The sequence below is a fragment of the Streptopelia decaocto genome (assembly GCF_964273445.1).
Source record: "Streptopelia decaocto genome assembly, chromosome: 2".
NCBI lineage: Eukaryota > Metazoa > Chordata > Aves > Columbiformes > Columbidae > Streptopelia > Streptopelia decaocto.
The window spans coordinates 40,774,561-40,896,513 of NC_138655.1; the positions used below are offsets into that span (position 1 = coordinate 40,774,561).

General features: G+C 40.2%; 3 protein-coding genes and 1 long non-coding RNA gene across 13 annotated transcripts; 3 read left to right on the plus strand and 1 right to left on the minus strand.

Annotated features, from left to right (window-relative positions):
- Positions 1 to 12,040: 12,040 nt before the first annotated feature.
- RPS20 (ribosomal protein S20) lies at positions 12,041 to 14,816 on the plus strand. The gene is made up of 4 exons (XM_082044488.1): positions 12,041 to 12,200; positions 13,229 to 13,328; positions 14,075 to 14,148; positions 14,592 to 14,816. The coding sequence occupies exons 1-4, from the start codon at positions 12,198 to 12,200 to the stop codon at positions 14,772 to 14,774; spliced, it is 360 nt and encodes a 119-aa protein (XP_081900614.1). The 5' UTR covers positions 12,041 to 12,197; the 3' UTR covers positions 14,775 to 14,816.
- Positions 14,817 to 17,186: 2,370 nt separating this feature from the next.
- LOC309435504 (kinesin-like protein KIF20A) lies at positions 17,187 to 42,649 on the plus strand. Its single transcript, XM_082043779.1, has 19 exons — positions 17,187 to 17,219; positions 17,758 to 17,906; positions 19,011 to 19,085; positions 21,840 to 21,959; positions 22,866 to 23,004; positions 23,101 to 23,285; positions 26,648 to 26,744; positions 27,218 to 27,415; positions 27,497 to 27,608; positions 29,298 to 29,369; positions 31,392 to 31,538; positions 32,136 to 32,301; positions 33,576 to 33,746; positions 34,377 to 34,516; positions 35,769 to 35,934; positions 37,548 to 37,665; positions 37,746 to 37,813; positions 39,454 to 39,573; positions 41,757 to 42,649. Exons 2-19 carry the CDS (start codon positions 17,775 to 17,777, stop codon positions 42,030 to 42,032), a joined length of 2,502 nt encoding a protein of 833 aa, XP_081899905.1. The 5' UTR covers positions 17,187 to 17,219; positions 17,758 to 17,774; the 3' UTR covers positions 42,033 to 42,649.
- Positions 42,650 to 44,108: 1,459 nt separating this feature from the next.
- Positions 44,109 to 98,962, minus strand: LYN (LYN proto-oncogene, Src family tyrosine kinase). Of its 10 annotated transcripts, none has more exons than XM_082044043.1 (13): positions 98,773 to 98,962; positions 76,166 to 76,302; positions 75,140 to 75,188; positions 74,940 to 75,045; positions 74,503 to 74,601; positions 74,290 to 74,393; positions 72,653 to 72,802; positions 71,216 to 71,368; positions 64,704 to 64,886; positions 63,696 to 63,772; positions 53,548 to 53,701; positions 51,586 to 51,717; positions 44,109 to 45,746 (listed from the first exon to the last, which is right to left on the minus strand). In XM_082044043.1, the coding sequence occupies exons 2-13, from the start codon at positions 76,295 to 76,297 to the stop codon at positions 45,544 to 45,546; spliced, it is 1,542 nt and encodes a 513-aa protein (XP_081900169.1). In that variant the 5' UTR covers positions 76,298 to 76,302; positions 98,773 to 98,962; the 3' UTR covers positions 44,109 to 45,543. The 10 variants fall into 10 exon arrangements, with proteins under 10 accessions (XP_081900169.1, XP_081900174.1, XP_081900178.1 ...); XM_082044048.1 differs by having other exon boundaries at positions 76,229 to 76,302; positions 98,773 to 98,958; XM_082044052.1 differs by lacking the exon at positions 98,773 to 98,962 and adding an exon at positions 97,580 to 97,820.
- LOC309435603 lies at positions 51,751 to 62,569 on the plus strand. Its single transcript, XR_014183193.1, has 4 exons — positions 51,751 to 52,383; positions 52,436 to 53,105; positions 60,939 to 61,103; positions 62,064 to 62,569. It is a non-coding gene; the product is annotated as an uncharacterized lncRNA (long non-coding RNA).
- Positions 98,963 to 121,953: the final 22,991 nt, after the last annotated feature.

Here is a 121,953-nt window from a genome sequence, read left to right on the forward strand (position 1 = left end):
CAGGCTGGACCTCCTCAGATAAGAGTGACCCTGCATCTCAACTGCGCTCTTAGGAAGGAACAAAGCCTCGTTTGTGCCAAATGGTAAATGTCAGATCTCTCATGTCTTAACATCAACCAAGTTCCACAGCTTGAGATAATTATTTTCCTTGGAAATGAAATTGTTCTTGTATTCAGGTTTGGGTTGGGATTTTTTGGTTTGTTGTTCTTCGGTGGGTTTTTGGGAGGTGTTGGTTGTTGTTGGTTTTGTTTGTTTTTGTTTTTAGTAGCAGCAACTTAAGTGCCATTTCTGGGATCCTGGGACGCCATGTCACAGTGGCCATTTTCTCAAGGTGAGCTGGTTTTCTTGGGTATATTTTATGTTCTCTGTTCAGAAGTAGCACAAGCTGCCTTTCTAATCTCCAGCCCTGCAGCACTAACTATTCAAAACCAGGTGGGTTATCTCCTGCCTCACAGCAGTCTGGGGTAACCACAGCCTGCATGGAAACTTGAGCTAGTTCTCCTCAATCTCCCAGTGCCTAACTACCAAATCTGGCTGCATTCACTGGTTTCAGAAAGTATGTATAAAAAAGCTACTGTAAAGTGCTTGCATTCTCATGTCTAGTCATCAGCAGCAGTAGCTGTGGACATATTAACCACATTAGAGTGTTATATTTTGTGCTTCCTTACTCATATAGATACCGTTATCTACTAAGGGAAAGTATGAATTAAAAGTTCTAATGCTGGTCGTTTTTTGGGTTTTTTTTACAACTAATGGCATCCACCACCCCCAACCTCCCCCACATCTCCTCTTTTACCTCAAATGGGCACATGTGCAAAACTTGACAGGATGCAGTTAAAAAAGAGATTTCACGTAATTTTACCTAATTCAGACTGAGTGCCCAAATAAGAGACAATACTAGTTAGTGCTGAAATGGCTTTAGGTCAAAATTAAATATTTTCATGCTTTTCTTCACAATGAAAACCAACTTCCACATGCTTTCTTGAGGTCTGTGAAGTGCAATAATTACTTTAGCAGTCAAGTGATTATAAGACAGACAAGAAGAGATGGCTAGAAGCATGGGCAGTGTGCAATTGTAATAAACAGTTTCCAGAAAGAATTAGAAAGAAGGAAAAGAAAAATCATGGAAGCATGATTTTATCAGCCTGTATTACACTTGCTATAGCTTTTACTGAAGGTTTAGTGTCTTTGGTTCTCAAATAGAAATATCAACAGATATTTCATAATCAGTTTTTTTAAAAGTAAGCATAAGCTACAATTCTGATGCTCCTCTCTTTGGGTGTGAGAGGTGTGGGAGTATTACAGTATAAACATATTTGATAATTAATCAGGGAACGTTTATCTGTTTCTCTTTGACAGTCTCTGGCTTCCCATCAACAAGGAACTCTGCTCGTGGCTTATTCTATTGTTTGCTTCTCTTGCCTTGGAGGCTTCTTCTGTGCTTACATTTCTTTTTTCCCTCCAGTGTCATGCTTTATCTCAACCCAGAAAGAAAGAGGTAACACCACTATCTTCAAATGATAAAAATACCATATAACTTGGAGCTGGGCACATCCGTTATATAGAAGGCAGGATGGGAAGCATGAAGACAGAAGTGTGAAGATGCGTGGGGTTGCTGCTGTGTTGTGTGGTTACATATATCTGCAGCAAAGAAAACAAAACAAAAAAATGTTTTACTGAATATACCACAAATATTTCTAAATTCAATGGGACTTAAGTGGATGCTTAGTATTTGACTTATATATGATCTTTTGCAGCATTAGCATCTATGTTTATAAATTCATCCACTAAACCAGAGATGAGAATAGGGGTAAAAAATGAATGGTTATTTTAAAAATTAACTATACTTTGAGCACTGTACTTATACTTTATTTTAGCCATTTATCTGCTACAAATACCTTAATGGAGTGCTCAAAGAGCCTCTTTCTATGCTTCAGTTAACCCAGCTGCTAAATATTTCTCTGCCTGTCAAATGGAAAGCCTTAAAACCAGTTAAAGAAGGCAAATGGAACAAAATTGGTCTACTGGCGTCTCTCCCAGTCTGCCATCAGCAAAGGATGCCACAGGACAATTCGATAGCAGGGGCACCATCCACCGCTGGACTTGGAGCACAAGGTTCAGTCTTGCTCTGTGCCCAGCCTGGAATGCAACAGCTGGAGTGCTCAGCAGAGCTGGGAGGTGATTGCATTCGCCTTTGCAGGGCACCTGGGATAACAGGGAAAATAATAACTTAATAAATATTCTACTGCACATGTGCCGGGCTACAAAGGGCAAAGTAGGCTACAAACTGGAAACGTAAATGTTCAGCTCTTTTTAAGTTGCTCCCCCCAAAAGGGCGGAAGGAAAACCAGTTTTATTTTCAAGCCATTTATTTTTCTCAACCACTTACTCCAAGAACAGAGAAAGAGTTTTGATTCAGATATGGCACATGTGAAACTGGTCCCAGAGACAAGTGTGGCAAGTTACACCTGAACAGAGATACTAAAAAAAATGAATGCAAATGTGAGAAATGATACACCGGGGAGGCTGGATTTCTTTAAATAGTAGTTAATAGTGTATACTATGTAATTCAGTAAGTTTAGAAAGACATCATATACTTTGGCCGCATCCTTTTTTCTCTCTTGTCTAACAGTTCCATTAAAATGGCTTGCAGGTAACATAAAAGCCACACACAAAGCTTTTGAAGGATCATATCATTGCATTGACATGCCAGTAGATGAATGTCATCCAACTTTTTCTTTGTATATAAAGGGACAGAACTTCTCCAGACCTCACTTAAAGTTGTCAATCCTTGTATAGCTTTTGGGAATGAAATGATTACTGTTAGGTGTTTTCTAATTTAAAGGAAAGAAAAAGGATGTTCTTAAAATCAAATTAATAATTCCTGTCAATGTCTGACTTTCAGAGGAAATAAATTTATTTAATTTTTGAAAATTATTTTTCTGCTTTGAGTATTATAATGCTTGCATAGTTCATTTTAAAAGTTGTGTATTGAATCACAAACAGCATTTGAAATAGTGTCCTAACCATAAAAATTAGCCCTACCTGACAAAATCTTAGCAAGGGTGGTAGGAAAGAGCCATTTTCACAGAGAGACAAGGGAGGTGGCTGGAGGAGGCAATGAGACAAGCCAGAAACAGGGAGAGGGGAGACACCCCCAAAATCAAAGCTATTCAGTCAGTGAAGGTATCATTGAAAAATCAGTTTATGCTGGCACATGAGTTTCTGTCTTGCGTGCTAGAGCAACCTGCCTGCTGGTCTGTCAGGACTCCTTACAACTTAAACTAAAGGTCTTGAACTAGTGCCTGAAATTGGATGAGGCCATCGATTCCCTTCAAGGTGCTTCCCCATCACCACCAGGTTGTATTAGTCTCTGGTTTACTTCAAAGAGGTGTCAACTTCACCTCCCACCTGCCCCCAGCCTCCCAAAAATCCAGCTGACCTGGCTGGTTCATTTAAAATGCTCTTTGAACCATTACCAACCCCCAAAGTGTCTGTGGGGACTTTTCTTTCTTTTATTGATGATTGTGCTATGTGCTAATTATGATTAGTTAGTGCTATACTTTAATAACACAAATTATTTAGCAATGAATACTAGTACACAAGTAATGGAGGATTCTTCATTGAAAAAAAAAACAAACCATGTTCTTTTATATAGAGATTTGAATAAAAAGCTTGGTTTTCTGAGTCAAAGGTTGTTTGTTTGTTTGTGGGTTATTTTTGTGTAGGGGTTTGTTTTGTTTTTGTTTTCAGGAAAGTGGAGAATCGATCTCCAGGTATTAGCATAAGGATTTGCAGCTGCCAGAACAAAGAGATTGGCTCTACCTCACACCAAGAACATTTCACCAGAGTGTATGAGCAGCAGTTCTTCCTCTGAACATGTCAGGGACTCTCAAAAAGGAAATGTTAATACACCCCCTGCAAGGGAGGGGGAAGGAACCCATTGACAGAACAAAGTACCTGCCGGGTGCTCTCAGAAACGTTTTCCAACCATCATAATTATTGCAAGATTATTTTGTACTTAAAAGCATGAATGATAGTGCTGAAAAATTACAAGTGTTGATATTTCTTGAAATGTTTTCAGGTCACATGGCTACCCTACTCAAAACCACCTTCTATGTATACCACAATAATTAATTTTATTTGCATAAAAATGGAGTGCTTGACCACAACCCTCTTAAGCACTAATTCTATATTTTCCTTAGTTTTAAACCAGTAGACAATACTGCTCCTCTTGGTCTGTGTCTGGAAAACCTGTTGTTAAGAGTTTTCACTGTGCACAGAGGTAGGAATGTTGGAGGCGCGATCGTATGCATCTACATAGAGTCGCTCTTACATTTAAGTGATCGTTGCAGGGGAAAAAGAAAGACTTTTCTATTTTATATTTTCTGCGTGACTACATAGAAATAGAAATATTACATATTTCTAACAATGATGTTTTTATACACTGGTGTGAAAGGACATATACAAGCCCTGTTTTCATTACAAGAGAAGCAGGAACTTTTGCCATTTGTTTAGGTGAAAGACAAAATTAACAGACTTGCTTTCCTCTCCTGTAAGTTGTTCTCTTAAACAGAACTGCTGGGTCTCTTATGAAATGACATTACAGACTCTGCGGTTGTTGTTCCTGACCCCCTACTGCAACCGCATAATTTCTATGTAGTAGGCTGCAGCTGCTGCTTTGCCACATGAGCTTTATAGAGAAGTCAGCAAGCCCTTTGAAACCAAAACTTCTTAATATTTGATGCCTCTTGGATCACTTTCATTTTACGTTGTGGATATGACCAGCTGTGCTGAACAATCACAGTGTGACGATTTCCTCAGTGGCTAATAATTCCTGTTTCTAAAGCACATCTTTAACATTACAGTATCTCCTTTAGTTCCAAGTCCTACGTTTTATGCTGTTATTCCTGTTCCTGTCAGGTTTTGAGTAATTTAACTTGGCTAGTTCACACAGGGTCAGGTCACAACAGGAGAAGCATTACTGAATTGGCTGTAGTCTTCCTGCACAGACTCCAGGGTTGGGAAGGGCATCTCTTTGCAAGTAAAATTGTGAGATGCAACTAATATCCTGCTGTAGTAGTCCTATACCATCAAGATGCTGATTCTCCCCTGCTTTAAATCTCATCATCATCTATGGCAAACATTTGCTGGATTTTCTGCTTGCAAATGTTCATCATCTGAAAACCATTTGGATCAAGAATATAGCAAGGAGGAAACTAATCTTAAAGGGACAAGAAAAACCTCAGGAAAAAAAATGCGTAATGCAGTGATGCGTTCTATATCAAGAGAAGTTTTTCCTCTAGTTGTAAGGCAGTGTGAGGTCAGGATCATTCCTTAAATTATCCTTGCTCCATGATAGAGGGGCAGCACAAGCACCGTGAAACAACTCCCTCCTACTCTGTCTCGCCAAAGAATTAGATTAGATTAAACTTTTTTGGAAGAAAAAAATGTGATCAGTGACTTCATAAACTGGGCTCTACAACAGTAGATAGAGGGTCATGGGCAAAAATACATGTGGACTACATGTACTAGTAAACATAACTGCTGTAAAATGAATCAACATTTTCTTCCTCAAGGACAGACATTGGAGCATGAAAACACTCTGCTGCTGGTCACTTCCCACAAAGTCTGTGCAGGAGGCGGACAAAAGGAGGACAGACGGCACCAAAGTCTTCATTAGCACAGTATTGCCAGACTTCATACACACCAGCATATCCCACTACTTCCTAAATACTCCCAGTACAAAGTGTCCATAGAGAAGCCAGTGAGCTAAGTGTAGCAAACCAACCCATATGCTGGAAGCCATTTCCAACTTGGTAAAACAGCTTGCTATGTTCAAAAAGTCACGTGGATATTATGTGAGTAGATGCATCTTTTCAACATATGTGAAAACCATCGTACTCTTCTTGAACTATTTCTTCAAAGTACAACAGATCATGACAAACCGTGCCAAACGGTGCTGCCTCAAGTGGCTAAATCTGGATCACAGAGATTTTTGTAGTTTGCAATATATTTTTATACTTGATTAACCTTTCCCCACACCGTCTTCCAAAGTGAAGATTTCATTTGCAAAATGAAAACTGGATGCAAAAACACCAGTGTTGTTTGTGCATCCACTAGTTTTGCTTTTGCTGGACTGACACTGGGGATTTTTTGTACAGGAATTGCATGTCCCCCTCTTGATAATGTGGCCTGGATAACAACAGATGATACCGTAGGAATGTGAGTGCAAATAGTAAGTGTGAACAGAATACCCAGATCGGCCTGTTCTGAGGGGATGTTTGCCCAAAACCTGATAACGCTAAGAGGACACTAACAATAACAAAGCTTGTTTAAGACAATGATCACCCAGATTAAACAGTAACCAGGGGATTAGATTACTGAGAGAGTTTCGAGAAAAGAAGTTAGCTTGAAAAGCAGCATAAGAATTCGTGGTTGTTAGAAGAAACCTCCGGCTGGGAAAGCAGGACCAGAGCAGCAGGCGATACAACTTCTAAGGCCCGACAGCTTCCTCCCCACTGGACACAGCCAGTGGCAGCCACCCTGTTCCCAGTGCAGACCAGGGGGAGGACCAACAGGATGAGGCGCATCAGGAGGGACGCACCTCTCAGGATTGTGTGTGGGAAACAGCGGGGAACGTTGTCACCAGCATGTGGATTAGCTGCACAGACACCAGTGCTCACGTTGCCAGCGAGGATTTAGAAATAGGGGAGTATGCACTCGCTAAAAGTGTGATTGTGCGTTTCTCACCCATGCTTCCTGCAAGAGAGGGGATGTGTGTGTGCAGCTGTGTGAATAGGTAAGTGGAAGTAGAATTCGGGGGATTAGTTGTAGAAGGGTATGTAAGAAATTTGTAGGTGCTTATTAACACTTTGTAAGCATCTAGTATTGTGATTTCTGTTGTATTGCTGATACTGACCCATACTGCATATTTCACTGATTACTGGTAAATTACATGTATTATCAATAACCCGCCTTGGTGCTGTCAAGACTACGTAGTTACACAATTATTCTTTGCAAAAAGTTGTTGTTTCATTATTACACATTTGGCAGAAGCATCACACCTGCAAAGCAGAGAGTGGAGAGGCAACATTGTTCCAGGATAGAGAGAAGACATAATTAATCAATTAAAAACAAACAAAAAACCCAAACAAACAAAAAAACCCCCACACAACAAAACAAAAAAACACTTAAGACTGAATTAGGGCAGGACAAATACAAAAAATATCCTCCCCAAAGTAGCCCAGATGTACAATCCTGCCTCAATCCTGAGCATTCAAAGCTACATAGCAGTGATGTGCTACAGATTCAGCGTCACTAGAAATGCTGTAACATATTAGCAGTTAAGTATTTTTTTGTCACTGTGATTTGTGTCAGAAGAACAAAGCAACAAAGACAGACAAAGGGGAATTTTTTGGGAAATCATGCTCTAACCAGGTCAGTATTAGAAGGCAAATGTATTTATCTGTCAGGCATGAAGTACACATTTATAAGGAAAGAGCTTGCAATAATAATTATGAAGCTCATGTTGCCCACTTGGAAAAGTATCTTGATCAGAATTTGTGGCAACATTTGTCAACAGTAAAGGAGTCCATCAAAGCACAACTGCTCCTTTTCTGAGTCAGATCTAGTTCACATTTTCCTTCACAATTTAAAAAAAAAAAAAAGGTAAAGAGGACCTAGTATTTTGAGGGTGTCTGCATTTTTAAGTGATCTTTATGCCAGAAGTGGGATGAAAATTTAGAAAATTTAAAACGAACACACTAGGTGCAATGAGAACTCTATCTGCAAACTGGTGCTCATGCACTGTGTGCTCTGCCTGCTGCTTGCAGAGAACATCAGTTGCCAGTTAGCAACTACCCAACTATACAAATTTGTCTTTAAAAAAGGGATATATTCAGTTCCAGTGGGTTTTCTGGAAGTTTCAATAGCTGAGGCAGCTGTAGACACAGTAAATGCCGATGTCCAAAATCTAGAGAGGACAGAGATATTAACAGGTACTACCTAACTGCTGAGCAAAGAACTTGACAGTTCTGAGACATGACACAACTGAATAACTTCAAGTTAGCACAAGGGGATCGGCTGATACCTACAATTAAGACCAAGCAGATGCTGAGGCCTTTCTTAAAACGCTTGTAAATAGTTTTCACTGCATTGCTGCTGACTGGTTTAGAGACTCCACCACCTACTGACGGTTTCCCGAGAAGCCTCAAGTACGATCCTGCCTCACAGGTGTTTTACGATCAGAAGTTCAAACAAAATCTTTAAAAATGTGTTCAGATTTCAAAGACCTTGGACAAGGAAGCAATTTTCAAAGTAAATAGGAAGATATTTTGGCAATATGTTAGTCACCACTGAAAGCAAAGACTGCAGGCATCAGGCTGGCAGAACCCAGGGAGCTGCCCACATCAAAAAAATCATTATGAAAAATGACAAAGCAGATTTGAGGAAGCTAATGTGAGCCCTGCCAAAACCATTCACAGGCCACTTGTGTGAAATAAGTAGAATAAATCTACCCAAAAGAATAAATGGTGTTCACAAGCCAGTGGAATATGTCTATCCTTTGAACCACCCAAAGGTGGTTAAGAGCTCAGCATTCACCAGAAGACAGCACAAGCCTTCGCTTTGAGAAATCACTACAGTGCTTTAGGAGATGCTGAGTGACAGTTCAGACTCCTACCAGGATCTACTTTTGAATTAAAACCACTCTAGTGCTACAAGAACATCCAGGAGATCTCCTCAAAGGTCCTTTTTGTCACATGAACAAAGGAAGATGGAAGGTTGATCGACCCCTAGGCTAAACAGATCTGTAGAATATTGGGACATCTTTTCTGGATAAAAGACTGTATAATTTAGCCTGTCACAGAGGAAAAAAAAAAAAAAATGCAGGCAAAACTTAGCAAGATTAAACACAATGGCATTAAGGAGCTACAGAATCAGGTGACCATTCATTTAGCACAAGCACATGACCAAAAACCTGACAAGAACCTAACTCCCTGCACATACATATTTAATTAACAGGAGCAGAATTACTAATTTGGAAGCATAAATTTAATCTAATTTCCACTATAAGCTAATGGAAAATATACGGGTAACAAAATACTCAGTTCATTACTCAGGAATGTTTCGGAAGAACAAACTGGTCAAAGGAAGGTAAAAAAAAAAAAAACCTCAGTAATCTATAAGAAATTAAATAAAGTCAGAAGTGTCACAAATGCATGTGGAACAATATTCTGCACAATAAATCACAAAATTAGGTATTAAATTGTTTCTGCTACAGACTACTAGGTCATGTTAAAAGCATATCTTGCTTTTTAATAATTTATCTTCTTAATTATGTGACGAGGAAAATGCTCCTGGAATCTTCATCTAAAAAGCATATGTCCGCAGTGTATTATAAATCTAAACTCACAATCTCATCACTAAAGTTAGCATTAGCTGGGGAGAAAAGCCTACATTAAAATTAATACGTAACAAAAAGAAAAATGGGCATAACCCAAAATATGAATTAGAAGCTAGGAATGAAAAAAATATTCAGAAGGTAAGGAAAAAGTTGTATTTACAATGGGTATTCACTCATGTGAATAGCATGAAGGTATATTTTTATTTACAGTGTATGAAAAAGACATCATGAAGTACAGATAGATTTTTGTTCAACATTTTTAAATGAAAAACAACATATTTATATTAGAAAATGCTAAGGATAGCTGAGGAAAGCCTTAAACACAGGAACAGAAGGAAGGCGGTTTTTAAATAAGCAGCTCCAGATCGCTTGCATCCAAGAATTTTAAGAGCTGGCAAAGGAGACTTGTGTGCTGTTAATGTGGATTTTCCATAAGCTTTGAGAAATCTGTGGAAGCTCAGAAAAAACCCAAACCTGCCTCAAAGAAAGCTGAGGGGGTGCCAATACTACAAAAAAAAAAAACAGTAAGAAAGGAACAAATTCAGGAACTTTATGTCAACCTTGCATTAATCCCAGGGGGAAAAAAATGACCACTTGATATAGGAGTAAGAAATAAATGAGGAAATTCTACTTACACTACATAGCTTAAACGTATGGAAAATGTGTCTTCTCAGATTGACTTTTTCCTCATGCAGTTACAGCATCCATTTGTTAAACAATAGGAAAAGTGTTGATATAACACATTTGTACATTGATCTGTTCAGTAGGACACAAACAAACTGGCAATAGCTGTGCACATACAGTTCATAGTAAGTAAATCAAAACTAAGGTTACGGGTCTGTGCCATCCATGAGGAATCGGTCAGACATGTTTCTAATTGAATCCCACTGGAATTAGTTCTCAGTAGCCAACTATTCAGTATTTTTTCTGGAAGTAAAGTTTAGTAAGAACATTCATAAAAGCTCTAAGTAAATAACATAGGAGGATTGCTGATTGAGAACCATCTGGATTACTGGAGAATCAAGTATTTCAGCATGATCAGTGTGAGGTCATGCATGTAAGAGTGATGAATATAAAACACTTATAGATGGAAAACTTCCTCAGGAAGTAGTTGGAATAGCTGATAACAGAGTGAACGTGGGTTCCTTATGCATAAGTGAGCTCAAAATTTTTAAGATAATTATTAAAAGGCTCAGAAAACAAACCGCTAGAACCAAATGCTGCTTTTATTGCAAGGAGGAAGAGACCAGAGAAACAGGACTATCATCAAAACAGATTTTTGAAGTACCAGTCTCCACTGGCAAAAGACATTGCTGCATTTCATGAAGCAGCAACAGGGTAACAACTTTGGTATCCATGTTTCTTCCAGAATATAGCACCTCGACCAACGAAGTTACTAGTAAACCAGAGATTTCAAAGAGCAAGTACAAATGATCTATGTCAAATCTAAAATCGAGCATCACAATGGAGTAACTGGCATACAAAAGTTAACTCAGTTACATGAGATATAAGGACCACATGAAGACCTAAAAAATATTTGGTAGAGGAAAAAAAAATATGTATATATTTAGTGCAGTGTGACAGCTGAAAGCAAGTTCATATTAAAACACCAAGCAACCTTTTTGTGAACAACTGTAGCAATTACTAAGCTTCCAAAGGTGGTAGCAGTTTTGCTAATATCTATGCTTACTGGACAAAACCCCAAACCAAAATAGATAAATCATAGTGACCCTACTATAGACCATAATTTCATAACACATAACATCTGTTTCTCCAGTTCAACAGATCTGTCAAGTAGTGATGTAACTAGAAACGGGCACACTCTCGGCAAAACACTTGATTTGGCATTGACAGTTATCAGTATATCAGTGTCCAAGGGCAAATTGATGAGTGTTCTCATTAAAAAAAAAAAAAAACAAAGAGCTAACAAACCAAACAAACCCCACAAAAACCAAACAAAACCCAACAACAACAAACAAACAAAAAACCCCCAAAACAACAAACCAAAACCCACACAAACAAAACAAACAAACCCACAAAAGCGAACAAACAACCCCCTGCCCCCCAACAATCCAATGCTCAATCTGAGTAAATAGACTTCAATTTAAACAATGAAGTTCGCGTATTCAAGAACGAATGCATCCAGCATTTGTACTGAAAGCTTTTATTCTTGCACCTCCCCACTCAGTAGTGACTGAAGAGGAAAGAAAGGCTCAGACGGGCAGGGCTCGCTGCCTCTGGACGCGATAAAGCCCGGCTTGTGCGTCAAACCCGCTGCCTCCCGCAGCACAAACCCGGAATCTACCGGGGAAGACGAACCGGAGCGCACAGCGTCCGCAGGGCCCGCGGGAACCGGCGCTGAGCCCGCAGGAACCGCGGGACCTGGCCCGCTCGGCGCGGCCCGGAGCTCAGTCCCGCCGGGTGCGCGGCGGCGGCCGCCCCTGCCCTTCACGGCCGAGCCCACCATCCCCCCGGCTCCCTCTCTCCTGGTTACTCGCTGTCAGCGGCACAACCAGCGCCTACAGGGCCAGTACGGCTCAGCGTCCCCCGCGCAGGAGACGAAACCACCCCGGCTTCCCCTCCCCAGCGCTTCCGGGCCCCGGCCCGGCGGGTGAAAGGTCCCGCAGCGCCCGGATGGAGGCGGCGCCGCTCGCTATATAAGCGCCACGCCGCCACCGCGCCCTCCTCTCCTAGCGCCGCTCGCAGCCGCTTCCTGGCTCACCGCTGTTCGCTGGGCCCCGCGCCGCCCCTCGCCCGGGAATAAGTCGGTCAGGAAGGCCCCGCCGCGGCCATGGTGAGTGAGGGGTTGGAGCGCGGCCGGTGGCGCCGCGTGGCCGCCTAGCCCGCGTGAGCCCCGGCGGTGCGGCCGCCGCCTGGGCCTCGGACCGAGGCAGGGCCGCGTGTGGGGGGTGCCGGTGCGGGATGGATCCGCTGCTGCTGGAGCGGCGTCCCTGAGCCCCATTCCTCAGTGACTAGCACTGAGAGAGGCCCCTTAGGCCGGGGCTTTTCGCCGGCTGCCCCTGGAGCCGGCGCGCAGGAGGGCGGTGCGTGAGCCCGGCGTGGAGCAGGCCCCGGCGGCCGTAGCGCTTCCTGCTCGCCGAGCTCCCCGTCGGGAGCGGCTCCTGTGGCGGCGCGGGCGGAGACGAGACGGGCTCGGCCTCGTGCGGTTGCCCTTAAGATCCCTTTTTATTGGAGGAATGTGCCTCAGTTAATGCAGCAGGTAGTATCAGTGCGAGAAACGCCATATTTTATGCACGATTTTTAAAGACCATTCTTCCTCCGTATTTTCTTCTTTTTTTTTTTTCTTTTCGTAATTTATCACATTCACGCCTCCTGATTTGCAAGCGTCTAATTGTGGAAACTGCTGAAATTGGTCTCCTGGGTGGCTAAATCAGCCTTTTGGCCAGATGCCCCTTTTTGTTCTCACCATTTAAGTTGTTGCTGTTTCGTCGATATCTTTGTTACTTAATGCGTGGCGAGGTTAAGTTGTAAGATACATGAACTCTGAAATGTGTTTATTTTTGAGGACCAGGAGCATTTGTGACTGAACAGGCTGCTGTGTATAGGCAAACCAGAGAGGGATGTTCTTGCAGTTACCTGCTGTGAGGTGCAGTTAGACACAAAACAATTGCTTTTCCTCAGAGCAGTTAGGACTTTACTCTTCCCTTCTCTTCCCACTATTTCTTACATGTCACCATATCCTTTGGTATATCATCTAGTCAAAAGAATAGAATAGTCCCATAGCTAAATTGTTTTTTACACTCTAGGAGTCTGAAATTGGTGTTGACTGTAGTGTCTGTTATTTTTAACTTATACATTTAGGCGTTTAAAGATACTGGCAAAGCACCTGTGGAACAAGAGGTAGCAATTCATCGCATTAGAATTACTTTGACAAGTCGCAATGTCAAATCACTTGAGAAGGGTGAGTGATAATTCTATTTTTTTTAAAATGGGGGTAGTTTGTTCAGTAATGAATGATGTATATGGTATAATGTATTGCAAAACACAATATGTTGAAAGATGTTAGCATTTGCCTGTTTGTGACTTGGTTAACAAAATCAACCTGACGTGCTTCATATGCTGACAGGTAGATAGTAATTTAATTTTTAATGGAAGCTAGTGCTTGGAGTTTTTAATCGTGCTGAAAACTTCATGTCATAATGACTCATGTAAGAGTGCAGTTTCCTCCCATTAGTTCTTGTGGGGGGGGTTTCAATGTCACTATTTGAATATATAAGAATGCAAAGGCACCAATTTCTTGGCTGATATTTTGTCACTCTTGTTATGAAGAGTTTAGTTTAGATGTTTAACAATATTTAGGAAATTATATAATATTGTTAAGGACTTGGCTTTGCTAATGTTTTAATCACGTAATGTTCTAGTGTTGTAGAATCACTGTTTGATGCGGGATCTCCAGGCTGATAACAACTTAAATACAGCTTAAACTTGTAGTAATGGCTATTGCCTATTATTGTAACATGATTTTGCTAACCATGGTGTAACGCTTCCACTTGCATGTGGTTGGCTGTGAGGATAACCCTTAAAGTGAATGGCAGTGATCATTTCATACGCTATTCTGAGCCAACATCTTGTTTGAAACCTTCACTTAGGAAAACAAGCAAAACAGATACTCACAAACCTGAGTTGTTTTGTACTTTTTTTCTTCAGTCTGTGCTGACTTGATCAGAGGTGCTAAGGAAAAAAACCTAAAGGTGAAAGGACCTGTTCGCATGCCCACCAAGGTACTTAACACTGTTTACTTAACACTGTTTTCCTGTGTTAAAAGTTTGTCTGTTTTCCTGCAAATGTGCACTTAAAGCATAGTTTAAAAAAAAAAAAAAAAAAAAAAGAGAGAGGAAAAGAAGAGCAGTACCACTAAATTAAAGGTGACACAGTCTGAACAGATAATGACTTGGCAAGTTGCTTTGACCCTTGGGGCAACTGTTTAGTGCAAAACATGTTGAATATGGAAGGGGCTGTTTTGTCCTTCAATTTATTTTAATTGTATTTTTTTTTAATTAAATTGAATATATGGAAGGAGTGGTAACATCTGTAGAATATAACTTAAGAAATAACTTTCCAATGACATAGATACCATATAGTATTTTTAGGTGGATTGATTTGATTGTAGATTATTCTTCTGTATGTATCAACTAAATATTCAGTGTTTATGATTTTGCTTCAGACTCTGCGAATCACTACCAGGAAGACACCTTGTGGTGAAGGTTCCAAGACCTGGGATCGTTTCCAAATGCGTATCCATAAGCGGCTCATTGACTTACACAGCCCTTCTGAGATCGTGAAGCAGATCACCTCCATCAGCATTGAACCAGGTGTAGAAGTTGAAGTTACTATTGCCGACGCCTAAAAAGATAGTCAACATTGAATAAAGTTGATTTACAAATTTTCATCATCGTTTGTTTTTTATATGCATACCAAGCATCTTGAGGAGCCCTATGATGACTTTCATGATGAAACATAACAGAAATCATAATCAAAATGCTGTGTGGGAGGATTGTGTGGTGCTGATATTTAAGGAAGAACATGCCAGTTGCAAACATATGGAAAATGAAACTTGGGCATCATAGTGTCGTTGGAGGTTGGTGACTGTATGGACATACAGCACTTAAATCCTTTATGGAAAATATATTTTGTAATAATTAAACTTTGATTGAAATCTTAGCCTATACCAAGACAAGCAGTAGCCTTAAAAATGGTTTTACCAAGTTTTGAATTCTTACTTTTTGCTATGCAAGGCTGAGCTAACACCTTACTTGGCTTTTTTTTTTTTTTCCTCATGCTTTTCAGAGCAAATGGATCCTGATAATGTTGGTTATAAAACTTCATAGTTTGTGGTGAACATGTTGAATTTAGCAAGTTCCTTAGACTTGCAGGTAGAGTCAAAAAACTAAGCTGTGAAACTTTCTAGTTGTCTTTCTAGGTTTAGATTTCCGTAGATTTGCATATTAAAGGTAATACTAAAGGTAAGCTTTATATGTAAAGCAATAAAGCAGCCATTTTTGTTGCTGCTACTTAGGCCTCAAGTTTGGTGGTGGATTTTCTCCTGCAAACTAATCCTCAAAGGAACAAAGATTAATTCTTAAACCTACAAGACATAAAGGTCTGAGTTAAAGGAGAGAACAGTTTCATCCATTTAAGACAGGTTTGCCACTTCCACTTCAAGCATAGGAGAAAACTTGAATTCTAATTAAACAAGCAGAAGTGAGCTCAAGGTCCCATTTGTATTTGCTAAGACCTAAAACAGTGGCCAAAACTTGAGGTTTTCATACTCAGGGGATTCAAAGGGTCTTTCATCTGCCCACTTGTCTTAATTTCATTAAAGGTAATGCCTTAGAAGGATTCCGTCCCTCTAGCAAGCTCAAGAGCTTTGCTAGAAGGGAGAGGTGAGAAACTAGTTTATTTACATGCACAGATTGTAACAAGCTTGCTTCCGTGGGAAACATCTCAAAACTGTGAGCTGAGAAAAAAAAACAAAACACCAACCTGTATCTTGCTAAAGGTCAGTTTCTAGTAATATGCTATAAATATGAGCTGCCTGACAAATGCTTCTAGCCTTAGTTCTAAATTTGTTTATATTTTATGGGCTGCTTTGAAAAGTATAGTAAGAACTTGACTTTGTGACACCAGTCAGATTAAAAGGGGATAAACTGGGGCAGAGCAGTAACAGACTAGAAGTGTTGCTAGCTGAGGCTGACTGACCTTTGTCTGACCTTTGTGTATGATAGCTATTAACTTTCACCCATGTAGTTTTCCTTTTGCTTGGTCCAACAGCCTTCTGATTGAAAGCACGTGGAGTGATCTAGGGAGGGCTGTGTAGCTGTGATGTCATTTCTGTCTTTGGCCTTTAATGTTAGCCAAAACATAACAGCTTTTATTGGCTTACGGCTGGCTGTACCCCTGACTTACACAGTGCCCCTTAAACATGTGTAAATGACCTAAAGTCCCACCTATGTTCTTTAAGCAGCTGTGTCTCTTTTATAAACAAGTTTTCTGTGGTCTTCCAAGTGTGTTTCTCTTCTTACCTGCCTCTAACTTAAAAACAAGGACCAAATACAACTTCGCATCTGGGTCTTGTACTTCACAGAAATAAAACTCAACCTCCTCACCCTCAGAACAGACAGGTTCATGCCTGAAGGTTCCCCACTCTTTACCGGACAAGCGGATGATGAGCTTGTTGAAGGTGATGAAGGAGTTTCTCTCAGCAGGGTTCGCCCCTCTTACCATTGTACGCAGTTCGCTGGACCTGTCCCAGTTCTGTATTTGTGTAACCTCAACGCTTCGTGATCTATTTGTTTTCTGCTTAGTTTACGACAACACTGCGTAGCGTCGAAGCGGTTGCATAACACCCGTAATAACTTTATGTAACCGTTTTGATGGAAGTGTTTAGGTACCTGCGTCCCCCCTCCTCGCGTGCTCTCAGTCAAGCGAGACACCCCTCTCCCGGCTCCTAGGCTGCCGCGGCCGGTGTCCCCTCAGCCGCCCACACCTCACCTTTCCCCCGCCTGCTTATTAAAAAGCGATAAATAAATCCTGCGTCACGATCACACGCTGCGAACGCCCCCCCCGTCCCGTCCCGTACTCCCCCCCCCCGCCGGCGGCTCGGGGCTGGCGGCGCGCGCCTGCCTTCTGCTGTGCGGCGGCGCCCCCTGCCGGCGGCGCCCATACCCGCAACAGGCCTGTCCGTCTCCACCCACTCCCTCCCGTTCGGCCAATCAGCGTCCGCCGTCCCCTGCCCAAATCTTCTCTCCGGCGCCCGCGAGGGACTGTTTGGCGGGTTCCCGCGCGCGGCGAGGTAGCGGCAGTTGGTGCCCGGCGGGGGGCGGTTCGGAGCCTCGCAGCCGGTCCCCCGGGCCGGTGGGCGGCCGCCCTTGCGCTGAGGAGGGTCCTGGCGGTGGCTGCCCCGTCCCCCGAGGCCGTCTCTTTCCTCTGTGAACGGGGCCTTGTCTGAGCCGAGGGTTCGCTGAGGCGGGGCACTGTGGCCTCGGGGCTGAGCCCGGGCAGCGGGGGCGCGGAGGCCGAGTCCCTGGCGGCTGCGGAGTGTGGAGCGTTTCAGGGTGGGGGTCGCAGGCCGTGGTCCAGCACGCAGGTGGATGGGAGTAGTGCCCCACCGAGGCCGTCAGTCTGCTTTCACTTCTGTGTTTCTTAGTATAACCCAACTGTCAGTTCCTTCATACTCCCTTATTGCTTTAGAGGACCATACTTTTTTTTTTTTTTTTTTTTTTCTTTCAGAAATGCTTGTTTATATACAAGCTACCCTGATTTCTATTATGCTCTCTGTGTATTTTTGCCTGTTCCATAAGAAAATGATTTTTTTTTTTTTTCCTTATGAGTTCCTTTGTGCAGAACAATGGATGATGAGGGAAAAAGCTATGTTTCTGCAGAAGTATCTGATATGCTGGAATCAGTTTCTTTTCTGAACATAGAGGGTAAACCCTCACCTATGGAGTCGACAGTACTGCCTGATACAGAAGAACAGGAGGTGTGGATGGTTTTGTAATATGTCTTCGGATTATGCGCTTTTTTTCTTTTTTTTTTTAAGCTTTGGCAAAGTTCAGTAAGAACTGCTGTATTCCCCTGCCCCCAAGATGGATTTGATTTTTCTGCTTGCCTCTCATTGCTTACAAACAGATTATAGCCACTAGCAAATGCAGATGGTCAGTGCTACATATTGACAAGAAAGTAAAGGACTTCAGTAATTGCACTTTGAATGTAGTGTGACTGTACTGCTCTTTTTAGTAAGCCAAAAAAGGAAATAGATCCTTGTTGAAAACTTATTAGGAGCTTGGAAATAAAATTCTATAATGCTGTGCTGCACTACACTTTTGAAGATAGTATAGCTTTCTCTGCTTTTTCAGAATGATAGGTTTCTCTCAGATGACTTAATTTTGCATGATTAGTGGAGCGTTGGTCATGAGAGGGCTGTGGAGAGCTCTGCTAAATCCATCTGCTGAATGAACAAGTTGCCGAAGTGGGAACTTCAAAGCTCTGTGCAAAAGGAAGGAATGCTCGGATCCCTCTAAAAATCTCACTGCTGTTATTGCTTCACCTGTATGGGGAGGTCTTCGTATAATGGTATGGGGTGGAAGAGACCGCTTTAGTGACTGAGAACTGTTTCATGGTTGTTACTGTGAGAAAGATGAGGAGCTAGTGCCTGGATGGTGGTAATGATGCAGTCTTTTGAGGCTAAGAATGTGTCAATATGTTAACTGAACATGTCCCGTACAAAATGGAAGTGCAGTACTGCACAGCAGCTGTTAAAAAATACAGCTTGAGTTCAGTACAGAGGGAGACCAGAAGGTGGAAGCAGTGCAGTTTATGCTTCTGATACTGTGCTCTTTTTAATTTAAAACCTTGACTTTGTCATAAAAGAACATCAGGAGTGGGGACAGACACATAAAAGGGGTTACTTGAGGACATTAGGAGGTGAAGAAGCAAATGAAAGCTTAGAATTTGAACTTCACAAGGAAGGAGAAAGGCAGTAGGATAAAATAGCTAGTACTGCATCAGAGATGTATGCTGATACGATTTGAGCATGTTCTATTTTAAAAGTGGCCATTATAACTTTTTTTTTTTAAATAAATAGGCATATCAGCCTTTGAAAGTCTTCTTGCGAGTGAGACCCTTTTCTGTAGCAGAGCTTGAAAATCATGAATCACAGGTTAGTTGTAGAATTGTTTTTCTTCTCCCAGAAAGAATGCCTAGTATTGTAAGCCAGGAGTTTGTTTTTGTAAAAACTGTGTACTGCTTTCAAATAGAATTAATGGGCACCTGGATAAATGTAATTTTAATGTAATTTTAATTTATTTTTTTAATCACAACCTTTACTGATTTGATTTGCCTGGGAGAGAGGTGCACACCTGTAGCTCTGCAGAAGTCAGCCAGCTATGTTATTTAAAAGGTCATGTCATTCTTGACTCTACAGCGCTCAAGAAACAAAGGAGTTTCATGCAAGAAATTGTGCATTTCTAGGAGTAATTCAGGGATCCAACAACTGCATTTCTGTGGAATGCCTGAATGGTCTACTGCCTGGTCCTGGTGATTTGCTGCTCTTCATGTCAAAATTTTCTACAATCTTTACAGCTTATGCTGTCAGATTCAAATGCTTCAGTGTTTTACACACACAGAATGCTCTTCCTTTCCTATTCCCCCTTGTGAATGCTGATACAATGAATTCATTCAGCTGTCCTTGGAGACCAAGGTCTCTGCAGTTTATCTCCGAGCCCTCATATTTGCAGTCTCACAGGCTCTCTGATAGACCTCTTGTTCCTGACCCATTCAGAGGAGGATTTAATATTAGTTATGATTTGCTTTTTGCAATTTGCTTTTTTTTAAAAAAAGTATTCTTGCATTTAATCTGCCAGGGTTGGAACCTTTGCAATTTTTTTCACTTGGATTATTATTTTTTTTTCCCTTAAATTCCATTCGCATTTTCTTAGGCAGTTCTAGTTGGGTAGTATGCACTGACACAGCGCTTCATATTAGGTATTATTCAGCAGTCTGAGTAGGCTGTAATGGTAAATTGATTTACAAAATCAAAATGTTTTATGAGTCGTTCATGTCTTATTCCTATTTGGAGTGGAAAGTTTCTGACTACATGACGACTAGTGAGAATATCTGTTTTTAAAAGCAGGGTGGGAGGAAAAAATTTGAAGCTTGTACTAAATTTTTTTAAAGGCTCTTTTCTTCATGTAGGTCATGATAAAACAGTTGATCTTCCAACATGTTAGCTGTAGAACCTATTTTGCATGGTATGAAGATTTTTTCCTCAGCCTTAGAAAACTAGGAATGCTTGAAAGATCTTCAACATCTTCAATATTTTCTACTACTGATATTCTTAACTGTCACCTGAATCTATGAGGAAGATACTTTGTAACAAATTAAAAAAACCCAAACCAAAACAAAAAACAACCAAACAAAAACCCCTTTCTATTTCTATAATCAATGAGAAGTTAACTTCATTTTTAGGTCCTTTTTTTCCTGCCTACTGTGCATCAGTTTCAGGAAAGCATCTTTGTTCAAAATATGCAACAAGAAAATAAGAACTAGAACTCAAGCCCTATTTTTTATAGCTGATGTTATAAACAGAGACAGCCAACAGGTTAACTGATCTGTCGTTGCTTATAGAGATAATGATGTATGCAAGCAAAGCTTAAGAGCTCTGGATAAAAATCTGTACTCTTGATACAACTGCCAGTGATTCTCTTGGAGTCACCTGCTGGAGAGCAGGAAGTTGTCTTCTTTGGATTTAAATGATGTGTACAGTGCCAGAAATGGTCAAACTTCCCCCACCTTACCTGTGCGTTTAGCTGGGGGAGACAATGAGAGTGACACGTTACCAGCGGCATTCCAGCTCTGCAGATCTGACTCCTTCAAGGCCTCTCACAAGCTACTGTGAGGTCAGTGGCAGATGATGGCACATGCTGCAGATGCTGGATTCTTCTGAAGCTCTCTAGGATTCAGTGCATCTGACCAGAGTTCTTGTTCCTGGTGATGTGGGAGGAATGTTAAAGAGTATATGGGTTTAGAGCCTGGCACAGTGAGCAAGTGATTGGTCTACATTCAGTACCCAGCTTCTTAGAGCTTCTATACCAGTTGATAAAACGTATTTGTGAACTGAGACTCCTAGGAAGAGCAGTACTTCCTATGTATATGCTACACATGGATTATTAGTCTTACCAGCTCTGTCCAGCCTCTGAACATAAATGTCAGATTAAGTTACAGTCAATCCTTGTGACTGATGCTTCAAGACACTGTTAAGCTATACTGGTAATTCAGTTTGGTTGTTTTGGTAGCCTGTCTGGTGTAAAATGAATTTTTCTGTGATGCTGCATTCTGCATTTATCTAGGTAGTAAGTGCTAAGTAACTGTATCTCACCTTTACTTAATTGAGAAATAGCAATTGAATTACTTGAAACTAGTTCAGTTTCCTTCATTACTGATAACAGCATCTATCAATCAAAGCATAATGCTTCAAACTTATTTTACTTTATTTATGCTGGTCATAGCTTGTTTCACACTGAAAATGATTGAAGTATAGAAAGCCATTGGATTTCTATATAGCTTTGTTTTCAAGGCTAGGATTGTGTGGGCCACAATCACAAAATAACAGAGTTTAGAAAGCATTTAAAAAAATTACTGGAACAAATCCTAGAGAAGTTGTAAACCTCTTAGAAAACACTCTGGTTTTCATGTGAAATAGCTATATCTGTAGTTGTTACACTCCTTGAGAGATTATCTGTAAATTTTGCAACTCTTTGTAACGAAGGCAAATAGAAGAAAACACTAGGGTATGGGTTTTGGTGTGTGTTCCATTGGTTGTGGCGTGTTGTGTGTTTGTTTGTTTTCTCCAGATAGCTTTCTTCCTAAATAATTTTATGTGGTGTTTTCATTTACCTTGTCTTGTTTTTTTGAGGGTTGTATAACTATTGAAGATTGCCAGACAGTAATCCTTAGTGCACCCAAAGAGTCCTCTGCAGTGAAAAACAGTGAAAGAGGAATTGGTCATTCTGTGCACAGGTTCACCTTTTCTCAGGTAGGCATTTTTTTCTAATTTTTAGTTATATATGTATTTTTTCCTCCAGTGTAATGACAAAAATAGATTTTTCTGCTATGTCATGCAATGTGATTTTTTTTCTTCTTTGAATTACATGTGGTGGTATGTGCCTTAAACCCAGGCTGCTTATTTACTGTTAAGCTGTCAAGAAAGCTGTGTTACAGTGGAGGTGCCTATTAGATAAGACAAGGAAGCTTCTTTGGCAGTTCTGTTGTTTTCTTCAATGAGATGCCACAGAAGCTTCTTGTAGGCACAGACTTACAGGGGTTCTGCTGTTCTTCAGATGCCTTCATCTGGGAAGTGCTACAGGAAATCATCTGTTAAAAAGGACTTATGTAAGCCTGTGTCTATTTGAAGGAATAGCAGCCTAACTGCTTAAACTTTCTATACTGGAAGTACATTTCTTGCCTCTGTTACCTACTGCAAGAACTTCTGTTCTTACAATGTGACATGATAAACAGCTCCAGGCATCGAGTCATTTAGACCATTGCAATGTTGATCTTTTCATCAATTGTGGGTGACTGGTATTGAGTGAGAAGGGAGTTGTGTGTTACTAGCAGAGCTCTTGAAAGTCTACACTAAAAGGTATGTGCTCAGTAACATTCTGACCAATTTATTTTAGGAGCAGAAAAGTATTCAGAAATAAGTACAAGCCTAATTGCCTCAGAATTAGGCTGGCATCCTTTGAGAACCCAACAGAAAATGTTGAATTAAAAGTGATTCAGGCAAGACAGAAAACTAAGCTGGTATCTCCTATGAAAAACAAGTCACTATTAATCAATGCTTAATATTTTGATACATTAAACTTCTTTGTGCCATTTATCTAATTTTTTCTTTCTCTCTCTCTTTTTTTTTTTTTTTTCTTTAATTCCTCCCTTCTGCAAGGTCTTTGGACCAGAAACTACTCAGAGTGAATTTTTTGAAGGCTCAATGAAAGAGATAGTAAGAGCATATGTTAACGGAGTGAATGGACTTGTGTTTACTTATGGGGTTACAAATGCAGGCAAGACATTCACTATCCAAGGTATAAAATGCTTGCCAAAAAGTGTATATAACAACCAAGTCAAAATCCAATGAGAAGTTTATATGAATGTCTAAATTTTGTTTTCTTATTTTTAAGGGACTTCAAAAGATTTTGGTATTTTACCTCGTTCAGTTGATGTGATTTTTAACCATATAAAGGGAAGGCAGTACCTGAAGATGAACTTCAAGCCATATTTGAGCAATGCTGTTAAGAAACTAGAAGAAGCACAAGTTAAGCAAGAAGAAGCCATAAAAAGTGCTGTTCTTGCATCACTGAAAGAGGTCAGCGACCAAATACTTCCTTGTTACTGAATGAAGCTGCTTAAAAACTGCGTAACAGACTCTCTTTAATAAAATATGTTTTACTATCACTTCTTCAGATTTATTTAAATCTACAGTATGGATACTAGGTAAACCTTGCAATAATAAGGCAACTGGCTGGTTTTGGAGCTCAGCGTAAACTGTAAGAATGTTCTGCAGCAGGCAGCACACAGGTCAAACCAAAAAACATTGCAAAGTCAAAGCCTGGATTTCCATAGAGGAGCAGTTCTGTCATTGTGTCCATGCTAGCCCTTGAAAAGTCTCTGAGCTGACCTATCTGAGACTTGCTTCTCTTTGTTAAGTTAATCTTCTTTTGGGTCAGGTTCCTGGGCTGGATCACTGGGCAGTTGTTCAAATTTGAGGACTAGCTCAAAGAGATGATGGCAATGTTTTAGCAGGGGCAGGGAAGAAAGCAACAGTTTGTAAACCTGTGATTTATGTAACATCATAAAGAAACTTTTCTGATACAGCAAGTGGAGTGAAATGACACAAAATGAATTTCCTAAAAGGATTACAGTCTGCTTTAGAGGATAGGATGTATCTTTAACTCTGATTATCTGAAGAACTGTAGGTAGAATAGAGAAGTCTTTACTGTAGCAGCTTCCTGTTCTCATTGTCTAGTCATTTCTATTTCCAGTGTACAAAACGGATCTCACTGGAAAATGGGCACCCTTGTGTGTGACTGTTCTATACTTCTAAGCCCAGCTGCAAATTGTCACAAGATGTCTGGCCTTTTTTCCATACATTCAGAACATTTTCCACCTGAACTGTGAGCCTACTGCATTTTGGGATTATCATTCAAAGCAACTGTGAATTCTGGGAAGTATAGAAGTAGTGATTGCCCAGATTTATTTTTTTTCTGTGGCCTTTAATGCCATCATTGATAAAATACTCCAGTTAGGTCTGATAGAATCTCCTTCTATGAATTAAATTCATATGCAAAGTTCCACTCTAAATTCAGTTGCTTAATTTAAAGTGCAAACTGAAGTTCATTTAGTCTGAGTCTGGTTAACTTTTGAGGAAAGACCTTGGATGAACAATCTAAAAGATGTGTAAGACTATATTTTGAAAGTGTCTTAAAAGCTCACTTGTGCTTTGTGTGTGTATGCACAGGGGGTGAGGGTATTACATCAAAATCGAGATGGTCAGGAAGGTAGTAGGTAAATATTTTGAAAAACTGTGAAAACTACAAGCTTGCAAGAAGGAAAAAGCAGGAGCTCAAGGTCTAGAATAGGAGGTCAAATATCTGATTATGAAGATAGCTATATTTTACAAATATTCCTTTCTGTTAAATCACAGCCTGACTTTATTAATAGTTTAGTTACTGGATGTTGTAGTAGGTGATCTAGATGCTGATGCACTACAGTGAAAAGCAAGCAAGACTCTACTGTCAGAAAGGTGAAAATGCATCTAGAAAATAATACGAGACCTTGCTTGTGTGTTACAATGTTTCCACAGTGATAGCTCAGCTATCCCCAGTACTGAAGCTGTGCATCTTCACAGCTTGTGAATAGCATCGCTGTTTGGATGCTCACTCAGGCTTGCAATCTGAGAGCAGATAAGGTTTGGTGGGCTTGATTTTGGTTTACGTGGATTTCTGTAGGCCCTTTTCCCAGGCTCAGTTTACATGTCATGCAGAAAGAGCCTGCTATTCCTTTGATTTTTCTCAGTTTAAACTGCTCCAAGTTACTGCAACACCTTTGTATTTTAATGTTCTCCTGTCCATGTTCTCTATACAGTACTGCTGTAAACACTCTTGCTTGGAATGGTTCACACCCTGTCTTTCCTCCCCTTCCCTTGTTCTATTCACTGGATTAAATTCTGGTTTTTACTGGATTAAAAGCAGCTTTACTCACATTCCTATTCCCACCTGTCCTCATATTTGCTATTAAATATCAGCTTCTGTCGCTGGCAAATAATGTCAGTTCCTGTTCCCACTTGCTTGCAGGCAGTCATCTTCGTGTTCTTTTCTATATTTGGTTTTAGGATTTAAAGAGCAATGTAGCTAATTAACTCAGTTATGTTGAAATACCTTTACAAAATACCTTATCATGCACAAGTACTGTAGTACTGGGGTTTTTTAGATTCCATTACATTTTTGACATGCATAGATGTGCATTGTGTCTCGGTCTCTTACCCTGCTTTAGAATTTTGCTTTGTACTTTACAAACAGAATGAACAGAATGCATGCTTGTGGTTATAGTCAAGCAACATAAACGTATAAACAATGCAGAATTGTATGCTGTTTATCTTTAAAATGGAAGATCTGAAAGTATGGCTTCAGACTTTTATGTTTGTAAAAAATCTAGTTTTGAATATACCAAGTGAATAACATAGGCATCAGTAGAGAATCCATAAGGAGCTTAGCACTGCATTCTAGTAGCTAGGACACAAACATTTACTTCTTTGAATCTGTTCCCCTCTACTACTGTAAGATGACCCTCTATCAGGATTGGGTTTTGGGAAATCAGGGTGAACGTCCTAATGAAAATTTGCATCATGTATAGAATATGGAGAGGGAGGTCGTGTTACACTTGGAGATGTGGAGATAGTGGGAATTGCTAATTCGTTACATCAGTTTTCCTAGGGGTAATGTGAAGCCTATGTTTTCACAAGTCTTTGCAGGTTTTAAAAATAATTTTGTTGATGTAAAGAAATTCAGCAAATGTGTGTACTTAAACTGTGCTGTTATGTGTAAAGGCTTTTTAATGGCCTTTTAATTCACTCTGAATTAAAACAACATAGACTGTTGGTTTATCAGATCTTTAAGTCCTTTATGAAGCCAACATTTCACTCTGTCTGAGGTCTTTATGTTTGACTCAAACTCTCACAGACCTGAGACGAGCCTGTGATTTGCAAAAAGCAGGCCAATTAGTAATCTCTGCTGCTTTAGTCTCTCTGTAGCCCACCACCCTGCCATCTGCCCCGAGAGAAACTTACTTTTCCAGTTCTTTTGGTTGACCAGTTGTTCAGATTTACCTACCAGTTCATAAAGGCATTCTGGGCTGTTGCAGTCTGACAGAGGATCATTTTTCTCCTAGAACTGTAAAACCTCCTATATTAACAGCAGTTGGGCTCCAAACAAGGTTGCTGTGAGTGGCAGAAAACAACAGTCCTTGTGAGGGGAAGAGCACTTACTGATTTTTTTGTTTGTTATTGTTAAAAACATTTCATTTGCAGACAGAGTAAGAGGGGCTTAACATTTAATACCACTTCAATATTTAAAACTTAAATATGGAAATTATGGTCATTTTTTTTTTTTTTTTACTTGTGCTATCTCATAGTCTGTTCATGGCAGTGTAACTGTCTTTTATTTTCTCAAGGAGACAGAAAGCATCTCAAATACTATTACAAATATGTGTGGTGTGGAGTCAACTTCTTCCAACTGTACTTTGAAAAGTCTTCCTTCTGATTCTCTAGGTAAAATAAAGTGAAAAATTTTTATGGGAAAAAAGATAGTAATTTAGGAATGTGAGTGGTTAAATACTGGTGTATTTTAAAATATCTATAGTGTACTGCAAAGTAAATACATGTAGTTTTAAACCAAGTTTTAATGGCTCAGCTCAAGAGAAAGTGTAATAATGTAAAAATATTTTGGTAACTTTGCTCCTTTGCGGGAAAGAGGGAGTCTTAGTTCTGCAAAACTAACGTATAAGCTGCTGGAAGCTTGTGGTGGAGGGGGGCAATAGCTCAGAATTCGGGCATATTCTGGTTACTGGTGGCTGCTGAGAAGTTTGAACATTCTTGGGTAAAGTCGAAGTTGTGCAGTACTATGTATCTGAATTGTGCAACACAGATATATACACACCTCCTTTTAGAAGGTTGTATATACTGCAATTAAAATTTATCAATGAGTTTTCCAATGATTGAACTCTTTCTCTGTTTTGGGTTAGCAGAGAACAACTTTGTTCCACTTGACATATATAGGACTAAAATGCACCAAAGAATGCAAGCATCTGTGTGGATTTCCTTTTGTGAAATTTATAATGAATATGTGTATGACCTATTAAATGTATTATCTGCATCAAAAGCTCAGAAGCGCAGAGTCTTAAGAATTTGCGAGGATCAAGGAGGAAATTCATATATTAAAGGTAATAATACTACATTATGACCTCAGCAGTGTAATAGAGTTTATTTGATCAGAAGTGTGTGTAAAACATCTCTTTTCACAGACTTAAAGTGGATTAATGTTCAGAGCGCTGAAGAAGCCTGCAAAATACTAAAAATAGGAAACAAGAACCGAAGCTTTGCTTGTACTAGAATGAATGAGCAATCAAGTAGGAGGTTTGTTCCTCTAGTTATAAGCATACTCTCTCTTTTCTTCTAATGGGGGAGGAGGAGGGAAGGGAGGAGGAGACTTCAGAATATCTTTGAAATGACCCACTCTTCAATAATAACCTAAGACTTTCCTTGATTACTCTGGTTTTATTATCAAATTCTTTCTGGAAGAAAGTTAGGAGAGGGCCTGTGACTTTAACAGTATCTGGAGTTGGGTAGCTATTCATGGCTTTGGACAACTAAAAAGACCAAATCACATTCATTTTTGAGTGCTAACAGGGCCACACATCTTGGGAAATGCTAATGGTGCTTAGTGGGAATAGCTGTTTGAGGATGTGGAAGGAAAAGCTGGATAATTCTTCATCACCAACAGTATAATTCTTTGAAACTTGGAGCCTGTCAGTAGGGGATGTAGAAAGGAGCAAGTCATGAAGTACCTTGGAGTGCTGCTAGATTATTTAGATGCTTTTAGTTTGCTGTGTCCTTGCTGAGCTTAATTAGTATCTTAAGAATTAAACCCCTAGCTCTTACCCAGCTCTGGGAGAGGTATCAGGGAGAATCTGGTTTGATGGAGTGGAAGGAAATAGAGGGGGTGGTATACTTTCTGTGGAAATTGCCATCTTTCTTGATTTTAATGCCCTCTTATTAATGTGGCCTTTAAGTGTGGAAAGGCCATCTTGTATATTTAGTTAATATGGTGTTACTAAGCCTGCTTTTTCTCTAAAAAGCAAGAGTTACGCTAAAGACAGTGGCCATTACACTTCATGTTATGATTCCACCTGAATTTTATCATGCCCAAAGTAGTGCAGAAAAGAATTGTGTGCTCTTCTGGCAGAGTTTTGTGCCTAGAATGTCCTTTTTTTACTTCAGAGATTATGCTGACTTCCACTTAGTTTGTTTCTAAATTATGGTTTTGTTTGTGGTGGCGGTGTTAGTTTGTTTTTTGTGTGTGTGTGTGTTTTTTTCCTTAGAAACCAAACATACTTCATTCTTAAATTGGGGAATGTTGCTGAGGAGGAAAGCACTGCCTTAACTCTATGCTAGAGAAGTCTGCTTTTTGTGCTTCTTGATTTACTGGATATACTGGGGACAGGGCACTTCTGGTTCTGGGGTTTTTCTCTTTAGTTTCAGACAGCATGTCTGGTGCCTTTGTAGCCTGATGTCTAAAACAGAAAGCAGAGTAATTTCAAAACTGATCAAATAACTGCATATATTGAAGTAGGCAAAACTACAGGACTGGTGAACCTTGACTTATTCCCTACCCCTACCACCTTTATTTCTAATAATTTAATTCTATCAGACTTATTGAGTTCAAATACTGTCTAAAGTTTTTATACAAATTGGTTACCTGGGTATTCATCTCCTGATCAGTAGACTTAGGTGGTCTGGTTTATTCTTTCTCTAAGACAGCTTGTAGCCTTTATGTGGTATTTTTCCCTCTCCTGTATTGAAAGAAATGGAAAGTCACAAAATACAACTTTTATAGCTGTTTGGTTTTTTTGGGTTTTTTTTGTGTGTTTTTTTTTTTTTTTTTTCTGATGAATAAATGCATTCTGAAGGCAACTAACGTAAATGAGTGAATTAATTCTTGTTTGTTCTTCAGCACTGAACTTTCCGTAGAATACAAATTTTACTTTGCTTCCGTGACTGCTTGTCATAATTGTGGTTGTTAAAAAGGATTTCTTTCCATTCCAGTCACAGTATATTTTCAATCAGGCTACTACGGCTAACTGATGAGCCTCAGCCACATGTTCTTGGAGTTTCAGAGTAAGTGGATGCTTCAGCTGATTATGAGAATGTAAATATTTTAGAAAAGTTGATAAGTATGCTAAACTGGTGAACTTTCTGTAGTGAAACTGGTGAAATTGTCTGAGAGCTGAGAAGGAAGTCAGAGCTGCATTGGCTGCATCTGACTGGAAGCTTGATAGAGACAGGCATAGAAGTGTTTCCCTGTCACTTGTATTCTCTTCAGATTTGACTGAAGGAGCCTTTTAAAGCTCTGTCAGTAGTACATAAATTGAGGGAACTATATGTATATTGCCTTATATAAAAGATGGGATGGGGACAGAATAATACTATGTAATACCACACTAAATCTTCAGATGAGTAGAAGTCAAATGACTGACTGACAGAACCCAATCTTTAAAGTCAGTGCAGCAGCTAAGTGCTGAAGACCGAAGGTGCAAGCTATGGCAGTATATCTTTCTACTTTGAGACTAGACTAGAGTTATGAGTTCAATGTCTTTTTGTGACAGCAAATTTAATGTGCTGCTGGAATGCAAATTCAAGGCTATTATCCAAAAAGAATGCAGGTGACGTGCTCTGGGACTCCTCCATGGTACAACGTACAATAAGAGGGGATCATCGGTTGATTTGCTTGAAAGCTGTTCTTCTGACCTAAAATGCTAGTGTATGTGCTCCCAGTAACAGCAGTGCCAAGTCCTTACACTTCTCTGTTCTTTTGTAATTTAGAGGAAGTGGCCCAATCTTTAGGCTTCAAGGAATTTAGATAGCCTTTAAAAAATTATTTTCCTGATTAATTGTCATTTAGCTTGATCTGGAACAATTAGGATAGTCCTGTAACAGAGTATTTTAGTTCAGTCTTAGCTCCTACTGATTTCACTCTTGTCTCTGCTGAGCAGAAATGGTGATAAATATACCTCGCTGTGAGGTAGCCCCTTTTAATGTGAGGCATTATGATAATAAATACTCTGAGGAAAGATAACTTAGGGAAATGACTGCATCTGTATTCTTTGCTGTACCCTGTCTTGATGTATTCCCCTGGAAAAGCTTGCAGTAGCTGTTAGATGAATGACAGGGTTTTCATGTTGCTTAAGAAAGGAAAAAAGCTCTTTGTCTTGTACTGAAAAGGATAAAGATCATAAGATCATAGCCTTTCACAGAGTTGAAATATGTGCCTTGTTAATATGTATACTATAATATGTACTTATTTAAACTCTGTGAAAGACTATGATCGTAGAAAGGTATTGTTTTATGTAAATAAATGTACGTATAAGTGAGTAATAGTTGGGTTACATAAACTATCTAACTTCCGTATTTCCATATTTCAAGAGCTTTCTTCCTATGAAGTGATTTAATCCTGGATAATCAAGAAATTTATTTTCTCTGTAGCCCATTGTACCATGAGGGACAATTCAGTCACCTGAGTTTAGTAGCACATAATTGCTATAGCCAAATAAAGAGCTCTAAGGTGATCTGGGAAGGACTTCTGGCTTCTTATTTACAGTAGGAAACAGGTGGTTTTGCACCCAAAAGAGGCAGACTGCAGCATAATGAAGTGCACTACTGTCCTGCAGTCTTCTCAGTGCTGGACCTGGTGAAGGTGATGGTTGAAGTGCTCCTGTAGTACAGCCCCACTATGCAAAACTGTTTCATAAACTCATCTTGTCTGTACTTTAGGACTGCAACAAAATTTGCATTCCTAAACTGAATTCTTTCTGTAAGAATGCCTGCAAAGTTCTAAATGCATGCTACAGGCAGACTTCTTTGAATGTGCTGAATAGACTATTTTAGGAGCAGCAGTCTCTTTCAAGTATCTCTGTATACAGTGGGAAGATAAGTTAGTGCTGTTATCCTAAATATCTTGTGTAGTGCCTTCTGGACAAAACATCGATATTAAAGTACAACTTATTCTGTGATCTAGGTAGGCTGAAATAAGTCACTCATTTACACTTTAGACACATTAAGAGGTCAAAAGACATGCAGTTCTGTTTTTGTACTGTTTAGAAATAAGTTTGTATGTGTGTTCTGGATAAATCTTTCATGCAGGTTGTCTTTCTGTGACTTGGCTGGATCAGAGAGGTGTAATAAAACACAAGCCTTTGGAGACAGACTAAAAGAAGCAGGAAATATTAATAATTCTCTTCATATCCTAGGAAAATGCATTGCAGCACTGAAGCAAAATCAAAATCCAAAGTAAGTGATAAGTTGTAAACAACATGCCAAGTTTTAGGTTGAAACTCTAAGTATTCCTTTATGTTTGTGCAAGGGATTCACATGGTCAAATGGAAATCTGCAAAAGCTTGTAGGCCACCTTTATTACAGGTGTCACTGGAATACCTGAAGTGAACATTCTTCCTTTAAAATTGTTGTTTGTGGAGAACGAAAATGAGCAATTAGCAGCAAACTACCAAGCTTTTTTCAGTGTGTGCGTGAGCAATGCTCTTTGTGTACAAAGCCCCCATTTTGTTCCCTTCCACCTCCAGATTATGCAGGTAGATTCATCAGACATTTGACAAATGTCCTATACTTAGCCTTTTGGCTTGTTCCAGTATCTGTTTTCTAACACTAGGGAACTGTGATGCAGATGCTATACTACTTTTACTTTTAAATACTTCAGTTTGTTGTGAGATCCAGGAAGGACCATGCTTTTTGATGTGAAATAGCTTAGGCTTAAATAAATCTTACTGGATCTGTTTCTTGAAAGAGAGGAACAGAATTAAGCAATGTTACAGTATTCCACTAATTTTTTTTTTTGTTTTTTCACAATTTTGTTATTCTTTTATCCATGAGGATGAAGCCAAGCTATATTCCATTCAGAGAGAGCAAACTGACTCGTCTGTTTCAGCCATTCTTTTGTGGAAAAGGCAAAGCTTGTATAATTGTCAATGTTAATCAGCATGCTTCCACATATGATGAAACACTACATGTAATGAAATTTTCAGCTGTAGCCAAACAGGTGAGAATGCATCTACTTTCTCTGCTATACTACATTCTTTATTACTAATGGTTTGTGAAATGATCAGGCTGCATGGACTTGAGTGTGATTAGGACCCTTGATGCATCATATTAATTCTTTTGCATGTGGCTTCCCTCTAAAAGGTTTCCAGTAGTTTTGCTCATCCTCAAACCTATTCATGGTAAGAAGTGAAGATAGCCGCAGCTGTCTGTGGCTTGTTCAATTCTACACCACTGACATTCTGTCTAAAAAGTAGGCAGAGTACTTTCAGATATGACTGGTTATACCATTTATCTGAGCAAATGCAAAGTTTTGATTTCATCTTTTGATGGATTGTTTAACCTGTGTGCAGTTATGCATCTGTTGCCCAAGATGACAGTTGTTTCAAACTTCTTGGACAGCTAGTGGTGGTAGTAAAAGAACTAGCCTCTTATTTTGTAGTCTGAATGAGATCTCTTGTGCCTGCATTGCTCCTATTTTTTTGTAAGGTAATGCTTGAAAATAGTGTGCTTCTCTCCTTTGAAAGCAAAATTCCCCCTGATAAATCTACATGCTTTCAGGCTTTTTTTGCTACTTCTGCTTGTCAACCTCCCATTAAATTCACCATTAGGGTTTGATGTTTGGTCTTAAGTTCATTCCAGTTTCTTGGAAGCTGCTTCTTGCAGGGACTGGGATGGTGGACTGTGCTGTGTTTCATGGCAGAAATAAGGTCCGTTTCTAGTCTGGAACCATGGATTAGTTCTGATGCGTTCCAACTCTGTAATGACATGTGTAGTATGATATCCAAGAGATATTTTTTTCTAATTCAGTTTGGTTGTAACTTTCATCATAAGAGCACTGAGGAGACAAGCTTCTGGGATATGTTGTCCCATGACATGCATACTTAAAATCTTTACATAACTAGCATGAATTGCTGAATCCTAGTCACAGTAGCTCAGGAAGGAGCAAATGTTTTAGGGATTTGCTGCTTTTTATTAACTTTCCAGGAAAATACACCAGAACCTTGTAATTTAGAGGAAGCAAAAACACCTTTCTAGACAAGCATACTACATTTCTTAGTAGATAATCTTTCCCATTTTCACTTTGTGAAGTCTTACGTTTATATTGATAGATGTTTTTGTCTGCTAAAAGATATGTAAAATCTTTACTGTTCTCATAATCATTAAATATAATGTAAATACAACAATGCATTCTTTCCACTTCTTGCTAGTATTCTGATACCTGCAATACTGACAGCACTGATAAATCACTGCGTTCAACTCTGTATTTTCCAGGTAATCCAGCCAATCCTACCCAAAAACTTCGATTATTTTCCACCCAAGCTAGTTGGAGGTAATAGCAAACCTGCTGTGCACTTTGATGCTAACATAGCTGTAGATGACTTTCCTGAGAGTACTGAAACCTCCACAGAAGAGGAAGTGGACATCACCATTCTGAGTCATGAGGTAGATACATATCTACTCAAAATTGTACCCAAGAAAGCCATTGCTATTAGTTCTAATATGAGAATATTTTACCATAAGAGATGTGCTGCAAGTTGTATCAAATGAGAACTGTAAGCTTCTGTGTGGTGTCAGGCAGACCTAGACTTAAAGTGGTCTGGTTCTGAGGGAACAAGTGCAGCTCCGGAAGGCTGCCTGCAGCTTTCTAGTTAGGCCAAGTGCTAAATTTAGAATTCAACTAATTGCTCAACAAGAAGAGTAAGGAAGCATCATTTAGGTGTGGGAATAGCAGGAACAAGTTAAGGTGCAGCGTTTTTTAAAAGAAAGCTATACAATCTAATAGCAATAAATGGTAAAAATTAAGTAGGCTTTATGCTCAACAGTTGTACAAATTAATATTTAAATGCCAAAACAGTGAACTTTTTGATAGTGGAAACCATCAAGATACCAAAAAGTTGTTTTTGCAGTAGAAATTAGTGTTTGAAAGTATCTAACCTTTTGTGCAGCCCCCCCGAAAATATAGGCTTGTAGAAATGCCCTCTGTGGATGGCTGTCTCTATGAATATTTCATTTGACATGAGTATCAATATGTGTTTCTGCCTTGTTTTCTGAACTGAAATATGTTAAATTTAGGATCTCTTGAAAACTACAGAGAACCTAAAGGAGAAGCTAGTTGCAGAAAGGCAAAGTAAACTCCTTCTGGAGGTGAAGATACGTAAAGAGATGGCGGAAGCGATGTTCCGACAGCTGTTGGAAACAGAGGAAGCCTGGAGGCAAGTCATATTGCAGTCCTCTTCAAGACTGAAAGGATTCCACGTATATAAATGCATACAGTTATATTTATACATATATATATATGCAAGGCATGCATACTCATTTTATTTAGAGAAGTCAGGGCTGGACAGTTTCAAAGCTTCCGATGAAAAGGGAAGGAACATGAAAATAAACTTGTGTAGATCAGCCTCTTCCCATGTACAATGAAAAAAGTTCTGCTTTCTGTTGAATTTTTCTGTTTAATTTGTAATAGCTGGAGATTGTCCTGACTTTTTATTAGTACGTAGCAGATGTGGAAGATTGTTACAGGTACCCCACTGAGGTTTGTGATTGTTCCAAAAGTTACATTTGCTTATGTTAATATGCATGCATGTGCTTAAGGTAGTTTGAATTGTATCTATTTGAGCCCTCCTGGATTCTTGCTCCTGGATGACTTATGAACCACTGTTAGCTTACTGTTTTATAAATTGCTGTGGTTGCCTGCACTCATGTTAATTTTTTTTTTCAAGTGTGTCTAGATTGCTCAAGCTGAATTCACTTCCTCCTAACTCTTCTCTTTTTAAATCAGTTTCCTACTGTTTGAATTGGTAACAGAGACTAGCCCCAAGTTAAGTTGCCAGCTGAACACACCATGATTTAGCACCTGCACTGACTTTAAAACTGTTTGGGTGCTTTTGGCCAAACACATGAAACAGCAGCGACACTTTGATGTGATGTTCTGTGTCACTGCTGGGGCATTTTTTTTTTAATTGTGACAGAAGTAATGTGTAATGTATTGAAATAATAAGGCAAAACAAATTTGGCATTTATCTTTAATGGTGGGAAAAACAAACAAAAACATCCCCACCAAACCAACCAACCAACAAAACTCCACAATCAATCAAAGAAAGAAACCCCAATTTAAAAGACACCCCCGGAAATATGCTTCAAATGTCAGGTCTAATTGGGTGTAGTCATTTCTGTCACTACATGTTGGTGGATTTTTTTTTTTTTAATAAAACTTCTGTTTGATAGATCTTCAGCATGTGTTCTTCTGTAGCACTTTTCTTGGTGTTTGCCAAGTAGAAGTTGTTGGTGCAAGTCTATAGGAGCACTGAGAATAAAAAGAAGAAAAAAGTACTTCTTTGTTCCTTAACTTCACTCTTTTTATGATTAGGTTAATAACGTGGATGTTTCCAGTTGAACACGTATAGTAAAACTGTAATAGCTGGGATGCTAATATGTTAAATAAAACTAATATGTTCTCCTCAGCAACCGCTTGGAAGATATGAAAGACAGTTATGAAGAAAAACTGGAGAGCAAATTTGAAATGTATAAAGAGGCCATCAAGAAACATGCTTATGTATGTGCAATGGAACAAATTGAAGATCATTATGTTCCCATAGAAGAATTTCTAGCTGAACAAGAGAAAGTTGAGGTATGCATGACTTGACTGCTACTAAAAAGTGTGTGCTAGTCTCTCAACTCTGAATTTTGCTTTTCCATAACAGAATCATTTGGGAATTCTAAATATAACAGTGAAAATATCTAGCAGTTCAGCCTCTCTGGTTTGGTGTTCAGTGCTAACCATAAGGATAGAGATGTCTTCTGTCTAACACTACCTGTAGTATATACCTAAATTTCCTGATCTTTCAATTAAATCCAAGTCATCTCTATCTCTGTAGTGCAATGACTGAAACACCTAGAGGGATGGTGTATACAGCAGTCTGCCTTTTTAGAGATCTTAGAATTGTAGGGTGTAGAGTGAAAAGCTAGTCTGAAAGGGCTGGTGGGGCATTAAGTATGGGGTGGCTATTTTAATTATTAATGGATCTCTGCTCTGAAGGTTTAGAGGGAGGATTGTGGGATAGGAAACTGATGAGATACCAAGCTTTATGCAGGAGAGAACTTAATCTCTTGAATGTACTTACACCTGGAACTGCCCAATAAATTGCTATTCCTTTTGCAGCTGAGCCACGTTAGCCATGTGCAACTCCATCAGTCTTCTAACCTCTGCATAGACAGCTAAGTGCATCCAGGCAACAGATAAGGCCTGTGGGTCTCAGCCTTTTCAGGAAGTCTGTAGTGGAGGAATAGAACAATTGTGGTGTACACCAGTGGTGCTTGCTCATTGCACTCTCCTGTTCAGGGACCAATAAGACATCTCATTCCACTGGTAGGCAGGTTCCTTTCAAGATATGAGGGAAGTGGATTTCTGCTGGAGATTGTGATATCAACATTTCTGCTTTTACAGCTCTCCATTCAGGTGCTGACAAGCAATGCTGTATTGTATAATGGCCTCTGTTTTTCCAATTCCTTCACACTTGTCTTTTTTCCCCCCATTTAAACTCTGGTTTTATGTTGACTTAAGCCCTAGCTATACCCTGTGTTGGGGTGGAAGAGAAGACTTTTAGTAGTGCCCTCTGTATTTATAGCTGCCACTTAGACTGGCCACAGGGCTGCATAAGGAAAGACTCAAAGAACATGATGGTCCTGGTAGCAAGTGAGATAAGAAACTGATGATCTGTAAGATGTAAAAGTCTTGATTGACAAAGGAGAGCACAACATTAAATCTGAGTGGGCAGCTTCAGCAAACCAGAATTAGATGAATAATTCTTGTTGAAAGTGACTCTTGTTTGATTTCTCCCACTGAAACACCACCCTAGCAATCTGACAGGTACTGAAAAAGAACTTGAGATTAAAATTTAGTAATATGAAATATGTTGTTCCTTATTTAGCAAGCTAACTGGCAACAGTGCTTACCACAGGTCCGCTGAAGTTTCCTTTTTGCCATATGGTTACTTTTAATACAGTCTGGAAATCTTCAGACAGGAAGAGTTGACTCCTGTGTAAAGTAACTTCCTCCAAGAAGGTCTTGTGGTATGAGTGTTATTCCTTTCTGTGATTTCTCAACCATAACCATCATAATTTCTACCTGAAATTATTTTAAAACCGAATAGACATGTGTAGTATAATTGAAGGATATGCAGTAGTGCATCAGGTGAAGCAGACATTTAGACAAATTCTATCACGTGCCCTTCTTTTTTTCAGGACAGAGAGAATAAAATACTGCAACTGGAAAGACAACTTGATGAACAGTCAGGGAGGCTTTTGGCTCTGGGAAGTCCAAATCCAGATATACCAACTACTGAAAATAACATGGAACTAGGTAGGAATATAATCTAATATTCAAAGTTCAATTTACTTTGGGTATTGTGTATAAACAAGCAACTTTTCTTTTGCCTTTAGATCTTATGAACAAGATGATGAAGAGAGCCAATGAAGGATTGCAGAAACAATGCAGAGAGAAAGAAGAGGTAGTTCTTGCTTAGTATTTAACAAATCCGAGGATAATGGTCCTAAACTCTGGTATGGTTCAATGCTTAAAGACCTGCACTGTAGACAGCAGCATGAAGATTCCTGCAGATGAGTGTCAAGTTTATAATATAGCCCAGTTGTGGATGACTTTTGCCAGAGACTGGCTGTGTTCTGGCTTTACTCTAGTTTGTAAAGGCATCTACTGCAGTAACAAGTCACATGGTGAACATGATGTGAGTTGGAAGCAGGAAAGTATGTATAGCCTTGTATTGGAATGTGTTGTTAACATTGCTGTCATGGCCTTCCTTCCTGAAATGCTGCCTGATCATGCACAGGGGAACAGTTGCAGAATGTGGTAACAGGTTAAATTGAAAGCCAAATTGTGCCTTAAACCAGTCCTTTCTGTAAGTACTGAACTCCACTATCCCCTTAAACTTAAGTAAAGGGTAATGTCTCTGTTCTTCAAACAAAAAAGATCCTTGTGTTTTGAGTAACACATAGAGGTGTAAATCTGGAGCTTTAGGCTGTGTTACGGGAAAGAAATATTAATTAGTTTTAGGTATGCATTTTTAGTCTACACCTTGAATGAACTTCTTGTAAGGCTACAGTTAGTTTCCCCTGTTTAAAGAGGATGGAGAGAAGGGAAGAGACAAGCTTTGTTCCTTTCACTAATAACAAATAGGAGTAGGGGTTGGAGAAACAGTTCCAGCTGGTTCTAATAAACCATGTAAATGGAAAGGGAACTTAAATCCTTTTCTATTGAGAAAATGTACTCCAAAAATAACTTTTTCCTTACCAAGTTTAATGTCTCTTGTTATGGCCCTGGCACTTGTTTTCCAATCCTGTTCTTGAGAGCTCTACAGCATTTTCCATTTCCTATGTCAATTTCAAATTTTGATGCTAGAAAGAAACCTTGGCTTTTATGCTTGTTTTGGGGATACAGTATTGTTTTGTGTGGCCTGAAAGTGTTAGAATGATGGGATTGCTGTCTGGCAATAACTGCAGTGAGAACACTTGAAAGCATTTGGTTCCATCAGTGCCCTTCTGCTGCTTTACATCACGTATCTGTGCATGTGTGATGAGTAATTCACTGCTTTTTTTTTCCCTTTCCATCTCATTCAGCCATTAAATGTGGGCAAACTTTTTTTTTTTTTTTTAGCAATCTAGATGTTTTATCTCTGTGTAGAAGTAAATTAATGACATTAATTTTGCTGGTTCAGAGTTTCTTCTCCCTCTCAGGACTTAATCACAAATATTCCTATCAGAAAGGTGAGGTCTTCTGCTGTAACTGTGCTCCAATTCATTATATGAATAGTGTTAATGAGACAGGAGCATTCCTTCTACTACCCTTACTGAAAAGGAGCAGGCTGTTCCAGAAGTAGCTTAGTCTGTGCTGCTGTTCTTTGATTGACAGATCTGTGTAAATCTTGTAGCTTCATCACACCAGACATGATGGGTTGCAACACAGGAGGTTGAGAGAAGCAGACTTTGTCTTCATTGCGTTGATCTTCTAGTTTGCACTGTTCAATATGAAATAGAAATGCTTACAGTGTCTGTATGAGTTCTAGTCATAAACAAAATTCATGTAAAACATGCTGTCTTGAACTTCAGTGTGTATGGGTTTTTCTTTTTTTTTCAGCTTATAAAAGCTCTGAAGCTTAAAATACAGAAATTAAATGAAACCCTGCTAGAAGCTAATGAAGGCTACAGAAAAATGGCAGAAGAGAACAGTCAGCTGAAGCATACAATCATGCTCAAGGTTTGTCAACACTTCAAAAGCAACTTAATATGGCTTTTATCTATAATTTTACTGGATGTTTCTGTATATTTGTACATGTAAATACACTGTTCAGTCTTAAGGGATGGGATGCCATCCAGAGGACAAGCTGAAAAAGTGGGCCCACGTGAACTTCATGAGGTTCAACAAAGCCAAGTGCAAGGTCCTGCACCTGGGTTGGGGCAGCTCCTGGTATCAGTACAGGTTGGGAGATGAAAGGATTGAGAGCAGCCCTGTGGAGAAGGACTTGTGCGTACTGGTGGATGAAAGATTGGATATGAGCTGGCAGTGTGTTCTCGCAGATCAGAAAACCAACCTTATCCTTGGCTGCATTAAAAGAAGTGTGGCCAGCAGGTTAAGGGAGGTGATTCTGCCCCTCTCTGCTCTGGTGAGACCTCACCTGGAGTCTTGTGTCCAGCTTGGGTCCTCAGTAGAGGAAATACATGACCTGTCGGAGAAGGTCAAGATGAGGCCACAAAAATTATCAGAGAGATGGAACACCTCTCCTGTGAGGAAAGACTGGAAGAGTTCTAGTTGTTCAGCCTGGAGAAGAGAAGGCTCTGGAGAGAGCTTTTTGTGGCATTTCATTACTTAATGGGGGCCTGTAGGAAAGATGGCGACAGACTTTTTAGCAGGTCCTTTTGCAATAGGACAAGCGGTAATGGCTTTCAAGTAAAGGAGAGAAGATTTAGGGTAGACATGAGGAAGAAATTTTTCACTATGAGGGTAGTGAAACACTGGTCCAGGTTGTCCAGAGAGGTGGTAGATGCCCCATCCCTGGAGACACTCGAGGCCAGGCTGGATGGGGTGCTGAGCAACCTGATGGAGTTGAAGATGTCCCTGCTCATTGCAGGGGGTTGGACTAGATGATGTTTTAAGGTCCCTTCCAACACAAACCATGCTTTTACTTAAGTTGTTGGGTTTTTTTGGTTGTTGTTTTGTATTTTTTTCTTTATTTCCATCCCTAACTTCCTGAATTATGAGCTCAGAGCCCTTGTGTTTCACTCCTTGACTTTATATCTCGTAACATGAGTAATTTTTCAATTTAATTGATAGACATGGTAATTGTGTGCTGACAATTCTTGCTAATCTAAAAATACCACAAAATATAGTCAGGTAAAGAAAATACTACTCGTAACTGTAGTCATGAAGTGTTTTGCTGAGGGTAAGCAAGCCGTCAGTGCACAAATGTTAGTGCAACAGGACCTAAGGATCTATGGCAGGGGTGTCAAACTCATTTTCACTGGGGGGCCGCATCAGCCTCACGGTTGCCTTCAAAGTGCCGAATGTAATTTTAGGACTGTATGAATGTAGGAGTAGTTACCTCTGGTGAAAATGAGTTTGACACTCCTGGCTTTAAAGCTATACTGACACTCCTGCAGAGGTGGCCAAGCTGGATAAGAGATATGGGCAGGTAGACTGCTTAATACTGAAATAGAATAAATCTTTTTTACAAAAGCAGGGACTCCATAAAATTGACAGCATTTGACCTCAGACATCAACTAGATTCCTAAATAAAAAAATGAAAATGTTGACCTCTTTGCCAGTTTGCATCTATGCCTCATTTGTCATCTGCAAATGAAGAAAGGCAGGGTATAATACTAAACAGTGAAGTTTTTGAACATTAAATTCACTTCTGCATGCTTTTTAGTCTGAGACTGAAAATTATTCACCTTGAACTTCTTTGTCTTGGAACCAATTAAGAAACATAGGAAGCTGACCTTTTGTTAACCACAAGGATTAGAGAGCATCTTGAACACTCTGTGTTCTGCCCACTCAAAGCATTTTTTCAGTCCTGGTTAGCAGACTTATGACTATGATTAGAGTTTTGATTTGACCAGTTTTGTTTTCAGTAATTGCAGCTTAGGACAGGAAAGCTGCCTTTATTTGATTCCTAGAACAGCAGCAGTTCTTTGCATAGTGTTGCTAAACATTTTAGCATCAGCTTCTTCAGTCAGACTTGGTTTCTAACTAGATCTGATGGTCCTGTAGTTTGCTGTTCCCTAAATTACATAGAAGTAATTCAGAAGCAATAGGTGTTGAATAGCCATTTGGCATAGTAATAGTAGGGGTGTTTACTGATATAGTCAAACAATCTGAAACAGAAAACTACATGGAAAAGACTTCGGAGTGTTCACATGACTAAAACAGGCTTATCCTCATAGGATCAAGAAATGAATAGTCTTCAGAACTGGGCTACACGTGTTCTTGAGCTTGAAGAAACAGTCTCTTCCCTGCAAAAAGAACTTGAGGAACGGAAAAAGCATTTTTCTGTACAGGAGCTAAAACAACAAAAAGCCAGGAAAGGTTTGTTGGCTAACCTGAAATCCACAGTAGCAGCCACTGCTGGTACACCTCTTGGCAAAGGCTGGGGGAAGCATGAAGATGCTTCATCCTCTTCAAGAAAACATGTACTGTGGGCTCATAAAGCAAAAGAATGACATTGGATTAATCAAAGCTTGCAGTTACTGGGCTTCTTTATCAGTCTTAAACTGTTGGTAGCTTTTTCTCACTCTCAGATGCCATCTTCACTGTCATGTTAACTAACAGAAAAATGTTTAATATAGAACTGTTTTAACTGAATCAGGGTTGAATTTAGTATATGTAAGTATGTACTTTACGTAAAAGTATAGACCTAAATTTGTGCTTTTAATGTTGATATAGGGATTTGATTTGAGAAAGATATGATTTTAACTCCTGAATAACTGCTATCATGGTCTTCTGTACTTGTGTGTGATTCATGTGAAGTGGGATGTTCCTCATCTGCTGCTTGTTAACTTTTTAAATTAAGTATTTAATTTTCATTGTTGATTCCTAGAAAGCAGATGGCCTGTCAACTTAATCTTAAGTAGTTAAAATAGTTTGGTTCTTCAGTTAATATTCTGGCTTTGACATGGAAACCGCCATCTTAGGACCAAACTGAGCAAATTGCTAAACATGAGGCCTCATAGAAGAGGCAACAAAATGAAGTCTTATCTGGCTCATTGCTATTTTTCAGCAAACTTGGCTTTGTAAAGGAATTTGTTTTAATGTCATGTGAATTTCCACTAAGAATATGTATTAAACTTTGCAAAATCTATTTATAATAAAGTTTTCCATTGTGAACTTAAACTGACTGTTCATTTTATAAAGGTGAGAAAATTGGTGAAATCAAGATAAGATCATACACTTTCAGAGGCCAGATGAGCTTAGTGCTTGACATATGATGATTTTGAGTTGAAAGAATCATAGCACTGATTATATTACTTACTTTTATTGAGTAAATCTAGGGAGGAAGACTTGGAGCATGCCAAAATTTGAAATAGCTCTCTTAGAGCTATTGCAGTCAGTAAGGGGAGAGTTTTTTCTAAGTTCTGTGAAAGTATAACAACATGCCTGTGAGCACCAGAGGATTGTTTTACAACAATGCAGGATCCATAAGTAAATGGGATTGATCAGCCCCTGCAATGCTGTTTCTCATAGTGGAAGGGGACCCAGTTCAGAGCAAGAACCTCACCCTCCCTGTGGAGACACCAGGTGGTGCAACCTTCCTGTGTGACATGCAGAACAGCCCTTCTCTGCTGTCGATCTTGCCAGATAGTCTGAGTTTTGGGAAGGTCTGTGTGAATGCAGTGATCAGTAATCACTCTTCTTTCTCTTTAACCAGGCTGGAGATGCAGCACTTGAGCCAGTGCTGTTCTCATGTTAAATATATGTTAATAGCTCCAGTAGTTCTAAAGGCCTATAATCCCTCTGGTTTAGAATTTCTAAAATATTATTCTACTCCCACAGAAATTATTCCACCTATTAAAAGATGTTTTGGTGTAGTGATACAATACACTGAGTGTTGATTCCATCAATAAGAAAGCTGTTACGTACAAGTTGATCTAATAACAGTAATGTTCAAACAGAAGTTAAAACCCAAATAATCAAAATTGGTCAGTGTTGGAAACTTCCTGTAGTACCATTTCAAATGATCAAGTACTATACCTTGACAGTTGGTCACTTGTCTGAGAGTGTATGTTAGCAAGTTTATGTAACACTAACCTCTTATTCCCTGAGTAACTGCTGTTTCCATGTTCTCTCCTGTTTCCCAGAACTCTTTGGTTACAGGAAATGGTTTGAAAGACAAGGTTACATTATCTTAACTTTTTTTTTCTTTTTCCCTTAAAAGAAAATGAAGCCTGTAGTGAAGCACTGACCAATTCTTAACTGTAACATTTTCCAAAGAGTTGCAATAGACTGTGTTGCTATTACATGAAAGACATCTAAGCAGCTGTTTGAAAGGACAGCTGAGGCCTGACTTCCTCTCTTCCTGCCCTCCAGACCAAAAAGAAAATCCAACAAGGATGCAGAAATGGCTGGTTCAGTTATTTTCAAAGCTCAATGAATGTAAGGAAAGCGGAATATATAAATATTTGCCATTGCAAAATAATCTTGTTAGTGATGATGAACAGATGTTCCCCAATGCCACATGAAGCTACCACTCTAGATAGAACATCGGTCATTTGCTTTACCTCAAATTACTACCACAGAACTTGCTTCAGATTAAATGTTTATTAAAATTAAAAATCACCATACAATAGAAACTATTTACATATTTAACTGATAGTCTGCTTAAACTGCACAGTATGACTGAAGGAAGGCAATGGAAAAGGAAAGCAATTAATGTTTATGCTGCTGAACTTCAACTGCAGGCACAGTGAAGCTTTATCAAAAGGGTTTTAAGGTTCTGCAAAGTACCATTTGCCTAAATAATGGGGCTGAGGGTTGGCAAAGATGGACTGGGTTTCAGTTTTAAGAACCAGTGTCATTTTGGGGAAAAAAACCAAAAGTAGTAATCTATGCTGTAGTTACATTGCAACTGCACCAGCTCAGCTGTTTTGCTAAGTTGATAGAACAATATGTAGAGCTTAGCAAACTGCATTCACTTCTAGGAAGCAGATTTATATGCTGAGCAACAAACCTATAGTATCCCTGCAATGCAACTTGATATCTTATTGCATATTTCCACAAATTGTTTTGAGAGTGCTAGAGCTAGTTTTAGCTTTAAAACAGATTTGAGGTTAGTTGATTTAAGCAGCAAAATATTGTATTATTGAATAATCGGAGGATTAAAAATAAAGATTAAAATATTTTCACTGGTAACAGTGAAAGTATAAACTTCCTTCAAAATTCTGTGCTTTTCTGTGGACTTCAGATAATGACTTTGGCCTTGTGGGAAGCTGAAGGTTGAGCGCAGAGCTCAGTGTGCTGCTGCTTCTGCCATCATGTGCATTCATATGGCACTTCTGCATCTGTGATGGCTGGGCAATGCTTTGAAAATTATTTTGAAATTAGTACGAGTAACACAGTAGTAAAACAGAATCATGTTCAGTGTAAAGAATTACATAAGTAACCCTTCCTTAAAGGAAATCATGAGATCATTTAGAAAGTCTAACAAGAGGTAACAGTAGTCCAACTACTAACATGAAATAACAAGCATATAAAATAATTTTCACAATATGCTGAATTTCAGGAAAGATGCTTTAAGAATACCACCTTGTCTTAAAGTTTTAAGTTCTCCTTCATGACTTTTTCTTTCAGAAACAGCTACTCATGCATCTTCTTGCCCCTTTTATAAAGCTCTCCTTGTAATGCATTCCATGACTTAGATCCTGAGCAGGCTTTGTCAAACCGTCCCATTGCATGATCACTTTCCTTCCTTCTCCCTCCCCCCCCAAAAGCCTGCTTGGTTTGGGACCCTTCTGCAGATGCAAAACAGAGCATTTAAGGAGAACTTAAGTTTTTAGAGGAACTGTTTTAACTGAAGAAAAACACCATTATTTCTCTGCAGAAGTACTCTTTCCTTCAGCATTTCAGCTTCCACACTTGGTTAAGACATTCACACTCATGAAGTAATTGGTTTGAGCAGTTGTTCAAATAATAGTCTGTGCCAATGGTCCATATCAATAGAAAAAATTGTTCTTTGTTCTATGGCTGTTGTTGATATTGCCCTTCTGTTGCTGTGTAAAAGTCATCAAGCACACTCTGTAGATAATCAAACGTGGGCCTCTCTTCTGCTTTGTCTTTCCAGCATGTTTTCATGATGTCATAAAGCTCAGCTGGACAGGTTTCCATGCGTGGCATTCGGTAACCGCGCTGAAGAGCAACCATCACATCTGAATTGCTCATACCTTCAACAGAAAAAGAAAGTTGTGATCAAATTATCTCAATTCCTGAATAATTTTTTTTCTTTTTTATTTACTTCACCGTAAAGATCTTCACCTGATAATATAAGGCCATTACTACTTATTAAAGGTAGCTACTAATACGAGTTCAAAAAACGAGACTGAGGTGTGCATCAGCACTGAGGGACTTGCTTTGAAAATCCTGGGAGAAGATTTCTGTTTCCTGATTTGAGTGTAGTGACCTCTTTGGTACCAAGTCTAACAAGACTGTGGGAGAGATCATAATGCTTGATTCCAGAATAAGCTCTGCTCTCCACTGACTCATCCTGCCACTGTTCTGCTTCCAGCAGTGGTGAGATTGACAGCAAAAGCCCACCTGGGCACCAGCCTTTGTCACCAGCTGCAGACCTTCTAACCAGCTAGCTGTAGACCCCATCCATACTGAGATGGAGACCAGCCTACCTCTTTGACCATGCTGCCAGTCACCCCTCCCAATGCAGTGACACACTTCCAGGTTTTCTTCTACATCAGTGTCCTGGTTTTGTTAAAAACAAGTTTCTCTTTCAGTGAATTTTGCCTGTCAGCTAAAGCCTTCATATTAACTGCATTTTCCTGGAGAACCAGACACATGTTTTGGTAAACCTAGCAATGGAATGCAAACTTATTGATAAGCATGGATGGACATCTCGTGAGAGGGGCAACGAGAAACCGGTGACCAGGAAACTGACCAACTGTGTATAACATTCCATTCACGTGAATACTTCATATAAAAGTGGGAGATCACGAGGATCTCATCCCTTTTCCTTTTGCCTTTGCTTTTTCCCTTCTGCTTATGGCCGACATTAGGAGAGGACCTTGCTAGTCGTCCCTGCGAACTGAGGCCTAGTGAGAGACTGAATCCAGCTCCGCTTGGCTGCAGAGTCCAATCCAGGACTTTGGGTGCCGGCTCTGCAGTTGCTGAGACTTTCAAAATTGGTTTTGTATATTTTGTATTATTTTCTCTATTCTTATTAGTAGCATTAGTAAAACCTTGTTAATTTTTCCAACTCTCTTCTCTCTGTCCTTCTTTCCCTCCCGATTGCCTGTCCTTAGTGGGAAGGGGGGAGAGGGAGGGGCAAAAAGGGGGAAGTGGAGTGGGAGAGGGGGTTAACAATACATCTGCCAGGGTTTTATTGTCACCCCGCAATCTTAACCCTTGACAATCAGCTTCTGTATCAGTGCTGCTGATTGCAAGACAGTGAATGCTGCCACTCGTGATCTTGTAACAGGCAATTTCCTCTCCCTTCTTCTTCATCCTGTTCCTGTTGCACAAAACCCTCTTGCCAGCTGTGCCAAGCTTTGCTTTGTTTCCCCATTACGGCTTGCTTTCAGAGAATAAGAACTGTAACTACCAGTAGTGCATCCTGAGCTTCAAATGCCAACTAACATGACTTGAGAGAGGCCTGCCCTGGACTCCATCCTCCTCCTCTCTTTCCCTTCCCTGCCTTCCTTTTTAAAATCCTTGAGAGACTGATTCATGGAACAATTTCAACACCTACTCTCAGGAGGTCACCTATGCCAGGGCTAACAAAAAGGCTCATCGGCTTGTCCCTTCCTCTACAAATCTTCTGCAACCCAGCGGAGTAATTGTGCCAGGATTGCCTTCTCCAGCACTCAGACTCGAAGCTTTCTGTTCTCCAGTGCACACTGTTTCTTCTGATGACTGGGCAAGCGGGAACCACCCATGTGTCAGCCTAGAGATTTGCCACCACCAGTGAAGACCTTCCCTCTGTTGGAAAAGGTTTTCCAGACCCCACAGTCACTGTCTGCTTCTCAGGCTAAATGCTCCACATCGCGCAGTTCTCCCTAAGACTAGAGTTTCTAATGTGTTTTTCCAAGGCAGCTCAGCCTCTGGTGGGGTGTGTGCCTGACATTCACTGCTCCTGTATGTGGTGGTTCCCCAGGGGTGCGGGGACAGCTGCTGCTCTCTGTTGAGAAGAGGCAGGATGGGTCCTGCTCCAAGCAAGGGCAGCGGTGGAGACACAAGATGTGGTGCTTCTCCAAGTACTTGGTGACTGTGCACCTCTGTTGCTGCAGACTGTGCAGATCTTTGTACATGCTATCTGACTACTAAAGCTGCGATTTAAGCCACTTGGCAGGTAAGGACACATTTGAATTACAAACAAATAACAACTTTATCTGATATAACTATGATTGTTCAAGATGGCTATAGCTCATATAGTTGACTTCAGTTCAAGCCTTTTAGTTTTAACCTATTCTAGAAATACTGCCAGCCATGAAACCTCGGTCTGGATCAGAGTGCTTACTTTGAGCACATCTTTTGTATTTTCAGTTCTGCTTTGGAAGGGGGAGTGAAGTTTTCCTGAGCTAATACTGTACATGTGTGTAGAAAAGCAGTATTTTAATGGCATATTGCCACAGAATAAGGAATTACTGCTATATAAAGAAAAAATAAACATAGGAAGAAAGCCAATAAAGCATTTTACAAAGAACAGCAATCTGACTGCTTGAGCTTAAAGAAATGGATTGTATATAATGTATGCAGTAAAATAGTTATTCATATCACGCAAAGTCTTAGTTAACTGTGTGCAGCTACATGAGGACTGCTGCTGCTGGGATTTTGTGCGGAACAGGGCTGATTCTGTGGGTTTAAGTACTTTCGAGGATTGTGATTAGATCTAGTGTCTGCAGGACTGATTGTTACATTCTGAATGCAAAGGACAAAGCCTGTGTTTCAGCTAACCTGCAGGAAAACTATTTGTGAAATAACTATTTAAGTTCACAAGACTAAAGTGAAAATACTTTTCTCAGTATACCATAGTAAATATGTCATGAACATACTTGCCTGTGTTTGGGGGTTTATTCAAACAAACAGGCTTACCTGTCTATCTCACAGTCCAAGCAGTATTCTCAAAATAACTGTCTTAATTTTTCCTTTTTTGTTGTTTATTTCTTTTTTCTTCCCCCCCCCCCCTTTTTTTTTTTTCTTGTGTCTAAAGAATTACCTGCCTCATCAAAACTACATCCTAATCAGTAAAAGAAATATATCCCACATGCATATTTGTCACACTTAACACCCTCTGAAATGATAGCAAAGGACATCAGCTCTAAAGGTTTGGTATGTGCCTGTTAATTTACACTGTGGTACCTGTTAAGCTTCACAGATAAAGAGATATTTCCTTACATTAGAGCCTGGGAAATGACGTGAACACAGTGGTATGAAGAAGAATTGCACCACATAGAAAGTGGTGTATCTTGTGAAGACCAGCAGACATAACTGGAACGCAAGTATTGATGTTACCCATATTCCACATACTATATAATCATCTGGAAATCAGTTTTAACAATGAATTCAACTTATTTGCCAAGGGATTCAGATGCTTGTTTCATATTTCAGAGGTAGTTCCTGAAACTATAGTCCTACTAATTGCTTTGAGTTTCTCAGGAAGAGAAACAGCTGTTGGAATTTAAGAACAAAGATCACAAAAGCCCCAAGTTTCTTGGCTGGAAATGCTTCCTACCAAGTTGCCTGCCTAAATTTTCTTTATGGGTATTAACTACTTGCCAGTTTCAACTTAAACTATTTGAAATGCAGCTTTATGCTTAATACTGTCTAGTTGCTGGAGCTGGTTAATAATTCAAAATAATATTTTGAAGCATTCCCATTAGAATTGAAAAATCAATTTACTCTTTCTCTCCAGTGGCTGCTGGTTACAACCTGTCACTAGTTCACTCTTGCCATTCTGGGGTAATTTGCCAAAACCTGTCACATCTCTTCATGTAAAGTAAATTAGTCACCCATTTATTTTGCTGTCCTTCTGATTCTTCAGTATCTACTTTCAGTCCAACAGGCTATTTCAATTTATACTTCTATTTAAAATAGACATATCCCTCTTTCGCCTTAATGTAAGCAATGCCTGCAAACTATTAGAATCTTCCAGTATGCAGTCAAGAGGCTTCCGCTTCTAATTGCTGGTTGACAAATGAATCCACAGTGTATGGCCTATTTATGGTGCTCATAAAAATGCTCCCATATTTAAAAAAAAATACTGTCCAGACTTCCCCTAGAAGAGATATTTTCCCACAGTAGTACAGTGTCTGCTGTACACATTGATTTTGCTCTTAAAATAAAAATATGATGTTTTATGGAGGTAAAGAATGAGCAGACTTAGCTGGAATTAACTATTGGTTTGGGTTGTGTATTTTTGTAGTGCTGGTTTCCAGGTGAGCTCGTGGGTTTGTTTGGGGTAGGACAATTTTCAAGGCATCCAGAAATAATCTTGTGAGGCCATCTCAGCACAGGCAACCGTCTGGACACATGGGCATATGCTAACAGGAAAAAAAAGGTATCCCGACTGTGGGAAGAACCATGCACTACTCAGCTGTGTACAACTCCCATCTGATACTTCCTGAGGACATGAGCAGTGCTTAGAACAGCTTTAGGAGGACCTGCTACTCAGTCACATATTTTATAGCCCTTACCTAAAAAACAACCCAGAGCATATGTTTAAACACTTAGCTGTGCAAGCAGTCCTATCACCTCTTGAAGTCTGAGGGGGCTACTCTTGAGCTTAAGTGCTTTCCTGGACTGGAGCCTTACTGAGCAATGAGAATGTCTGGTTTGGCTCTACCTCCTGTACGGAAAGTTGATATGTTCTTCCATACCATAGTGTAAAGTTGGCTGCCATCACCCCTTCCCCCCATCTCTTGGGGGGTCTGGTTTCCCTGTGCCCAGAGGTGTTGAGCCTACTGTCATTTCAGGGGCTGGGGTCTGCCCCTTTGCTCTCTCTGGCAGTTCAGGATGCAGAATTCCAGCTGCTCCTGAAGTGGTGGAGAGAATGTTTTCACTGTTTACACAGCAAGAGCTGCTGCACTGGAAGCACTGGGAAAGCTTTGCTTGGATGAAATATCTGCTCTCCCTTTACTGCCTGAAAACTGCAGGATCCTAAGAGTTCTTCTCAGAAGTTACTCCATCTATCAGATGTGTAGTACAGGCAAAAGTGGCTGTACTATTCCCATTTACCCACAGGATAAGAGAATTTAGGTCAATTTTCCATAACCTAGTAAGCTTAAATGAACGCAGTCTGCTGCCCGGAGTTAATCAGCTATGCCTGAGATGTGACAGTTTTGTGTGCATAAACATGCCCTTCATTCAAACTGTCCCTGTGCTGGAAACTTTAATATGTATTTTGTTTGACAGAAAGAAAAATCAAACATGAAGCACATAACCACTTCACAGCTACCTAATGCAGCCACAACTGATGTACTCCTCTGTGGTCTCCTACCTGCTCTGCATGGAACAACGAAGAGTAAATATTCCTAGCAGTACATCAACACTGCTTTAGGGTCTGCTTTCATATTTGTTTAGATTAGCTAACACTGACAAATTATTCCAGCCTATTTGCTTGTGAAAACATGCTTTCTTAGTATTTACACATATTACAACATTAAAAGCCCCAGCAGCTTACACAGCACCTTTAGAACTTGCAGCACTGCATCCTTGCTATGGGACTCTGCTACTGACCTTAAAGCTGGGATCTGTGACTATGTGGCATTTTCTGCAGTTGTAACACCTTCTAAATATATAAAAAATGACTATGTGTTCATGGTGCCATTAGACCATTTGCTAAAATTTACCCCAAAGATGCATGTGTTTTACATGTACGGTGACTGTGAGTTTTCAAAGCAGTAACATTACTTGCAAGACATTTTCCAAATCACTGCTGTTGCTACTGTGAGATGCCAGCTCTTTCCCTGCGGATTTTCTGTGTTATGGTTTTGTTGTTTGTTTGTTTTTAACACTGAAGTATAAATACAGAGTAACGGTATAAACACACGCCCATACCTGGATAAGGAATCTTTCCATATGTAACGATTTCATACAGGAGAATCCCGAATGACCACACATCAGATTTAATAGTGAAAGATCCATAGTTAATGGCCTCTGGTGCTGTCCATTTAATAGGGAATTTTGCACCTGTAAAAAAAAGTACAGTCTCAGTCAGTCACAGGCAAATTTAAACATCCAATATCAAGTCACTAGAAGGTCTTAAACTAGAAGGCCTATGACACCTCTAAATTAGCAAAGTTATCAGCAACTCCTTCTGTCCAAGAGTTATCAGCAGAGATGTGCTGCAGGACGCGTGTTGCCACACTGCATGTCCTGTGTCAGGTGCAAATAAGATCCTGAAAGTTACGTACCACCTTTTGACTCTTAGGTATGGCGAATTTTTGCTAAAAATACAGTCACCATTTTCCATTCTGCCCAGTGGTCAGGCACCAATCTTACAATTCCCATCACCTGGAACTTTGCAAGACTTTAACTAACTTTTCCTATTTTAAAGAAAGTCAGTTTAGCTTCAACATACACTTCAACGCGTTTCACATTCAGCCATAGATGCAAAAGCAGTAGCAGGTCATTTCTTAAGAAGTTGTATCTTGAAATACTGTCTCTCATTTCTAATTAACTGGTTCCAGAAAATCCCATACAAAAGCAAACTCCTTCCAGTCAAATAAGAGAAGTTCAATCAGCCTTTGTTGGGGAATATTACATTAGCTCTCCAGACAACAGAGTAATATAATACAAGCAGATTCTCTCTAGGCCCTTTTTAGCCTGTTCTATCATTCTGCCACAATATACCAGGTAAGCTGGGAAACTTTTTAGCCTGTTCTATTATTCTGCCACAATATATCAGGTAAGCTGGGAAACTTTTCTGAATGGCAGAAAACACATGAAAGAAACTTGGCATAAAGAATTTATAACCTGAAAGGCTATCAATATAAAATGTCCAGAGCTAGCTAAAAACCACAGATATGGGTTCTGTACCTCTGAAAACTGTTTAATCAGACCCTTCCCTCTAATCTATTGAATTATTGTTACCCAGTGACCACTGAATAGTTCATCTTCCTTTAATACCAAGTGTAGTGCATTGTTCTCATTCTTCCTCATACCTTAGTTCTTCCCCTCTTGTCCTACATTACCACAGTTTCCATCCAGACTGTATGAAAATATGAGGAAGCGTCTTTAAAACGAAAAGGGGAAAGCCAGCCAACAAACCTGTTCCGAAAAGTTATCCCAATGCAATCTGTGCATGGAAACAAATAAAAACTTTTCACTACAACGAACTGACCACACACTTCTTGAAAGGATCCTTGACAACATTAGCAAAGCACACATGACAAAATCTAGAAAAGTCTCTTCAATGCTGTGATTTCCCCTCTTGCCAGTGCTGACCCTGATGCGATGTCACTTCCCATCCGTGTGCTGAGCGGGGACGTGATCCAGCCTCTCAGAGCCGCGACGCGCAGCAACGGTGCTGCTGGACACACACGTCAGTGCTGCAGCTCCTAAAGCAGCTTCAAAAGGTAAGTAGTTCTGCTAAAGGTTTTCTTGTTACCAGCAACTACACCTGCTAGGGCTCCTTCCTCTCCCTAAGGGAAAGGAGGTGCATGTAGCACTTAAGGATGTGAAGAGAAAATAAGATCATATTTTCTTGTCATTTAATTCAGTGGGATGGAAGCTGTGGCTGTGCAATTAATTTGTTGAATATAGAAACATATGTGTGCAGCTAAGTACTCTCAATTTTCTTTGTTATTCAAATTTATTTCAAATAAACTTTTCAAAAAGCCTGGGGAGCACAGAAAGGTTATTTGTTTCCTCATTCTTTCTAAAAATTGTTGGCATTAGAATGCTGCCTCTAGGAAGCTGTTACAGCATTTTCTGTCCTTGGTGACCATATCGTTGTTATGTACAGCCTCACTGCCTCCCAGAGGCTGAAGTTTTAAAGACACAAATGAAAATACGTACCTTCCCTTGCTGTATATTCATTGTCTTCGATGACTCTTGCTAGCCCAAAATCAGCAATTTTGCACATCAGTAAGTCCGAAACCAGAACATTTGCTGCTCTCAAATCTCGATGGATATAGTTTTTTCTTTCTATGTATGCCATCCCTTCTGCAATCTGTAACAAAAGAAACAACTATTTTGATATTTCAACACCACACACCACCATCAGCAGGTCTGAGCCCTCTGTTCTTTCAGTGTATCAGCAACGCCACATCCAGCTTATTCATTACCAGTATCTTTGGAGCAATTTTTAGATGTAAGCAAGGAAATGGTGATTGCCATGGAAAACTTATGTGCAGATCCAGTCCTGCAAAACTATACTTACAGTAGCAGCTTCATAAGAAATGTTTGGGTGACTAACATCTGGCAGGATTAGAGATATGTATTAGAGACATTTCCCAAAAGAAAACCTTAATTAAATGTTCCTATGATTTTGACAAAGATATTTTCTTCCTCAAACTATTAATCAGTTTATTCCCCAAATCCTAAGAAAATTGAAGGAAGGAATTAATAAGTTAAGCAAGATACAGATGTTAAGGGTTGACGAAGCAACTGTGCAAATGGAGTTAAAAACAAACAAACAAAACAACAACTTTCTATTTACCCAGTATAGGCCTGGACAATAAGGAAACTATTACTCAGATATGGCAAACAACTTTATAATTTTCTTCTACAGCAACATGTACCTGCTTATACACAAGGAGTGTTTGGCAACAGCAGGCTCTCAGATACTATCATAAGTAAATTTAATTTGTATTTCAGCAGCCCAAATTAATATCCTAACCAAAATAAAGATTAATAATGTCATCAAAATATGCACTGAAGATGATTTTTTTCAGTATTTGCCCAGACTAACTTTTTTTTTTTTCCCCTGCCCTGAAGGAAAATATTTTACTTTTTGGAATGAAAGAAACTGAAATAATAGTTTCTATACTCAGAGCAATAAAACCAACGTGTAGATCATAATCTGTGTAAAAGTTTAAGAGGAAGCAGGAAAAAATAAAAAAGAAACTCGGGGCTTGAGAGCTGTCGGTTTTTCCCTCCCCATCAGACTCTGGCAAGGGACCACTCCCAGGCAAGGTCCACAGTCCACCCTGTGCTGCAGGTACCTCTCCAGGACGTCTGCGGGTGGGTGACAGACAGCTCGTCCTCAGCCACAGGGTTTGGGGAACACACAGGCTCCCAGATGTGCTAAGGAAGCAGCAGTGAGGCAGGAAGGGTCCCAAGCACACCCATACCCTGGCTCTCTCCACCTCAGCAGAAGACAAGTGCTCAGGTCCCCTCTCAGCAGCAGAGGTTCTCGTTTCAGCCGTGCAGTAAAGCAAGCAGGAGCGCTTGACCAAATTTTAAGAAAATATTAACATCACTTCTGCTTAGCCTTTTTTAAAAAGTCCCCATGGGAGTACTGCAAAGGCACACACTGCCACCACTTACAACACAAAACCACACGGTCCTCGTTCCTCTTTTTCGGTTTAGGCAATGGAAAAAAAGAGCTGCTTGCCCTCCCGTCTCCTTCCACTGCAAACCTCTTCTTACAAACCAATATATTCTTCAGAGCAGAGTGTTTCATTGCCCTTGTACTACACAGCGGGGTTCTGACACCAGACCAGAAAGGAACTCTGATGAACAGAATGAAGAACACCTGCATTTCACATTTTCTAGAAATAAGTAGGATGTTGTATAATGAAGGAAGCAGCTCCTAGTAAGTAATTGCTGCAGAAAGTCTTACTAGAGACTTACAGACAAAAATAGAAGAGTAGTATTTGATTCAGAGCCCACTCTGCCTCTCCCTGCTCCCCATGCCGTTGCTTGGGTTTGGGGAGGACTGAGAGATGAAAGCGAAGGTTTTGCTGTAAGATCAGTGCTGAGGCTGGACTGGCCGGCTTGCCAGATACGATCAAAATGCAGACAGGTCTGCTAATGTGACCTAAAATACATCAACCATCACAAAGGAATCAACTTTCCACCTACTTCCCTGTACAGATTTAACCTTTGGGTGAACTCACAAAAGAGACATTTGTGACTGTGATATTTAGTTTCCAAGCCCCACCAAGCACAGCCATTGGAAAGACCATTTTATTTCCTCTTATTTGTGCCAGACTCACTGTAGTCATAATCTGATTAGTCACAAATGAAGAATGTGACATCAAACAATTCATTATGTTTTCAGCAAATATAAACTACATTTTCATGTAATTCCCGGACAATGGTTTTGACTGTGCTGAATCAGAGAAATTCAAAGAAGCCACGTATGTACAAGCATTTGGGCATGCAAAAAATTCCCAGGTAGGAAAAGAATAATGGGCAAGGAATTTTGAATGGGAGAGGGAGGGGAAACATGACAAATGGACTATAGAATTCACACATCTGGTCACTTTAAAACCTCTGCTTGTGGAAAAAGAAAAAAAAAAGAGGATTTATTTTAATCAAGGGAATGGGTGCCAGAGCCCATGTGATAACTCTTTACGATAATTGTTGGGTTTTCATTGCCAAATGATATGTTAAATGTAGAGAAATTCATGGGAACAAAAGAAAATTAAAGCCTTTTCCCCCCTCTTTTAATGATCATTGTTACCTGCCAAAACTGTTCAGCTACGTGTAACTACTACTCAGGAGCAGGCTTGGAAAGCAAATTTGGGCTTCTGGAATATCTTTTTGTGGCCTTTAAGAGAGGACTCTGCCTACACAAGTGTTACCACCAAGAAGGGAGCAGTTTCCCCTTCACCTTTAATGAACTACTGATGCACTTCTAGAAACACCCAAGCTAAATCCTTTTAAAACCAACCAACCAATCTCTGAATACTAGGAACTGTGTATCCAAAGCAAGAATGACGAGTAGCTCACTAGTTCCTGGAAGAAATAAATCTGCTTATGCTCTTTCTGCCTGTAAACCAGGGTAATTACTCAACTTTCTGGAACACTTGTGGGTCATTTCACAAACAGGTACAAAACTCTTTCAAAACCCTGAACAAAAATGGCAACAAAAGCATGGAGCAAACAGTGTTGCTTTGAAACCATGCTTTCTCTACTTTCTGACCCATTTTTTTTGTAGCTTCTGAAGGTATTTGGAGAAAGCAGCAAAAGCAGCAGAAGCTAAACAATAAGCCAGCCCTTTTCAGGAGGGGACACTGTGGTCACAGAAGAGCTACACCTTCTGAAAAGGTCACTTGGTCACAACTCCTGTGCTTCCTTGGTGAAACATCACAGTTCATGTGAAACAGCACATAGAGGGATGGGCAGTTAGGTGTTTTTTTTCAAAAGGTGAGACTTGGCTATTTTGTTTGTGTGTTGGTTTTTTTGTTTGTTTTTTGTTTGTTTGTTTTTCCTACAAAACGGGAGACATTCTGGATTCCTTCGTAGCTCTGTTTTTCAGCTAAATACATGCTTAATTTCAACTCCCATTCCAAGGTCTGTGATCTTCATTTGTAAGAGTTATTTCAAACAAACTGTGCCTTACACATAGGTTCCAACGTTGCTTATTCATGCAAAGGGAGGGTTATGGCAAGATATGTAATGGATTTCACTTATGCATTTCTAGGCTGTACGTAAAAATGTGGAATACTAAAGAAGCCTCATAGGATTCTTTGGCATCATGCTGAGAATGTATTATGTCATTTTGAGAAGGAAAACTAAGTGACACGGATCATGAAGAAGAGTGGAATGGAAATCAAAGGGAATGAAAGAATGGCCAAATATGAAGAACTTTTTTTTTTTCCTCAGGAAATGAAATTTTAAACAACCTAAAAGGCTGATAGGTACAACCTCATAGTTAAAAAGCCTCAGGAACAATGGCACCATCAAAAATCCTCAGCAGTTACAAGTGCAAGGGCAAATCACACATTGTAAAGGCAGTGCCTGACAATAAAAAATTGACAAATCTTACATGGTCAGAAACACCTGAAAATGATGAAGCCAGATTTAAAAAGTATAAAATATAAGAAAAATGAGATCACCCACAAAAAGTGCTACAAATAGTAATTATAAGCAGGGTGCATTAGTAACAGGACAAGACCAAGGAAACTGTTCACTTTAAATGACTGATTAAATGATGAAGACTACCTGCAAATTGCACAGAGAAGTTTTTAAATGTGTGCCTTTGCTTCAGTCTCCACTGAAAGGGCCAAGGATACACACATTGTAAAGAGATAAGAACACTGGATGAAAAAGGGAAGGAACTAGGTCAGGACAGTTTTTGTGGATAGAGGTGGTTTATGAGACACCTGGAAACTGTCATTAAATCCAAACTCACAGATCCTCACTCATCTACAAGGCAGGCAAGTAAAATAGGAAAAAAAAGAAAAAAGTAAGTGAAGAATCAGTATTCAAAGTTGAGCAGAGTTTTTATTTGGTTACAAATGAAGTCAACTGTGGGAAAACAAAACCAAACCAAACCCACAAACAACCACAAAAGGTTATGACTTACAGCTTCCAAAATATTGAGAAAAGTAGGCTAAGAACCTTTCCAGTCCTCTCCTGCCCTATTTTAAAAGAAAGCCATGTAGAAATGATTACTTAGAGATGGTTTAGGTATGCTTTTAAGAGATTTCCCATTGTGTTGGTGGATGTGGCTTTTTACTCTTTCGAGGATCTGCATTATAAAACTACACGTGCAAGCACAGGCAGCAGAAGGCAGGGGTTGGTGCATAAAGGTAGCTTCAAAATTCCCCTTGCATCGCTGCTGCCTGCGAGACAGGCAGGGATGAACGGCTGCACCCACTACCCAGGGCTGCTCTGGGGCTGGGAAGATGCTCCTGGGGGTCCAGCCATGACAGGGACATCCTGGTTGCATCCTTCATCCTTTGCTCAGTGGGTGGGGGATGGTGGCCTCAGAGCTGCTCTCAGTTGCCCACCAGCTCAGGGCCAGGGCTCAGTGGGATGCTCCTGCCCAAGCAAGTAAAGCAGCACAAAAACCAGACTGCAAATGAGTGCAAAGCACTCAGGGTGGGAGGGAGCATCCTGCTGGTGAATTTGAAGCAGAGGAAATAATGGAGCATATCCTGAGGTCCACGCTGCTTTAAATTTGTTAATTCTCAATTTCTAGGGAAGCACCTCACTAAAAAACAGTCTCCAGTTTTGGAAGGTTTGAAGCAAACATGCTATTTATCTGGACAAGACTGTCTTTGGTCTGGGATTAACCAAAACCAGCTTCTTTTCAATAATGTTCAGATGCACGATAAAATAAAATATACTTCTTGATCACAGAGTTTTCCAAAAGGGAGTTCATCTTCACGTGACTCTGTCTATGAAGCATGTGTAGACCCTTTGTATCTGGCAACTGAAAACTGTTTTTAAATAGTCACATTTTAATCTTCAAGTGATATGTAAGTGTAATACAAATTTTCAGTTTGTAACAGTGCTTATCTTAAAGCTGAAGTCAGGAGAGGCGGCAAAAACATGTTCCTCTCGCTCCAGTTGAGCAGCTGTGTAGTCAAAACAGACCCACGGGGAAAAAAAGGATTAGTAAAGTAACATATATAATTAGGCACTGGACCTTTAGAGGGTATCATTAAAAATGAAAGAAACCTGAAAAGGAATATGGCAAAACTGCAGTGGAAATCTCTCAATGGCAAATAAGCATTAAAATTAATTCTAATTTAGGACTTTCCTCCACCTCCTTAAAAAAGAGGAGAGGGATTAAAACAGTGCATCAAAAAATCTCCATTAATTTTATTCTAGGTTTCTTGTTATTTTAATGACATTGTAGCCCTAGAAGGCAGAAAGAAGAGTTGCCAGTGAAGTTGTAAGTCATAAAAGAATTAACGAAAGTATCAGCGCTGCACAGGCAAGTAGAAAGACTGTTTTTATGACAAAGTTTTGACCAGTTTGAAAGTTATCAGTAACAACTGATATAATTTTCCTAACCACAGCCACCACGCTTGTGTGTGCTACACAGTAGATAATGGTTTTGCATAAGAAGGACGTAGAGTTTAGACATGCAAAAGGTTCACTGAACTTGCATCGGACATTCTCAGCAGATCTTATCAAACAGAAGCAAGTACGATTTCCAGAACTGTGAAATAAAGAATCAAGACCTCTTTGGGTAAATTACCCCTGGGGCAAGACAAAAACTAACTAGTAAAACCCAGAGTCTGCCAGTCGCTTTAGTGCTGAAGGAGCCAGGATGCTGCCTGCAGATGACCAAAGGGAAGACAGGCAGTCCACACATTGACTGGTTTGGCATTAGCGAGATTTGGCAGCATAGCTCATGGATAAAGCAGTGAAATTCATTTACACTCCAACTCATCAGTGGGAAACAACAGCTAACAGCACCTTTCGGTTCCCTAAGCTGACAGGCAGAAGTCCCAGGAAGGGGAACCGCTTGTGAACCGTGTCAGCAAACACCTGCCAGACACGCGGCAGCTGCAAGACCGGCCACTGAGGCACCAGCAGCCGTCACACAGGCAGGGAAAGGGGCTCAGATTTTGCCTTCTCCACATTCCTGGCTGTTTCTGGCATGTCAGACATACTGGCAGTTCTGCTCTGTACTAAAAGGAGGTAGTATGTGCTTGAAGCTTCCTTTAACACACACTCCTTTCAGAGACTTCTAGCATTCATCTCTTGTGGCCAAAATAATCTTTGCCAGGGCACAGCTAACACTAGATTTCCCCAGCCCCTACTCATATGCACTAATTAAAACACAAAAGAGAAACTTCAGCTCTTTCAGAGAGGAGATTGATTTAGAAACTGAGCTGGGCCACCTGTCTAGCATGCATTTTCTTGTCATGTTTCCCACAAGCCTAATTTCATAAATGGTGATTGTTAGTACAGCAAAAAAAACCCCATAAAAATCCTGAATCCACAGCTGTACACTAAAGTAGTCACTCGATGTAAGTGTAACTAAGCAGAATCACAGAATCATGGAATAGTTTGGGTTGGGAGGCACCTTCACAGCTCATCCAGTCCAATCCCCCTGCAATAAGCAGGGACATCTTCAACCAGATCAGGTTGTTCAGCCTGGCCTTGAATGTCTCCAGGGATGGGGCCTCTTCCACCTCTCTGGGCAACCTGGGCCAGTGTTTCACCACCCTCACTGTAAAAAAATTTTCTTCCTTATATCTAGTTTAAATCTCCCCTCTTTTAGTTTAAAACTGTTACCCATGTCCTATTCCTACAGGCCTTATTAATAAGTCTGTCCCTAGTGATCAGCTATCACTGTCAAAAAAGGCAATTGGTGAGTGTGGATGTTAGGCTATCAAAACAGCAAAATCACTATAGCAGAGTAGGAGTATATTTGATTACTTGCTTGAAAAATGCTCCTTTTTTTTTTTTTTTTTTTTTTTTTTAATTTTTGCCTAGGGGAGCAATCCTTTCCTTTTAATAAATTCAGGACTTTTTACCCCTTGTAAATGCAGATTTCTTTCAAGACTGTTCAAGGCAAATGCGTTATGAAGTCGGTGAGTGGTGCACTAACAGCAGTCTGGCAATGGAAACACCAACCCACAGCACTCTGCAACACCACCTGGAGAACCCGCTTCAGCTGGGGGTTCATGTTCAACTACCTGCACTACATGCTTCAGGTATCTAATAGTCACAGAGACTACATCCTCCTCTCTCTTCCTCCCATTCCCAGTCCCTCATTATCTGACAAGGCCATCCTAAGTTAGTAATGGCCATTCCTCTGGATAAAAAGGCAACATACTGAGTGAAAACACTTGTTGTCCATTTTCCTCCTGCTGTATGGCAAGTCCATTGGTAACACACCCTTCTGCAATGGGCCGGGTTTGCTCAGCAAAATTTTTGTTACAGCAGATGTCCTGTCTGTAGACATGTGGATGCCAGCAAGGCAGCTCTGTGGCATGACTGGGAGCAGGTCAGCCTCATGCAACGTCACTGACGTATCAGGGGAAATGCAAGCCAATCCTCAGCTACCATGTTTTGCATTTTCAGTCTTTCTGAGAAGCTGGGATAGTCTGGTAAACTGCCTTGCCAGAATGGTGTGATTAGACAGTCATTAAGAGCTCAAATGTGTGTTCACCAAGGCAAAAAAAAATATCCCTGATCTTATTTAAGTAGTTCACCATGAACTTCCTTCTATGCTTTATTTTAATTTTTGTATAAACCAGAGTCATACCAAAAATACTAGACACATTTTAAGTTCTCCTTTATATACAGCCTACATTCTGGAAAAGTGTGATCCATAGGTCTGCAGTAAAATTACCATTACCTTAGCAGTAGGCCAACAGAGTCTGAAAACATTTTTGTCTGTCTTTTGTCCTAAACACCCATCAATTAACATTCAGACTGTCAGAGTTAGAGAAGACCAGCGGAACATCTGTGCTGGGCAGAGGGAAATATCAGGTCTGAGAACCACATGCAGCCTGCAAGTCTATTCCACACAGTCCTGTTATTACCCAGCGGCATTAAGGGCTCTTTACAAATGTGCTCAACAAACCTTTACATTCTTCCTTTAAGAAAAATCCCAGTATCTCTGTTCCAAAGTTTTGTTTGGGCTGCAGCTAGAAATGCTTTGCTTTCAGATGACTCTGCAACCCAAGGCACGGCTCGCCCTCGGGAATTTCTGTTGATAGTGTACATCCTATGTGAAGAGAGCGATTTCTCATATCACCTGTGCTGCAGAAGGTCCTGGGCCCTGAGGTCAAATGCAGGAGCTGCCTCTGAGAGGGTGCTGTCAGATCAAGGTGACAAGTGATGTCCATATCAAGTGACCCAACCTTCAAAGCTTTGTGAATGATAATCACTGACCCCTGTCATCTTGGAAGTCATTTAGCCATGTTGCACACAGTTAGCATTGCTCTCTAGTTCATTAAGCTTTTTAAGACTTAAATTTCTGAAAGCACAATATTAATTTAAAATGAACACAGCATCCCTATCTCCAATAAAAAGGTCTGCTATAAAACCACATCTGCTTTCCTCTCCATATCCTGGGCCTCCTTTCATATCACTACTCATAGATACTCTTCTCTCCCTTGAATTTTACACAATATTGTCAAAGCTACATTTTTTTTCTGCCCACTGTTATTCATCTCACCTGACCATGACCCAGGATCCATCAAGTTTTCCACATCTACAAAGCTTTGGCCCCGCTAAGTTTTCAAGGACAAGTTCCCCAAAGAGTTCAGAAAACTTTGAAAGGCTATAGCTACACTGAACCAAAAATTATAGCAAAACAGCTCCTGCATTGAATCTATGTTAAATAAAAATCTCTATTTGATGTATTCAACATCTATATAACAATATGTGATACATAATATATGATAGGATAGTTCCGGTTGGAAAGGATCTCCAACAATCATCTAGTCTAACTGCATGACCACTTCAGGCCACTTTAAACAAAAGTTACAGCATGTTGTCAAGGACATTGTCCAGATGCCTCTCAAACACTGACAGGCTTGGGGTATCAACCACCTCTCTAGGAAGCCTGTTCCAGTGTTAGACCATCCTCTCAGTAAAGAAATGCTTCCTAATATCTAATCTTACATTTATTCATATAGCATGGGGCTCCAGGCAACTTTGATCCAGTCTTTGACACACAAATCAGCCTGGGGTCTCTCTCTACAACTTTCTTTTGTGACATGGGATAACTTGTATACTACTTTCGACACAGTCATCACGGCTGATCAATCATATACTAGTACCTGAAACGTCATTTGATTGGATTTCATTTATTTCACTGTAATTTATGTTAGAATTTGAAGCCAACGATAGTCTGCTGAGGTCAACAGAGAAGTCTGACAAACAGATCTATCTTAAGAAGTAAAAACAACACATCTATTAACACTGAAGGAATCTCATAAGCAGAGACTCACAAACTTGTATTTACACTTTCAACTCACAGCTGCTCAAAGCAAAAACAACCTTTCCATGAAGAAAAGTGGCTGTGTACCACTGCCATCTCAGCAGGGTACCATCACCATCTAAGCAGGTCACCTGCAGCATCTAAGAGCTAAGCCTAACAAAACATAATCCCTCTGAAATATCTTTTTTCTATTCCCTCCTTTCAACTAACCTTATTTACTCAGACCCAAACTTATTTGAAAGTCATGTTATATTTTAATGGAAAAAAAAATAGGATAAAGTTGCCCAGCAAGAGTTTCAGACTCAGAGAGAAATAAACTCCCTTAATTTTGAGCATATTTCTTAAAATTTACCTGAGCAGAGAAGTCAATTAGCTTTGGAAGCATCAATTTACTTCCTTCATCACTCTTCAGAAAATCCAGCAAGCTTCCTATGACAACAGAGAAAGAGTTAGTCAGTGCAGCTCATTATAATACCAAAATAAAAGTCACACCAGGTCCCCAGTCTTCTGGATCACAAAATTTTTACAGTGAAGTATTTTGATGTATTTTCAAGGTGACTACAGTAAACCAGTCTCTGTACAGGGTATAACATCTGTAACAGCCAGGTCAGCATGTCAAGCATCCAAGTTTTGCCAATTTCCTGGGCACAGAAAACTCTCATCAGACCACACCTTAGTTCAGTGATGCTGAATTTGATAATTACCCTATTCTATGGGCTATCAGGAAAGGTGTCTAGGAGAATCGCACATCAATCCTTTCCAAATCATAGAGAACAAAGTGGTTCAACCGTAGCCGTTGTTTCTGAAGGGATCAGCAGAACTGCTTGAAAGCAGAACAAACCATAAAAACTACAACCCAAGACAAGCTGAGAAGGAAACTTCACTTATTTTGTGTAGTGATGCTCTAATAAAACTTCTCCTTTCCTCATAGTGCAGCAATCCTTGCAGGACCACTCACCCCTCACCTTATTACACACATATTTATCAATTCAAGGGCCTTATAAGGCAATTTCTAAGGTTTCTTTTAGTTGCCTTACTGTGACACTAGACATAAAAGTTGGGTAGGGAACACAAGGGAACCAGAGTTATTTTTGGGGTTGCATCTAAAACAATTAAAAATGCTACACTTAAGAAAACTGTAAAAATAGTTTATTTCACAAATACAATGAGGAATCATAAAATTAAATCCTCAGTCCTCCTCTAATATACTCCTTCAGTTCTTATCAGAGCATTCAAAAGAATAATGCTAAAATACCAAGTTTTCCCTTTTTATTCCTTCCTTTTTAAAGAATGGGGACCAATTTAGGAGAAGCAGAAGAGTTTACTAAACCATTGCTTGCAGATCCAGTGTTGTTCCTACCTTTTGCCATGAATTCTGTTATAATATAAATAGGTTCTTCTTTGGTCACTACAGCATAAAGCCTAACGAGCTTATCATGCTGAAGTGTTTTCATGAGGTTGGCTTCCTCCAGGAAGGCTTGTGCAGACATCGTTCCAGGCTTCAGAGTCTTCACAGCCACTTTGGTACTGTTGTGATAATAACCTAAAAGGAGGGAATATGTTCAGTGCACTTGAAGTAACTCGGTGCCGCACAGCATCCCGACTCGTAGGAATTTGCAAAGCAGGTGAGGTTGGATTCCAGGAATAGCTAAGAGCCTGAGAGCAAGTGCCACAAATATTTATGCTAGAATTCCTTTTTATTTTGCCACCGATACAATGTTGCAGTGAAAAAAATAATCCATTCCCGATCGTTAGAAATCAGTTATCTGAAAAAAAATGAAGCAAGCAAATCATCTTACTTCATACCAAGTTTTCATTTTCAAGTATTCCATAAAATACTCCAACAGTCAAGAGATGTTTTAATGAATGTCCACATAAATTGTCTCAAAATCTAATAGAGTCCATGGATTGCTTGCAAGATTCTGGAGTGTCTTTAAATACCACAATTATAACCATTGTACTCACGCCAGTCTCATAATCCTTTATGTAACCCTCAATGCTCAAAACAGCATTACAGGAAAGCACAATCAAATGAGGATTCTTATGACCAATAAAGATACGCTGCCAGGACTGCAATCCTCTAGTGTTCAGAGCAAGATTTAAAATGTGATAACTTTTTATCACATAGCTCATGCCAAGAGTTGAAGGGACTGTGGCTGTTTCATTTATCTGCTTATCAAACCTTCTAATGTAATATTGTAGTTATATAAAAAGAGCAACTATCAGTAAAGAGAAAAGCAGTGAGTTATTTTCTGCCCTAATGTTTTCCAAACATTAAATAAATGTTAAAATAGCACTAAAATAACAATAGTGTAACAAGCGTTGATCATAAAGTTAATCTTGTAAAGTCATTTAATTTGAAAAAGAAAATAAGACAAAGAGAAAAATATAAATACAACTTCCTCCTAACTTTTCAGATTTACTGAACATTCCAGGAAAATCAAACCCCAGCCTTTTTTCCCCCACTGTACCCATTTCAACATTGCGAAAATATTTCTTGGAAGAGGTAAAACCTTCATGACCCAATGAAACAGCTTCATTTCCTTACTCAGCAACAATCCAGACAGTGTTAGAGCAATGGCTACATCTCTAAATTGTGGTTGTAGAATCATAAAATGGCTTGAGTTGGCAAGGACCTTTACCTTTAAAGGTCATCTAGTCCAACCCCCCCTACAATGAGCAGGGACATCTTCCACAATGTCTTCATACTATTTATCATCTTAACATAGGAAATCAGTGGCAAAGCAAGAAACTAGTTTTCAGATCTTAAGTGATTGCTCCAACTACTGTTCCATCACCTTTCTTACCGAAGCATCATCACCTGAGAAAAGCCACAAAAGTTACTATGTCTATCACAAATTATTCACCTCCTTGATTATGAAATATATTTTTCCAACCATGGTCAGGTCAAAGCATAACAAAGATATGCCTCTGGATGATCTAATAATAAGAACTAATTACTACAGGTCAAATTCTGCTGTTAAAGCTCAGGTATACAATTTATATCTATCAGAAAAACAGATATTAAATACACCACTTCCTGCTTACGAAGAACCTTATTTGTATCATTTCTACTTTTCCATCCCATACCCTAAAGCAAAGCACTCCCAATTTGTTGAATGCTCTGCTGAACATACTAATTAATATCATTATTTCTGTGAAGCAACTATGACCAACACACAACATTAACAATGTAACAGTATTTTACATTCACCAAAGAGATCCATGAAACAAGGATTCTACTTAAAGTTTACTACAACACCTCAGTGATAGTGAGGTTGGATGGTAACACAAAAAGCAGATTAGATGAGAGCAATAGAGATAATTGATCCTGGTCTCTCTGATGTTCACTTATTTCATCAGGTATTGGGAGGGATGTGACATCAAAACACTGAAGAAAAGTGGTTGTGAACTCCATGAACACACACAATGGCATCTGTAAAAAACAAGACCCTTGACAGGTTGGTAAAAATGGAATTTGTCACCTCTCTTGCCCATCCACCATCAGCAAAAGCAGCATTAGCTTGACTTGGGCTGGGTACCACATCAGACCTGGAGCAGGCAGCACCTTTTTAGTGTGCATCTGTACCACCTGCTCTTAACAAAGTCGTGGTCATCATGCCAGATCACTTATTATCTTGAAAACTTCTGAAGTAGTTTCCATAAAGATCATCTGCTTTGCAGGCACATTCTTACTGCACAGGTAAGAAACTGCAGCCTGTGCAGGTGGAGGGAAAACTGGTGACCTCAAAGCATGTCAGCAGGTGACAGCAAATGTAATGTTCAGTCTGCATCACAGAAGGATTCCAGCAATGCACAGGGAGCTGTGGGAAGGGATGGCTACAGCACTGCCTCACCCTCACTTTGTACAGTACCTGGGGCTCTGAACCCTTCACTAACACCTCCATGGCTGAGCTGAACCTGGCTCCGGGTGTAGACCCAGCACTTGCTATATCACGATATTCTTTGCCACATGACATTAGTGAACATATGGTCAGTTTGCTGCCTAAACATGAGTTCAAAAGGATAGCTAAGCAACAGAATTCCTGCTTATACCTAGAACAGCTGACATAAAATTCAGATCCTTTGCAGCTAACATTAAGTTCATCTGTGTGCTTTAAAATCAATTTCTGACACCGATGAGATGTACTGGTGAGTTTTCTTCATTCATTTTAGATGTCTTTTATTTTCTGCAATATGATTTTTTTCTGATTTTTCTAACAGTTGCATTAAAAAATACACCTCCAAAATTTGTATTACTTATATTCTAATTTGGGGTTACCGAATAAAAGAACCTTTTACACCTGAGACGCAAGCAAAATGTGTCTTATTAATAAAACACACTATAACGGCTCCATTTGGCTTGTTAACTTTTTTCTCAGCCTTGCTTGAGAATTCTCTTCATGGATTATTAATATCACAGAGCATTATGGTTCACATCATATCAGTGCATACTAGGAACAAAAATGCATAAAACATAGACCCTGTTTTTGCAGTGGTACTCTGGTTCATCACATCACTAAAGAAGCTGCCCAGACGCACTGAACCCCATGGTCAAAAAACCTTTCATACCAACACAGGAAGCAAGTCCCTCTGTGGTTTAGATTCCTGTTAAAAATTAAATGTGATGCAAGCAATAGTATGCAAGTCTGAGGAGTGCGATGATGTCTTAAACAGAGACATGTTCTTCTCTATGTTAGAATAGAATCCTCCGAAAGCTGCTAGTGTTTCAGGTAAGTTTATGTCAGATATTATTACTATTATTTTGACAGAGTAGTATCTCGGACAGCTGGGTTGCCACCAAATTCTTGCATGGGCTTAATCAGGCCAAGCTGTGATATGAATTTATAACAAACAGTAATGAGGTCATGCCTCCCATTTCTGATCAGATCTCCAGGTCTCCAGATCTGAATCTCTGTGTAAAGGAAACTCTTCAGAGTTGAAGGAGATTCACCTGCCCACTTTATTAGTGACAAAGACTCTCTTCATGGGTTCACTGGAGCCTTCAGAAGGAGCACAGCCAAGTGCTTGGGGATATAGGAGTCTGCTTTTTGCTCCTAGGCTTTTCTCAGTCCTCCCATAACATAACACCCTCCAAGATGTGCAAGATGTCAACTTGGAAGCCCAAAGAGTACTTATAGACAAACTAAAATGAAAAGGCTATAAAAGATAACGCTAGCAGATCTTCACATTGCAGTAACAGTATTGCTCCGTCTTTCCATGTATCACAGAAGTGCTGAAGTTGGAAGGCATCTCTTGAAGACACCTGGTCCCAACCCACTGATCAAGCAGAGCCACCTACAGCCATCCAGCACTATGTCCAGATGGCTTCTGAATATCCCTCCAAGGATAGAGACTCCACAATGTCTCTGGGCAACCTGTGTCAGTGCTTGGGAAAAAGTGTTACTTGATGTTCAGAGGGAAACTCCTGTGTTTCAGTGTGCGCCCACCACCTCTGGTCCTGTCACTGGGCACCATTGAAAAGAGTCTGGCTCAGTCCACTTTGCACTCTCCCTTCAATATTTGTACATACTGATGAGATGACCCCGAGTCTGCTCCTCTCCAGGCTGAACGGTCTCAGCTCTCTCAGGCTTTCCTCATGTGAGATGCTTCAGTCCCTTCATGATCTTTGTGGCCCTTTGCTGGACTCTTCTCCAGTAGCTCTACATCTCTCTTAACTGGGGAGCCCAGTTCCTCTGAACGGGACACTGTTCCCTCTGAAACTACAATTCTAAGTACTCTTATCAAGAATAAATGTATTCAGTAATTGAACCATGGAACAATATTTCTCTAATTCATACTATGACTTAAAAATACATTTGTTCTACATGAGGAGAGCATATAACAACTAGCTCGTTAATCAAGAGAGTACATCAACCAGGTTATTTCTCAGTACCTCTACATAACTCCTGATGCCTCTGGTTGGTCATTACAATAAAGAGCATTTGTTGACACCCCTGTACCACCCAGCTGACCTAATACATCTTTTCCAGCTTGTACTTCCTCAGTTCTAAGATTAACCACGCTCCCTACTCAAGAGGATCTGCGCCGTGCAAAGCAGCCTCTCTCACTTCAGAAAGGAAGCAGAGAAGAGGAAACACAGTGATCACTTTTACAGTACATTAGTTTTTCTCACAGTGCAGTGATTCAGATACAGGGGTTAGGCCTAATTTAGATGTTAAAATAATGACACAAACAAGAGGAAACATCTTGAACCAGAAACACCCTTTCAAAGTTTCTTGCCTGTGTGTGTGTGTGTGTGTGTGTGTGTGTGTGTGTGTGTGTGTGCGCAGAAGTAGTCACTTCCCAAAATGATCTGCATTTTCAAGCAGGTGATTACTTTCTGCCACACTGTCTTTCATAGCATTTCAGTGTCAGTTAAACATTTCTTGCCCTGGTTTATTAGACAGGAAAACCTGCACAATGACTGACACTTGTCTTAACTAGTATGCAAATTATCATTCATGTATATCATAAGCTAGAAGCTTAAGTTTTACTTATGAAGGTAGACAAAAGGCTGAACTTGGCTACACTATATTACAGAGATGTGTTGCTTGTATTTTTTTTTACACGATTTATATCAAAAGATTGCACCTACTGTTGAATTAAAGCTTCCTGGTTGACACTGTAGTTGTGTATGGAGTGTGCCACTCAAATATCATTCTGTGCTTTACTTTTCTAAATGAGAGCATCTCTTCAAAGCAATGACATTCCCATCAGACTGCTGCACTCCCATGTGGTATCAGAGCTCCCTTCAAGCTTTGTGTCTTCTAATAAGCTTTGAGACAATTTTATTTTGCTCAGAAATGCCCTGCCTATAGAACCTTGTTAATTAATAACAATAATAATCTGTTGGATTATTATAATAATAATTTTATTACTATTTAAATATAGCCACCAAAAAGGAGATTCTGGGAAGGGTTAAGACAATTATCTGGCCTGAAAAAAACACCATCATAAAGACTTTGGGAGAAAAATATAGTTTACTTCAAATAAAATGGTAAGCAGTAAGAAGCGTATAAGTAATGAACAGCACACAGAACATGCAATATGGAACCCAAAAGAATACTCAAACATCATTTCAAAAGCAAGAGGGTTAAATATTTTTGCAGAATATGATTAGACAGTGACCACAGCCCCTTGCCACAGGAAGTCAGAGAGGTTCAAAAAATAATTATGGTTATAATAACTAAACACTATATTTTCTTGCCTGATGTATATTAACACAACTTGTAAGCCTTATGACACTTTCATTCTTGAAGACCTGCATGATAGTTCAAGGTAGGGGGAGATCAGTCTCTAATCTTCTCACTAAATAACTCACCTAGTTTCTCAGTAGCAACCTGGCAGGCAATAATCTTGGATTAAGTGTCGCTGTTTTTCACTCAATATGGCAATCCCATGCTTATATTGCAGCCTTTTCTTTACCAAAAGACAATGAAAACTGTACACGTAATTCACTAAAAGACATTATTTCTTTCTGTGTCAGGCTCTTAACCTGTTTCTGATTTGAAACAAAGTTCTGAGATGCCCACTAATTTTGAGAATTGGGAGTCACATCTTAACATAACCTCCTACTTACCCCACAAAACGTAACCAAAAATACCCCACCCTATTGTCTTCAACCCTCTAAATTAGAGTGCCTACTCACTATTTTTTTTCCATTAAAAAACACCAAAGGATTTGCTCTGTGATATCACATATCTTCCCCCTCGCAAATCCTCTCTCCTCACAACAAGGTATATTCTGGTCCTGATTGTGCTGTTCTGTAAGTATATCGGACCAGGTTCATGTCCACTATTATTCTGAGTAACTTTGAAATGATGCTTCTTTTAGAAGACTTAAATACTCTTTCCAAAGACATAAACTTACCCATCCAGACTTCTCCAAACTGACCAGCTCCAAGTTTCTTCACTAATTTAATGGATTCCCGTGGAATTTCCCAAGCATCTTTATCCCATGGTTTTTGAGGTTTAGGACTAATACAAGCTTTTTCCAACTTTCTGCATAAGCCATCCGATTGCTCTGGTTTTGAAAGGAAGAACAAAATACAAAATCAGTTACACTTCTGTGCCTCATGACTTGAGACAAACATTACTTAATTGCAGGTGTGCACTAACCAGCTCCAAATAATGTTAAGAATAATCAGATGTTTTGATGCGTACGTAACTTTTCTGGTTCTTTCACATAACTTTAAGCACCTCTGAAGTGAAATCTGGTATTCAGAGAAAAATTTAATAAAGAAGTGTCACATGTGTCTGGTTAGCATCAGATTATTAAGGAGTTTTAGTACAATTTCTACCAAATAAATACAATATAAGATCTGGTTACTGACAGTATGTTGATGAAGATATACACTGGAGTCAGCCTTGGGACTGTATTCTGAATTTACCATTAAATTTTCTTGCAGCATGGTTTCAGACACTTTGCATGCAAACATAAGTAAGACACCATTATTTTTTATCCAGCACTGACCACCTATAACTTTAATACAAATGTCAAATAATTCTCAGGTTTTCCAGCTGTGCCATTACCACACATGTCTAGCAGCTCAGAGAAATGTCCTGGCCAAGTTATCAGTGTGCCTTTGAAAAATCACTCTGTAATTTTCTGTCCTACATTTTTCATCTTTTCTGTCTTCTCAGTTACAGGACTGAAAAAAACCCATATTTTGGAGCTATCCATCAGGAGGTTATGCAGAATGAAAAGTCATTTTTGTAGCTAAAACATAGGTAGAAAGTAATCCATCTTCTCTCCCACCCCCTGCTTTTTTAATATATAATAAATGTATACATGCTATGTGGGTGAAATTTTCTTTCTTTAAAGTCAAAGGAATGTTACTTCATTCAAAACACCATTAACAATAAATAAATAAATTTACAGGAAAAATAAAAACGATTCCATATTCAACACCAGATAACAAGAAGACATTCATTCACAAGTCCTGACATATTTCTGCTAATTGTGAATACAAATTCACTCTCAAATACAGAATTAATTTATATACAGTGCCAGCAATTCTGACTATAGCTTCACATAGTCATAACTTTGATGGGTGTTTTATAAAGCTGCTCTTTATTTTACAATGATATGCCACTGAGCAAGCAGCATTTGGTCTGATCATGATAACATTACTTTGGTTCCAACCAGTTTTACTTTATCTTTGATAACATGCATGCCTGGCTTTATTAGGATTAAAAAAAAGAAAAAGATGAAAAGGTTAGAAACAAAGCAAGAAAACATTTTTTTTCCTTCACAGGAAATAATGGCTGTATACTATTAAGTAATTCACTAGCTGATTTAACTTACTTTGATAATGTTTGATCATATCATTGATGTTGGGGAAAGTTATTCTTGGAGAGATGTAAAATCCTCCATTGTCTAGACTCCTAATTTTGTAGTGCTTAATAACATCACCATGCAGCGGATCATAGTCTCTTATGGAGAGAGAATAGCTGCCTGTGGATAAAGAAAGAGTGATCATTAAGAGATAGCAAAAGTCTATGCACATACAGTTGAACCTAACACAATTGCCTTTTTGTCTGTTTTTCTTTTTTCCTCCCTTATTTCCTCAAAAAGCATTTTGCAATCAACAGGAGGAAGTTAACCAACAGCCCATCCTGAACTGGTCACCAAAATGCTTACAGTCACACTTTCTTTTTCAGTCTTATTCAACAAACTCAGGAGATCCATAAGCTAGGCAGCTCCACATCCAACACCCACTTCTGCAGAAAGTCCCCCCAGCTCAAGGGGAACCAGCTGGGAAAGCAAGATCAGGGCTGTCGCAATCCTCAGGGAGAAGCTGAAATTCAGAGATCAGCATTTTGGAAAAGGAATACGCTGGATGTCACGGGCCAGCTAGCACAAGGGCAACTTGGAGATGGCTTGAGGCATACAGGAGGTAGAGCAGATCAGTTAGACCCAGGAAACCTAAGATCAGCTGGGATTTAAGAGGGGGCAGCGGAACATCTACCCTTCCCTACAGAGCTCTCTATTTCTTCTACTTGCACATTTTCAAAGGATTAGAAACCACCTCCCCTCTTCTCTCCCCCCAAAAATAGATCCAATGATGGAACGGGATAGAAAGAAATATTTGAGGGGTACATTGCCTTACTCTTAGCAGATTACATTAAATTTAGGAGTGTTACTTTGAGAATTTCATTTAGGAGTCTTAATTTGAGAGCACAGAAACAATGATATGGGCCCATTATAGAGAGCCACCTAATCCAGAATCTGCAGTGTTAGAGCCAGAAGAGCTACCATGTGAAGAGGAGATATAGGATCTGCTGAAAGGATTCATGCATCTTCCTCTGGAGGATGCAGTGTTAGAGCATCTAGCTGGAATACCCAGCCACGCTGCTGTCCAAGTGCAGACACTGGGGCAGAACCTCCTATGCCCTTCTCAAAGTGCCAGGCTTCACTAAGATTTTCAGTACAAAGAGCTCTGTCTACAGCATAAACCCTTATCAGAAAGCTTTTTGAAAAAAAAAAAAAAAAATCACACTACAGTGCATAAGTTTAAATGCTCATTATGCACTAACTACATTTTAAAACTTGTAGCCATTGATACAGACCCAGTAATGGAAGACCACAACATGCAGCATCTACTATTTACAGTGGAAAGTGTCCTTCAATAAAGGAATCACAAATGTTAGGATCAGAAAAGATCTCTTCATTCTTTCCTGCTTCTTGTCAGTATAAATCGCACACACACTTTCCCCCCCCTCCCCACATCTCAGCTTTAGGTGTTAACCTGTAACTCTTTTCTCTCTTTTCCTGGTGGTATTCTCATCCTTCTCACTCCTACAGAACTGCAGAAAATTCACACAATGGGTGACACTGGGAGTGCTCCACACCCAGTCCCACCTGATGCCAATTTTTGTGAAGGCAGACTGCATATTTTTAACACTGCTATCAATTCCAAAGTGACCCATCTCAAAGCCTACCTTTTAATGTTTCACTTTCTCTGATAAGGAAAGCTCCAGGACTATTTCCAGGAGCCAGGAGTTGTCTTTCAGCATCTTTTCGGGTTATGTCTTTGAAGAACCATCTGAAAAGTAGTTCAAAGAGTTAGAACCATTTCTCTCCCCTGCCCACAAAGGATACACCACCAGGGTGAAGAAGAGGTTTGCCACTATTTAGAGACTGGGAGAACTTACTCCTCTGTTTCTAGGGTATTCACTTTTGCTACGTAGTTGCTGGGAATGAAGCCTTCCTTCCTCGTTGTGAGAGATTTTGCTCTCCACCATTCTCCCAGCCTGAAAAACAGAAACAACAGTAGTGTTCATGAGAAATGAAAATGATAAAGTGTTATTTGGGTTCTACTGTGCTGAGAACTTTGCCCACACTGGAGAGAGAAGCAGCATATTTCCTCTGAACTCAAGCCCCTGGCTCCATCAGATCAATGTCTGGTCTCTGTTACCAAGGGCAGCTGCCAAGTCCTACCAACAGCTCCACATGCATTTGTGTTTTCACACATGAGGAAGCTCTCTTACCATTAACACACCCATGTTATGAGAAGTATATCGAAAAATTACAAAGGGAATTAGATGAGTCCAAAGATAAACTACAATACAACCCATACTGTCATACTTACTCCTCAATAACTTTCAATTTTTCTCCTTTTTTGAAAGACAAGTCATCTTCATGTATGCCATCATAGGGATACAAAGCAACCACAATGACTCCATGTTCCTCTGGTTCTACAAAGGTGGAAAGCCAAAGGTACGTTTGCATTATTTTGCAGGCTGAAAGAGGCAGAGCACACAGCACTAAGATTCCTATGAAAAAACGTACCTTCATTGACAAACCTCTGTCCCGGTAAGAGCTGTGCTTCTGTATTTGCCTACAATGAAATTTGTCTTTAATTAAGCAGTTTTAGATCTTTGGAACAATCTTACATTACAATTACATATTTTTCAGTTGCTTTGGTATCATCATCTATGCCTTAAATTAAAAGGAAATGCTCGTGTCTTTTTCCTCCATTCTTCAAAAGCAAATTACAACATAAAAATATAATAAGTCCCCACTAGATCTTGAATTGAGCATCCCAGACCTTGGGAAGGTGTGACACAAGCTGTGGAGATGAGGTTCACAGCTTTATGACTTCTGCTGCAGAGGCAGGGCACTTTGACAGGGCGGACATTAACATGCAGCTGTCATGCTAAAGAACTACGAGCATGGTTATGTTGTTAAAATTGTGCCAGGAAAAAAAAAAAGTAATTAAAAAAAAAATAACGGTAGTTTGTGATGTGTGTATGTTGACAAAGAACACGCTGAGTCCACAGTGTCAGCTGGTGAGACGGGACAGACAGCTCCCTGCACCATCCACTCCCATCCTCACCTACTCCTGCTGCAAAGGCAAGCAGTGAGGAACAGGAAAGTTAACCAGAGCTCATAAAGAATCACCTGTGACTACCTCAGCCTTTTTAAACAGAATAATCAACACCTGGATCCTATAGCTGTTAAAAAAACAACACTGATGCTTTTAAAAACAGTTCTAAACTGCTTCAGGTTTTCTAAAGTTACCTAACATTCTTCTACAGGTGTAGCTATATCTAGATCAAGTGTTGCCAAGGATTAGTATTTTCATGCAGAAAACTATGACAAACATAAAGTAATTAAGTAACAAACCACCAATTTTCATTTTTCATTTCTTTAATTACTTATTCGTTCAGGGTGAACTGCATAACACAGAAAGTCCAATTGTGGACTAATGATCATTTGAATTGCTTCACTCATGTGCTTTGGATTGAGATTTAAGTTATGCTGGTCATGCTTTGATCTTGCTACTGGAATTCTCCCCTGAGACTATCTACTTACTGGCCTTTGCTGTTTATTGGACGTTGGATCCCTCACATAAATAGTTCGTTCAGTTTTACGTACTGGTTGATTCTTCAAATCTAGCCCATCTCCATGCAGACTCTCTTTCCTTTTTGATTTTATACATCCCATATTTCCTGTTGGAATAAAAAAGGTATTAAACAAAAACATTATGCCATAAACCAAGCTGTTTCCCATGCAATCACCTGGCCTGTGCAGCAAAAACATGCTTCCTTTTCATACACAATAGTTCACGGGGAGAACAACTGAAGGTTAGGAACACATGCTGAAATCTCTTTTCTGCTGCAAAGGAAAGAAATTACTTCTTGTCTTGATCCACAGATGAAGTAAATATTTCAAAATAGTTATTTACTATTTCATCATTTTCAGATTTATTATCTTTTCTCCCCAACACTCCCCCCTCCAAAACCCCTTACATCTTTCTGATACTTCTGTGAGTCTCAGAACAGATGTAAGAAAAATATAATTACTGTGGTGACAACTTATTTCTGTATGTTTTAGAGAAAATCTGCTTTGGAAGATGTAGGAAAAAATTCCAGTCCAAATGATGAGAACTGCAGCTGGAGTTAGAAATGCCTGTATCTCCTCACTTCATTTTGCACATGCCAGTCTAACGGGGAGCTCAGTTTGATTCAAATCCCCGTCTCACATAAAGCTGATGACTTACGCAGTCCCAACTCCATGGCAGATATGCTGCTACTGTGACCTTCAGTAATGAATCTCCTGTTTCAAACAAGCTTGTTAAAGCTGTCTAAAATAGCCCATGTATAGCAGTGACGGTACATCACCACACAAGTGTTTCTTCTTCAATACAATTTCGAAGGATAATCATTCTCTCAGGATGTGCATCCACGCTGAATCAGATGAGATACAGCTGTTAGCATCTACATGACTGGAACCTGACTGCTAATCCCATGATATAATTACACAGTACTCCAGTAAGCACATACACAACATTATCTCTATATTCCTCCCTCAGAGGGCAGTAATTATACTTACTCTTCAAAGAATCCACTATGAATGCTTTTCAAACCTCTTCTTCCTTCCTCTCTCCCTCCTTTCAGGTCAGTGCTCTAATGCTAGGTTCACAGACACATTTTCCCTTGCAGGCACACAGTCTCACTCCCCCCTGCCCTAATTAATCTTTAAAGCCAGTTCTCTGAAAAACAATGTAAAGCCTAAAATAAGAGCTCAGTGCGTATACAGGCTCAAGTAAACCAGCACTGCCGAGAACAGAGCTGGGAAGCTAGAGGAGATTGTAACACCCTACACTACATCTCACTTTTACTTTCATCTCTAGGATAGAAAAGGTCAGCAAAGTAAACAGTTGAAGTAGAAGAGCTGTCCACTTGCAGACACAACCGTTTCAGTGAGATGGCACCTTACACACCCTAACCCTGTAGGTAGGAGAATTAGCCTGCTTGGTCTGGGTCCATATTAAGACTTGTACCTCTGTAACAATACTGATAAAAATCATAATCTTAAAACTGACTCTAACAATACACCAAGGCCACAAGCACTCCCACGTGGCAACTGTCAACTTCCCACATCGCCTTCATTTAATCTCCCATCCTGCTGTTGAGGAAACGCCACATAATGACAGATGCACCGTCCTATCCACAGGCTAAACACTTTCTTTTGAACGTGAGAGGAGGGTATCTCCTCTCCTTCCCTTTCTGCCAATTATCTGTCACCTATTGCCAACAAATCTTGGGCCCATAAGATTTCAGCAGTTATGCAATGAACTGTGATACTGGTTTAAAAGTAGCACGAGAACTCATTGCTCCCCTTCTTCTCTTGAATGAAAAATAAAAGGAATAATACAGAAAATCAATGGGCACTGACCAGGCATCACCATCCCACAGAGGCAGAGAAAACAATTTCCTTCTCTTGTGTGTTAACATTTCAGTGTTCCCAGACTGGTTTGGAGGCATTGAGGGGCACCTTCAGCCAGGATGTCCCCTTAAAAGCAAGTATCTTTAACGCTTAATTTCAGTTTGTGAGAACACCCATTGGGAGATTTTTCCAAATTCTCAGCTCTGTAGAGCTGGGTTACATACTGGTGGTTTTGAAATACTGAGAAAGATTTTTTAAAAAATTAATTAATTTATTTATAATTGTGGATATATATGGATGACTTTTTTTCTGTAGTTAAATGGTTCATAGGAAATTTCTGTACATCCCCAGGCAGGCTGGTGTTCGCACACTCACCACAGACAACAGGAAGCCCAGTGTTTAATTACCTGCTGTATCTGCCAGATCAGGTATTTAGCCACCTAAGTGCTAACCTTTTTGCTCTTGAATAATTCTGCTTCTAGAGAACAAACAGCTAAAGTGGAGGACATAAGGTAATTTGATCTAAATCGTCAGCCAAAAATCCCCTTCCCTATTGCTGCAAGAAACCTGAAGATATCTTTAGAGACTGCAGCTTGCCCAGTGCCAGTGTAAACTCAAAGAAAAGCATTTTTACTTGGATTTTTTTCTGCAGCTTAAAGCACGTGAACAGCTGTAACATAAGCCTGCTGTGAGGTTGTGCTGGTATGCTCAAGGTTAGCATTTGTTCATGACAGTAACAACAACAGATCAGTAACACTGATGTGCAGGTGCTCTGTAATCCCAGAGAAGTCCAGTCGATGTCATGTGAAATCACACAAATACAGTATGTGAGATAACACATGCGATGGCACCAAAGAAAGAGAAGGTCCTAAGCCCCATCCCGAAGCCTGGATTTTTTTTTTCCCCTCATGGAGATGAAAGCCCATAGTCCTCACAGGATTTAGCTAGGTCTACGTTAGCCAACAGCCCCAACAGTTGATGCTGAAGACCAGATCTGCTTCAAAGGGGATTTGGGGGATTGTCGCCCCCTTCACTCCAGTATAGCCCCAAGGATGGAACATTCAGTAGGAGCAAGGCCATAGCAAGGGTTTATTTGAAGGTAAGCCCCACACCACATCTTCCTAAAGTAGTTCCATTCTTGCATTCCGAATCTGCACCACAACACGAATTACAGCCCAGCAAGTGGGGGCAAGAGCTTTGGGATGCTAATCTAACTAAAATGCTAATGTGGACACATCCTGAGACTTTTAGCTTCTTTATAAAACAAACCTCTCAAATCTCACAAAATAACCATACAAACCATATGCAATAAAATTTTTAAAACCCCAGATGTTTAGTAGTTAATGTATATTGACATAGGTAAGTATACGATAGATAACGCAATATTTAATTTTCTGACCTTATGTTATTTCTAAACAAGTATAGGCAGATGATGGAGACCAAGCATAAACAAAGCTGAAAAATTGTTTTTAAGCACTAGAAACTGGATCAATGAGCACATGTTCATTCGATGCTGTGAAACAAAAGATTTTTGAACTCTTGAAAGGCCACAAGACCTTATGTTTCTATACATGTTAAGCCCTCTGTAAAGCTGTGTGCATTAGGTTCTGGACTGCACATTTAAAATTCCATAAGATCAGTCCTACACTCAAAGCAAGCATAACTGTATTGGTTTCAAAAGCAAGTGACTGCTCAGCTCATCTGCAATGCCAGATGGATTTGTTTCCAGCACAATTTTATACATTTTTACTGAAATCTGATCCATGTCTTTCCCAGGGTTGTGAGAGTGGTACCAAACTAAAGGTTCATAAGGCCAGCAGGCACTGATGTGTGACTTTCAATAAATACACATTAAATAATGGATTTCAAAAAACGAAATGCTACACAATTATCGAAGTTAACTTCACAAACATTGAACCCATACAAAAAAGCTTTGACATACAAATCGTGCATGCAGTGTACATCTTTATAGAGCAGTCATAAGGAAAATCTGAAGGTGGGAAGTTCATTCAGGCATAAATAAAATATTTCTCTTGGTGTAAAATGTTTATTTGCATAGCTTTCTGTTGCTGTATCACAACGAGCATCAAGAAACTGTTCTGTGCAGATATAGATAGAAAGAGAATGTGGTAAGCAAAGAGAAATCCACAGAGCGCAACATCGTTACAAATGAAACTATGTTACTGTTCGTCAGAGATAAAAATAATTTAGAGAACAGAGGAAAATGCCGTCAGTCCCTACTAGGATGTTTCCCATCCCAACAGCTTTCCAATACAGAAGATACTACTTCTCATCCATGCTCTTTATCTATTGTTCTGTCCACACCTCTAGACATGAAAGATATAATTTAATTAAAAGAACATAGCTGCTTTTATAAACAGATATCTAAAAAAGTATCAGTTTCTCTTTTAACAGAGAGCATATCGTATTTCATGGCTAAAAGGTAACGACAGGTAGGTGAGTTAACATCTGCAGCTTGGTGACAAGAATCTAAGTTCAGGCACCCTTTGAAAAGCCCCAGGAGTATCCATAAGAGCCATCACACAGAGCCTCTGCAGCAGGTTGTTCCACAGACACCAGTTTTGATGTCTACAGAGGCATTTGCCTTGAATTTTCCCTCTGAATACCCTTTTTCTTGCTACAGCAGCACCTGGGTCATAATTTCAAAACAGCTTATGGGGGGCTAGTGCAACATTTTCCCAGGGTTAAAGGCTGCCGTATGTCTCCAAACACTGTTGCTTTATCTGCCTTTTGCTGTATTTTCCTATATCACCAGCAAAGCACTGTGTCTAAAGCCACAATACTTCCTACTGCACCCAGCCAAGGTTCATGTGACTGTCCATCCAGCACCAGCAGCATCTGAAGTTTTGTTTCCTCCCAGCACTTACCCTTTGCATCATCTACAAAGCCAATCTCATTTTTGGTTTTGCTCATGGTCACAACTGTTCTCCTTCCTGTGATTCTGTTATGTACAATATTTACGGTGCACATTAGAAACCATTTCCTAAAAATCCATCTGACATGTCTGGGTGTTTCTTGATCAAAGTCATCTCTTCAAGAAAATGATTCTCAAATCCGCACAGATTTTTCAACAGTTTAGAGTGGCTTCATTTTAATCTTTGCAGAAAATGTGAACATTAAAAAAACAACTAAAATAGATTATACTTTGTTTTTTTCCGATGGTAAAGTAACTTTAAAAAGAATTAGAACTACAACATTGAGTATACAAGCAACTCTACCAAATAAATATCTGTTGTTCAAAAGGCCAGCAATCATGCATATAAACACCAATTCTGTGGGTGTCTTAGGCTTTTAACAGATATATACATACGTATTTTAACAGATACGTAAATAAAATGAATTTGTATTCAATTACAAGGTTTATAAGCAGTAAACTCTTCATTTAAGCCACAAAATTTCTAATGCATCTATATAAAAGATGTTCCTTAGGAGAACAAATAAGAGAGAGACAGTATATTAAGAAGTTTAAAGAAAAAAATCAAGACCTCGAAGTTATTGAGTTTTGAATGCTGCTCTATATTTAAGCTTCTGAATCAAATAACGGGAAGCAATTGTTTACACCTAGACACAAAAAAACCCCACAACAACTGTTTTTAAACCTGGAGCTGTAAAGAAGCTTAAAGAGCAGAGAGGCAAATAATTTTATTTTTAAACACCTCTTTCAAAAATTGAACAGAATATCTTTTCCTTCCTCTGTTTTAGACATTCCACTCCGACCTTTTAATGCCAGTTGGTTTGCCACTACTTCACAAGTTATAAAACCAGTGGTAACACAGTGATGCCTTCATCAATCTCCTGAATAATCAAGAATGTGAGACTTCTCTATGTTAGCCTCAAGGTCAAGGCAGACGTGTTTTGAAAACCAATCAAACTCGGAGTTATCAACTCAGATCTAACGCTGCTGGGGAAGAAGAATCGTAAGCCCATTCTGCCCAAGGACACAGGCACCAGCTTTCTCAGTACCTTCATCCAACTTTCTAGAGCACTTCAATCAAATGCTCAGGTTTTTAATTCCATGGAAAAAATCTTATATTTAAGGAAATAATTTATCTTAACCTTTATTGCTGAATTCCCTTCTATGTTGATCTACTCCCACACCATCTGCAGTGTCTGAGCATTGCAATGATCTTCTATACATTTGTTATTGGGACTATGAGGAAGAACATCTCTGACGGGCCTGGGAAACCTCGGTTCATTTCTGACCAATTGCCACATGGTGCAGAATGGCAAAGCAACCTCCAAGGAACACTGAGGAGTTTAATAAGAGGTGTAGGGCTCAGCAAAGCCTCATCTGTGCTGCTCTGTACATATTTCTGCAGTGCCAGTGAAGATGTGCTATTAGACTGGAGTGAGAATAAGAGTGACAAAAATAAGTTATCTGTGATTGGGAGTAAAGTGAAAGAATTAAACTGGGGAGCAACTAAGCAGAATTGGGTTCCTATTTCTTTTTTGCCTTAAAAATGATCAGTTTTGATTTTGTTCTTATACCTGCAATTCATTGCATATATTAAAAAAATATATAAAAAATATATACATATAATATAATATCTGTAATATAATATTTTATATATACATACACATTTAAATTTTACTGCAGGTCCTGACTGCCTGGTAACTTCCATAGAACTAGACTCTTGCAAACACAGAAATCCTGGGTCAGCTTTCATCTTGGGCTTGTTTCACTTCCTACATCTTGTTTTTGTGCTGGTGACAAAGCAGAGGAACTTAAGCAGTTTGTTCTTCTCTTGCCTTTCTGCTGAAATGGTTATGTATGTCTCAGTCACTCCTTTACTCATGTATTTTAATATCTTTTTTATTTAGCTCATTTCTATAGGTCCAGATTACATCATCTCTATGTGTCCCAAACTGAATTTATCCCTTACACGATACACATGTACATGGGCATATATATATATATATATATCCATAGGCACAAATCACCATGTGCTCCCAGGAATGCATATAGAAAGGGGCATGGATAGCTTACATCTACTCAGCACTTAACTATGACAGACTTGCCCAGTCTAGACTCCCATTGTTCCTGTGATGTGAGAAGCAGTACTCCATCTGACAGCATTTTTTTAAAAAGGAGAAAAACTGGGGAGTTTTTGACTGCTTCAATCCCTTTTTTTTGGGAAAAGATGAGACAAAGCTAAAACAATATTTTGATGTACATATCTATAGAACAGGCAAAGAAGAGAAACAAGTTAATCCCCAGTGTAACCATTAAACCCCAAATATTAGTGTAGTGGAAAGGTATGGAACTAGCACGTTGGTGTGAGATTTCCTCAAACAACTTCTCATTTAAGTCAGACCCTCAAATTTTCCAAGGATGCACTTCTATCACAGCAAGATAAGAGAACTATCTAGTTTATCACCCATCATTAAGTGCACAGGACTAAAAACTACTTTCTGAGAAAGGCAGACCTGTTCTGAGCAGCTCAATCACATCGTCCAAGCTCAGAAGTGAGGTCACCATGCTCCATTTTAGATAAATTAACGAGTAGAGGTGGGGAAGAACAAAACATTTTTGCTGAAAGGTTTCAGAATCTCACTTTACTTGGCTTAGAAGCTGTCTCATAGTTCCCAGTCTTAAGCATGTTTTTGGGACAATAACGGTATTTAGCCCTTCATCCTCTCAGGCAATTAGGAAGAAGTCACGTCTCTTGCAGCCTATTTTCTAGGCTTTAAAGACCAAGCCCTCTCAGTCTTTTCCATTTCTACTGGTTATCCTAGGAGTCCTTCTCCACATCTGTTTCAATTTGAACTCATCCCTCTTAAGGGTAGGAGGCTGGAGTTGGTCAAGTGTTCCAAGATGACTTCCAGCAATGCCTTGTAGTGAATGGTATTAATATTTCTTCCATCTACAGAAATATGTTGCCTGCCCAATAAATTCCAGCAAACAATTTATCATTTTCACACTTCCATCACACTAGCCTTTTCAATCATATTGTGATTCATTAAGACATCCAAGTTTGTCTCATTTTTCATAATGGCAAACTGTTGTCATAGCAGACTTTCATATCTCCACCAGGATGACCTTACACCTTAATATTAATTTTCTCCCCATTTTTTTGCCACATCATTCTTTCTGTGTGATAGTCTCAGCTGCCTGTGTGTTTCTAATGCCACCAATACCACAAGGGGACTGCTATTTTTTAATTGCAAATGAAAGTATTAAAAAAAGAAAGTCTCAATGTAATGCTAATGTACCATTAGCCAACAGAGAGTAGCCTTGCCAAGAGTTTGGGGAAGTGCAGCAGACAGGCACCACCACCCCCTTCAGCTTCTTTCACAGTTCCTTCCTTAGCAATTGCAATCAAGACAAATTCTACTTTGTCCATACTATCTCAGATTATTTTTTATGATTTTTTTTTCTATATCAGTTACAGAAAGTATCACCCTATCACCTTCATGCTCTCCAACACCTGCATTCCTACTACAGTTGCAAATTCATCATGTTTCTACTTCTTCTGCAACATTCAGTTTTAAGTCCTGCACCAGTATTTCTGCTCCTCCTCTTCAGGGTCCAGATTCCTGACCTTAGCACACAAATATCTCAGTCTGAACAAACCAATTAGTGTTTCAGAAACCTTTCTTGAACTCATTACCAAGCTGACTACTGTTCTCATTGACATTCTTGACATCCATTCTTCCACCCTTTGCTCTCCTGTTTTCCTTTCCCACATTGGTCTGGCATATTGAAATCAGGGGTAAGACTCTGCAATATTCATAACTCAAGTCCACTTGAATCATAGAATCATTTTGGTTGGAAGAGACCCTCAAGATCATTGAGTCCAACCATAACCTAACTCTATCACTAAACCATTACCTAACTCTAGCACTAAACTCTATCACTAAACCACATCCCTAATTTAGACATTTTTTAAATCAAAATTCAAATTAGAACAAGGGAAAAAAGGTGTGCTGCCATCTGACTAGTGGAAGAGGACTGTGTATCACATCATACATCCCAAAATAAGAACATGAAGCTTCTGGTGAGATAAAATACTTGGAGTTGCTATATTGATGCTGTATTGATGCATTTCTGGGAAAGGCAGACCCATTCTGAGCAGTACAATTGCATCATACAAGGAAGAACCTTTTCTCCTATACCAACCCCCCCTCTTTTTTTTTAACTCACTAGACCAGGCATTTTAGCTATGCAAGAGCCATCATTAATTAACACATTGCTATACTAAATGGAAAATAAGTGACTTAAGTTATCACATCTCAAACTTCCAAGTATGAAGTGATCCAATACAGTTATACAGATATCAGATGTGGTCAAGTGAGGTTTGAGGATCATGTACTTCCCTCCACAGCCTTTGAAACACAAGTGGTTTGGTAAAACTAAATGTATCAGTTCAGGTAAACAGTTTTCTATATTCAAATTATACTGATCTGCAGTCCAACCTTTGTCTGTCTTGCCTTTAAGTCTCTAGGGAGAGGATAAGTTTATTCAATGATCAGCTAAATGACACACGATCTTTGTTGGAATTCATAAATGATCATATAACATATATAATAAATATCATTATAGTTGATTACATGAAACTTAGCTCTAACAGGGGTGGGGGGCCTTGGCCAAGTAAGAAGCATCTTCTATTTTTATATAAATTCACCACATTTTTGCCTAGATTTTTTAAAAGCTTGTTTTCATGCAGGTATTTTGGCAGTGATAAAAAAAAAAAAAGTAAATAAAGAAAAAGCACTGAAAATAACGAATGTTGTGGTAGTACAATAATGTTATAATCTTTGTAAAAGGATGAAAATAAAATTCTGAAACACAACATCACATTGAAATGAAGTGGAATGTAATTTATACAAACTACTGACTCTTTTCCTTGCTTATCCAATTTAAGAAAAACACCAAAACACAAGAAAATTAATCCACACAAGATTGTAATTTTGTTAACATTGCATAATAGTCTTTATATATTATGAAAATGTTCCAGATTCATGTAGTCAGTATTTTTGGCACTGATTTAAAACCAGCTCTTACATTAAGCTAACATCTGTTTTCTGACCTTATAACACTTGCTTCATTTTATTACAATCATTTGCCTCAACTGCATCCTCCAGAATTTTGAATCAATATCAAACAATAAATTAATTCACTTTGCCAGCCCTCAGGCAACAGCATCTTCCATTTCCTCAACATTTTTCCACTGCACTATATCTTTTGAAGATAGGGGAAAAGGTCAAATAGCATCTTAACTTGTCATAACAGAATACTTCTATCAAATTCTTCAAAAGAATCATATGAAATGGTACAGAGAAAAACTGTACCAACATACTAACCAACTTAAAGGGAAGGTTTCCAAAATACTTCACAGACTTAAAAGCATCATGCAAACTATGAGCAAAAATGTCACTTTTTTTACTAGCAAAAAACTTCAGTAATGACACACAGCAGCTCCATATAGCCGAATCTCCATTTCCTGATGAAAATTTGGTCAAATGACTACATTGAAGAGGATTAACATTTTTCCTACATATTAAGAAGTGTCCTACTCCAGCTGGCAAGACACAAGAACTCTGTCTACACATATCTATGAGTTGCATACATTTTTTTCAGCTTTACATTGATGACTTTGGCAATAACGGCAGCCTCCTAAAGTTTCAGCAGCCTAAGACTTGCCCTGAGCTTTATAGATGTCTGTGTCTATCAATAGTATAAGGATCCTTCTCCCCTCCCTTTTTAGTGACTAGAGCAATCACTGTAGCATAGGAAAATTAGGAACTACCCATAAAAGCAACCAGGTTTTGGAGTGAGGTCCAAGAGCAGCCCAAATGTCGTCATCCTCATAACAAGTGATGCGACAGAAGGGCAGAAGGACAAGCTTTGCACAATTTCTTTGGAGAAGACAGGTCTGGGACCTACCCTTTGTCACTCCCAACTGCGCTTACCCAGCTCCTCGCTCTCCCCTCCTCCTTCCCACACACACAGCCTCCCAAAACCAAGGTGCAGCTCAGAGGCACACAACAAGGGTTTCTACGTCAGTCCAAAATGCCTAGTTCATACACACGGTGTTTTTACTTAAGTGGTGTTGATTTCAACATACCCATCAACGTATTTGACGCAAAAGCACAGACACACAAACAAACTACACTGAGTAACAAGTGGACCTCCAGGAGCTACTCTGCAGTACCCTAAATGTCTACATTTACTACATGATACATGAAAGAGAAACGAGAGTTGGCTTCTCCCTATTCCATTGAGCTTCAGAAGACAACACGGGACAGAGTGAGCGGCTTACTTACATTTGGTGAGTTTGGGGAAAATTAACATGAATCTATCATCTTCACAGGGCTGTAGCCCAACCAACTCTTCAACTGAAATTTGCTACTCTGTCCACCCTGTCTAGAAGGTGCAGAGGAAGCTGTATTTGCAGGTAGCAGCCAATGCTTGAAACTTTCATTTCATTCTAGTAAAGCAGCCTAATAGCCAGCTTCCATATGTCTGGACAAATGTATTGACAGGACATTTGTTAGAGAGAATCATTAACAGCTACTATGAGTAAGGGGAAAAGATTGTTATTTATGAATGTGGCCTTCAACTAGTTAAAGATGTTGTTGGCAATAAAGAGTCTTTTGAAGATGTGATCTCTTGCTTTGTAATTCAAACCCATTGCTATATTGTAAACAAAACTAAGAGATAATGAAATTATGACAACATGTCAATGAAAACATGATTGAAGACAGCAAATTCACAGCCAACAAACCCTGATGAAGGTTTTGAGGGTGGCCTAATAGAAAGTATACCACTTCTCCTTTGGTTTTATCTTCTGCTTCCAATGTGTTTAATAAAAAGGGGAAAGACGGGAACAGATCATTAGTGTATATTAGCTTTTGTTCTCTCAAATTCAGGTAACCATATCCTCAAGGAATAACTAAATTATTATAAACCTTACCCGCTTTATGCATTCTACAATCTGCTTTCAACATGCATTCAGACAGTTATGACTAAATCAGTGCAGAATGACTTCTGTGTCAAGGAATCCTAACTGTACTAGCCTGGTCATTACTTTGAACTATAGTGCAATTACCATCCTGCTCCATTGGTCACAAAGCTTCTTTGTCTGCTGTCACCTCCACGTTTAGATGCTGACACGTACTCTTGACCAAACTTGCAACTTAAACTTAGCATTCTTGTTATAATAGCATCACACAATGCCTTGGTCACCTGTCTAAAGCACTGAATTTCACAAAAGAAAAAGAGATATTTCTTTTCACCCTCTTCAAATGCCAGTATATATAGTTCAATTGCAAAAAAACCCCATTACTTCTCCACCAGACTGTTTTGTGTTTCATTAGTTGTACAGCATTACCTATTGAGAGGAACCCTCTCAAACACAGGCCATTGTACTGGGGTATGTAATATGGATTTAAGAATGAACTTTAAGCTCAGATGAAAATGTGGGGTTAAATCATTCACGCTGATGTGGGCTAACACTGAGTCCAGTTCCTCCTGGAAGTGTGCAATTTTTGGGCAAGTTTTCTCAAGTTGCAAGAGGAAGTTGCAAGAGTTCTCTAAAAAAAAAAAAAAATATATAATAATAATAAAAAAAATCACACAGTGTCAAATCTGGTGCCAGTAAATTACGCTAGCAGAAATGAAGTTTTGTGCTATTTCATCTTTACAGGGATAGTAGAAGAACATTCTGCACTAACTGCGCAAGTGTTCGCGTGAGGAACCACCTCTTCTTGCTCTCACTGATGTAAGCAGAACCTCCCTTAACTTCAGGGGTGTAAGACTGTACTCCAGGTTCTAGCACTTCACAGAGGTCTATTTATAACTCGTTTACTTTACTTAATTTTAACTCTCTGTTAATTGTATTTCTTTGAGGGCATGAATCTAAACCAGGCATGTTCCAGGTGATTTCTTGCCCAGCTTAGTAAACTGTTCTAAGCAACTGTTGCTATGTGGGATATGTGTGCAGGCACAAAAGGATGTTGACTGAACCAACATGCTGCAAGTATGATCAATAGAGCTAAAAGAGCTATATCATAAGCAATTTTTTTAATCTAAAGACAGAAGCAACTTTAACTTGAGCCTTGTGAAACTACATGCTCACACTGGGGTGACAGTGAGTGTAAAAGGAAATACGTCATTGAATGAACATGGACCAAGAATTCACTCCAAGTTCTAAGCATGCTTTTCACATTTGATGCACACATAAGCACGAATAATGAGTTTCTCAATAGTTAATAAAAATTTAAAATATTTTACATTCTTTCCATTTTCAGAGAGGAGTGAGAGTGGGAATCTGGAAACTGTCTTTTGAGGGAGGGTTGTGAATCACTGATGTGATGGTTCACTTGATTCTTCCTGCTTCAAACATTCTAAGGAAGAACTGGAGACCTTGGATTTTAAACATATGTATGTCTTTGCAGATGATCTTTCTCAAAGGCAAGAATGAACACAGAGTTCCCCAAATCACCAGGACAGCAGCTATGCAAGAATATTAACCTGATTAAAGTTCTGTTATTAATATATTTGAGATAAGTTATTCTACACTAAATAGAAGTTCTGAGTGGAGGACTGACTTGAAGAAGCAGGTTGCATTTGCTCAATATGTTAATTTATTTCACTTTCAGAAACCGATGAATGCTTCAACGGCTGCTACTATTTTGACTTTGGCTTGGCATTTCTTATTTTCTCTCTCTAAAAACAACCAATACTTCTGTAGTCACGACATATCATTACTGGATTGCACAGCATTTAGTGTTATTTCTAGTCCTGCTTAATGGTCAAGAGCCTTGCAACTGACATCAGATGAAGAACTAGTATTTAAAACAGTAGACAGTTCCACGGAACCAGCTCCTGGTCCTGAAAGTGATGGCACAAAACATGCAGGAGCTCTACAGACTTTGAGAGACTCAGGCCAGGATTTTCTAAACAAAGTGCAAGACATGGACTTTAATGAGTAGGACAGCATGTGTGATAATTTTGGCAGATTTAGACTCATGGTAAACTGAGACCAGAATTATTTTCATATTCAGACTGTAGACTGCAAGAATTTTACAGCACTCTTCTTATGACCATACTGGCTGCTCATTTAAGTTTATAATCTTTGTAACTTCAAATATCAAATACATAGCTCATAGGCAGGAGATGCGCGATTATACTGTACCCAACAAAAACATCTTAGACTGTACACAAGCCCCATTGTTTAGATGTGACTTTAGCACTCAAGTCCCATGCAGTTAAGTTTACTAAGGAAGAAGTAAGAATACATCAGTGTTCATGATGGTTACCTGAGTTTGTTTCAGAAGAACTGTAATGAGTTCACAATTAACTTACATTTGAATTCCATAGAATTAAGCATTGTGCAAAGAAGATGCTTTGAAAACCAGGAAGACACAAACCGTATAAGAAAAGGTAGGACACAAGTCAGAATTGGAGTTGATGCTGAGAAATAAATTAAGAGGGAAGACTGCAGAAGCAGAGAGATAAAAGGAGAAAAAACAAATAAGAATGCAAAGTATGATAACTAATGGGGTAGAGACAATTACAGTCCCTAAGAAAGCACATAATCTGTGCTGTATGACAAGACATAGAACATGTAATAAACATAATACAGTCACATCACTGAAACTATATTCTCTGCTCAAAGGAGAAAGTACTTTCCGGTGTCACACAATTTCAAGCATCTTGATATTTTTGCGTATGTTGCAGGAGCAAGGAAAAAGACTTTTCACCCATCTAAACCTGGCAGGAGAAGACTACCATCGTACATGGTCAAATACATCACAGAAGAGAACACTGTTCTGATCTCTTATTGAAATAAGCTATTCAAATGCTGAATTTTGCAATTTCTGACACTTGTATCCAATGCCCTCAGACTTGCTCAAATGCTCCATTGAGAGCAGAAACACCTCACCTGAAGCACCTTTTCCCCACTCGTTCACTCCACAAGCCAGATCTCTCTTCTGCTGGTGCCGGCTCTGCTGAAGTGGGTTCTTCAAACTTGCACTGCCTTCTCAAAGCTATATTTCTTAAGTTTCACTTTCCATGGGGACAGATCGTATGGGACTTGTCAACACCGAGGAGCACAGCACAGAAACCCTGGAAGATGAGCTGTTGCCTTAGTACCACACCCCCACAATACCACAATTCTTCTTCATAGGCCAGCACACTTGCCAATAAATCCACACTCTGCTTCCTGGAACCAGGTGGACTTAAAAGAAGGGTCAATGCTGGCTGAAAAACCTCTTACATGTGCCACTACACAGCACAGAAAAACCTTCTGCATACAATGGAAATGAAACTTGACCAGAGAATGTTGAAGCACCACCACAGAATGGCAGACAAAGGGGTAGGAGAAAAGACAAGCTGACCACCTTCTACATAGAAACTAACCTGTTTCAAGTCAGGTTGAGGTCACCATTTTGAATTACATGTGGTAAACAGTACTAGTTAGCTATGAAGACAGATCACATGTACGTATAACACATGGTCTAGATAGAAGATTTCTGATGGCTATCTACAGAAGTACAAAGCTGTTCTTTAAGAAGGCACAGGCTTCTTAAAACACTGTGAAGACCATGTCAGTACTGCCAGCTTGGCGCTCCATTGGACTTCACGCGTCTTCAAGAGGCTGGGGATACATATTTCTAAGCGCATATTCCCTGATAAGGTAGCACAAGTACATTACAAACAATGATTAGATTATGAAACGTGCTGAGACTTATTTTTCTGGAAAAGGAAAAATAAAAGTTGCTACACAGAAATCTAAATAAACAGCTTATTGACATTGACAGTTCTGAACACAAAACTGCAGAGAAAGAATCAACAGAATGATGTTGGGAAAATAAAAGAATGATGGGAGAAGAAAAAAGGAAGCAGCGGTAAGAAGGGAATACTGCTACAGCAGGATCAAGACTGAAATATGGCTTTTCCCAGGAAGTTAGAGAGAAAAAGCCCCAAATAAACGGCACATTATTACTAATGAAGACACTTGAAGCAGTGTGGCTCTAAGAGTTTTTCAGACATACTGGTAAGCATCATGGCAGAGGGATGGGAACTGCTACCAAGGAAATTTAGTGGGAGATTTTCAGAAGAGGCAAGCTCTCCTGGTCAGGTCCAGTGATAGCACTGCTGTCCACTGCCTGCCTAGCAGAAATCATCAATCAGGCTGCCTACATTTCAAGGGAAATGGACTTAGCATTCACCTCAGTATGGTCTGGTGCTGCTCCACTGGTGCCAGGACAGCTGCTCCAATCTCTCTCACAGACAATGCAAGTACAGTTGGAAATCAGTGAAAGAGCAAAGCGCTCACAAAATAGAAAAAGGAAGACAAAGTGCCATGCCAGCAATACAGCAGGAGAGTTGCTTAAAAGGCAAGTTCTCCTACACCCTTCACAGGCTGCAATGTTTCCCTCTCGCCTTTGCATAGTTTAGCAGATCTTTTGCAATGGTAGGTCTATAGTTACAAAAATGTACTTTGAATCCTATTTGCATGCTCTGCTATGCCATAACGGCACATTCAAATGACTCATGCAATATAGTTTGAACAGGTTGAACCCAGAACATCCAACATAGGATTTCCTCTTTCTCCTGCCCATCCCCTTCCTGTGTGTTTACCAAAAACTTTCATTTCCTCAGTGGTGCTGACACCAGCTCTAGCTATCATTTAACCCTATTCTGCAGTTCTTGTCTGCTCCCACCTGAACCACAGCTACCCTAGAGCATTCAACACATTTTAGAAATCCCATCAAGACATATAGTAAGGCTGGGGTTGCCCTGGAGTAAACAATTTTCTGTCCACTGAACCTAATGAATGTAAGCCTCATGATGCTGGCAAGGGATACTTGAGCAGGCAATTTCAATAAATGCAATAGACACAGTACTATCCATATGTTTTCCTACTCAGTTGATACTACCAGGAAATATTTTCTTGGTCTTAATAGAGTAAAATTTGGTCAGAGGTCAAACCTAATGATACATTATCATTACGCAGGAATTCAGTAAAACATACTCTTTACCTTTTAATAATAATTTTAAGTCCCTAGTACAGTAATACACTGAAAGAACAAAACATGCTTAGCAGTTAAACATCCTCCTGCACTAATTCCCGTAGTACCCCATTTTTTCAGTTTATGTCCAAGAAAAGGCTTGAATACAATTTCATCAAAAAGTTAATCAAACTGGTTTGTATACACCTATCTGCAGAAACCAATGAAGGAAACATGAAAAGCAAAGTTATACATTACAGATGCCACATCAGAAAGCCCACTTAACAGACTATGTTTTTGTTGATGAACTTCCTGAAATGGCTTTCTGTTAACCTAACAAAGGAGTAGTTAAGAACACATTCCAAAGGGAATTAATTCCCTCCAAACTTGTATCATGACCAGTCTTTCAGTAGACCCCTAAAACAAACTGCAGAAAATGCCATTCCAGAAGAGTAGCTGCATCCCATACCTCAACTCCTGTGGTGAGCTATCACATTTTCCAGTTTCAGATTGCACAATTTGCTATCACAGGTACTTTCAATAAATGGTTTAGTCACAAGAATGTGCATAGTAAAAAGCAGGCCTTTGCAGATTAAATTAGCAAATTCTATGACACATCAACCACAGTTTAGACAGGAAGAAGTAGCCTCATGCTACATGCAGAAGAGACCATAAAGGAAGAAGAACACATTGTTCAGACTGTTTATCATTTGAGTCTTTTGAACTGAAGAAGTAAGATAGTATGCTGCACAAACACAGGAACCAATCGTAGATACTTAAGATGCCAGCACTTTGAAAAAGACAATGCTGACCTAAGGGATACCAAATATTGGCCTGAATGCTGCTAGTCCACCCTTTTTCCTCCAGAGAAATGAGATCTATCCATTCCCTTCTTCACCTTTCCCTGGTCTCCTCCTCCTTCTCTCCCCAGCAAAGTGCTACTGTCAAAATACAGGCTATCTTCTGACATTCAACTGACAAAAATAACTAATCTATTTACCTTTATAAGTAGTTCCTTAAGGCACACAACCAATACAAGTATCTCATAAATATTTGGAGGAAATGCTTCCAAAACAAAATGAATTCTGCCTTTCCATTTTCCACATTTTCAGGAAAGATGCAGAACACAACCATGACTGATTCAGCCTCGGAAATTACGGCATTTAATGACAATGTCAACAGGAAACGTATTTGAATCAGGCAAAAATAAATATGACAGCACAGACCTTTCCATCCTCCCCTGAAGGACAATTAAGTTTAAACTAGGAACAGTCACACTAAGGACAGTTACATTGTATTTGCTTTTTATTAGTAGAAGCTGATGTCTTTGAAGAAGGTACCATGACTGTTTACAGTATGGCATTCTCCTTCTCCTTGTATGCTTCACTAAAGACTGTTTTCATACTAATGTAATTTTACATTTTTATCTGCATGGTTTCCTGTGGCACAGCTCAGCAAGTCTGGAAGCCTTTTTCTCTAGAGCATCTCTTGCACTCGTATACTCTCATGAAAGAGGAGACACAAATAAATGGGAGGAACAGGAAGCAGGAATACAATCAGCAGGAGAAAAAACCTAATTCTCTGCTGGGCAGCTGGTTCTTCTACAGGATGAAGTTGTTCTACTTAGAGATAGAAGTGCTCTAGGGGTAAAATAATAATAAATACTACTTAACAGAGTCATGTGGTTTGGTGCAACTATTTATACAACTGGCTTGGTAGCTTTAGAAGGAAGTATCACCTTCTGCAAACAAAGCTCGCACAGCACTCAGGGTCCCTGGCCAAGCTGTTCTCTTCCCATCCCTTGCATTAGTACGTGACAGCTCACACCCTTTGGAGACCACTGGTGCTGGAGAAATATACCTCTGTCTATAACCATGGTTCTAGAGCAGAGTGCCAGGAGTCCTAGTCTACACCTAATGCTCACCCTATGCCTATAACTATCTACCTACCTACCTATTCCTCATCTTCTTGTATTGTGTTATTTCAGTATTGCAAAGGGCTTCCTGAACGTCAAAAGTAAAACTGGCTCTAAAGTTCCCTGGACACAAGAAATAAAGTCATTCGATCACTCAGATATAGGAGGAAAGACCTCACCCCTTCCCAGATCACCTAGCCCTTTGAGGAAAATAAAAACTGGTTCATGGTCAACACGTTTTCATCCGAAAACCTCAAAGATGCTCATTAAGATTCTAAATAACATGCAAAGTACTGATAGGAAAATATCTCCCTTTTGTGACAGAAATCGATTAAACGCTGCAGTTCTTAAACTTTCCTGAGTAGCTACAGCAAGATCAAATGCTGGTCTCTGATGTGCAGCATAAGAAGTGCCAGATGTAATGTTTCTGGTCTTGTGAGTCACCTCACCGAAGATCAGCTACTAAGTTGAGCCAGGAGGACCCCAGACCTTTCTCATTGCCCGTTTTAGAAACTGCTTGCCACAACACTTGCTGTTCTGTGATGCCATTTATCTTACAAGAACCAACAAGGGCATAGGAAGATAACTCCAATTATTCAGATAAAAAGGGGGGGAAAAGTATTGTGAAAGAGTTACTTATAAGTACTTACATGGTGATAAATACACGCAAGAAAGAATTTCACATTTCTGGAAACTCTCTTGAAAGTGTAACATCAAAAACCGGAACATTAAACATCTTAAATGGGCTTTAACTTGTACGTGAAAGTTTCATAATTCATTGCATTGTCGGAAAAAGTCATTGTGCAACTCCACTGGTCAAGGAACTTAAAAGGAAAGGTCTAAGCCTTACCTTGTCCTCTGTGTATTTATATAGGAAAAAACCCTTATTTACTCAAAAATTACAGGAGAAAGGTAGAATAACTTCAAATCAGTCAGCTACTGTACAAAGTTGATAATTCTACACCATTACAGTTAAAAAAATATATCTCAACAGCACACAATTAAAATAGATCTTTATGTTATTAAATTAAGAATTATTTTCTAACTAGTCTGTAGCTCACAAAGCTGAAATGGAGAAAGAAAGCCCTCAGAAGAGATCCAACAGAATGAGACATCTATTGATCTCAGAGTTCACGAATTTTAATCCTTGTCCAAGATCTCATAATGTCTGATTAGCAATATCTAACTGACTTCTAGCCTGTTGCTACTTTTCAGAGAAAACTATTTGATTTTTTCTTATCCATACTTTCAGTGCTGTTGATGGTACCTATTATAAAGATAAAAAGTCCTAATATGTACTACCCTGCATTAAATACTGGGTTGGAAACAATTCTCACAAACAGAATTTCACTATCCCTTCAGTAAAACTGAGCTACATTTTCCGAGCATAGCTTTGCAATTCCCCAACAAATTTTTTTTTTTTTTTTTTTCTTTTTTAAACTCCTCTTTAGTGATACTACAATGGATGCAGACTCATCCACCTGGCACTCGTACTTTACAGATACTTGCAACTAACATAGTAACATTAAGTTTTCTAAATTACAGAAGCCTTCCAGATACTTTATGGGATCAAGATTTAAAAAAAAAAGTAATTTCCAATTTGTATCACAGTGAGCTAAAGTAGGTTAACATTGGTCAAACTGTTTCTTCTTTTCAAAGGTGGGAATGAAAGGCAAGAGATGAGATACTGATTTGGGGTTTCAGATGAAACAATGCAATAAGAACTCAACTTCTGTGCTCCCTATGTATATCCATAGCAATACGACCTGGCTAAACAAGTCATGTTACTGTCTTTGGTCTTCAGTGCCAACAGGAGGGAGTGAAGCAGCAAGATGAGTTCTTGCAAACCCGTTTGCTACAAACACATGAAAGATGCCATTTCAACAGAAACTCTTAACAGCTTTACTGAAGGTATAGCATCAACTACAGAGATCTAGCTTGACTTTTAGATCCTAAATTAAAACTGGAAGGAGAACCTCTCACCCCACCCTGACCATTCCTTAGGCATACAGTACCATTACAACAGTAACCAGCAAGAAACACCATGCACCAAACATTACAATATCATTTTCTCGTCTTTCTTTTAAGCTAAAGTACATTTGAACGTAACAGAGAAAGCTGCTTTAACTTGGAAGAGGCTCCAGGAATTTTTTTCCTAGAAAAAAAGCAGCATAAGAAGCAACACCCAGAGGCCACATTGTCTCTCCTCAGTCAAGGCTATTGCCTTGGCTTGAAACACCGACTGCAGACTTTGATCAGCTAATTTTACACGCTTTCCGGCAGAGAACAGCCAGGGGCACCCGAGCCCTCAAGATCACAGCAGAAGCCGGGCAAGCGGCAAGAAGTGAATCACGCTTTTGAGAATGACTATTTAACAAAAAAAAAAAAAAAAAAAAAGCCCTATTTCCTTTAAGACCCCATCCAGTCCTACCGGGAAGGTCAGGCGGCAGCGGCACCTTCTCCGGGAGGCAGAAGCGAAGGCAAGCCGCCCGGAAAGCACCTTGTCGCCACCCTGCCGTGCCAGGGAGGGGACACAGCGGCGGCTCGGCCGGGCATCCCCCCGCCCCTGCTCTCTGCACCCCCGTGGGAGAAGCCGGGGCTGCTTCCCCAGCCGCCGCCCGCTGCCGCCCGGCGGGGTTACGGGCGAAGGCACTTACTTTCCCGGTGCGAAAGTTGCGCGGCAGCGAGTGAACTCCACGGTGACCGGCGGGGCGGCGAGCGGGGTGTCCCGGGGGCGGCGGGGCTGGTCCAGGCCGGCTGTGCGTGCGGGGCGCGGCGTTGCTGCCCCGCCGGCCGGGAGAGGGGGGCAGCCGGCGGGGGAAGCTCGCAGGGCCGGCGGCGGTTGGCTCGCAGCCGCTCGGCTTTACTTCCTGGTGCCGGCTTCGATTTGCATGCGGGGCTGCGAGGGGAGAGTGGGGCGAGAGAGGGAAAAGGCTGGTGGCGGCGGGGAGCGGGCGGCTCCTGCCACCGGCCCCGGAGGGGAGGCGCAGCTCCGCGGGCTGAACGACGGGAGTGCTGAGCGGAGGGAGGCTGGGACGGGGACGCGGTGCGGCAGGAGCTGTGGAAGGGGTGTAGGGGCTCTGCCTGTGCCGGGCTGCGGCAGGGCAGGCAGCGCTGCTGCCGTCAAGGAGTGAGTGCCCCTGTGCCCCGGAGCAAACTTCATGCGGCGGACTAGTCCCCGTTAAAAGTGACAACTAAATAAACCAGCCTTAGTCTGAGGGGTAAAACAGAAAAGGTTGTCTTGTTCACAAACAACCTAAAAAAACCATCATAACTTATCCAAAGGTCAACTATAGCAACTTCTAACGTCCATTGGGAGCTGGGTTGGAAGATAACAAAGAATAAGTAAGATTATCTTTTATATTTATATATATATATATGTATATATATATTTAAATTATTTATTAGCTTGTTGAAAAGTGAAATAAAATCTCACAGGTCAGCAAAACAGGAAATATGACTGTGTGGACATAACACCTAAAGGATGCAGCTGAAAAGCTCTACAAGAACTGGAGTGGTGTCATATGTGTACTGCCAGACCAGTTGGACAAGGTCGGGTCATGGCAGAATTTCGAAAGAAAAGCGTTTAAGCATTCCACATAGAGTTCTGAAGACAGTGGGATGACTCTGGGGAACAGTCAAAGTGGTGCTAGATACCTTTGAACATCTTCCATCTTGTACCTCTGTACCCTTTCTTGAAGTTCACCAATAAGACCTAACCGTGATTTGGAGCAGACTGGGGAGCTGGTGAGGACTTCCAGCAGGGCATCCAACTAGCTGAAAATGGCTCAATGCAGCTCACACCTCATGCATATAAAAGAAGAACTTGAATCACATCAGTAGGACTTACAGTTCTTTGGCACTGATGTAAAGGGCTGCCACTCAGTCATGGTGACATGCAACTGGCACAGTCACTTCACTCTGGTACGTGCTGCAATTCTGTGTTGAGGCTGTGACTCCAGCACATGGGCCACTACCTTGATCCCGTAGAAGACTCAGGCCATAGAAGCAGTCAGACCATAATCCATCACATTCCTAAATCAGTCCCAGATGTCCCTGGGCATCTGTAGATCTCTAAAAAGCAAAGGACAAAAGTCGCTTTTCTTCTTTGAATTATATCATCAGTGATTCAAATAATGTCTTGTAGATACTCAGTTTAAAACCGGCCTCTAAAAATACTGTAGAGTGAGATAGTAATTAATTCCTTCAAGTTCTATTAATACAAAGTTTGTAAATGTATTCTCCCTTCCCTCCACTTACTTAAACGAGTTAAAAAAATGGGAGATTTTCTGATTGGAAGTGCTGTCACATAGGCTCAAGAGAGTGTATTGTTAGTGCCTCATGTTTCCATTTTCCTCTATAGGGTAAGTACGTTGAATTTGTGTTTTTCTTCTTGGAGAGGAGAAATGGTGCACAGATCCCACATCTGTCTTGGCCTCCATCCTTTCCTCTCTGTCTCTTCATTATCAAGTATTCTGCTGGGTTTAAAATTCATCTTTTCCTATCAAAGCACCAGTGAAAAAAACCCCAAAATTTAGTTTTCAAAATGCATAATAGAGTCCAGCAGTCTCGTAAAATACAACCTTACCTATAATGTGAATAATTTGGAAAAAAAAACCAACTTGCTGTATTACCCTTAATAAGCTGCTGTGCAGTGGTAGATTGTGGAGGCATAGCACAAACTCATCAGTTCTGTCCCAAATGAACTAGTATGAAGAAGGATTGGAGCAGAATAAACACACTGTGCTTTATAAGAAGAAAAAACAAAGACAGGTTGTTAGTATAATCTGAAATAAGTCACAGTTTTATGCATTCTCATTCCCACTGGTAAGAGGAATATGTACAAAATCTACCTTAGAAAGTGTAAGAAGGAAAGGAACTCTCTCATTATATGTTCACCAAATGGGGAAAACAAGCTGGTTCCAGCCTCCCTACATCTGTACATCTGCTGTTAGTCACATATTTTAAATATCTTTGCGTATAGATCAAAAAAGTTGGAGGGTGGTATAAAACGGGGCAAGGAGGAAACTTCAACCCTGTCCCTGAAATCCTTATGTGAAGGACTGCGGGTCACATTAACCAGCCAGCATTCACACTCCGCAACTGATTTTCTACTTTGGGCCAGCTTGACTCCCAGACTATGTCTCTACTGCTGAATTAAGCGTGGCTGCAACACAGTGCTCTAGTACTTGAGGTTATGTCTATGCTCGTGGCATCCAGAACATGGGAACTACAACAAACTGGTCGCTGAATAGTCCCTGGTCCAGGTTAACTTCAAAATCAGCTCTGGAAATTTTTTTAGAATGGTAAGTGTCCTGGGCCAGGCATCAATCCAGCAATTTGTCAGTAGAGTCAGAGGTTTGTCCAGCAATATTTCTTTGGGTACTGTTAATGACTGGCCTGTACGTAACCCTGTAGACTCCAGGCCAACCCAGCTACGCACCCGTGTAGGCAGCTGCTGATCATCATTTGGATTGTGTCCAGGAGCATGAAGTGGTACAAACTCTGAGGAACAGTGGCTCTGGACAGTAAATCAAAGTTTGCCGTGGACAATGAAAACAGACAGTGAACTTCACTCTATGAATTTATGTATTCCTTAATCTCATCATTACTGAGCGCTTTCTAAAGTCTGCTTGAACCCAAAAGCAGAGCAGTAATAGAAGAATACTAGTTAGTCATGAAAGCATAAGTGGCATGTCCATAGCAGTAATTTGAGAGAGATCCCATAGAACACCTGGGTTTGCTCAATAAATAATAATAATTAAAAAAAAAAAAGCAGGGAAAAGATCACTTTCTTCAAAAATAAGTTTACAAGGATTTAAATTCTTTACAGATGAACAAAGAAAGAAAGAGCAAAGATATAAATAAAACTAAAACATTGAGAGATCTGGGCTTTTTGAATGAGCCAGAGTTTGGGACACTCCTTCTCAATTTTTTGACAAAGTAAAATGTCTTTAGAAAAATCCAACATTTACATAGTCATCACTTGTGTTATTTTTCTGTATTTTATTTCTTCCTCAAGGGGTTATCATTAGAGTAGGTAAAGTCCACATTGTTAGCTTGCTTTGTAATAATGTAGCAATTTTTAAACAAGCAGTGAAAAGAGGATTATAAAACGTAAGATCCAAATCACACAGTTGTTCTTCACACAATGTTGTTGGAGGAAACGAAACAAAACAAAAACAACAAAACACCTCCAACCAAAAAAATCGAGAAAATAAAAGCAGTACATTTTGGCATTTGTTTTGTATCCATTCCTTTCTTATTGTAACCTGCAATTTTAGAGAAAGCCATATTTTCCTATGAAAGAAGAATATTTACAAATTTTATTATAAGAAATGTGCTTTTCATGTGATAAAGACAGTTTACTTTTGTTTGCTTGTACAAAAAAATAGAATATAGGAAACAAATGTTACTTCCAAGTATGAAGCAACAAGTTAATGCATTCTTATATTCATCAGTTCCTGATCTTGTTTCCAGTTTGGAGCCTGGGAAAATAAGTTTTATGACATTAAAGAGAAATGAAAACAAAAAAATCTTGATTTTAAATTGTAGTTACATTGATTATTTTAAATTTATCACATATTAATTTATGGTCTTGACTCATTTTATGGCTATTTCTTTCTGAAATTATTTAAAAACGCTTTGGGGAATAATGCACAGATCCCTATATTGACTCAATCTGCATTTGACCTGTCATTTAAACTAACACTACACATACTTAGTAGGTTAAATTAGGGAAAGCTGGCATCTTTCCTGTAGACAGTGGCCTGCCTAATGCACAGCTGGTTATATTTGATTACTCTCACATTTTCTGGCCATAAATCCTGAATTCACCTTTTATATTTCATCTTGTTAATTCTAATTCTCATGAAGGAGCCATAATAATACAGCACATAAAAAAAGTGCTTGCCTTGAGGTACTCTAATTCTGAAAATTAAGAAAAAAGCTGCTGCTTCTGTATCTTTGCTGATTTAAAGTATTTTATTAGCCTGCCATTACCCTTTTTTGCACACCAGAATCCTTCCCATTTTGCTCCCACTTATTTTGTGGCTGTAAGCAGAAAAGTTGCTGGTTTGCAAATCAAAATGTACCCAACACGGGAAGCCAGTTTGAGACCTGGTGGCAATGAGCTGGGTTGGTGTTGGTAGGACAGCACTGGAGAGTATCCCGACGGAGACTGAAAATGGCCTCTGTGCATCCTACAGAATGTCCTGATTGCTTGTCTGTAAAAAAGACAGCTCAGATAAAGAGTCATCTTGGTTGTCATTAATATTGTCTCACAGAACCAAGAAAATAAGCCATACTGATGGGGTCTTTCACAGTACATTCAATAGGCAATAGTAAGGGTGATCTGACAACAAGTGGTTCCAGGAGGCCTTGGCTTTCAAAGAGTTGTCGACATTTGCAGATATTCTTATTGGTCTGAAGAAGCTGTTCATGCTATTAAAGAATGTGTTTAATTTATGCCTAATTTAATTCTGTGATCACTAATATTTATATGACCTGAAAGAACAGATTTTGGCTAATTCAGGAACAGGTGTATGATAATTTAAAATTAGCAAGATTACACAGTGGTGATGTTTTTGCTTGTTTATTTGCTACGTTGTACTTCGGGCATTACACTTAGTATCACCAGCCTGGATGGGCGTCCAGCCTGTATCTTGCCTGTCCTGCACCACGTGAATTGTTAGTTCAGAAGCATCGTGGTGTCTCTGGAAGCAGCTTCCAGAGTGGCTGCTGTAGACCTGCGGCTTTTCTTTTCCAAGATCAGCCAGTTGCTGTAGGAAATCTCCTCATGGAAAGACACTGGACCACCATAAGCATTGCTGCTGTGCAAGAGCAATGCAGTGTTCAGGCTGCTCTTGAACAGCTGCAGTAGCAGCAGGACAGCTGCCTCATTCCTGGTCACAGCCACACAGCAGCGTGAGGCATCCCTGTACCAAGTGCAGCTTTCGTTTTCCTCTGAGATAGCACAGAACATCAGGCAACATATGTGGACATAGAGTTAATGAAGTCAGAGCGGGTAGCACCGAAAAAAACATTTGGTACCAATTAACAGTTATCAACCCCCTCCGCTTGTTGCACAGAGTTTGTGAGAAGTGGCTCTTATCCGGGACAGAAGATAATCACCAGAATGCCACCAAGCATCAAGAAGGAGGTTGCCTTGGTTATATGAAACTTGACTTTTTGCTGCATTACTTATCAGCCTGGGAGTGGGAATGTGACAGCTACCTGTGTGAGCCAGGAGGTGACACCTGCCACCCATAAAGTTCTCAGCCTGCACCTTCTGTGGGCATGGAGGATGTGCTGGAAGGCTGTGCTACCTATAATAGCCATATGGTAGGGTGATCTCTTTATTCCCTGTCTCCTGACCTGGCATAATTTTCTATCAGCAGGAATTTTGAGAGGAGCCATCATGGATCATTACAGATACTTTACTGCTATCAGCTCAGGCTGGCTGGTCTGGCAAGGCATATGGCACTCACATCTTTCATATCTCATTGACCTGTCTGATGCTGTGCAACCATGCCAAGTACAAACCTGATGCTTAGCCCATTTGGAGCAACAGAGTTGCTCAATCACCCTCATATTACCCCTTCTTACATTTAGGAGCAACCTAGGTGTTGCTAGAACCTCTTGCATTACCACCTCAGGTAGGGCTTAAACATGGCTATGCAAAATGTCTAAAATAATGCTGGAGAGCTACTGAACTTCCCTTACAAACCAGGCTCCTGTTTGCGTGCTGTGTTCTTCAGAAAAACTTGGAAAGCCAAAAGAGCAGATGGTGGCAGGGTAAGAACATAACAAGTGAAACTACAGCCAGTCCATCCACCAGCTGCAGCTCAATCGTTTCCTGTGAAAACTGGGAGGGTCACATTATCAGGGACAACCTGACTAATTGTTTTCTGCTGAGAGGTTGACAGCTGTTTGCTGTAACTTGAAATCACGCATATGTCGTACATGAGCAGTAAATCAACTTTTCTCTGACTTTCTGTTCCCAGTTGCTGTTTCCCCCTGAAGCCCTTTGTATCTCATTCTTGGAGCCAGGCCCCACTGGCTTTGAAATCCCAGCTGTGCTGTCTCATGCGTTGCAGCTCTGCAGCTCTTTGCCCCAGGGTCTGAAATGTTTGAAATTTCAACCCTTAACATCCCTGATGCCATCCAGCCCTGCTGTGAAAGCCCCCAGCTAATGCTCTTAGCTGGAAACAAATGAAAAGTAGGAAGTAACTGAAAAACAAAAGCAAAAAGAAAATCAAATCTTGAACAAAACTGGACACAGCAGCTATTTCCAGACGTAACTTGAATGGAAGTGTGGAAGCTAGGCACTGCCTGAGTTCTTGTCTGGATTTAATTTGTAGCAAGAAACTCATGCAGTGTCTCCTGCAGGCAATACTTGCTCTATTAGGAGTTGTTCCTTAGCAGCGGCAGAGCCTTGGGTAGGTTAGGATAGGGTAAGATAGGAAGGGGCCAGGAAGGCTAAGTCTGAGGTAGCAGGAGCTTCTGAGTGAGTAGGAGTTACTGATGTTCATTATGGCCACGACCAACCTCCTCTCAGTCTATGCCAGTGCGTGTGATCTCAACAGCAGCTTCGTTTGTCACCTGGCTCCACTCTTGGGATGTCCTAGGCTACTTTATTTACTCCAGGAAAGACTGTGTTCTTTCTTATCATCAAGACCACCTCTTTCCTGCATCCACCCACTTGCTGCCACAGAACTGCCCAGCCTCTTGGCTACTATGCATACCGTGTGCTGTTCTGTTTTCTGCCAGTCAGCAGAATTGGTTTAGTAAGAGAATAAATGTAATCCTCGTTCTTTCGTTAGCTAGACAGGTTGTTAACCTCTCCAAAGTTTATTTGAAGGTCTACACCAGCAGCTCCTTCTCTGCCTGTATCAACCCAACTGCTGGCAGCTTCTATGGGCATGTTCTTTAGATAGGTTTCTCCTAAGTCATGAAGGTCTGTGGACTGGAGTCAGTGAGGGAGGGCAAATCTGTGTTGGTGTTAGACTTGGAGGAAGGACACGTCCTAGGATGAGTGGAAGCATGTACACTTCTGAACGATGCATGGCATGATCTTTGAGACAAAATACACAGACTTGCAACAAGGAGGAGGGCAGTGAAGGCAGACAACTCCACTGGTTAAACATCTTCTTTACAGACAAACCTGTCTCTTGATAATGTGGTGAGTCGTTCTTTCCAAGGGAGGGGACTACTGGGATTAAGAGAGCAATACTTGGACATACTGGGCTCTCAGACCTGGAAGGCTTGCAGGAGGACATACAATTAAACCTGACACAAAGTATGGTGGTACAGGGGTCGGGAGGACACTATGTGGTAATGGGGAGGTACCATATGGCACAAGCCTTGGACAAACCAAGGGAGAAGCCTCTGGCACAAACTTAAGGTCATGCAAGCGTTAGGGAGCAGCATTCCTCAGGTACTAGTTTGTTAGTAAGGCACTTGAGATCAGAATGAATGTCTAAAAATGCTAAGATCACCCAGGAAAAGAAAAAACAAAAAAGACTTCTTGAAGCATTTGGGAATAGATGGGACTTTTGGCTACAAAGAATGTTTGATTTCTCCTTGCCTGTCTTTTCAATGTGGGCAGGATTTTGTGCTCGAATGTGTCCTCTACCTTCAAGTGAGTGACCGCAAGTGTAACAAAGGGATACACTAGATTCTTTGGCATGGATTTCCCTTTCTTTACTGAAAGTATCTGTATGTGCCCACTTAGGATATGGTCCACCACTGTAATGACAGTGAACCTGTCAGCACCTGTCACCTGTCCTTTCCTCCCCACTGTTGCCCCTAAACAGCTTGCAGAATTGCAGAATTTTTCAGAGCCCTTAACTTTCCAAAGTCCCTTTGATGTCCTCATTGAAGCCTCTGGGGAAAATGGTGAATTGTACCTTGATATGTATTGCCTACAAAGGTCTGCAGCATTGTGCAGTGTAAGGGGTGCTTTCTGAGGACAATAGCTATATGGCTTGCATAGATTTATGGCTTGACTTCAGTTAGCTTGGCTGTGGGTCAGTGACGGTGCTGTACTGGCAGACTGGTTGTGTGAATGCTGAGGCAAAGGCAAGGGTTAAGGAAAAGATCTGATGAAGAGATCTGATGCAAGGCAGGAATCTAGGATAAGATCTGTGACAAAGAAGCCTGGCCATGGTGAGTGTCCACAGACACATTAGAGATGGCCAACACATGTAAGATTGTAGCCTTGTAGATGACATCCAAGAATCATTACCATTGACTAGAATGAGCAGAGCAGAGGCAAGAGGGCATTGGGGCAGACTCCAGGGATTTGCTGTCTGTAGAGAGCCACTGAACTTGTACTACAGCAGAGACAGCTTAAAATCTGTTGATGGGAATTTAACATATCAAAACTTTCTATCATATGTATCAGGTCAATTCTTTCTATTAGACAGCCACTGTATTTTGGGGCCACCAATATTTAAAATGAGGTTTACTGTTGCGTTGGACCACAGCTTTAGAGGCAAATATGGCAGTATAAATACAACTCAAATTTTTTTCTGTGGCCCATACTGTAACATAAAATTTTGTTGAACAGCTTCACGAATGAGTCAAACAGTTCACACTGCTAACATGAGGTTATTAGTACAACCTGCAACAAGGTTCCACGCGTCTGTGGACATGGCTGTCACTAAGGCATCCCTCTTGCTCATAAAGGGTTAAATTAAATTAAATTAAAGTTAGATTTACTCAGAAGTAAAATTTCTCAGGAGTTAAATTTACTCAGAAGTAATTCAACTTTGCTCACGAAAAGAAACACAGATGTGCATGGTATACTCCCACAACACAGACAAATGTATACATTACATTAGGCATGCAAATTGCCTAATGATAAGTGTGGCTAATTTGCTGTTTGTGTGTATATATATCAGCATTTCTTCAGGTGCAGGTGTGAGGGTGTTTGTGAAATGTGCAAGCTCAGAGATAAGTGGAATGAACTCAATCTTTAACGTTCTTAACTAAAATACATGATGAACAGTAGATTCTAATCTAACTCTAATCTACTACCTAAATTATTGTAGAGACGGTTTTTCCAACCTTGCTATTTGTGCCAAATGAAGATGGTGAAAGTAAATAGAAAAAAAAATTATTTGGGGCCTGAATGTCTGTTAAATGCTGAGAAATCAAACGGATGATATATCTTTTCGAAGTCTTTCACCTCCCAGGAAGGCTACTGAAGAGGGAGCTACAAGGAGACCTGAGGGTATCAGAACCATCCAGAAGTGTAGCTGCACCTTGGATATAGTCGCCAAAAGAGGTCAACTGGATTCCATCACTTCCAGGCTCTTAAATGGGCTCAAATGGTACATAGCTGACTGTATCTTACTCTGCAAATTCTCTTACTTCTCTGTTTGACTTCTGATTTCCTCTTCAGTTTGGCGTTTAGACTTAGTAAGAGCATATAGAGCTCTGAAGATTTTAGCTCTTTCTGTAAATTTTCTAATGCTTTTTATTGATAACATTATTATTTCAGTAAAGAACACTGGTTTGAATGGAAAGCTGAACTCCAACACAAATTATTCTGTGATTCTGTCTCCAAATCTCTTTGGTCTGCTAATATCCATTTGCTTAAGGCCCTCTTCTCAAATAAGCTTCCTGTTAGCCCACACCACTCAAGCCTTCTGTCCTACCTGGTCAGCCATCAAAAACACTGGCCCCAAAGTGAGACCAGGCTTTTGATTAATGTGCATGCCTTCCACTCTGCGATTTTTCATCATGCCCTGCCATCCCTGCTTGTCTTTGAATGGGAAGAAGTTATTTTAGCTTTCAGCTGCTCTGCAGGTAGTGTCTGGAAGAAATCTACTGAACAATAAGAAAACTGCCAGGAAAGTCACACACGGCTTGTTATGTATGAGGTTGAGCTCACCCATCCAGATCACATCCAGATGCTGTGTCCAGTGTTTGCATAGGACAGCACTGTCTTACGCTGTGTGTAGCTATTTCACTGCTTGGTATTTGAAAGCCAGATTTAGAAATATCACTCTTAACATCCAGTTCAGTATAATGACAAGAATAGCAAAATCTTGACGAAAAAAACACTAAAACATAGCAAAGATATTAAGATATATGTTCTCATCCAAGCATATTGCTAAGGCAAACTGTATGAAAAAAAAAAGACTATCACTTAATTGCACAGGTTTAACCTTGCCCAGCTGACTATGGTGAAGCCAAGCCATGAAAGGACAGTTTCCTTGGTTTCTTGATCATTCTCCTGCACTGTCTGCAAACAACGATGTGAACGCTGAGGATGGTTTGTGCTGTATTGAAGGAAGGGACAGTGGTGATCTCTATATGAGCCATCCACCGGTTCTCTGACAGAGTTTAGCTAGACTGAAGTAGGCTAGATATGGACAGCGGGTGGAGAATTACCCACTTTCTCATGCAAAAAAACAGCATGCCACTTCTGAATGTGCCGCTGTGTATGCTTTGTGAGTATTATGCTTCTTAACATCATTCAGTATGTGTCTTATATTGAAACAGGCTTTACAAAAATAAACACAATGAAAAATGTAAAACCTAACGGCTGCATAACACAAACTCTTTGTTCCCAGCTTCACTATTTATTTTCTGTGACATAAAAAAAAAAGGCCCTTTTCAGTTAACTACTCAGAAAATACTCACTATTTTTGTGAACTGGCTAAACGTCCTGAGTCATGAAAGATTAAGGAAGCAAGTACGACCCTAATCTTCTGTGTTAGGTGTGCTCTGAAGTACAAAGAGAAATAAAGAATTACAGTGATTACACTAGACTAGGTGATGAGAACGTAATAGAAAAGTAATACCACAATCACTGCCAACAAACACTGAAAGCAGGTTCATGGATAAACTAGAGAAAGTTCCCAGCTATTATAGAAATAAAAATACCATCTGGAGCAAAGCAACACTTTATTTCCTGTGGCATTTTTCATAGCATGTTTTACTAAGCTGGCTGAATCAAAGATTTCAGAAAATAATAGTGTGAGAACAATTAGGAGAGGAAGAATTAGGAGGGTCAGGTAATACCTGTAGAAAAGCAGAGAAGATCCACATTATTCAGGAAGGCTATCATGATTAAAAGGGACAGAAAGAAAAGGCTCTACACTACTAGCTCTATGCTACACTACTCAAGAGAGGCTGCAGAGCTTGAAGTTGGATGAAAGAAGACCCCAGGGGTTAGAAGGGTCATGAAGAGATTGATAGTAACCATTACCTTTTGGTCAAGGCTAGAAGGCTGTGCATAGACAGGTTCCTGAAGTTAACAGATTAAAGCTTTTTCCCCCACAGCAGCATTAGTTACTGTAATAGGACTTTGAGGTTTGGAGCTGGGGCTTTTTGAGGATAAGTAACCATACAAACATATCAACCTAGAGACAGTCCCTGCCCCAGAGACTTCCCAGTCTAGACTTAAGGCATGCATCTGATGTGGAAAGCAGATAGGGAGTGGAAGCTGTTTTGCTGACAAAAACTGTTGTGAAACGGTACTGGAAGAGGACAGGAGAATCGGTGATTGAAGAGTGGGAAAAAACAACAACAACAACAAAAGTTTGCCAATATAAAGAATGAAATGCCTGCTGCCAACATACCTGTGACCAGATCAGGAAAAGACTCAAAGAATGAGGGAGTGGAAGAAGTGTGAGATGTGTGTAAAAGAACCACAGGGAACTTCTCACCCTGGAGAAAATGCTGATGTAAATAGCAAACAAAACCAAGGACCCTTATCTTTACTGTTCTGCCCCCAAGGCTGTGTGTGTATGGGGGGAGAGAGGAAAAAGAGTGCCGCAATTAAACAAGCATGATAGCAGTTAGACACTGACTTTTCTTCCTTTCATTGTCAGATCATGAAGTTATGAGACTTATTTATTGACAAGTTTGGTTCCTGGTAATTATGAATAGGGTTTATTGAAACCACAACCATAACTGAAGATCAGAGTGCTACATACTGTAAAAACACAGAAAGGCATTTCCTGACACTAAGTAAAGGGAATATATAAGTGGCAATGAAAAATGAAATAAAATCCTCTGTACCTCAGTAACACATGACCACTCCAGTTTCATCAGCTTCTAAGTGTCACAGCAGGGACAAGTCTTGAAAAGCGATTTTGAGAAGGAAGATGAGTTTCAGGAGATTCCAGTTATTTCACGTGAAGTCACACCTCTGAAATTCTGTCAGGAATTATTACTGAAAGTTAGGCTTTATTCATTTGTTATCTCTCCAATGAGTCTGTTTGACTTGGTCTGTCATCATAAAGCTGTCTGTTTAATTTTTGGTGATTGTATAAGTATACACACATGCAAACTGTCTCTCAAGATTACTGTAAGATTTCTGACTAGATGTTTATCTACCTGATGTCAGATTTTTCTTTTTTTTCCAAGGCTTTTGGGTAAGATCAAATCAACTTTTGAAAGATTCAATGTTCAAGGCTCTGTTTGTACTTGCAGATAGAGTAGAAAGCAAGCTTTTTTTTTTTTTCTTTCCAGATTTTCAACTTTTTCTTCTTTCTCTGTTACCTTTAAACATGACAACTCTATGACCAGAACTATTGCGTTCAGCTGATTGGTTTCTTTTGTTGGGAGCAGGATTTGTTTGACTTCAGTTATGTCACTCTTATTGGTATTCTGGTCAGCTGTATCCATTTATCAGCATCCAAAAAAAGAAATCTCTCAGAAATTCTTCTACTGGCATGCAAGAGCTAAAAAATGGCTGAGAGGGGATTATTTCTGAGACTGTGAGTGAGAGAATGGAGCGGTGGCACAGGAACCCCCCTTCCAGGTCTTTTCCAGGAAAGCTCCAGTGAAGACTCATAGCTTTACACTTTCCCTCTGATGCTAGAAACTCCCTCCTGAGGCAGCAGACTCAGGAAAACATCATCAGCTCCTCTAAGCTCCCTCAGGAGGCTTTGCCTTTGAATTGCCTGCCACTGGCCAGGAGGAGACCACAATCTATCTGTGTATCTCAGTACTGAGGTGAGTAGTCAGGACAAGAGGTGACTGATGAAGAAGAGTGCCCAGACAAGACTCCACTGCCACTTTCTTCCCTACTTCACTATTTATGCTGTAGGAAAAAAAAAAAAAAAAAAAAAAAAAAAAAGTAGAAGTTAAAGCAACTGCACAACGGTTACAGGATGTCCTGTTACATTTATCTAGCGATGCAGGCGAATGACTCACCCAAAATATTTGATGATCGGAAACTATTGTGTTTTTCTTTCTTTCTCACATTTCTTCCTGCAAATATCAAGCATTCAAACTCTGAAACATGGTTAAAGGAGACATCTTAAAGCTATATGAATTCAAGGAAAGAATGGAAAGAATAAGGAAACTGTGTCTGTCTTTGAAAGCTTATCATAGTCCAGACAAAAATCACGTGATAAAAATGTGCCTGCCCATCTCTGAAAGCTCTGCTACAAGAAAGCAAATGGCATCATCCAGACCACTGGAAAAAGTCTTGCCCAGATCATATTCTTTGACCTGGATTATATACTGAATTTATTAACCTGATTTATTAAGGTTTTTTTTAATCAAAGAATGTCCACGAATGTTTGGTCATTCCAGCCACAATTCACACCAGCATTAGCAACCTTAAACTATTCCCAGGTCATGTTTTACGGAACCCAGTGCAAGGTTACTCACCTATGAGCATCCAGGCTGTAGATTGCTGGTGTGTGGCCTGCGCACAGCTGTGTTGATGCGGGGTCATATCTCCTCTGGACCCGCCTGGGAGGGGGGAAACTTGAGTCCCAGTCCCTGCTCAAAGAGATGTGTAAAGTAAACAGAGATTGGTTCTAAAGCTTGATTTGGTATGGTCCTATATGTACCTGTGCTAAGAAATGATCTGTCCAAAAGAGTCTGCAGTCCAAAACAGACCAGGAAAGGAAATATGATTATTCTTATTTTATACAGAAAAAATGGAGGAACTGTTACGGTGACTTTCCCAAAGTCATTGCAGGAAACCTGCAAGAAATTTCCAAGTGTAATAGCCTGAGCATGCAGTGTTTAAGGAGGAAGAGCACACGAGCCCAAGAGAGAACAAGCCATGTGTAAATTGTGAGAGTGTCCAACACACACTACTGAAGGCTGACTGTCAGCACACCCTTTTGGACCTGTAAAGGAGAAATAAACAAACAAACATAAAGATGGCTGACTAGGGGTGAAAGCAAAGACCGTCATGGGATGTTTCACGATGACCCAATTTTTTGTATGGTCATGTCTAAGAAGCAGCCAAGAAACATCAGGCATGTTAACCCAGGAGGAGTGAATAAAGGGTCAGAATGACCATCAGATTATTTTATTTACCTCCAGGATTTAAGACTGTCTTGCTTCATGTTTCCTCAGCAACCACAAAGCTAGAAATCTACATGTGCTTTTTTTCACTGTGTTAATGAAGTCAAATTATCATGTGGTTCCTTGATTACCATCGGCCAGAGAAATAAGAAAACATCAGATCCCATGACATTCACAAGACTGTGAGAGTCAATAGGACTGGCTTTAAGAACACAGAATTATCACTACATGGTATGCTTATTTTTGGTACTGAGCACTCAGCTATTTCTGGGTAAACTTTCTACCTCTGTCTTTTGCTTGTAAGAAGGAATTTTTCAGTGCTATGCAATAGAGAAACAGATAGGAAATGGCAGTTCCTGTCCCAGGGACAGGCAGAAAAAAAAGGTGGGAGGCAGAAGAAGAACAATTTAAGCAGCTTGGCCAGACACTGAGCTCTGTTCTGACTTTCAACTCAGAGCTTTGGACCCCAGCACAATTTACATAGAAGACATTGTTTTATAAAAGTCCACTGGGTTATGCAAAGCAAGGCGTAACTAAAGGCAGTCTAAGAATATAATACTTAAGACTCAAAGTCTGTGTCTTAAAAAGTCCTTTTATGGGCCTTTTCCAAAATAATAGCTCCCTCAGGCTTGAATGTTTCATACCCAAGTAAATATTTTGTTTAATTCATGAAGAAGTTGATTTGTCTGCAAGATTGTTTCCCATGGATCAGCCTGTTCACAAACACAAAACATACCGGCATCCAGCTGGGTGTTACTGCTGCCAATTTCAAGACAATAAATGGTTCAGTACAGAGAAAAATTCAAAACTTTTATTCCACAGAGCAATAAAAGCAGTAGACATTGCTTACTGACACACTGCCAGAGTAAATTTTACCTACTGTATAAGTTTCCATTCAGAGCTTTCATCAGGTCAAAGTACAACCGCAGACATTATCAAGCTTTATACTGCATTAAAAGAGTTTTCATGAATGATTGAAAAACATTTTAATTACATTTTCAAACATATTACTCATTGCATCTTAATGAGCTAAAATCTCCCTCAACAGCAGTATATAACGGGTTGGCACTGTTCTCCTGAAAATGAGGTGTTTATTTTGGGATGAAGCCTTCAGGAAAGAGTTAAATGGCTTCCGTGACATTTCTGGGACCCCAAGACAGGTGTTCCCAGTGCATAAAAAGTAAGGGGAAGTGTCTGAGTTCAACTTATCTACAATGTGGTCCCTGGCAGCAGCCAAGCCAGGAGCAAGGTTTTGAGCTCACCATGATTATTATTTGGGTGTTGCTTGCTTTATTAATACATCCAACTAACACAGAAAAGAGGATGTGTTTGTTGTATGCAGTAAGTAGACCATTGGTAAGTCAGGGAGCAGTTTCCTAGTGTTGGTGGAAACACTCATTACAAACACATCTGTGAGAAATCAATTAAATGAGCTAGAAATAAGAGCATTTGTATATTTTTTCCTTAAAAATGAAGAACCCCATGTTTTCTCACCCTGTCACATTTACCACATTTAACAAAAGTCACTTTGGCTTTTTCTGCACCTTTAGTGAAGCCACATACCAGTTCACAGCTTTATCTTGCAGTTGGAGTGAGATGCGCTGTGAGCAAACACATCCAGGCCATGACCAACAGACCTGGTTCTGTCCCGAGCTCCAGCATGGCCATTTCATCCCTCCCCACATTCACAGTTCAATGGAGGGTGCATTTGCTATTTCAGCAATTTGAGCTGTTGCACAGAGACAAAGCCCCATATCAGCTATGAGAAGAGCCCAGGCTTTGTAGTGGGCCTGAAAGGCGAAGGGAATTGATTGGTGGCAAACCCAAGGTGTGAAGGGAGTTTCAAACCTGATGACTTCCCATAATGAATATCTGCCAGCAGCTCCTTTACTTTCATACTGTAAGGAAGCCAGCTGGGATGCTTTGTCTGGCAATAGGAGAGCAGCAAACTTCTAAGTAGGTAACAAGGTAAAGAGGCTTTAGCTTCTGAATAATATGCAGGCTTTAGCTTCTGAATAATATGCATGTGTAGTCTGGTGAGGAGGACAACAGTTTACCTAGTGAACAGGTGACTGTACTGCAGTTTGAGGGCTATAGATATCTCCCAGACATTACAAAGGCAAGTTTTGATTCTCCCTGAGAAAATTATATTCCCCAGCCAGGAGATGGACCATAAAATGTGTATGGAGCCTTCTAACAAGGCTTTAAAGGAAATTAATTTGCTATTAGATAATGTAGTCTCTATGCCTCAGTTCAATGGAAGTCTTTGTGAACCATCTTCCAAGGTTTCAGCTGGTCTGTTTTTTAATTTGTTGTGGTGGGTTTGTTTGTTTGTTTGTTACATTTGTTTGTTTCTGTCTTTGGTTTGTTCTCCCTTTGAAATGTCCCTTAAGAGCTTTCTCCCGTGAAATAATTTTTTCTGGTTTAATCAGTCCTCCTCTCGCTTTGCTTTTATTGACTTGCTCTGCTACTTTGTTTCTTTTTAGGTTAGACTAAGATTTTTTTTTAGGCAGTTTTTAAAAGCAATGTTTTTCTCTGCTCTGTGCACTGTTCACCAGATTTGCAGCCTGGCAATGGTCAGAAGCGTCTCCTCCTCGGGCTGGGGGATGCATATACAATTGGTAGGAAAGGTAAGAGTGGCCCAGGAGAAGCTAATATGGAAGCTGTTCATTCAGGATGCTTTGAGTAAATATGTTCTACAGCAACATGTCAAGGGATGGGAATTGCTTAGGGACTGTGTTTTTATTTTGGTCAAAAAGAGACACTCCTTTGCAAGATATATCATTTAGCATGAAAGGAACCCTGGAGAAACTATAGGAATAAGCCACAGAAAAGCCAGAGGCAGGAAAGCTGTTCTTTGGAGCATCAAGAGTTAAAACTAGGAGGTTGTAATCTATTTATAGAAAAGAGCTAAGAGCTTTGTGTATGTGGTAACCAGTCCCAGCTCTTGGAGCCACTGAGGTGGCAGAATCAAACTCAGAATGCTAATTACTGTAACTGAAGAATGAGTATACTTATTATCTGATATAAAGCAATTTTAGAAACACCCACAGTTTTAAAATAATAGTAATAACAGTAATTGAAAACACGAACTGACAAGTCACTAACAACCCATTATATCACAGCAATGTGGAAAAGACTCGTATCTTTACAAAGCAGCCTTCTGTCAGTCCTTGACAAATACACACACCCCAATGTGGTCTAAAGAGCGGCTGCAGAGATGTTAAAATATGTCTCAGCCCAACATCAAATCCTGGTGTTTCTGCTAGGTCCTTTAGTTACTGGAGTAAGGTGAAACTCAAAAAAAGTATCAGTAACTGGCTTCAAAAAGACACACAGCTTTGTCCAAACAGGTTTGTCCCTTGGTGTAAATTGAATTAACTTTTCTGAGCTGCCTGTTTTCACTCAAACTTAGACAGGGGTTTCAGGCTTATCTTATTGGGCTTCATATGGGATAAGAATAAAATTTAAGGACACCAGAAGCTAAAAAAACCAGCCCTATTTGTCACACAGAGTAGCAATTCAGAAAGTGTGTTGCACAGAGACTCATTGCTTGAGCCACAAGTCTGAGGAAAGGACCCTCTCTCCAGGGAGCTGCACCTTGTCCTTGCCCACCTGGGTCCTGAGTCGAGGCAGGTGAGTAGGACATGGACATGGGTCCCATGTTGCTCTCAGCCTGCCTAGAAAGGGCAAAAAGACAAAAAGTTTTACAAAGAAGCAAGAAACTTGGTCAAATACGGACTGCACATGGTAGGAGGAAAAAAAATAATAAAAGCTTTATTTTCTTCCAGCCATTCTTGTATTCATTTCATAGAATTCAATTTTTGGAAGCAGTAGCACGACACAACTGAGGAAACAGCTACATAAAAATTCCACCTCCTTAGTCCATGTTGGCATTCAGCAGCTCCAGGATACCTTAACCTGTGGCTGCTCATGGAGAGGGACAAGCAAAGAAAGCAGGAGGAGGAAGAGGGAACACATTTGCATTCCTTGTACTTTCTGATTTTGGAATTTTAATCCGATTTAATCTACAGGATGATCCAGTTTCTAATTAACCCAAGAGCTAGTGAGCTGCAAAAGCACTGTAAGTCAGTTTGTCTTCCTACAGCCCTACACCAAGAGCAGCTCAGCCATATCCAGGCTTGCTGTTTCCTGCAGATTTGTGCAGCCTTAGAAGATGACATCGATCTGGACCCTCGTCCTCATTTTTCAGTTACTCAGAGGAGGCTGGGTGGGGAATTGGGGTCTGACTTTGTCAGCGTTTTCCCGTGAGCTCTCACCAGGGCTGTGATTTGTAAGTTCCCATCTGCAGCCAGACCCAGCATGCTCACTGCCATGCACAATGTGGTTACGCTTTGCTCCCTCCTTGTGTCTTTCCGGATGTCTGCCATCTGGCAGACCCCGCTCACATTTACAGTACTCTCTGAGCAGGGTGAGGGATTTGCTTGCCACCAGCCACACAAACACACACATTGTATGGGGCTGGCTGCGTGCCTGGCTTTTCCCAGCTATAGCGTAGCCCACCCATTCTGTACATCTCAACCTGGATGCATAATCAGCTTAGTGTACAATAATAATTCATTCTTATTTCAAAACAGTCTTGCCCTACTTGCTACCACTTGATTAGTTTCTTAGAATGAGTTGCATAATTTCTTTTCCGAGTTACACCCAGCAGCTCCAGTTCTGCATTGCAACTCCAGAGCAGCGCCGTCCTGAGCACCCACGGGTGTAAGGACAGACAGCATCCCTGCCCGCTTGGTGCCTCACGAGATCGAGAAGAATGGGAAAGAGGTGGAGGTAGTGTGTGAGGTAATCTAGGTAACTATGGTGTTTACCTAGCAGCATCTGATATTTTAGCAAAACCCAAGGTACATATATAATTAACAGAATAATATTTATTATTAAATTAATCTCTGAGCCAACGCCTGTGAGGGTGCAGCTCCCACATTCCCACACGAGGTGACATACAATTTTAGTCTGTAGAAAATGCCATGGAAGGTAAAGAATGATAGTTTTGGAGAGGCAGCCAGGATTTGGGTGTTCCTGTCCCGTGCTATGCCAGTGATACTCCAGTTCCCCATGGCCTTTCACAGCTTCGCAGCCCTTGTGGCTCAGTGGAGGAACAGCCCTGTGCCCCTGCATCCTCAGGGTCCTTGCCTGCAGCTGGTGGGCACCACTTTCACAGCCCCAGCTGGGACTGCTCTTCCCTACAGAAGGAGTAGTTGGCCAGCCAACCTGAAATTGTTCAGCTCGAACTGAAATGAATTTTAAGTGAAGGTAAAGTGAAATTATACTGACATGCAAAGTAGAAGTATTCAGTTGCTGTCTGTAGAGGCAGACATGCATAGAAATAGAGAAGAAGCGCAGATGGCTAGCAGTGGTTTTTTTAATTATTATTTTTACTTTTTTTTTTTTTATTATAGTTCTGGTTGGCCCTCCAGTTCTTCCAGCTGGAGAGCATTGAGATGCTGAGCTGGGGTGCAAGCCCCTGGGTAGGGCACCCTTTATCTCTAGGTATCTCTAGACTGGTAGTTTAATTTAGATCAAGAACACATTTTTAAAACTAATTTTGTGGTTGCCCCTGCTTACTGCGGCTCACCTTGCAGCATAGTCCTGGTGTGTCCAAGCTGGATTCCTGCCAGGGGAAACAGCCAGATGATCACTTTGACTACCAACGTACCCTGAGCCCACAGGACTGGATTAGAGCTGCTGTGTGATAAAATCCCATTGCCATGGGGCCTCTGCACTGGTTCTTCTCATCTAGCTCCCTCTCTAGGGTGCTTGCGTTGTCCGTGTGGATGTAGTTGTAGTCACCTCTCCTGCATGGCTGGACACTGATTTTGGGAATCCGGGTTGCCCTGGTAGGAAGGTGAGATGACAGAAAGAAACCTGAAAATCTCTCTGCAGCTACAAGGAAGGCATTTGAGGGCTCATGCCATCCATGGTACTGAGTAAGTGTTCAGCTGATATCACCAGGCATCAGAAAAAAGTCATGACTTCTAAACTTCTATCGTATACTGTGTTTATTCACAGCCCTTTATGTTAACCCCCAGTGGTCTTAGCAAATACATTTTATAGTGCCAGCAGCAAACTGCAGCATTGCTGTTTTCTCTTATGACCAGAAAACTAACAGTTATCACACCTCAGCAGCTAAGTGTCACCGCCTCAGGCCACTGACTCATTTTGACCTGTTTTTAATGAAAAACTAAACAGGAAAGGACAGTGTAGGTGCTAGACCACATAGATAGGGGCTGGCCACTGGTTGCAATGCCTCCTTCCCCCAGCTTTCTTCAGATGCCCACAGGGAGCTTGAAGCATTTCAGATGCTGTGAAGAGGGTACCTGATACCACCTTGCTGCCTATTCAGGCCACATTGGCCAGTTATTCATTACCCCCAGCACAGGACAGCTGGCTCCTAGCCTTACCAGCTGAAGCATCTGTGGTATTTTTCTCTAAAATTCAGTTTTCCTGGTGTGCTCAGTGCTTGGGAGTCCCGCTGTGGCCAGCACAGAGCAGCTCATGTATTTACTTCCTCTGGGATAAGCCACAGAAATGATACTGCTGGTGGAGATCCTAGCCTTGCCGCTCGTCGTGTAGTCTCAAAAACATGTCTTGACACCTGTCACCAAGGTCATCTGATTGCTCTTCCTGTGTAAATGAAAAATAAAGCTCCCTGCATGGTCTGAGAGGTATATACAAAACCCATATTGCTGCTTAAGACAACCTGGATTCCAGCAGGAATTTGATCTTTTCTTAATATTGCTTTATGTAAGTTATTGCAAGTTGCCATGGACTTTGGTCTTAATGGTCCTGCTGTGGAAAGCAGCAGCATCTTTAGCACCAGCAAACCTGTATAGGAATCCAGATCTGTTCCCAGGCATTCCCTCAAACACTGCACTAGCCTGGGCACCACAATCTGCTTTTTCTTTGTCTCTCAGAACTCATGGATAGATTTTCTGCAAGACCATGTACCTATAAGTCACCATAAGCTATAAATTCTGTCTCTTTTCACATCTTGCCCAAGTAGTTGACTTCCATGTGGGGACCCACTGCTCCTTGGGGTTTCTTCTCCTGACATTTTTCCCAGGGCCCTAATCTCCACCACTAATCATGTCTGTCCACATGCTCTGAGCTGGCCAAATACTCAGGTTCACTTCTCTCATGCTTCATAGCTGTCAAACATCTGCTCATCACTGGTTCCGCCTCTGGGCTTCATTGAGATCACGAATCTTCTGGGGTTTTCTGAGTCTTTTGTGCTGGCATACCTCGTTTTTTTTTGTAGCTAACTGGACACTGTTAATTTTGCCCAATCGGCCAAATTGGATTTCTTCTTGGCAGACCTCGATTCTGCAGTAACTGCATCCATTTGTGAACTGTGTTTCTATTTGCAAAGAGATTTTCTCCACTTGGAATTTGTGTAACAAGCGACAATAATTTTGAATTAGGTCATTCTTCTCTTAAATAGAGAGAATAAGCATGCAAGAAGTCAGACTTCAACTTATTTATAATAAATTCCCTCAGTAATTTAAACAAAGCTGATAAATCAGAGTAGCAGCAGAGACAAGCAGCATGATCAATCCCAACCACTGAAAAATCATCTCAGTCTCTCTTCACCTCCGCACCTCAGGCCAAAACATGAGGTGGACCTGCCTACCAAGCAGTTGCAAAATAGCTACATTTTGGAAATTCTCATCTGATTTCTGAGTTATTATAATGCATCCAGGTTTTGGTTTTGTGTCAGCTATTTTTGTTTTTGTGTGTTTGTTTTGGTTGTTTTTAGTTAGTTTGTTTGTTTTTCCAGACAATGCTCTCTACAAACTGCGTAAAATATCAAAAGACTGCCAGTAAAGTCACAAAACTTGTCAGCAAGAATCAAAAGTGGACACAAACAGCATCTCTTGTAGAAGCTACAATCCAGGCACCACAGCATTCAGCTCTGCAGCCTGAACACAGCTCCATTGGACCTGTGCTCTGTCCTGCTCCCAGTACTTGGTTCGTTCCCAAGCCATCAGGAGCATTGGCTTGTAGAAGATATCTCGCTCTACATTACATGATCACAAAGGTTGTTTTCAAACCTAATAACAGCACCTCTTCTAGACAGGGATAATGGGGAGGTTGTAGCATGGAAGGTGTTGATTTCTTCTCCCAAGTAGCAAGTGATAGGATGAGAGGAAATGGCCTCACATTGTGTCAGAAGAGGTTTAGATTGGATATTAAGAAAAAGAATTTCATCGAAAGGGTCGTCAGGCATTGGAACAGGCTGCCCAGGGAAGTGGTGGAGTCACCATCCCTAGAGGTGTTTAAAAAATGCATAGATGAGATTTGTAGGGACATGGTTTAGTGTCAGTGTTAGGTTAATGCAGGAGTGTCAAACTCATTTTCACCGGGGGCCACATGAGCCTCGTGGTTGCCTTCAAAGGAGTAGTTACATTTATACAGTCTTAAAATCACATTTGGCCCTTTGAAGGCAACCGTAAGGCTGATGTGGCCGCAGTGAAAATGAGTTTGACACCCCTGGGTTATATGGTTGGACTCGATGTATTCCTGTATTAAGTGAAGAACATCCACAAGATTCACATTTCTTGGCAGAACTGGGCTTCTCGGTGTGAAAACCCAGCACTAAACGCACTTCCCAGAGCACAGTTTCTCCCACAGTGGAAGCTGCATCTCAGGGTTCCCCACACAGCCGCTTCCTGGGGAACTCCAGCTTCCCCTTTGGGCACGGTGGCTTTCCAGAAGTACAGGTCTGAGCCTGAGCTGCTGATAACATTGCATATGCTGGGAATATCCAAACGCTCTGAGGTCCAAGGGAACACCTTGGATAAACCCAGCTGCATCTTGCATCCACGTAAAGCATTCATGCACTGGCATGGAAGTTTGGGAGGTTTGGCACGTGCAGTCCCCCCTGAGTGACCCTCCAGGGCAATGGGCTTTTCCAGTCTGGAGTTCTCTTGAGCAAAGCTGTCTGTGTTTAACCTTCCTAGACAGACTTTCAGATTAAGTTCACATATACCAGGAAAGCAGAGTGTACAATTTGCTCCACTGTTTGACATAATCATAGGCTGTCCCAGTGCCTGGAACAATTTAATGAATACCTTAGGATGGGTTTTGCTGTCAGATCATAATACCACCTTTCACAAAAGCACTTACCACTGTCACCATTGCTGTGTCTGACACTGTGACAATGTGAAGAACCCCCAGAGCTCTGGGTAGCAGTGCGCTGAAATGATAAATGTATTTATTCAACCTGCAATAGCTATGCAGAAGAATATCCTCTCTGATGCCCATTCTTTGGTCACATATTTAGGGTAAAAGATTGGGGAAAGGTATTGCATTACTCCCAATACACCAAAAGACACACTGTGAGCCTCTGTACTCATGTTCACGCAGTGCTAAAGCTCTGGTGATGCCATTGCACTCCTGCCGGGGTTTCACAAGAGGGTTGTAGCGTGGCCTTGAGAAAAAGGAAGAAAATGAGTTGAGCCACAGAGAGAGATGGGAAGGATCGTGCTGTCATCAAACCCAGGCTGCCTCCAACAGCACTTTTTTTCCTCAGCAGCCTGAGAACCCAGAAACCCAGAGTGACATTCTGGGTTTCCAGTGAAGCCCGTGCTGCTGGGAACTGCTTTGGAACTCGATCTGGTTTTGGGACATCGTGAGGTGACAGATCAAGACCTCAGAGACAAACAGAAGAGCTCAGAAAATGCATTTTCATGAGATGTGAAGAAGTGTGAATTAG

Excerpts from the sequence above, each read along its gene's own strand:
- LYN (XM_082044043.1), bottom strand. The coding sequence starts at position 76,297 with ATGGGATGTATAAAATCAAAAAGGAAAGAGAGTCTGCATGGAGATGGG. Across the intron at positions 63,773-64,703 it reads AACAGAATTCATGGCAAAAG|GAAGCTTGCTGGATTTTCTG; the intron begins GTAGGAACAACA and ends CTGTTGTCATAG. Across the intron at positions 53,702-63,695 it reads TAATTGACTTCTCTGCTCAG|ATTGCAGAAGGGATGGCATA; the intron begins GTAAATTTTAAG and ends CTTTTGTTACAG.
- RPS20 (XM_082044488.1), top strand. Across the intron at positions 13,329-14,074 it reads TGTCAAATCACTTGAGAAGG|TCTGTGCTGACTTGATCAGA; the intron begins GTGAGTGATAAT and ends TTTTTTCTTCAG. Across the intron at positions 14,149-14,591 it reads CTGTTCGCATGCCCACCAAG|ACTCTGCGAATCACTACCAG; the intron begins GTACTTAACACT and ends ATTTTGCTTCAG.
- LOC309435504 (XM_082043779.1), top strand. The coding sequence starts at position 17,775 with ATGGATGATGAGGGAAAAAGCTATGTTTCTGCAGAAGTATCTGATATG. Across the intron at positions 21,960-22,865 it reads ACAGGTTCACCTTTTCTCAG|GTCTTTGGACCAGAAACTAC; the intron begins GTAGGCATTTTT and ends CCCTTCTGCAAG. Across the intron at positions 27,609-29,297 it reads AATGAGCAATCAAGTAGGAG|TCACAGTATATTTTCAATCA; the intron begins GTTTGTTCCTCT and ends TTTCCATTCCAG.